General features: G+C 40.7%; 1 protein-coding gene across 1 annotated transcript; it reads right to left on the bottom strand.

Annotated features, from left to right (window-relative positions):
- Positions 1-62,193: 62,193 nt before the first annotated feature.
- On the bottom strand, positions 62,194-133,195 carry GALNT1 (polypeptide N-acetylgalactosaminyltransferase 1). The gene is made up of 12 exons (XM_059835965.1): positions 133,034-133,195; positions 111,098-111,326; positions 103,512-103,686; positions 87,081-87,247; positions 80,692-80,899; positions 78,919-79,089; positions 77,315-77,432; positions 76,167-76,347; positions 68,526-68,665; positions 67,307-67,405; positions 66,409-66,543; positions 62,194-63,889 (listed from the first exon to the last, which is right to left on the bottom strand). The coding sequence occupies exons 2-12, from the start codon at positions 111,234-111,236 to the stop codon at positions 63,743-63,745; spliced, it is 1,680 nt and encodes a 559-aa protein (XP_059691948.1). The 5' UTR covers positions 111,237-111,326; positions 133,034-133,195; the 3' UTR covers positions 62,194-63,742.
- Between the last annotated feature and the right edge of the window lie 10,984 nt (positions 133,196-144,179).

The raw sequence follows: 144,179 nt of genomic DNA, 5'->3' as shown, positions 1-144,179 counted from the left end.
GAAATGGCCCTGAATGGCAAATTCAGATGCAGACCCCCAGCTCCCCTGCAGTTGAATGGGTTTGGTTTCCAAGTTCTGGTTTGGGCGTTTCTCCCGTACAGTGGGAGACTAAACCCAGCAGGTTGTTAACAGCCACTTTGCTTTCTATATAATACACAGAAACCTTCCCCATTGCCCCCTCAAAAAAGTGAGAAAGAAAAATCAATGTGATAATTTATCTACACCGCCAGAAAACTCACTACAAATACACACCACAAATAACCAAGTGAAGTAAAGAAAGACAGAGAGAGAGAGAGAACTCAACAATAGAGAAACCCATGTGCAGTTTATTTAGTACAGTCTGCGTTCTCGTTTCCCTCTGCAGCTCAAACCAACATGCCAACACCTTGATCTGGCCATATTTCCTCCCAAAGAGTGCTTGCTTTTAAAAAAGCAAACCTTTCTTCTCTCTTCCTCCTCTTTTCCGTTGCATTTGCCTTTCTCTTGATTTTCTATGCACTCATCTGCATTAATTTCTTTCCCTGATTTGCCTTTTTTAAAAAAGTCAACCTCTGAGCCTATGCATATCTGTTAATCTAACCCATCTATCAACAGTTTCTGAGCCATCTCTTCAACCTAAGCAGCCGGGGATTTTAGCCAGGCTTTTATCATTTTTATGTGCACTGCTGCCGCCCTCTGTCACAAGGTCACCCTTGGAAATGATATTATGCCTCAGTGGGTACTTTTTCACCTAATAAAATATACAGCACACTGTATATCAATCGTATAGTCTAGGGACCAAATACTGAACAGACAAAGAGGGGTAAATGCTTCCCTCTGGATCAATTTTTGGCTGCATAGCAAGGATAACCTCTTTGCCAACGAGAGAGACAGAAAGTCCAGCATTAGACTATGGGGAGCTTCTCAAGTCATTTTGGAAGCACAGTCCCTCTTTGCTCTCACATGTTCAAGGAATCAAACTCACAGAGGTTATGAACAAGGTGTGTGACAGACCCAACTGTATGAGCGAATTTCGCACCATCACTCAGGGGCTATTTGGTCCGTCAGCACCCTTTACACACAGGGCAGGGTTCAGACAGACCCGTGCAGGGCTTGGAGCTGATGCTTGCAGAGCTCAGGAGGGAAAATTGGCTGAGTAGCACGTACCTGGTGAGATAGCCCACCACTGGGAAATGCTTGGCATTTTGGGGCTCCCGCTGCACAGCTCTGGAGTCGGCCCCTGTTTTTCTTAAGCAAACAAGCCGCAGCTATGGGCAAACTTGCTTTAGCCACTCTGTTGGTTGCAGAAACTCCCTGGACAAAGAAAAGGCACCTGGTAGATGTGTAGTCAGATTCTCTGGTGACCTCCTCTTCCCGAAATTAACACCTGTCTCATCTTTTCTTTCTTTTTGGCTATAATGCAGCTCTAAAAGCCATTGAGACAGAAAAGAAAGAATGCCAGGAAGCTCTACCTCCCAATTTATATAAATCACAGTGATGTAAAATCTTTTAGAGTGACAGAATTAAAAAGAAAAAAGGTCCAGATCTGTGCAGCGCTTCTGGTTCAAACTCAAGTCAAGGGCCAGACCAGGAGGAGAAGACAAGAACGGAGCTTTTGCTGCTGCTGTTCATGGCATCACGTCGCAGCTCACATTGTCACCAGAACCGGGCAAGCCTGGTAACACAGTGCATCGGGTGAGGAGGTACAAGCCCAGCCCAGGAGTCCCACAGAGCTCACCCACTCCTGGGCAACAATTTTGCTAACTGAGTACGCACTGGACTCGAGCCGTCTGTCCTGCCTCAGCTCTGGACACAGAGCCCAAATGCTGGCTGGGGGGGTGGTGGTGGTGGGGGCTGTGCTTGCCTGTGTGTGCCCAGCCCTGTCCGGCACCTACCCAGCTCTCCCATCCCTGCATCCACACGGCTAAAAGTCAAGAGCAGCTAGGAGTCCACACACAAGACTTTTCTCTCTCGCACGCTAGCTGCCACCCCGCCTCCCCTATTACTTCCATACTCCAGGAAAGTAATGAGCTCCCTGCCTCCCAGAACCAGCAGAATTCATTTACCCCCTTCCCAGCAGGACCAGTCCCTGCTATCAGCACAAGGTGTTTCTCACGAGCATTGCCAGCCAGTTCCATGCTGCTTTAAATGAAGCACTTCCATTATTGCTTCAGGTGGGCTTCAGCTGCAAAGTTAGCCTCTGGATTTGAATGTGACTCAAATTTGGGAGCAGCTTCTTACAAAGATGAGCCCGAGCTAATAAGCCTTGCACCTGGACACAAATCCCTTCCTCTCTAAGGGAGAGGAAAGGCCTTTACAAGCAGGGAAGCCAAGTCCAGGTTCATTACAGCATGACTGCTCTGCAGTCAGACTCAGGAATCTCACTAGCTTGACGTTGCTGAGGACCTTCATATTAAATAAAGGTCTCTAAAGAGTACATACAGACTCTTCCCTTGGCATAATCCAAGCAGAAGGCAGCCTAGGGCAGCAGCCTGACAAAGGCTGAAAAATCACTGTCTTAAGCTCAGTCAGTGCTTTGTTTTTCTGGGTCCTTGAGGATGGCAAAATTCAATCCTGCATGAGTACATCTGTTAGGTCCCCTCCTCCCTGCTTGGCCCCAGCAATGGTTTGTCATGGTGCTTTGCCAAAACTTACCTACCTCCAGCACTGCTGGCTAGCAGGGAGGAGGGAGGATGATCAGTCCTTCCTTGCAGCTGGCAGGAGAGGCCACACAGCAGAGCAGCAGGTGGGAGGGCAGGGGACAAGGGCTGGAAACTAGATGAGCTCCTGCTTGCCACATTCCCCATCCAGCATCCTCTGCATCCCTGGGAATACACAGCCAGGACTGCCATGGGGGAAAGCTGAGGCCCATCTCACCTCCCTGGTCTTCCATCCACCACGAGAAGCCACAGGCAGACAACGTCCAGGGGTTGGAGATGTTCCTCTTCCTCCGGTTGCTCTTAGTCTGGATCAGAACAAGAAGGAGGTTGGAGTCCAAGAGAGAAACCGAGCAAGCAGCAGATTTTTCTCTCAGATGAGGTGCTAATAACAAGGGTGCAGCCAAGAAGAGACATTTCTATGTGCTGAAAAGAAATTAATAACCTAACCTACTGGTCAGACACAGCAGGGGTCAGCTCCAGAAAATAGCACCATTTTGAGTGTTTCTGGCACAAAACACAAATCATGACAAAAGTAAGAAAGCAAACAAAAAGGTCAGCTTTTTAGCCAGGCACTCAAGCAAATACGGCAGCATAATGCTTCAAATTCACCTCATGCAGGTGTAAATTCATTTCTAAGGCCAGGGTTAGATGATTCCCGTCTCACCACTGTTCCCCTCCAAATAATTAATTGAGTTTATTTAATGGATTTTCTATGAAAGACTTAGAGGTATAAACTCTTTGGGGTAAGGAACAGAGCTAAGTTTGCAAAGCAGCATGTAAATCCACAGTGTTATAATAAGCTTTTATTAATACAAACAAATCATTTGTCCCTCTCCCCCCAGATCTCACCAAGGCACAAACTAAAGAAATGGCACAGGACAAGGCAGGTCATCTCCCTGGAATTTTATCGGTGTGTACCGAACTCTGCTGACTGATAACTTCAGCCCCTTACGCCAGTCATTAGCCATCAGTCTTGTTCCAGCGAGAAGCTCTCCTCAGGCACCAGCACCGTGGCTCTGCGTCCCCAAGCTCCAGCTCTCCTCTCTGCTTTCTCTCCTGTGACCTGAAAGGGGAGAGACTGGGACCTTAAATCAGCATCTCTCTGCTTTTCTCTCTGGCACCAAAGCTTATTCTATCTTCCTCTTCATCACGTCACTTAAAGTGGCTACAGAGATTATCTTATCCAGGCATTAGCCAATGCAAAAACGTAGAGGGAAAGAGGCTAGGACCGGTAGACCATGGTGAGAGTTGCACTGTGCCTCTGTCTCCAAAGAGCAGGAGAAACCACTGTGGACTGCATGTAGATTAAACGCTCACTAGTATTACAACTGCATTTTAAATCTCCTGCTTCTCCGTTAAAAACATGGGGAGCCCCCTTGCCCCCCTCCCACACTGGCCCCTAGGAGCACTTATAAAGTGAAATCAAAGATGCCTGGACAACACCAAGCCTGGCTTCAGGTCTGCCAGACTAGAGGAGGGGACCTGGATCAGGATTTGCAGCTTTTCAGGAGAGTAACATTACCAGCATGGTTCTGGGCACTCAGGGGTAAATTTTCCTCATTTTCTCCTGCTGGAATTGATAAAATTTCCGCAAAGACTACAACATTCAATGAGCCAGATCAGTTGTCATCTGGTGAGGGCACTCGGCTCAGAGGAGAAACCCTTATGTTCCCGACTTCGTTCCAATAAACATTAAACTGCTTTATAGATACTGGAAACCATTAGCAGGAGAGATGGCATTTCTCCATCCCAGGATACTGCCTGATTCATGGTGCTTGCTAGGGGAGTATCCAGGGACATGAGGGTGCAGATGATGTCCCATGAAAGATGAGGTTAAGCTGAGTTCTCCAAGTGCTCCAAGCACCAGAGGAGGTGCCTTCACATTCAGTTGTATGGGCTAAGAGGCAACTATAATCCACAACAACCTGTGAGATGTGCCTAAACCCAGCATTTGCTGCATTTGCCTTGCTTTGCCAAGGGATGCTCAGAATGGAAATAAAATTAAATGATTTGAGTAGAATGATCCTTTTCTCCCAATGTACAATGAACTGTTTTCAGTTCAACAGGAGTGCAACAAAACATTGTCATTCTGGATTGGATCAAACTAGTTTTTACTTTCTCTCCTCCCCACCCTGAAATCAAAGCCTCATGATTCCCTCACGAGAGGGAATGTCTTCTGCAGAGTCAACATCCTCACCAGCTTTTGTAAAAATGCAATGTAAAATATCACGTACTACGGATGCTTAGGCATACCAGACAAGATTTCTCAACAAAACAGAAGGAAAAATATCTTTCGGTGAATATATTTTCACAGGAACAAGTTAACTTCAAATAAGTTTGACAAAGGGAAAAGGGGGGGGGGGGGTGGTGGTGGATGTCCAACTACCTAAGGTCTTTTAAATAGTATTTAAATATATCATTTTTGTTTCATATTATTGTTAGGTTACAGTCTGCCTGGTGTCATATTTTAAAATTTTACATACCCATTTTATAAAACATTATGCTATTTAATATTTTTACATGACCAAAAAAAGAAGAAAAAAAAATAATGACGTAACCTGAGATGATGAGAACTCATGAGTATTTCTGAACTGTTTATTCTTTAATTTGCATTCCACAGAAATGGTTACAGCTTTCTACTTTTCTCTCCAATTTGAAACAGAAGGAATTTTGAACTATTTCCCAAGGGACAGGATTGCTATAATCCACAGTGCTCTAATAGAAATGTGGCACTAATGCTCTTCACCTTACGGATTATGATACGCTCTAACTGCCCAGGGACGGGGAACGCTCTCAGGGCAGACCGATGGCTGGGAGCGACGCCTGCGGACAAGGCAGAGCGCTGTGCAAGCGCAGATCCGTGCCCTCTGACAAGAAAGATGTGCCTCCGGGCCGTCAGAAATTGTCTCCATGAATTCCCATGCCAGCTGCCGGCCCTGTGGCAAAGCGCAGCCGCACGCTCTGGCGGCTTCCCACGCCCCACGGGAGCAACGCCTGCAAGCAGCTCTCCCCACTGCTGGCCTTCCCATGCAAGTGGAAGCCCACGCCATTCACGTGAAAGAGGAAGGCTCACTGTAGGCGCCGTACGACGGCGCGATCTGGTTGCTATTTCATCACCCTCCACCAATGTGCTGGTTTTGGCTGGGGTAGAGTTAACTTTCTTCATAGCAGCTAGTATGGGGCTGTGTTTTGGATTTGTGCTGAAAACAGTGTTGATACACAGGGATGTTTTCGTTGCTGCTGAGCAGTGCTTACACAGAGTCAAGTCCTTTTCTGGTCCTCACACCACCCCTCCAGCGAGTAGGCTGGGGGTGCACAAAGAGTTGGGAGGGGACACAGCCGGGACAGCTGACCCCAACTGACCACGGGGATACTCCATACCATATGATGCCATGCTCAGCAATAAAACTAGGGGGAAGGTTGGCTGGGGGGGCCGCTGCTCGGGGACTGGCTGGGCATCGGTCGGTTGGTGGTGAGCAATTGTTTTCATTTGCATTACTTGTCTTTCTTGGTTTTTATTTCTCTCTCTTTGTTATTTTCCTTTTCATGACAATATTATTATTATTATTATTATATTTCAATTATTAAACTCTTCTTATCTCAACCCACAGATTTTCTCACTTTTACCTTTCCAATTCTCTTCACCCCCCATCCTGCTGCGGAGGTGAGTGAACAAGCGGTTGTGTGGTGCTTAGTTGCTGAATGGTGTTAAACCACGACACCTAATAAATGCCAAAACCTAAAAAGTTTCAACAAATTCAATGGCAACCTCGGCTCTAGAACCTTTTACCAAGCCTTGCTGTGCAGTTACACTTTCTGCCTCCCCAAAAAGCTGGGACCCGTGCTATGGCGTCACTGAATGCTGCCTAAATGCTTTTCAAGGTCTTGCTTTTTAAAGCACGTTAGCTGCTTGCCCAGCCCTTGGCTTCCAGCAGAGGTTCCCCCTGAAGGCCAGCCTGGGATCTTCTGGGATCTGCCTTCAGTCACCAGGAGCTCCCTAATCCCATTTCCAGAAAAAAAAATAAATCCACTGCTGTCTTGACATGTGGCAGGAGCATCCCCAATTTGGCGTGATTTTCAGCTAAGCTACAGGAATAGGTGCTCAGGCAGCCTCCCCACCCCAAATAAGAGGCAGAGTATTTGTGCAGATGAGGGAAACACAGCTCCCAGGCCACCTAATTTTCAGAGGGGACCCACAGTTTACAGAGAGGCTCTGGAACCTCTGTCTCCTCTTGGCCAGCTGCACCCAGTGCCTCTCCTGCCCAGACGCTCCTTGATTTCAAGGCAGATGTTATTTTAATACGAAATCCACCACAACTGATTTTGTGTCAGGACTGGAGGTATAAGCAGGAGGGTGGGTTGTTCTGCTTTGCTTTTTTTCCTAAGAACAGACTCAGTCTCTAAACCAATCTGCAAATGGCAATGATAACGATGATGTACATAGGGAAGAGTAATACATACCATTTCCTATGCCCAGTGATGAGACATGAACTGAGAATGCAACTGTATTTGTCTCAAATTGATATTATTTTCAGCTTCCCTCTTGACTGCTACTCTGATACTGCTTGTGAAAACACATAACCAAGCACATGAGTTGATGCCCAAAAGGCTGGGGTAGGATCTGGGAAAGGTAATAGTGTGCAGCTGAGAGTAAGAAGAGGTCTAAACAGAGGTGGGGGAAAAAAATAGGAAAAAAAAGGAAAGGGAAAAAGGGAATGGCTAGGGAAGAAAACCTCCTCATTTTAAGTAGCCAGCAAACACAGCAAGGGGAAAACAAACAATCAAACATGAGAGGGGATTTGTGGAGAGTTCAACGTTTTAAAATATTCACCGAGAAGAAAATCACTCTAATTTTATAAGGTGAGACAGGGATTGCTCTCCACCTAAACTGGAAAAGTCGTATACAAAGGGCTTCCAGTTTTGTCTAAAAATGAATTTTATGCCCCATTTACATTTTCATTATTTATGGAGTTTTTCTGATAATCCCTCCTGCTGGGAAGGAGATGACCACAGTCCCACATCTGTTTACCTTTGTTTATAGCTGGGAACACAGCCATGGATTTGTTCTGCTTCAGCAAGAAGGCAGACTGATTTGATTATTGCTTTCTAACATACAAAAAGGTTGTTGCTAAGAGTCTCACTCAGGAAAGAAATTAAAGAAAGCTGGGTTTAGCAAGTTATGGGAAAGGTGGAGATGAGAAAGCTAAGGGCCAAGATGACTCTTTCTCCCACTGGTCCCCAGTATGCCACCGCTGAGTTTGGTCAGCTGAGGTGATACCAAGGCTGGCCCAGTTGCTCTGAGCAGGACTCTAGGTTCCACCGGTGCAAAAACGTTTGCCCTGATTTCAGCAGAGACGACACCTGCACACATCACTCAGCTCTCTCTGTGGTGTCCTGCTGCCTGTGGGGATGCTCCAGAGGTGCGGAGGCAGGTAAAGCTCTTGCTTGGTGTATCCAAAAAAGCTATGGGTGAGAGTCTCCAGTGGAAAGAGTCCCCTTCAGAGCTGGCACAGGCAGGTGTAGGCAACCTCTGGTGGGAAGCCTTTCAGTTTGCCCTTGTCCTTAGATACAAGTCTCTTCACTAAATTATTCAGTTAGTCTCATGCTGTCCTTGTTCTTTCAGTCCTGTTTCTGTCATCCTGACTTGTGTGGGGTGGTTTCTGAAGGAAGCCCAGTGTCACACCCCAGAGTGACCCCAAACTGGAGCTGAGAAATTACACTGGGATTTCTTTAGCTTTAAGAAATGGATATGGTCTTCCCTAAAATGTCTGGGAAGCGATGAAGTCTTTCCAATGAAGGCTTCTTTGAATAATCAGGAGAGAGAAGAGGGCACTCCCTGTTCAGTTATCATCTGCTACACTCTTACATTGCCAGGACAAGTGGTAGATCAAAACCTGCTAGAGGGTTTCTGACAAACTGACAGGACTTTTCGTAAAAGCTCCTGAATACATTGAGAAGAAGAGGCACTGATCCACATCCTGCAGCTGGGGTTGACGGATTCTCCTCTGCTCCCCCTCCTCCCTGCCCTACCCACCTTCCACCCAGACGTGGTTTTACTGCAGACCCCTGTGAAGGTCATGCATGTATAGCAATTTACCTGAGGATGAAATGCTGCTCTGGGAAAGGGCAGGTACCACCAGACCAGAGCAATTCAGAAACATCATCAAAGCTTGGTTCAGCTGTAACGGTAATGTTTCTGATTCCTATGGCTAATTTGCTTTGCTTTTGTTTATCTTTGCATGATACAAGACTAATTTTATATAGATCACAGTAACAAGCAGTTTTTCTATAAAGAGTGGGATATTTACAACTCTAATGGAATGATGCATTAGAGAGGACAGAGGCCTTGAGAGGTGGAGACACAGGAGGTGGTATAGAGGAGCGCAGGCATGGGGTGATAGCGCAAGGGGCACAGGCTGGCTGCTATAAAAAACTCACCAATGGTCAGTTAAAGAAGTGCAGACCTGAAGCTGGAGAAAACTGCTTCCAGTGGTAAGGAAGAGAACAAAGACACAGTATCTAACATACACAAAAGGCAGCATAAACAGTAAATTTCAGTGTAACATGGAGCTGCAGACAATGACAAAAGAGGAAGGTCTAAAAAGGGTGTTAGAGTCAAAATGACAAATCAAACACGGGGGGAGAGAAAGAAGGAAGGAAATAGGAGTGAGGAAGAAGAAACCTTTGGCACCATGTTCCTCCCAGTGAAGGACTCCAGATGCCAATGAGTGGCCCTGACACCCCCTCCACCATGACCAGACTGGAGCTACCAACCTTGGTCCCACAGGACAGTCGAAGAATAAGCATTACACCAAGAAGAAGGTGTAGAAATAAAGAAGGTATGTAAATAACAACTGTAAGTATATTATTGTTATTACTGAGACTTTCTCTGTATAGAAGTATTCCTTCTTTTTCTGTAATCAGAGCATCACTAATAATAATTCTTGCATTAGACTGTTCAGATCTCAGTTACACTAATAATAAACTCTTGTCTTTATCTACAAGGTGTGCTTTCTTTTCATCTGCAAAAATGATCTGTGTGTAACAAGAGGGGCGAGAATCACATCCTAGACTTGGTCCTCACAGGGAGGGAAGGTAGCTGAGAAAGACAGCCCCGCCAAGCCCACATACCAAAAGCATCCTGCGCAGCACTTCACTGGCAGCTTGAGCTTTAGAAAGCTATAGTGCAAGGAAGGAAAGAGAAACAAGCAAAAAGAAATCTTGAGTTTGGAGTAACAGCTGCAGCGATTACAGTAGAAGCGTACCCGTGGGCAAGCCTTGGCACCATGTAACTAGTGCTGGGCAAACAAATGTTTTGTTTCTCTCATGATTTACATCATCAAAACTTGGTGTCCAAATGCTATGATGTAAGCTAAAAACACTGAAACTTTTCTGGCAAAAAATATAAATGTCTTTAGACTCTTGAAAAATTCTCAAATTTTGCCAAATCTGACCTAGATTCACAAAGCAGCTTTGGCTGAACTAAGCCAAAAAGTTGAAAAGAAATGCTCACTGAAAAAACCTCAAATTTTAGTCAAATCAAAGAATAAGACAACTGGAGGTATACTAGGCAAGGGTTTAAATGTCTACAGGGCTTTGTCCGGGGATTAGGAGGGGAGTTGTTGTGGGGTTTTTTTTGTTTGTTTAGAGAAAGCAGACACTTTTTTTTTTTTAAACTAGGTGATGAAGAGCTCATGAGTTCCTCTAGGACGTTTACTATCCTAGAGCCTTACAGAGGCCGCTCTGAACACTAAATGTCTGCATGAATTCAAGGGGAGAATGGATGAAAAAAAATCATTATTAAACACTCAGAATTAAATACATGGTCTAATAAATACATTATTAAAGACACAGAAAACACATCTAATCCTACAACAAAAATGCTTGGAGAGTATTTGGGGGAAATACCACATATGCTTGTCCTTCACCATTGCCTAGTCATCCACCTGAGGCCATTGCCAGAGGTCATCACAGGAGATGGGGCTCCTTGCACCTTCAGCCTGACCCAGGACATCCACCCTTACATTGTGTGCAACATCTTGAGCAGACTGGAAAGAACTGTTACCCTATCTCACTGAGATGAGGTGCAAGAAATAAGGCCACACAGCAAATTTGCAGTAAACTGGGATTACAAATGTCCTGTCCAAAGCCTACCCAGGGACCCAGGTTATCTTTCCTCTCTCAATGGAGCACACAAAATGGATTTCAGGAAAGGAGAGTTTCCAGAAACACACAACCTCAGGAGGCACTGAAATCCTTAATGAGAGTGATCCAAGCATCACCCTCAGAGCAATCCCACTGCAGCTTATTTGCTCGAAGGTATTTACCGCCAGCCCCATGTCTTTGCACACCAGTTGCTGCACTGCTTCAGGCAGTTAGTCACTTGTCTGCCTTCCAAATACTATTTATTACTGACTCGTTCCCAAGGTGATTCAATTAAGAAGTCAGAGAAGCAGCCACATTGCTCACAAGGCAGTAAAGAATTTCTTTTATGGTATAGTTTGCCATGTGTTCTTTTCTCCTGTATGTAAAGGGAATAATAGGATGCAGTAAACTGCACTAGGCAATAAACATCTGTTACAATTATTTAAATGCCTCAGATTGGCTTCATTGTTTAATTGCCTGCAAAGAAAGCCATTTAATGCCCTTATAGATTCTTTCCCTGCCAGAAACACTGTCGTTTAAACATAAGATAAAACATTTTAAAACGCAAACATTTCTTACGATCCTGCATTATAACTGCCATGCTGTAAAATATATCCTGGCTTCAGGTTTCCTGTATTCGGCATCACTCCCTCCTGCAGATGCACGCAACTCCGCGGCCTCAAAAAGTACAGTAGTGGGGTGGTGGGGGCTGGTCAGTGTTGCTTTCTCATCACCCCCTATTGCCTGCAAGAGAAAGAAAGAGAAATCACCTATCATTGTAATAAACCACAGCAGGACAAAGGCAATGCATACAGAGAAAACTACACAAAATAAACAAAAACCGCAATTCAAGTGGGATTAAATGGGAGAATCCAGGAGCATTTGAAGCGAAGCAAAGTAAAAAAAAAAAATAAAAAAAATCAATCCCATTGCTCAGTGCTGACTCGATAGGTTTCATGCTCAGCAAACACGCTCCACTGAAATCCCTGGGTATCAGAGAGGCTCCAAAAACTGGGGGGGAGAGCAGAGCTGGCAACCAAAGTATCAGCTATGAAACTGCCAATTGTCATTTATGCTGCAGCCCGATCGAGGGGCTGTGCAGGTCCAAAGGCAGGGGAGGGGAGACTCAAGTGCCCGGTCACTGGTCTTGGATAAACCTGGGGCAAAGCCATGACGCTGGCCCACGTGTGCTGTCCCAGAGAGCACAGAGGTGACAAACGAAATGGGGGTAGAGAGGAGATGTGTGTCAGGAAGAGAAGGACAAGATTTTGTTTAGTGAGCTGCAGCTGTTTTAAAGTAAGATGTGTGCTTTGTTAAGCTTATGTTATGAAAGTTATTACTGTGCCACTACACACACAACTACATCTGAAAAGCCACCTATTAAAGCAGAAACTCAGTGACTAAGAAAAATCAGAGCTAAAACCACCCACACAGCTTCCTTACTTCAGCTTCAAGTTAAAATACGGCCTTTAATTACATGATTGTAGATGATATTTTTATACAAAGCCCCTATCTTCCTCAGTGAGTGGCTAAATATTCCTGTTTATTTTTACCCTGCTACTATAATATGCATCCCTTATCCTTATTTACTTCACATCATTCAAATCCTGCCTCAAACAAAGTTGGTGTTTTCCTCCCAGCTGTTCCTTCTGCAGCACCTTATACTCCACACATACTAAGGATTCCTTACAGTTTGGTTAGGATACCTAGGAATTACTTTCCTCATTTTACCAACAGAGGACCAAGAGATGGGGAAAGTTAAGTATAGGCCTACCAAAAGCAAATTTTGAATAACGAGGCTGAGACCCTCATTTTCCAGAGTACTGAGCTTTCTTATAGCTCATCATCTAGACAAAGCTCCCACCAACTGCCTCTGCAGTTAGCTCCTCTCTAAAAGAAAGTCCCGTCTGCCTTACCTTGGACGTGCAGAAAACAAGAAGCATGCATTTTATGGTCAGCTTTTCAGTTTAAGGGATAGAAACCAAGTTCATGGCTGAGCAAGATACAGAACCTAGCTCTCCACAAAGGCATTGAGCCTCCGCTCTGAGATGGTTTTATGACTTTCTGCAGTATCCTGCCTCATTCATTATGCATTTCCAGACTTCTCCAGCAAGCAAAGCCAGAGTCCTCCAGACAACAAACACCTTCACTACATAGTCCTGCTCCGTTTCATTAGTTTCTTCTGCTGTTCTCTTGGGCACCTACTGAGGCAGCCGTCTGCAGAAAAAACAACAGAATGTGATATTTTAATTAAAGTCTACATTACTGTGCACACAGAGGACCAAGTTACAGTTATATTATATTTCTCTGTCCTAACTCCCAGGAGTTAGTATTGGAGCCCAAAACATTTTTCCCATCCTGGTTTGTGCATAGGTGGGAGGAGATCCTCAGGTTTTTAAAAAGACGGAAAACCAGGAGTCTGGCTACGCAGAAATGTATTGGCACGTGCACAGCCCCTTGTCCTGCATGAAGCTGCTCTGCACAGAAAGGATTTTGTACTGGAGCTAAGGGGGTACCTCTACTACTTGACAGTGAGTATATTACATGGTGTATTACTTGAAGGAAATCACCCATACACAGAAGTTGGCAGTGGATTTGAGATTCATTTGCTGTCAAGCAAGAGTCCGGGCAATAAATGCCTTCCATGCTCAGGAAAGAAGGCATTCACTTATGTACATGTGTAAATATATGCAACAATAATTTTCAAGTGCATTAAAAAACTGGGGCAGCACAGTTGCAGCTTAAATTACTAGATGATGAACCACATGGCCCTGGTGCTGCTCTGACTTTCTCCCCAGATTCAGCACTGTTGTAACGCTCAATATGCTTCACATACATGGCTCCAATCCCTGCAGAAGACCTCTTCCTCAGCCATCAACCTGTTGGCTTGCTTTCTCTATCATGAACACTTCAAGGGAGAAGGGAGCTATGTGGAATATGCAGAGGGGAAAACGGGTGAAAAAAATTTCTCCTTCTTTGCTTGACTTTTCTCACAACTTTTAAATCTGAATAAATTAACCAGAAAACAAATAAACAGAAAAATTCAGATTTTTTTTTTAAAACAAAAAAGCAACTAAAGACCCACAATGTTCTGTGAGCAGCAGAACTAATGAAACTCTCTTTCCTGTGGATTTGTGACATGTCCCATAAACTTTCTTCTCCTCCTAGGTGCAATAACTCCTACTGCCTACTCTCATTTGCCTTTGATAGCGACTAGAAATGGAAACATCTGTGGCGGTCAGTTTGAAAACAGTTGTAAGCAGGTCGGCCAGCCAACACCACACTGAGGCACTGCCAATTGCTGACAAAGAGATTCAGGAAGATCTGACACCTTCTTGTCTTTTTCCCACTGGCTCCCCCTAGACCATCAACAGGGACTTTGCTTTTGGGGGGCTTTTATGTCCCTTTCAAATGAGATTGAAACCAGCCAACAGAAAGGGCAGTTGGTCAGGGACATGTATCACATAAGCCTTGGGAGAACTGGCCAGCTGCGTTCCCAGAACCATTCCTTTGGTTCAACACTCTATGTGGGTATCCACACAGCTTAGTTGGAGAGATGCTGATATTGCAACTATTAATGTCATACAAAATTAATAAATCTAGGTTAATTCCGTTGTCTTCTCTCCTATAAGCTTAGCTCAGCACAACATGCTTGACAATGAAAACCCATACTGCTGGATTTGTGCTGTAATTGGAACTCGTATTTAAGACAACAGACCTTTTTCAGAGAGGCAGTCCTCAAACATTTTGGATGGACTTGACATGGGCCTTTTTATGGTGCCACATTTAAATATGCACAAAGGACATAGCATCACTGTCTAGTCTGACTGCCTTTGCATCTCTCCTAGGCATCAAGATTTGCTTCTTTGCTTAATGGACTTCATGCTTTTTATCCCATCCCTAAGAAGTCTTGGGCTTTCAAGGGGAAGAGACTAAAACAGTCTTCCTGCGCATTGCAGGACCTTGGCAGCCATGCAAGAACCATAATCAGAGCTTGTCTGCTGCTGCAATCAATACCCCAAAAGCACACATTACAGACAGATTCAAATCAGAGAGAAAATAACTTGTCAACCAAAGCAAACTCTGTGAATGCTACTGCTTTCGAAAACACAGAGGAACTACTGCTGTGCTCCCCATCTGGTAGAAACGATGAATCAATAGATATTCAATTTGCCCTGAAAGAGGGAAGAGAAAGGTTTCCAGCATGAACATGTCTATTATTTCATCATCTATTCTGTTTGCACATTTCAGACAGAAACTTGGCCAGAGCAGTCTGGGAGCTCTGAGTACTGTCAGTTTTGCTAGAATGCATTTAGGCACAAAAAAAATCAGCAAAAAACCCAAAAAAACAACAACAAAAAAATCCCACTGACAAAGCAGGATCCTAGTCAGCTAATTAAATCAGGTTGCCATGTTTAGAATAGCTGCAGCCCCCAAAATGAGCAAAACCTCATTCAGACAGACAGAGGCTCTAGACCAAATGTTGTTTTTCTTTCCCATCTGTTAAAAATAAAACCTGCAGAATGGCATGCCAGTTTATCAAAGTCCACCCCACTGGCATATTAATCAGTGCGTTGTATTTTATATTTATCTGCCTATAAACATTGCTTAACATTTTGCCTGCCTTTGTGCATTTTCTCCTGTTGGTGTCAAGAACTCTGACTCTGCAGTCTCATCACCTTCTTACAAAATTTATCTTTGCTACTACTAAACAAACACAGAGCTTTATAGCTTTTAAGCAATGTGGTCTCTGCTCCTAGATGGAATACGGTTGAGACTTCACGGATGTGGTTAAACTGACCATGAAGAGAGGGAAAGGGTAAAAGCAAAAGAAAGCAAGCCACATCATATTGTGGAAAGAGCAAAACAGCTTTGTCTAGATATTCACTCAGAGAAAAGGGGAGGAAAACCAGAGCAGGGTGCACCCCGTTGGAAGACAAAAGAAATGGGAAATCAGGAAAAATGTGGAGAGGGAAAATATGGAACATTTAGGGAAAGGGACTTGATTAGTCATGAAGCAGCAGCAGAAGAAAGACGAGGAGAAAAGCTAGGGGCAGTGGAGTGTCAGCACACAGAGGCGGAAGTGAGCTTGAATTTTTGGTAGCAGCAGCAGTCTTTGGTGGTGCCAGAAGTGGCCATAGGATTGAGCAAAGACCAGTGATTTGAGCAATAAGTGCCAGCTAAGCAAGAAACACAGAGGTTGGATCAATTCAAGCCGGAGCAAGTGGTGTTGTAAGCAGGACAGGGGACAGAGAGACAGACAGACTGCAGAAACTTGGGAGGAAAGGCAAAACATCTCAGAGAGGTTCAGTGACGGGTGTAAAATGAGGAACCATTTATGTTCAGCATGACCAAAACCTCAGCAATGGAGAGAGCAGTAGATCTATCAGTGGCCATGGGGAGAGATGTCAGAGAAATGTGGAGACACCACACTATCCCATTTTCAGCCTGCTCCATGAAGTCCTGCTGGAGATGAAAAGGAATGGTGGGAGAGGATAGAGAAGAGAGGGATCTGGACCAGAGAGTTTTCAATACTTTGGCAGTACAGTCAAGATGGGATTTGTGCAGGATCCCCACCAGATTAGCACTAACCCACAGAAAGCTGCTTTGCTTTGAAACACAGTACCTCCATCTGAGGAGTCTGGCTTAATTGCCGGTTTTCCCACCACATGATCACCTCCTCTAATGTCCTTTTAATTACTATGCTAAGAGTTGTATCAAGAGAGCAAACTACAGTTCTGATAAGGACCAAATAGCCCATTTGCCTGCTTTGCACACCTCCAAAACCCATGCGCTAGAATTTCATGTTTACAATATTGTACCATTCTGGGTCATATGCCACCCATAGAAAATTCATGAGGTGAAAGCAAACTAATGACCTTCGTTGAATTTTAATGAGAGTCAGTCATCTTACCTGAGCTCTTATTTCCTCAGTCAGGCATGGGTTGTCAAACACTCAAAGCTGGCTTGAAGCCTGTATTAAGCCTGTAAATATTCAATCACAAGCATAAGATTCCCCACACTTCCTCATCATGCTCCTAAAACATTAGCTGTACACATTAGTTTAAAAAGATGGCTGCATCAGAATTTTGATTAGAAAGAATAAAAAGGTATAAAGCCAATGGCAATAAATAAATAAATAAATCACAGCCTGGCAGCAATGCAACAGGAAAGGAAAAGAAGAGTCATGGGATCAAACTTTTGGAAATATCTGTGATTCCTCAGTCATTGACAAATGTAGGAGGCTGAGTTTCTGTGGGAGCTGGTCCCTCTAGACCACAGTCTTCCTCCGTGACACCGGGGTTGAATGCTTATGGGCAAGGATGAGGGGGAAGACCAACAAGCCGGATATCCTGCTGGGGGTCTGTTATAGACCACCCGACCAGGGCGTAGAAGCTGATGAAGCGTTCTACAAGCGACTGGCAGAAGTCTCACAGTCGCAAGCCCTTGCTCTTGTGGGGGACTTCAACTTACCGGATGTCTGCTGGAAGTACAACACAGCTAAGAGGAAACAGTCCCGGAGGTTCCTCGAGTGTGTCGAAGATAACTTCCTGACGCAGCTGGTAAGCGAGCCTACAAGGGAAGGTGCCCTGCTTGACCTGCTGTTTACGAACAGAGAGGGTCTGGTGGGAGAAGTGAAGGTCGGAGGCCGTCTTGGGCTTAGCGACCATGAAATGATAGAGTTTTCAATATTTAGCCAAGTAAGGAGGCGGGTGAGCAATACCGTTACCATGGACTTCCGGAGGGCAGACTTTGCCCTGTTCAGGACACTGGTCGGGAGGGTCCCTTGGGAGACGGTCCTGATGGGCAAAGGGGCCCAGGAAGGCTGGACCCTCTTCAAGAAGGAAATCTTGAAGGCGCAGGAGCAGGCAGTGCCCATGTGCTGTAAGAAGAGCCGGCGGGGAAGACGGCCGGCCTGGCTGAACAAGGAGCTTATGCTGAGGCTCGGGGAAAAAAGGAGAACTTACCACCTCTGGAAAAAGGGGCAGGCAAGTGAAGAAGAATACAAGGACGTCGTTAGGTCATGCAGGGAGGGAATTAGGAAGGCGAAAGCCCAGCTAGAGGTCAACCTGGCCACGGTCGTGAGGGACAACAAAAAAACCTTCTATAAATACATTAACAGCAAAAAGGGGAGCAAGGAGGATCTCCATCCTCTACTGGATGCGGCGGGGAACATTGTCACGAAGGATGAGGAAAAGGCTGAGGTACTTAATGCCTTCTTTGCCTCAGTCTTTAACAGCCACACCAGGTATCCTCAGGGTATCCGTCCCCCTGAGCTGGATGACAGGGATGGAGGGCAAAATAGGCTCCCCATGATCCAGGAGGAAGCAGTTAACGACCTGCTATGCCACCTGGACACTCATAAGTCTATGGGGCCTGATGGCATCCACCCAAGGGTGCTGAGGGAGCTGGCGGAGGAGCTTGCCAAGCCGCTCTCCATCATTTATCAACAGTCCTGGTCAACGGGGGAGGTCCCGGATGACTGGAGGCTTGCCAACGTGACGCCCATCTACAAGAAGGGTCGGAAGGAGGATCCGGGGAACTACAGGCCTGTCAGCCTGACCTCGGTGCCGGGGAAGGTTATGGAGAGGCTCATCTTGAGGGCGCTCACGGGACACGTGCAGGATACTCAAGGGATCAGGCCCAGCCAGCACGGGTTCATGAAGGGCAGGTCCTGCTTGACCAACCTGATCTCCTTCTATGACCAGGTGACCCGCCTAGTGGATGAGGGGAAGGCTGTTGATGTTGTCTACCTGGACTTCAGCAAAGCCTTTGACACTGTTCCCCACAGCATTCTCCTGGAGAAGCTGGCGGCCCGTGGTTTAGACAGGTACACTCTTCGCTGGGTAAAAAACTGGCTGGATGGCCGAGCCCAGAGAATTGTGGTGAATGGGGTGAAATCCAGCTGGCGGCCAGTCACAAGCGGAGTCCCCCAGGGCTCAGTTTTGGGACCGGTCTTGTTTAATGTCTTCATTGATGATCTGGATGAGGGGATAGAGTGCTCCCTCAGCAAGTTTGCAGACGAAACCAAGTTGGGAGGGAGTGTTGATCTGCTTGAGGGTCGGAAGGCTCTGCAGAGGGATCTGGACAGGCTGGATCGATGGGCCAAGGCCAACCGGATGAAGTTCAATAAGGCCAAGTGCCGGGTTCTACACTTTGGCCACAACAACGCCAGGCAACACTACAGGCTTGGGGATGAGTGGCTGGAAAGTTCCCCCGCGGAAAAGGACCTGGGGGTGTTGATCGACAGCCGGCTGAATATGAGCCAGCAGTGTGCCCAGGTGGCCAAGAAGGCCAATGGCATCCTGGCTTGTATCAGAAATGGTGTGGCCAGCAGGAGCAGGGAGGTGATCATGCCTCTGTACTCGGCTCTGGTGAGGCCGCACCTCGAATACTGTGTTCAGTTTTGGGCCCCTCACTACAAGAAGGACATTGAGGTGCTGGAGCGTGTCCAGAGAAGGGCGACGAAGCTGGTGAGGGGTCTGGAACACAAGTCTTATGAGGAGCGGCTGAGGGAGCTGGGGTTGTTTAGCCTGGAGAAGAGGAGGCTGAGGGGAGACCTTATCGCTCTCTACAACTACCTGAAAGGGGGCTGCAGAGAGGTGGGTGCTGGTCTCTTCTCTCAAGTGACTAGTGACAGGACTAGAGGAAATGGCCTCAAGTTGCGACAGGGGAGGTTCAGGCTAGATATTAGGAAAAAGTTCTTTACTGAGAGAGTAGTGAAACATTGGAATAGGCTGCCCAGGGAGGTGGTAGAGTCACCCTCCCTGGAGGTATTCAAGGAGCGTGTGGATGTGGCATTGTGGGATGTAGCTTGATGGACATGGTGCTGTGTGGTGTTGGGTGGGTTGTGGCTTGTTGTTGTTGTTGTGTGGCGTGGGTTTTGTGGTTTTTCTTTTTGTGTTTTTTTTTTTTTTTTTTTGGTGGTGGTGGTTTTTTTTTGTTTTTTTTTTTTTTTCCCCCAGGTTGGACTCGATGATCTTACAGGTCTTTTCCAACTGTACTGATTCTGTGATTCTGTGATTCATTTACCCTGCCCAGAGCAATGGCGCCCACCAGTTGAAATCCACAGCGACTGGCGAGGGGCCACTTTTACGGAGAGAACCTGTCAGCGGGGACTCGTGCTGTGGGTACCCATTGTCAGCCTGGTTGCTGCAGGTGTGTAAGCCTCCAGATGTGACTTCTGAGAGGGGCTGTGAAAGGTACCTAAGGAAAACGAGTAGGTTTAAACAGAAGCCTGCACCTCCTGTGCAAAATGTGCGGGCTCTGCAAACTGAGGAAGGTGGTTAAGCACTGCCACAGGTCATAGATTGGTGCTTTTGACCTTGCCCAGTTAGGGGTAAAGTCCTTCTGCATGACTGGGGGTGCAGGAAACCAGCATTCAAAGGACAAGCAGGGCAGCCAAGCCAGGCCCCTACGCTTAGCCTCTCTCTTCCCCACCTATATAAGGCAGGAAGGGAGGAAAGAATGGCTAATCTCCACTGACACACAACCGGGATCATGCTAGTGCCTCGCTGCCCAGGGATGATCACCTCCCTTCTGGACCTCCCCAGGGAGGCATCAGGGTACTATCGCTGATGGCACAGTGTGCTGCCATGCAGGAAAACCTGGGCCCAGCACACTGTCCCAAGGAGGAAGACCAAGCTTTGGCCAACGGGTACTCCCTGGGGGGGTTTGGGTTTTTTATGTACATAAGTGCTGGACTAGAGCCACGTGCAGACAGACTAGCTTCCCCAGGGCCCAGCAGCCACCGCTGCTGGTGGAGCTCCCCACCGACCCCACTCAGCCCAGGGCTCCCCAACTGCCTGGAGCCATGCAGGCACACAGGATGTATGTCCAGGTTGAGTGGGTCTGCAGGTCCACCTCATCCTCTGAACACTTTCCCCATGGTGTAACCAGCGATCCTAGGAGCGTCCTGCCATCTTTCAGGGCTGAAGCATCTCAGACCCTCCACAGGACAGCTGGGGGAAACTCACTGTGGAGTTTCAAATGCTGACAACCACGTGCTCTCAAGATAGTTGAGACCCTCAACCTTCATTTTGGGCTGCATGGGTCTGAAGGCTCACCAATTTTAATACCACTTGGAAGAACCTGGCTGGGTTTCTGCAAGTGATATGGGGCCAGGAACAGGGCGAGTTTCACCTGGTTTCCTCACAAATTACTTTTTGTCACTAGTTTTTTATTAGGGTTCACATACACTAAGCAGGCACCACTGAACATCAGACAAAAAACCTCTATTTCATATAGCAGCCTTCCCATTCCCATCAATACCAACAAGAATGTATTTAAGAAGCCCACTTCAAACAAGCACAACTTTCAAGCTTCCTATGACAAGAAAATTATCATGAAAAAAGTGTCTGTCCATGAGACACAGGAGCAAAAGTCTGCAGGGATCTCCCTCCTTCCTGCATCTCCACCCTCCCCAGGAGGAGGGAGGGACAAAGAGCTGGGGGTTTTCATAGCCAGCTCGAAAAAGATTTGGTGAACCCCTGGGTTAGAGACAAGATGACATTTGCCCAGCCCAGCCTAGTCCTGTGTCAGAAGCAGAGCACCAGCAGTTTTAATAAAAAGCACTAGATGGGAGTAAAACATTGAGCAAAGTCTGCTTGAGGAGCAGCAGAAAGGTTTTTCCAGACAGTGCAAGTGAGCAGGTGATGCTGTGAAGATGTGTCTTATTCTAATGCAGCTCCAGAGTAGTCTAAGTTAACTTAAAATAAATGTGTCTGGAAGTGCTGTAATAAAGCTCGGTGCACAGACAAATAAGCAGAACTTCCTTGACGTAATGCAGAGAGCTGGCCATCTGTCCCACATAGAGTTGCTGTAATTAGAGGGAAATAGAGAGGCTACTTCTTAGACTAAACATTTTCCTTCCTTAGGTAAGTGTCTAGGTGATGGTGGGTGGTGGTGGTTCCCAAATGCAGGTGGGTATCTATCATTTGACTGGCAGTGGAAATTGCTGACCAGGAGTCACACACCTGGGCCAGGAGGCTATAAACTCAGCAATACGGGATTTTTGCAGGTTTTGCTTTAAAATAAGAAACAGCGTTTACAAAGCAGGAAGATGTTTACACGCTTGCAGAATATTAGCAATGCAGCCTTCTCCTTCTCTTCCTCTAAGTCCATTACCAGGAGAGAGCTGCGCTTTCTCTACCTTTCAGAAATTACTAAACGAGTTATTTTTTTTAATGAACTCTCTCAATTCCCATTCGCAATGAAGAGGATGAGCTCATCCTCCAGATATGTAAATGATGTTTGCAACAGTCCTTCTCTCTTTTCCCCTTCCTTTCTGCTGGTGTTCAGGAGGAAGCTGTATTTCCCCAGTGCACGCAGCCATTCTGAGGATACGAGGGCGTGTCACATACCATAGGCATCACTAGATTCAGAATCATGCACCCAGGCTGAACGCAGCAAGTGCTGGCAGGCAGACATTATTTCTGCTTTGATTTTTTTTTCCCCCTTAAAAAATCCCCCACAGTCAATTTAGGGCTGTTGATGTGACTTGAGAGTTTATGAGAAATACCCAGGACACAGACGTTTGACAAATAAATCCCCCAAATCACAGTAGCTTAGCACATCTCTGCATGTATATGCTCTTACCCAAGCACTGAAGTCAATCAGGAATGAAACGCCACGACTTGTCCAAGCCCTGTGCAGTTCATGACCCAGAGGGATAAGGCAAAGTGTCCTGTGGGTATTTCATCTTCCTCACCCTTTTTCCTCACCAGTTCAGCGCAGGTCTCTTCCCTGGGGTGCAAGATTAAGCAGGACCTCCCATTAGCTCTCCAGATGGAGTCCCCCTGATGAAAAGCTCCCAGGTCCCACCAGCACGATGTGCAGCACTGTTCCAACGCTTTGGAAACAGCCAGCCCCACAGCTGCTTCTGGAGAGGAAACACAACAGTGGGCTTACAAGTTTCATTCATGACTGACCCGAGCTGGGCTAGGTATAAACCATCTCAATGGAAAAGGAGAATAGTCTCTCTGGCCCATCACCTGCATTTCAGATCCTCGTGGGCAAAAAACAAGGCTAACGATGGGAGGCATCTACAAAAAGCAGACAGAAAAGTAGGTTAGGGAACAGTGTTGTGACCCCACCATGCCCCACACAGACTCATACTAGGACCCTCTGGGGCCCACCTTCAGCCCTGCCTTAGGAAGATCCCAGCTTCAAGGGAGGTGAGGGACAAAGCCCATCCATGGCCAAGTCAGGAAAAGGTTTTAGCAGGAATAAGCCAAGGCATAACATCAGTGCCCTCATGGCCAGTTTGGAGCTGTTACATGGTGCAGGCGGGGTGGAAGGGGGAAGGTCTCCAGCTGGCACAATGAAACACGTGTCAAATCGCACCTCAAGAAAGGGCACAGCACAATGCTGCCTCCACACGTTCATCTCCAAGTGCCCAGAGCCACATGGGTGCCAAGGTCAGTGCTCCAGAGTAATCCGTGCTGTTGGGAGTATCGAGGTCGTGGAGGATTATTCCTCCTTCCCTACCTGCTGCCTTAGCTGCTGCTTGTTCCGCTCTCCCCCAGCACCTTCCCATCTCTTCCTCTCCTTCTCTTTGCTGACACCTCTCTTCCCCTCTTTCACCTCGTCTCCTTCCCTGTTATCCTCTACAGCGTCAGCCTTGGGCTGGCCTGGCAGGGCCATCGTCCCCGGAGAGGGCAGCACACCACACTCTAGCACAGAAGCCCAGCAAATTACTAGATCGGCACTTGCCTACAGCTCCGCGCCTGCAGCACCAACAGTGCTCTGTCTCCCTTCCCCTCTGCTGAAACAAAAGCAAATAAAAGCTGCTTCAAGAGAAAGCCACCAGCTGTTTAACCAACAGTTCCTGTAGTATTTGATAACAGAGACCACCTCCAACACCAGCCAAAGGACAATTTTGCTGCAAAGATTTTCCTGCTCTCACAAGTAAGCAACAGGCACATCAAGCAATCTGTCATTGAGAGGCACTATTGGACTAAGGGGTGGGGGGGAATAAAGCAATGACTCATAGGAGACAGAATTTAAAATACCATAGTTAAATAAACCTTCAACATCAAAATGCCATACGTCAAACAGGGCCAGTATGTTTTTATTAAATAAGCACCAGCCTTTCCCAAAGAGATGGGCCAGTAGGTAATTCATTCTGTTTACTCAAAGTTCAATTGTGTTCTGCCAGTATTAAATATTTATTTAACTTCTCTGTGCATAAATGATGTGACATACTAGCACAAAACAGTGACACTAAGAGCTATATCCATTAACGGATGCTTTGCGGGGAGAGGGAGAATGCTACCATGTATCTTGCATTATCATATAACGCAGGAAATAGAGACGAAATAGCCTTTTCAATTCTCCAAAGCATGCAATTTGACAGTTCTCAGCAGTCTTATCTTGCGCAGAGATTAGAGCCAGGCAAATAAATTAAAGCAGTGTAATCAATGAATGCATTCCTTTTTCCTGTTTGTGAAAAGGGGAGGGGGGCTGGGGAAACACAAGGGGGTCAGATTAACGAATGCGTTCACAGGCCAGAATTACTAAATGAGTATTTGTGCACATACACATACCAAGCTATTGATTACACATAACCCTATTTGCAAAGAAAACTCCTCTGAATAGTTTGTAGTTCTGATTAGAGATTGGACCTGTGGGGACTGCAATTGAAAATACCTGTACCAGCCTAACTTACCAAGTTTATTGATTTAACTGCACCAGCATAAAAATCTCTCTGCTGCAAGATATTCAATGTGCATTACACGTTAGCGCTCGTATCATTACATCAGGTCAGCTGAACACAGACATCATTGTCCAGCTTGCGATCCGCCTGGATGACCCATCTTCATGGATCACTTGAGACCCTAGCTAAAATCATTAGAAGATTGGTCTCAGCTACAAGATTAAACATTGCAATCAAAAATCATTTAGCACAGGGAAAAAAGCTAATAGGTGGAAATACGGGTACAATCCAGGCTAAGATCCTGGCTGAAGAGTTGCTGGATTGTTTGTAAATGAATTATATTTTGCAGCTTTAGCACTACTGCTTTGGATTCCTCGATAAACAAGGTGAAATGGGGTTAACATGAACTTGGGTTTAGTGCAAACATTCTTCCAAAAATAAGGTGATGGGAAGCATTTCTAGATCAGACATTCAGGGCTGAGACCTTAAAGTTTTCTGCACTGCTCCAGGCTCCCCCAGGGGCAGGGTCTACAGTATTTTCTCATTAAGAAGCTCAGAGAAGTGCACAGATCTGCCTCGCTTCCTGAGCACCCTGTAAACAGGGGTGCTCAAGGGTTAGATTGCTCCAGCAGGAAAGGCAGTACCCATCCGAAAAATGCACACATTAACCCAGATAGTCGGCAGACATATTTATTGCTGTAGCCGAACTATCTGATCTGGCTACTCTGTGTGCCTACCCCCTGGGGAGTGCAGATTATCTCCTCTTTAATCTCCTCTCCCCTTTCCCTAACCTGCAGACTGCTACCTGCAAACACGCACTGTTTGCTCTAGCCTTAAACTGTTAGCTATTCCCATCAGGGCCCTACCTTTTATTTGCTTGCAGAGCCCCTGGCACATTTTGGTGCAACATAAATAGAGAGTCCATTTGATTTGCTCCTCTTTGTCAGCTGCAGCTTCCTCAGGTTACCTCTTTGTTTGGGAATAATGGCTCTTTTCATACCTTGGATAAATACAGTCAATTCTTTTTTAATATTTCCCACGTGTCTGCAAGTTCACTTCATCTGTTTGTCCTGGAACACTTCCAGTTATTTTCAGTGTTGTTTTATGGATGTTCATAGGCACATCTTTGTTTGCTACAGCAAGGCACCCGGTATAACGCAGAGCGGCATCTGACTGGGCTGGTACTGGAAAGAGGCAGGATTTGTCATAGAATCAGAATAGTTTGGGTTGGAAAGGACCTTTAAAGGTCATCTAGTCCAATCCCTGAGTAATGAGCCTGAACATCTTCACCTAGATCAGGTTGCTTAGAGCCCTGTCCAACCTGACCTTGAATGTTTCCAGGGATGGGGCATCTACAACCTCTCTGGGCAACTTGTTCCAGTGTTTCACCACCCTCATCATAAAAAATTTCTTCCTTATATCTAGTCTAAATCTACCTTCTTTTAGTTTAAAACCATTACCCTCTGTATTGCAACAGGCCCTGCTAAAAACTTCGTCCCCATCTTTCTTATAAGCCCCCTTGGAGTACTGAAAGGCCACAAAAAGTTCTCCCCCGAGCCTTCCCTTCTCCAGGCTGAACCACCCAAACTCTCTCAGCCTTCACAGGAGAGGTGTTCCATCCCTCTGGCCATTTTTGTGGCCCTCCTTTGGACCTGCTACATCAGGTCCATGTCTTTTCTATGCTAAAGACTCCAGAGCTGGACACAGTACTCCAGGTGGGGTCTCACCAGAGCGGAGTAGAGGGGCAGAATCACCTCCCTCGACCTGCTGGCCACGCTTCTTTTGATGCAGCCCAGGATACAGTTGGCTTTCTGGGCTGCGAGCACACATTGACAGCTCATGCCCAGTTTTTCATCCACCAGTACCCCCAAGTCCTTCTCAGCAGGGCTGCTCTAAATCCCTTCATCCCGCAGCCTGTATTGATACCAGAGATTGCACTGACCCAGGTGCAGGACCCTGCACTTGGCCTTGTTGAACCTCATGAAGTTTACATGGGCCCACTTCTTGAGCTTGTCCAGGTCCCTCTGGATGGCATCCTATTCCTCAGGTGCATCAACTGCACCACTCAGCTTGGTGTTATCTGCAAATTTGCTGAGGATGCACTTGATCCCACTATGTCATTGATGAAGATATTAAACAGTACTGGTGTCAATACGGACCCCTGAAGGACACCACTTGTCACCCATCTCCATCTGGACATTGAGCTGTTGACCACTACCCTCTGCATGCAACCATCCAACCAATTCCTCATCCACCAAACAGTCCATCCATCAGATCCATATCTCTCCAATTTAGAGAGAAGGATGTTGTGGGAGACTGTGTCAAAGGCCTTACAGAAGTCCAGATAGATGACATCCATAGCTCTTCCCTTGTCTACTGATGTAGTCACTCCATCATAGAAGGCCGCTAGGTTGTTGAGGGAGGACTTGCCCTTGGTGAAGCCATGCTGGCTGTCTTGAATCATCTACCTGTCTTCCACGTGCCTTAGTATAGCTTCTAGGAGGAACTGCTCCATGATCTTCCCAGGCACAGAGGTGAGGCTGACAGGTCAGTAGTTCCCAGGGTCCTCCTTTCCACCCTTTTTAAAAATGGGTGCAATGTTTCCCTTTTTCCAGTCACCAGGGACTTCACCTGACTGCCATGACCTTTCAAATATCATGGAGAGTGGCTTGGCAACTACATCAGAGAATTCCCTCAGGACTATGGGATGCATCTCCTCGGGTCCCATAGGCTTGTGTAAGTTCAGGTTTTTCAGGTGGTCATGACCTGATCTTCTCTTACAGTGGGAAGGACTTGCTCCCCCAGTCCCTGTCTTGCAGTCTGTCCACTCAAGAGGTGTGGGAAGAGAGGTTGCCGGTGAAGACTGAGGCAAAAAAGTTGTTGAGTACCTCAGCCTTCTCCTTGTCCATTGCTACCAGTTTGCCAGTTTTCGGGTTACCATAAAGAGCAGAGGGCAGGAGGAGACACCATAACACAACTAGAGGCCCATTTCTCTCCTTCCCAGGGCCCCATTGCAGAAGATGTGGCACAAACTGCAAAAAGACCCCCCCCTCCACCCCCTGTTTGCAGGTTTCCGTCTCCAAGACACCTGCTGAGGAAGCCATCCAAATGCCAGACAACAGCGTGCTGCACTCATCATCAGCAGCTCGCTGGTCCCCATTGCCCCCCAAGCCCAGACCACCACCCCTGCTCTCCCCAAAACAGGCTTCTCACCCCCCTCCGCAGGCGAAACCTGCAGCCCTGGGCTCCCACCATCACCACACCAGGTGTTTCAAAGAGAATATGAAGCAGCTGAATTAATTGCCAGGGCTGTGCGAAACTTCAACGCACAAGTATGAACTCTGCTTTTTGGTTTCTAGTAGCATATAATGTATTGCTAGAGGGAGCCATTACGGTAGCACTTAACACTGACCAGTTTCTGCCCCCAGTAGACAAGATACTACAAGAACAAGGCCATCGGGAAGAGTTTGGTCATGCATCAATTTTTTTTCACTTTGCATTGCAGTTAAACCTAGCTGAAAACTACTTTATCCTAATACAAGCTTTATCAAACATTATGGTGACATCAAGGGTTATTTATTATCGTTTGCCAAGCTCTCAATTGTATTGCCACGCAGCAGCTAAGAAAGAGTCCCACTGAAGGGTGGGAATGGTATAACTTTGTGTATTGTTAACAGGGAAAAAATACCCCACAGTGCTTTTCAAGTGAATTCATAATGTTCTATAATGGTTTTTGGGGAAAAAATGCAGGGATGAAGTAAAAAGGAAATCAAAAGCACACCACAGCATGCAAACTCCTCTGTTCAATCACTCTGAAGCAGCAAGAACAGCTCATATTTATAGGAGTTGGAAAGCAAAGTCTGCCAGACCCTTTCCCAGGAAACTATTTCAGGGAATGCTGCCGAATTCAGAATAGCAGCAGCACCGTTATTTAATTTAAACACGGAGCAGATATTTTAGTTTGATTTTGCCCCTTGCATCTCAGATCAGCCAAAAAGCAATCATCCCTCCAAGGGAAAGTAGCAGTGATTAGCAACATGCTACAGAGACCAGGGAAAACTTTGGTTAACTGTTCACAGACAAAGCTCTACTCTAGGAAGAAGAGCTTTAAAATACCATTAGACCTTTCCTAGAGCAGGCAGCCTTTGATTAATAAGGTCTCATCCAAATGAATGTTAACTATTAGAACCATTAATATTTGAGACCAAAGATAAATACACCTGGAGTCTGTGGGCTCCTTAAGTGAGGGGGAGAAAAACAACAGAGAGTTGTACGGCTGAAGGAGATGCTCAGATATGATCCATGCTCAGATATGGAGGAGATACAAGACCTGCTCCTGCCCAGACTCAAACGCGACACTCGTTCTCTGTGGCAGGAATAAGAATAGGCCACAAATCATCTGCATTGCTTCGTGTTTCCTTCTGAATGGGAGAGAGGGCTGGGAGAAACACACAGATGCCAAAACCTTCTGCTGAGAAGATGCATGAAGCTGGCTATTAATGCTGTCCTGCCCCACTGCTTTCTTTTTGAAGTACTAGCTTCCCTGAATAAATTACGTCTCCGGGTCTTTTACACCTGAATTTATTCTTCAGCACCCTTTGACCAGGCTTCTCTCTTTGGGAGCAAAGGGCCCACAGTGATGACAGCCCAAATCACCTCCCACAACCTCTCCACCCTCCCTCTTTGCGTAAGGGGCATGTGGTGGGGTGCAGGGACCCCTGCCTGCCCCCCTCTGACATGGAAGCTGGGAATTACTGCCTGGGCAAAGTGCTCTACCAGCCTTGCTTCGAGGCTATAGAGATACACCGGCTGCTGCATAAACTAACACTGGCAGCCGAGAACAGAGCCTCACCTGCCTGTGGTCCTATGCTTGTACGCGCATTTTATGGTAACTGTGCCCCGACACAGCCTGATGGGGGGATGCCTTTAGAGATGATGGTTCACTGACTAGAAGCAGCACCAAAAAACAAAACAAAACAAAAAACCAAACCCCCAAATTTAAAGAAAGTTTCAAATACACATTCAAAGTCAGAATTAGAGGATAGCAGCCAGAAATCTTAAAACCTTTCTATAGAACTTCATTCTCTAGAATTAGCAGCGAGAGAGTGGATTTACTTTTTTTTCATTTTTTAAAGCTGGCAAGTGTTCTCCCAGCTGTGTAGTGAAGACATGGAGGTGAGGAAAAAATGCAAGAGAACTCAGTGTTTGGTTGTTTAGACACGATGCTCCAGGGCAGAATTTTTCTTAAGCTTACTGTATATGAAGCATTATTTTAAGAAACAAGCTGGGAAATTTTTACCAAAATCACTACAATTTATGGATAAAAATTGGCATATCTGTTTCATCAGACCTTTAAAAATGTTTGCCTGAAGAGTTCCCTGTAAAATCTCCTAAACATCACGACAGGTGCATAACAATGTTCAGATTGTTACTAAAATATGATATATATTACTAGCATATAGGTATTTTTATATATACGTTAAATTATACTCTCTCTATATAATACATATATTTTTCTGACAACTCACCATTTTACTGCAGTGTCCTGAGACACCTTTTCCCCAATATAGCCCCAGCAACTAAACCGAGCAAAACCCCTATTACCCTGTTTTTTAAGTTCCTGGTTGCAGCAGATCTGAGATGAGAAGGAGCACAGTGAGGCTACTGAGAAATTCTGTGTAACTAAAGACAGACCCCTTTTCATGACAGAAAGCTGTTGTCATCTCCCTTCACCAGAAAGGAGGATTTTTCGCTTGGGTAACCTACCCAAACATACAGTGGGCTCAATGGCCCCCGTGGTCCTTATGTTTCTACATGCAGTGGGTGGTTTCTCACTGTTTCTAGATGAAAGCTTACGCTAAATTAAAGAGATGGGGAACCTGCAGGTCATCCGAAGGGCAATATTCCTGCGAGTGCTGAGGAGAACATCAAGGGGCAGAGGACCCAATCCAATGGTGCTCTCTGGCTGTGAAGGGTAACGGTGAGGGAGAAGAGAGTGACGGGGTGCTTTTAAAACTTATTTCCAGAGATGAATGGTAGGCAGGGAATTCGGAGGAAAAGAAGTGGATATTAGTAAATAAGAGCAGAAATAGCAGTCAACAGTCCTGATATTTTTAAATACATTTCAGATTTTAGAAAAACAACAACATTTGCATTAGAAAATCATTACAGACAGCCGGAGACCTCCGTGACGTGGACAGTCAAGTCCACAGGTCACCAGCAAACAGCATGCAGAAGAAATTCCAGCCTACCTACAAGCCCTCTCAGGATACCAAGAGCATTTCCCCATGCCGGCACGGCTGTTACTTTCCAGGGACAGGACCCGAGCTGCTGCACTCATTTCCTCAGCAGGTATTTTCTTGGAACTCAGCAGAGTATTTCTTCCTTTTTTTTCCTCCCCAACAGAAAAGCATGTGATGTTATTTAATGTGACAAGCCGGCTTTCCCATCATTTTAATTTCTTTCAAGGAGAAGCACCCCACACAGAAATACACAGTGCTACACAAGAGAGTGCCAAAGTGTCTAAGTGGGGAGCGGGGAACTTTTTCAGAGTATGTCTAAGAGGGTGACATGTAATGCATTTTTTTCATCATTTTCTTTTATTTCCTCCCCCTTTGCAAGGCTGCCAGTCAAGTGACATTTTGCTTGATATTCACGTCATTTCCCAATTATAGTTCTTCTAAAATTCTTGTGAACAGCCCAATAATTCCTGGCATGGTTTTGTTACAGCTCATTTCACTGCATTAGCTTCCACTACCTCTCCTCTTTAGAGGCTGAACCTGGAGATGTAGTTCAAATCTCCCTCTCTCTTGCATCCCTCCCTCTCCGCTTTCACTTTTACCAAAGCAGGTCTCTCTTATCTCAACTTCCATTTTGCAACATTTCTATAATGACCCGGTTTAGCGTAATTCTCCCAGCATGCGATAGCTAAAAGAAAGGCTAAAAGGTATCTCAGCCGTTCAGCACTACTTACCTGAGGCACTCCTGAGCAGGCAGGGTACTTATGAACAAGAAGAATCAAGAGCAATAACATCACTCTGTTATGTTCAAGACTTTCCAGCACACTTTCACAGCTGAAGGAAAGCAGTGAATTCAGGATAGGTTATTCAGAAGAAATAAAAAAGGAGCAATCCATTTTTTATGCTTTCAAAAAGATGGATGCTTGTTGAACATCTCTCCTGCAAATATTTGTACTCACAGGCAACTTTATAGATATAACACAGCCCATTGAACACCACTGACAGTCCTCTCTCAGGTTAGACTATTCACACTGGGAAGTTTTTTTTCCCCAGGCAGAGCAATATAGAGTTTTCTAGCCTAGAGGCCATCCTAAATGGATGCTGCAGTCCTGGCTCTGCAGACCAAGTGCTTAACAATCTGGTTTCCCTCCCCTCCCTTCCCCCAAATTAAAATAGCCTGAAGATATGAGCTGTGCAAAAGCAGAGTGGAAAATGACAGGCTCACAGAGAAGCTCGTGATCATTAGTGAGTTCACTCAACAGTTATACCCACCGAACACCGGTTCTTGTGGTGGCCAGCCACAAGTCTGAAGGATTTTCCAGACGTAAAGGCCAATTTTGCATGCTGTGACACCATCGAAGCTTAGTGGGGCTGGAGAGGAGCTTCCTGAAATACCTGAGGTTTATTTAAGATAGCTTAACACCCAGAAAGAGACCAAGGAAGCCGAGCCGACTATTACCTCTACACATCGTCCTTCCATCTTACCTCATTAAAAAGGGACACCGAGAAAGAGCCTCCCAGGTTGTTGTCCCTCACAGCCTTACCTGTGCAGACCTTTGAAGACCGGCTGCAGTCAAGTCCCCCTGGTCCCCGCTGATACCCAAAAAGCAGTAACACATTTGTTAACAAGAGGAGAAACTGGAGTCCTGGTGCAGAGCATGCAGGACAGAGCCAGTTTTCAGCTGCCTGGTCGTTATTTCGCGCCCCTGGATTCCAGCCTGTTCCTCAGCCCACCTGTGCAGACTGCAGCAGCAGGAAAGCTCACGCTTTATCCCCCTTCTTTGTGTGGCCACGCGAACTGTTTGTGGATACAGATACTCGCTGAGAAGCAGAGCACAGATCAGGAGCTCACTGGGGCTAAGCAAGCTAAGCCAGGCTACCAATGCCTGCACTTTGGTGGTCTATTTTTTTTCCTGAAGCGATTGCAGGTAGAGCTTAGCCAGTAGAAGAGGCACCAGGCTGGGGAGTTAGGAGTCTTCAACTGCTGTCTCGGCTATGCCGTTGCTGCTATGCAATGATGAGCATTGCAATGCACATGAGCATTGCAATCGCGCAAACTGGATCCTGCATCTGCAAGCTGGTCTCCGTACTGGGGTTAACACCAGTTTTTTCACCCTTCCCTTCCTCACTACGCTCAGGGAAAGAATTCTTCCACCCAGAACCCATGTCCCAGCTCACACCTGAGCTGAGAGGTTGAGATGTCCTTCCTTCCCCAGCCCAAAAGCTGAGCAAAGATTATCCTGAGGTCACCTTTGCAACAAGAGGCATATTTCTGAGAATGTTCCTGACCACAGAGTTCCCACCGTGCTTTGCTTTTGCTACACAGAGCCAAAAGCCTATAGATTTCCTGCTCTTAAAATACATTAATGTAATAAAAGTCAGAATTACACAGCCTGGTATTTGTGATTTACAGCCCTGGGCCAAACACAACAAGTAAGGAATAAGAACATCCTGTGGCAACTCAAACCATCCAAGTCTGTTACGCAGGGGGTGAACTTTTTACCTGCAATGGAGGAGAAGGGCTGTTGTGTCGATTACAGCCAAAACAAAAGTGACAGAGAAACATCTGCAACACTTTTTTCTGGTTTTCGAGTGAATAGATCAACATTACTAATGACTGGCCTTGGCAGCTCTCCTGTCTAATTACCAGCTGTGCTTGGACATTATCATCTAATATTAATACCGCTGGAAACCCTTATTACATTTAGTTTATCATGATGTTATGTCTGGCTTCTTGTCTTTCTTCTCCAAGTCTGCATGGTTAACCTAGACCAGTATCACTCCCTGCTTCCAGACTGAGCTGCCATTTTCAGAGTCTCTTTGCTGAGGATGGTTTTGAGAAAAGCATCACAGCGCAGCAAGCAGTGCACTGTAGACATTCAGTCTTTGCCCTATGATTAGCTTTATCCTGCCCAGAGTCTCTTTTTTTTTCCATATTCACATTAGTATTTAATCTTCATGCATAAGCGCAACCCCAGTGACCAGCTAATGAAGCAGAATTTTAATTTTAATGTGTTCTGACCTGAAGAAAAGTGCTTTTACTGGCACTGACTGAAAGACTTAGATGAGCAACCAGCAGCACTCCAGCACCGCACCTGTAGCACCCAAGAGGAGTAATCCAGACACAAGACCTTTGCCTTTCAAGCCTATGTATCAATGGTAGAGCCATGCTTTTCTGCTAGCTTCAACGAGTAAAAAAGGGCGAATTGTCTCTTTGCACTTAAATTAATGACCTTAACAATGTTTCTGAAGGGAGACTGAGGAACTGTCCAATTCAGGAGAAAACATAGGCTAAGGATTACACCGCACTGTGTGTTTGAGGTTCTGCAGTACCAAAACACCAGGAAAAGGAGCATTGGGGTGCTAACTCAGGGTCTGCATATGCTCCTTAGGGCAATGTAGGCTTTCAATGTCACATTGAGACCACAGAAAAGCAAAATATTGTACTAATCTCTAGATTAAACACTTGGCACACTATAGGAGCTTGTTTTCTTCTTGCTAGCATGCTGCAGCAGTCAGATACCCAGACGAACGCACCTGCAGGGATGAGGGGGGAGCCAGGTCTCGCCTCTGAGGCTGAGACGCGCTTGGGCTTCCTGTCGGTATCAGCTTCTAGGAAATGGGCCCGTTTTCCACAAAGGTGGATATAAACTGGGCGTTTTCCATAGGCCATTTGGCTCCTTGTCACTGCTTATAAGGTTTTTTTTCCCCTCCTGCAAGACCACTGAGGCGATGGGCCTCGCATCCCTTCAGCCTCGCCACCTTGGCCCCCCTTCGTTGTGCTGGCAGCAGCTGCTGCGGCATCGCTTCAGAAACCAGGTGCTTCTACCCCAGGGGTGCAAACTGCATGACCCCACTCTGTGTAGAAGGGCCACATTAGTCACAGCAAGTGCTTCCAGGAAGGCTAATGACAGGAAATGGACCCAGGCACTGATGCTTTGCATATTAAGTATCTCTTACTGCAAGAATCTTCCCTGCTCTTCAATTAAACAATATTCAGAGGAAGTACTGGTCACAAACCTTTTCGACCATCATCCTTAATAGCTGGTAAAACAGTTACTTTGACCCCTTGATGATGTTGCACAACCACAAAAGCAGTGGAAGAGTGGATGCTGTCATCAGGCGCAGTAAGTCAAAAATTACTGTGCATGCAAGCTTGAAGTTTTCTCACGGACGTCTGCTTTGAGGTCCTTAGCACCCATGCACCCCTCAGCTGCCCTCCATTATGGTCATCTGCAAGAAAACCAGCAGTTATTATAGTGAAGAGAACCTAACTCAGGAGCCAAAACTGTGGTCATGCCGCTAATATACACAGGTCTCCTCTTACTCCAGAGGAGGGCAGGCTCAGGTCCTGAGCCATCAAACCCAAATTCGGGCACAAGTCTAATACAAATGAAAACATGAAAACATTGCCTTTTTAGTGTCTCATTAAGCATAATAGCAAGCCTGAATCTGAATCAAGTTACCCCAATCTTAAAAGGGAAAATCACAAATCCTTCAAAATCGCAAATAGACTAACTGTATCTGGGATATACATATGCATACATACAATGTGTAGCTGATCAACAACTGGAAGACCTTTTGCTAACTGTTCTGCTGTTAAGTTTTGCTTTTCTTCACTAGCATGGGAAGGGACAGAAGAAAGAATCTGATTTTTCAGCTAAAGCATGTGTATTTGTTTTTCTTTTTTCTCTTCAGTGCAAGTGGCAAGAAGTAGGATAATTACAGTTTCTAATACATTTACATTATTTTTGGGGTTTTTTTTAAAGCGGATTAAGCAATATTAGAGTACACATGCCACAAGCAAGGAACAGCTGAGCACTAGCGCTAAATGAAGATCAAAGGGCATATATGCATCTGGACGTGCTTCCTCTAGCTGTTTTTTGCTTGCACAGCAAGTACTACGATCTATGTCTATAATATAAACAACAAAGAGCATGGGAATTATGGAAAGTGGGAAAGGCAAATAAAAATTGTTCGATATCAAATCTCACATTTGAGCTTTTCTTAGAAAACATAATAATCCCCCAGAAAACAGAAGGTAAAGGTTTTCATAACATTTAACTCCATTTTCTGAAGTATGGTACCTAGACAGAAATTGCTGTCTGGTGGCAAAAGAAAACTAAACCAAAAAGCTGGTAGCAGCTGGGAAGTTCAACAAACCAAGTAAGGATTTGAGTTGGGCAAAACTCAAATGGACTTAAATAATGCCAAGCTGCTGGGTGTCCAGCCAGCACGTGGCAGTAAGATGGAGTTCCACCATTACCCTGCTTGTCTAACAGGGTGCTCTTGACTCAGGCACTCCTGTTTCCTGCCTTGATTCACTCATTTTCTCTTGTTGGTTGGTGGTCTTCCACACATCTCTCAGAGGATGTGCTTTTTAATGTTATCACCTGTTGAAGCAGCTTCAGGATGAAAAAAGAAAATCTTTTGCTCCTTCTAAGGAGGTACAATTTTCTTTAAGTTTCTGAGTTCAGCTGTAATGCATGGTGGGGATGATTATTTCTTTTCTTGCAGAGCAAGCAAGAGCGCTAAACATCTCTGCAATTACTTCAGACCCCATCACTAGTGTTTTACATTCATTTCATCCCTCAGGCTTTTTTCAGGTGAACGTTCTTGTTGCATTTTCTCAGGACCCGCAAACCCACAGCTTTGTGAGACACCTCACAAAACTGCAGCGTTCCTCAGCTGCCTGTTTCCTCCCTTGGGATGCACATGTATGCCTTGTGGCAAGAAAGCTGTTCTCAGTCCACCTGTGAAAAGGAATTGTTATTTTCTCATTTGAATGTGGAAGCGACACCAGGTGAGACAACAAAATATGCCAGATGGAGAGGTCAAGACAGCACAGTCTCATTTACAGGACTCCAAACCACATCAGCTTTTTTGTCTCCTTTCAGCGTACGAGTCCCAGCTGTCTCTCATTTGCTGGTGGCAGAGGATGCCAGCAGTGAGAAGGGGGGAAAGATGCCAGGTGGGATCAGCCCTTTCACTCCCCCTCCCTGAGCCCAGGTGACTCTGGCCCCAGCAGGTCTCAGGTGGTGAGGTCTGAGCCTGGGGAGGGAGAGTAGATCCCTCCCTCCGAATTCTGGGGCTGTCACTAACCTCCCTTCCCTACCCCCCAAACCAGCGGGGCGAAGGAAGCACCTCTCCTCGCCCCCAGCATTGCAGGCATCTCTTCTGCTGCTATTCACATCAGTCCCCCCTATTAGGCCACCACATGAAACACCAAATGAGATCATGAAAAGCAGCCGTGTGCGTGCAGCACAGCTAAAGGTCACCACTGCATGTGAATTCACTTTTAAAAATAATTAATTGAACAACAGCCTGACATTTACCCTGCAAAGGGATTTTTGAATGTTTGCTTGCTGAAGCCTGATCTTCACAGGCTGCAATGTTTACTGCTGGAGGAGTGGAGGATCATTGTTATTCTAGAGCAAATAAAAGAAAATGGATAAAATTCAACTCTGAGTAAAGGAAAAAAAACCCTATAGGCAAACCTTGCATTGGATTGGTTCAGCTTTGTTCTTTCTCCCTCTTTGTTTCATGGGACCAGTGAATACCATTAGGGCTGAACAAACATTTCCAATGCAAAAAGTAATTTCCACTTGCACGTAATGTCTTTCCTCAGGGCTGAAGTTTCACATGCCTTTTCCTACCTAAGAAATATTTTTATTAATGTGATTTGCAGGACAGGAATGAGAATCTAAATAATGGTCAGGCAGTTTTTTTGAGGATATAGAGGAAGAAGGCATAAAAGAAAGGAAACTGTGGTGTTCTTTTCCTTATATCTTCTTTTTAACTGGTAGCTCAGTTGCAAGTGTCTCATCCCTCTGTTTCACAGATGAGCTGAGCTGGGTGGCCTGATCAGTGTCAGTTGTGAGGGGCCAACAACCTAAACCCATTCTTTTCACGCACTTGGCTTCTGCACACACATGGGCCATCAATTTCCTTCTGAGTCTACACGTCCTTTTAAGCCCTGGAAGGAACAGGCAACGGACTCGTTATCGGTGATGTTGAATACAGTGGTTGCTCATCCAGAAGCCTGTTCCACACAATGTTCATTAAGTATTTGGTCTCACAGGGAAGCTAAAATGTGAATTTTCATTGTGGACTTGGACCAGACTCTATTCCATTTTCAAAGCATCTGATATTTGAATGGAGTGCATATCAGAGCATCTCATCCTCTAACGAGCTTTCTGTCCATTAAAAAAATACTAAAAATACCCACCTTTCCTCCAGTCCCACAGCAACTTAGTTTCTTTAGTAGCCTCTGGTGTGGACCCTTGCCTGCTGCTGTTTGGAAATCCACATACATCCCCTCTTCTGTGTACTCCTTATCCACATACTTAGTGATAGGCCCAGGAGGCTGGTCAGGCAGGGTTTCCCTTTAAAAACACCACGCTGACTGCTTCCCAGAGACTACTGTGTTTATATCTACCTGCCCAATACTCTTATTCCTTACTATCAGCTCTATCATCTTACCACTGCTGGGAGTCAGACTCACTGCCCTGTGTTTCCCAGGATGCCCTCTAAAGCTTCATTTATAAAGGGAGTTTATGATTAGGGATTTCAATTCTCCTTTAAAGAAACAAGCTCTTTATGTGCAACGATACTGATTTTATGTTTTGGCAATGAAAATCTCGGTCTGGTGTCTGTATGTTCTTCTAGTCACAGCCAAGCCTGTGGTTCTCAGCATCACAGCAACTGCAAGCAAAAGCTTAATTCTTCTTTACATATCACGCGTCTTGCCTAATCACTTGCTATTTTTTGAGGAACACACAGTTTAAAGGGAATCTCATACACTAACACATTGTAGCACCTGGCATCAGAATGCATACGTAGAGACAACACGTATATCTCCCAAATCACTATATAAATCAAATATTTTCCTTTAAACAGTATACGTTTTCTAACATATTTGCATAATTAGATTTCGTATGATTTATCACATAAATCACAATTACAATCTGCTTTCTGAATACACATCAATACACGGCGTCATACTGCAGACTGTGTGCAATGTAAAGATACCCGAACCAGGCTTTCGAGCTCTGCTATTGTATAGGTACCAGGGAAAGTAACAAAGGCAGCTATTGTGTCGGGGTGGACCATGCAGTCACATGAGACTGACTGGATAATTTACCTTATTAGTTTACAGCTAGTTCTGAAATTAATGGTGCAGCCCAAGCTTAAGAAGCAGGTAGATTTGCAGATTTATTGCAAGCGCATTTAAGTCAAGTCAATTATTTAAAAAAATAATCTTAATTTCCTAAAGGTGCATTATGAAGCCAGTTAATCTTATGGGTGGCAAGCTAGATGTGGCCTGGGACATCTCGTACACCTTGGCTTTGGGGTCCAGCTCTGCTGTCTACTGGCCAGGGTTATTTATGCTTGACCTCTGTGACCGATCCGGGTGCGGTACCCAGCCATCAGGGCTGGGGTCCTCTACAGGCCACTTGTTTCTCAAGCGCAGCTGATGCACAGACACATATGGCATGTTTCTCAACATCCAGTACTAATATTTTGCAATTCCTTTATCTACACACTTCATCGGCAGAGTTGCTCCTGTTTACAAACTCTGATCAATCAAGTCGAGGCGAGTTTACTGCTGTGTGTTTCTTACAGTGGGTTGTTCTGCTGGTGCCGTTTCGAATGCAAGCTGGCCGCTTTGACTGCGCTTCAGCTCTACAGAACAAAACGCAGTGCTGCCGTTCTGGTGCTCGAAATGGCTGCACAGACCTTTTCCAGGAGGAAAAGGCCTCCGGGCTCCTTGCAGACAGGCGGTGCTGACCGCTGCAGCCGGGCACACCATGGGAAGCGGCACGTCCCTCCCTCTCTCCCTCAGCAGGGAGGATGGAGGAATGTAACCAGAGCAGATTTCCAAATGCGATGGTCCGTATCAAAGGTTACTAAAGAAACAGAGCTCACTCGTGATTATAAAAAAAGGCTCTGGACTAAAAATAGATGAAGAGATAGGAAGGAAACAGCAGGCCTTAGCGGTCAGTGTTGAAGACAGAGAAGAGTCAGCAGAGAGGTCTCCCAGGAATCAGTGCTGAGACTGTTTCTAGCCAGTATCTCTCTCAGAGATGGGAGTGAACAGTGAAATAGCCGTGGTTTTGCACGATGCTGAGCTCTTTTTTTGTATGTATGTTGAAGGCAAAGAGTTTCAGAAGAAACTGAAAAGAGCTGAGCGGGCAGAAAGGTGGCAGGTGAGCTTCGGTGTCAATGTAAGCAAGGAAATACACTTAGGGATAAATAGCCTACCTGTGCCTACACGATGTGAAGCTTGGAAGAGGCAGTTACAACTCAGAAAAGAGATCTTGGGGTGATCATTGACAGCTCTTGGAAATGTCTAACTCAGCGTACAGGAGCAGAAAGAAAGAAAACACCGACATATGTCAGGCATCATCAGGAAGAGTAACAAGAACAAGACAGGAACTCTTTTCCACCACATAAGAAGTTGACAATGTACATCTTGAAAATCGTGTGTGGCTTGGGTCTTTCTATGTCAAGGAGGACACAGTGAAATTAAAGAGATTACAGAGAAGGGTAACTAAAATGATTAAGGGGACAGTGCAGTTGCCCGACAAGGAGAGATTGTAAGAGACTGGGACTCTTCGGCTTGCAAAGGACAAAGCTGAGGTATATCATGCTACAGGAGATCAATATAGTGACATAATATCAAAGCTGGTGACCAAGGCGAATGCCAAATTGTTGTTCACCAGATCCCATATTGCAGGAGCTAGATGACACTCAAGGAAACTGGCTGGAAACCAGCTTTAAAACTTAAAAGAAAACAACTCCTTACATAGAAGGTAGTGAACTTCTGGGACTTGCTGCCAGAGGAGACCGTGGATGTCAATAGTATCAGCAGGTTAAAAAAGGAATTAAAAACAAATTCACAGACAATACATAAATGATTTCTGAAAGGACTGGACAAAGGTGTATTCGGCGTAATTTTTACGATGGTGATTGCGGATGTTGGAGAAGTATGAAGGAGATGACCCAACACAAATGGCAGGGCTTGCATAATCTCCTTAAACAGCACCTCCTGTTGCCATTAAAATCTAGGCAAATTTTGCAGTTGTCTTCAAATGAGGTCACTATACCACAAAACCACCGTAAGCTCCCATATATTATGAATGGGACTTGCTGGTAACCCGATTGCTAAAGGCTGTGATAGATTAAAATCTGCTTGGTAAGGAGGCTCACACTCAGGCTCAGAAACTTCAGAGGACTTCTGCAATTTTGACTGGATAATCCAGTTCCATTATACACAGCACAGAGTGGACCTCATCAGATCTTAAGCAAAATCTGAATGCAAATATTACTCAATATTGCTTACCAAAATAAAATAAATATGTTGTTGACACTCCACAGAGCACTTCACTGTAATTGAATACGGTGGAGCCACACATTTTTCTGTCGACGTCTTAAAGGCACAGAATCTTGACCTTCAAATTTTAGGACAGAGATGGACAAAACAACTCATCATTTGGGAAAGAGCCATGAACAAACTAGGAATTGGTTCAAGGTTTATCTGAGCTTTTTGTTTTCTTGATTTAGAGGATTGTTTGAGAGTGTACCATAAGGACACTCAAGATCAATGTTCTCATTTATAAGTATCTTCAAAATATCCCCTAACCTCCCTGCCTTTATATCACATATTTTTAAACAGCGGGAAATCCAGACTACAATAAAAAAACCCGCCTAACTCAGCTCTTCCAGCAAAATGCCAAATCACATTATAGCTTATTCATCTGGTTTGAGTTGAGCCTGTTACAGAGAATGAACAAAACTGAAGGAAGGTGTCACTTATGATGGTTTACTGAATTTCTCCTATGCCAGTTTTCAGCTGGAAGGGTAATACCAGTCACAGTAATGAGTCTAAATCATGCCCTTTATGTCAGCTGATAACATCAAAGGTAACACACAAGGGAAACATCAACCCTTGCAACTAATGGGGAGACAGAAGTCCCAGGTTACTGATGGGAAAAGGGATGTCTGGCAGCAAGAAGACACTGAGAAACACTGTGGGTAAGACCTCCAAAAACTTCTCAGTAACCCCATACTTAAGGACCATGGTACATTACACTCCGCTCACTAAGGTGTCTCAGTCTCAGACGCTTAGTAAGCAATTCTGAGTCTTCTATAATTCAGGTACCAATTCTCTACAACCACCTGAAAGGAGTGGGTGCTGGTCTCTTCTCCCAGGTGACAAGTGACAGGACAAGAGGAAATGGCCTCAGGTTGCACTGGGGAGGTTTAGATTGGATATTAGGAAAAACTTCTTCACTGAAAGGGTTGTCAGACATTGGAAGAGGCTGCCCAGGGAGGTGACTGAGTCACCATCCCCGGAGGTATTTAAGACGTGTGCATGAGGCGCTTAGGGACATGGGTTAGTGGTGGGCTTCGCAGTATTAGGTTAATAGTTGGACTTCATTATCTTAAAGGTCTTTTCCAATCTAAACAATTCTAGGTAGGTTCACTGGAAACTACTGGCTTTGGTGTGACGAGCCTGTGACAATTGCGGGAATTTTCTAGGTCTAATTTATGTGTGCCAGTGTACAATTTGCCACCAACACCTGTTGGTAAGGAGATCTGAGAGTAGGTTTAAGGAATGCACGTGAGCATTATATCTCAAGACTCAGAGCTAAAATTATACGCTTAATCCACTTTAAAAGCCTGTTTCTCATTGCAATACAAGTAATCACCCCCGTGATTCTGCTAAATTGACTGGTGTGTCCCAGTTAACATCTTGCACCACCAAATCTGTTTAGATTCCTACAGATTAACTCTAGTTTTGAGAGGTAGACATAGCAATAGTTACTTCTCAGCTATCTGAAACAGTAATCACAGGTACGGGGTACATGCAAAATTGTATTAATATTTAGTTCCAGAAGCAGTAACCTTTTACCAAGACACAGACACCTTTTACTGCACATGAACTTGCGACTTTCTGAAAAAAACCTGTTTGCTTCATTCCAACAATTTTTTTGCATAAGTTAGTCTGATTGGCTAAAAAACACCTCACCTCCTTACCACAACAATGCATTTGTGTGGGAGCAATATCATCATTCCTCTTTAAGGTTCAAATTACACAAACTCCCCCTTTATTCAGCAGCCAAGATGCTTTCTGAGGAATTTCTTAGGAGATGAACGAGCAGGTCAAAACAGGCTGTTGCCCAATGCCATCCTAGATAAGCCCTGGTGTACACGCTTACCTAGAAACCTAGACAGAAAGGATCTTTTCATATCACCACAGCTTTTTGATGTGGTTGTGCATTACAGCATCCTGAACACTCACTCCCTATTTCAAAGCCTCAGAAGCAGCGAGGCTGAGCCGCAACTTTCTACTCCTTTGATGGAAATTTGGATCCATGGGTTTTGTTTGTGTTGGGGGGAGGGGGCAAAAGAGTGTGAACTGCTAATTTAGAAAAGCGTTACATCTGTGGTAACAGACATTTTCCATCCGCAAGCCAAGAGTCTTTTCATCATTTTACTTTCTTGCACAGATTAGCTCTGATAAACAACCGCTTTTTAGAAGCCTGTGTTGTAACATCAACTCCTCCCAACTTTTTCGTTATTCCTCTCCACTTCATTTACAAAAATATGAGCTCACGTCTGGTGCTTGCTTCTAACCTCTGCTCCCTTCTTGCTCACACAAGAGATCCAATATACCTTCATATCCTCGGAGGTGCCTGGCTGAAGGACAGCTTTGGAGCATATCTCCTTCTTCCACCACAAAACTGAGCAAACCTCAAACTATGAAACTTTCTGTCTTTCCATCACTCCATACCAGGACAATCAGGTGTTATATATTCTCTTAATGCGATTTTGTCCACATGAACGCTGTCTGAGTCTCTCTTTCTGATAACCGTATTTCCACAGACAGAGCCTGCCCCTTCACACACTGCTTACAAGATAGGGGCATGAACGGAGAAACATAGAGGCTATTCCTTTGATCCCCTAAGAGCTGAAGGCAGGAAGCAAGGAAGCTGCACACACAAAAACCAACGCTGCTCCTGACTTCAGGAGCTTTTTCTTTTGGTTCTAACAACAGCTAATCAGTAGAATACAAACATGAAAGATGCACAATGTGTCACTGCTCCTCTGTGATATCCTGTGCTCTGCCACCACCCACACCCTGTGGGGAAATGGGATCCTTCCAAACCAAGTTCTGAACTACTTCAGCTGAAAAAAAGCCAGAATGCACTAATCCCACCCATGTATGACAATGGTCACTTTTATCCATAAACATGAGTGCAATATTGGCTGGTACAAATATCCATGTCATATCTGGATATTATATTACTTCCAGTGTGCTACACAGTACTTGTTCAGAAGACATGAACTTAAAGTCTGGCCTGTTCAAACAAAACTGAACTCAAAGTATGGCACTATACCTGCTCCCGATATGTACACCCTTTTTTCTATTCCTACAAGCACTTTCCCCCAGTTTGTTAAGCTTCCTTTCCCCTTTTATGCATCTTGCTCTCTGAAGGACTTGCCCAAATACTTGGCAGGCTATGCCAATATGTGCTTCCAGTCAAGGGAAGGAACTCCTGGGCCAGGTGAAGAGTTTGCAGAGGACAACTAGAAAAACAGTCAAAGAAATTATGTTTTCCCCTATAACTTCCTGTTGCCAGCACTCAAAGAACAAAAGTAAGATTCATGGAGGCTGTTTGGGGAGGCGGAAAGGAAAGAAAACTTGGAGGTTGCACATTAGCTAAACAGAACTGCACATTGACGGTCACATAAGTTTATACATACAGTCTGCACGAAGCAGATGATGTGTGTTTGAGACAACCACCTGCTTCATCTGTTGACGTGTATCGATATGCATGTACTCCTACTCATGGACCTTGCCTTGATGGAGGCAGTATAATCCAAACTGCGTTTTAATAATACAACTGCACTTTCAAAAAGCTATTGATAATTTTGACTGTTGTTATTATTCCAAACCCTTGCCATCTCTGGAGACTTTAATTTAATGTGAAACCAGAGATGATTTTCAACTGAGTTCATTCTCTTCACGTGAGGCTAATATGCCTTATCTAGTTAAAAGAAGCTCTATCTCCAGGATTAGACATCTGATTTCATTAAGACTTCTGAAAGCATTTAATTAAGGATTCTTCCTCCTTCCATGATCCTGCAATCACACAATATTGAAGACACCAGGTGATTCTCTCATTTTAATTTTGTACCCAGTAGCTTTCAACAACTGCTCCTTGAGCCTGAAGTGCTTCTGATGGGCCCTGGCAACAGCACCCTAATAATGGCAATGCGATGTATGACACATGCGCTTGTCTCTGGCACATAGCCAGAAGAAGCTATTGCAGCTCCAGAGCTTCGGGGCACAGTAAGGAGGAAAAGGCCATCAAGGTCCAGTGCCTACTTCCAGCAGGCAGCACGTCTTCTGAGGTTGTGATATTGATGTGATCGGTCAGAAAAGGCAGCAAAGGAAATATTTGATCTTGGCTGAAACCAGCCAAACTTAAACATGTAGACAAAGAGAACCAACACTGAGAAACTAATATCCAAACAAACCTGATTTAACCCGGGATTTTGCTTTTCTGATTTTTTAAGGAACATTTACAATTCTGACAAAGTTATAACACCATTCCTGACTTGGCATTAGTTCCACAGAAACAGAGAAAAGTGTTACCAGGTCCAGGAGAAGCACAGTGTTAAGCCTGCTGGCCATCACTCTGCCTTCACTTCTGGCTCCTTATATCCCACCAACAAATCAATTGCATGGTAGCAGCTGCAAATGTCAGAGCACAGAGGAGGAGAGCAAGGGCAGGGTGAAGGGCATGGGAGCAAGGAGGCTCCTTGGGCCCTTTTTTGACAGGGACTGCCTAGAGCGACTGCCAGAAAAGCCGTATTTACCCCTTGGTAAGGCAATTCATTTATTGCAAGTTGCATACAACCTAAAACAAAGCTCGGGGAACACAAATAGGACTCCAATGCTGCAAATAAGTCTGTTCATCTATAAAGTCCTTTATTGTTGCTAGACCCCAGAGGGCCCATCAAGCCCCCTCGCCTTCTCTTCCCCTCAGTGTCCCTATGTAAAGTACAGGAGCAGGTTTCCTCTCCAAACAGTGATGATCTTTCAGAGGTCACCACTGATATCACACTGTCTTAACCCAAACTTTGAGAAAATTTATTAATCTGTTATCTTCTTGAAAAAACTTACATGTACCTGGACGGACAAAAAATCACTATCAAACTAGGTGGATAAATACACTCCTAGAGATCAGGGTCTGCGATGGGTGAGTTTCAGCTGCTGGAAGTTATACGTTGCTGAGCGAAGCAGCCCAGCCCACAAGCAGAGGGCTGTTTGCCCCCTGGCCTGGCCGCTGCGGTGGTGCCCAGCTGGGCTCTGCAGCACCCAGCTGCTGGTCACAGCTGGGCCAGCTAGCCACAGAGGACAGCTGGCTCTTCAAAATAGTGCCTCTCACTTTGCCAAACACATAAAATGTCACTGCTAAAATCTACAGATGAATCGACTACACACAGAGCATTGATTAACAGTAAAAGAGCAAAGTAAGTGACAAAAAGATTATGCTCGATCTGCTTGCGTGCATGTGTGTGGAACAGCAACTAAACACAAAGGTGCCCATTTAATCAGTGCAACATATACAAGTGGACCAATAAAGACTGTAACTAAACATATCAAATGCATTCAGTGAATGCATAGCAGTTTGCCTATTTGGATATACTTCATTTTGCAGGCCATTTATCTACACCCTTAAAATAACTTTACTTGCAAGCGTACAATTCCTATCAACAAGTATGGACAGTGATTCAATTTTCTTTTTCTAAATGGAAAACATGGTCCATGTGACCCCAATCCTTCTGTAAAATACCCCACCAAAAATACCATATAGACACACATTAAAATATTTTCATTATTTTTATGTGTGCATATAGGCATATTTAATATGCATACATAAGAAGCATATACTAAAAAAGTGTTCTCCAGCCATTTGCCACCATAACTACTTGTTGGGCTTTATTGCACACAAAACCAGTTTTGGAACTCACAAAATAATGTTTCCACCATATTCATAGAACAAACCGATTCCTGTCAGAAAGTACCAGATGAACCCATGCACATACAGTGGCCAGAAGGGAAGTGTGAGTCCACAGCAGGTGGCTTCGCTGCTCGAGGTCTGAGTTGAGCAAGGGGGCCCGGCTGGCAGAAACGCACTTTCTGGTACTTGGGTGCCCCAGGACCTGCTCGCTGGACACTGAAGGCATGTTTCCAAGCACCTTCTGCCCCGTGCAGTTCCCAAACATCAGCCCCTAAGAAGAACTGATGAAAAGAATAGTTTGGTTTTACACACAGCTGGAAGAATGAAAGAGTTGAATGCCATGGTATTGAGTATATAGAGCCCCTCTGGAATGGAAATATTTAAGCAGTATTTCATCTCGAACGAAGTGAGAACTTGCTAGCAACAATGAAGAGGACCTCATTTGGCAAAGCGATATACACAGTACATTTAGCAGCTGTCAGATGAGTCAGGCAGAGGAAGATAATAGGAAGGGTCTGCAATGAGAAGATGAACAGTACAATGTGGTTCTGAATTCATGACTGATCCAGGGACAATCTTGACCAGCCTCCCTGACACCATTAGGGCCTGAAGAGAAATCAGACTGCAGTGGGAACCCAAAGCAGCAGCCCTAGAGAGACTACCAGGACACCTGTACTTATCCCTGGATAACCCGATTCAATTTCTGCAGACTGAACAGAACCTAAAATGAAGCTCAGACTCTCATGTTGCAGTCAGGACTGTTTGACCGCAAAATCCTGCAACAAGGAGTCTTGCTGAGCTTACAACCAGTCAAGCAAGCTGTGGTGAGCTCCACAGGTCAAGACAGTATTGTCCCATGGAGAGAAAAAAATAAGGCATGCAAAGGATTGCCTCATTTTTGGCAAGTGTGCAGCTGGGACAGAAATGATCACCTCAAGCACTGCTCGCTAAGAGGAATTGACAATCTGTCCATAGCCTGCTGCAAAGCAAATGAGATTATTAACTTTCAATAGGACATTGTTACACAGTTACAAGTCAGTTGCCAGAAACAACAGTGTTAAATGGAAAAAGAAGTTCCAAGCACTGAAAATTTGTTAGAGAGTCCAGGGTTTATTGTGAGGAGTCTGTCCTCTAAGAGGAGAAAGGAAACTTGACACACTTTTGAGTGAACCACCATCAATATTAATGAAGAAGAAAATATTTGTAGCAGTGCTCGGGAAAACAGTGCCTTACCTTTATTGGATAAAGTAATTACAGGAATACTTGCTCATCGCTGCAGCAGGGAGACAGAATTCCAAGCATTTAAACAGATAAACCCCAAAGATGTGATTAAGTTAAGTCAACAATAAAACTGCATCTTGCAAAGCTTCATCCTCCAAATATTTTTCTCCTAGGATGACCACTTGATTTGGTTAAAAATATTGGGAAGCATAAACAGTGATGACTGGCACCTCAGGAAAGAGCCAGAGCAAACACAAACCAAGGCAAGTTTCATATAACAGGAACTGTATTAAATAATGAAGCAGCAGCTGATAATGGATGTTGGGCTAAACTGTGTCTAGTACAGATAAATTTAGAGGAGATCTACAATATAACACAGGTTTCTGGCAAACAAAGTGTTTTCAGATCAAGAAAGGGGTGGCTGTGATGCTGAAAGCTGATATCAGAGGAGATGGTTTTTTATGGAGATATATGTATGTACAAGAGGTAGATAAAACTTCATAGAAAGCTCTCTGATTTTTGATTCTAGGTCCCACCTCCATTTTCTGCAACACAAGCCCACATCTGCAGGGGATATCAGTGACTTCAGACAGCAGTCATCAATCACACCAGCTTGCCACTCCAGAGGAACGCGTGTTGGGAGATAAGAGGTAATGCCATCCCCAGCGTCGTGGCAGAAGGACGCCAAGAGAAGCAGAGGACAGGATTCCTGCTCCCCTGGAAGGCCTCAGGCAACAGCCAGAGAAGATTAAACAAGTGCCTCAGGTCAGAAGAGTGCTAGAATAAACAGATAAGGACGTTTCAGCTGCAAGCCCAGGCAGCCATGCCAAGCAGCTCTGAATTTATGCGAACACCTATAGTAAACCCAGATGCAAGCTCAGGAGTTTGCGTTGTACCGCAGCGGTCTGCAAAGTTGGGTTTAGCTGAGAAACGGTGGACGCACTGTGGGGATCACCGTCTTCAGGAGCCTGCCTATCCCTCCTTCAAAGCCCCGACGTAACAATTTTGCTTACACCTTACCTTTGTATTATACACTATTTTCTGCCTTATAAGAAAACACAGGAGATAGGGCAAAGAAGGAGAAAAGGGTCAGCTAATGCATACTGCCTATTAGGAGACAGTATTGATATACTCCCCTGCCAAACCCCTCATGCAAAACCACCTGCAGTCTGATGGAAACATTGCCTGACAGAGCTCAGGAGGCTCACAGGAATCAAACTGCTGGTATCAGCACAATGCAAAGAAAAAGTTCATCGGAAGCGCTGCTCATAAACAGAGGAACAGTAATGCAAGTTTATTCGGTAGCTGGGAGTCAGACTTTTACTAGGAAGTTAGCTACTCTGCGAGTGGCTCTTGAGACTCAAATACCTCAAATATTCCCGTAATCCCTGTTGTTTTTTTTAAGCTGGTGCTAGATGTATATTGTTAAAAAAACAACAGAAACACATCCAAATAAGAACACAGCCATTGCACTCTAGATTATTTCCATATGAAGCCTTAATTTCAAACAGATGATGATCATTATGTGAAGCAAACAAGAGTAAAAAACACCTGAGTAATGGACTCTGAAACCTAATTATTTTAAACAACCAAATTAACTAACAGCTAGCATACTCAATCCACACATCGGCATTTAAGAAAGCAGAAGCATGAAGACTCACGGTTCTTGATGCAGCATCAAAGGCGCTGGAGGCTGATGGCATGGCACATGCCTGACAGAGCTCAGGAGGCTCACAGGAATCAAACTGCTGGTATCAGCACAATGCAAAGTGATGAAGTCCTGTTGTACCATCGTGGAAAACCAGTGTTCTCTTGTGAGGGCTTTATTTAGTCTTCTCTTACAGGTTCAGAGCAGTATTATTATTTCTAAGTTAAAAGCAGACCATGTTATTTTATTCAAATCCTCTCCCACTCCTCTCTCTCTCTCTCTTCAGCTGAGCGATATGAAAGATCAAGTCAATTCTAGGCCAGTTCTTGAAGCACAGTAAAATATGAGCACGGAAAGGAAAATTCCCAGGAATGACCACTTTTTTTCATCCTGAAAAGCGATATGGAAATCACGTAAGATTCTGCAAATTTCTTATTCAGTTTTAGAACAAACAAGACTTAGAGTTAAAAAGTGCAATACTTGTACACATCCTGATCCTCAGGACTGAAGTTCAGCCCTGTGTAGATAAACAGAAAAGCAAAGAAGCAGACAACTTCTCTAAAAATCACAGGGAAGTTGTAGTTCTTGCATTCCTACCCTGCCCCGGAAAAAGGGGGGAAAAAAAAAAGGAATTAAAAAAGAGACCATCACAGATACTTTCAATTTACTTACTCAGACAAGCACAGGACAGACCATTTATCAGCAGCGCAAATTAGTAACTGGAGCCACCTCTACTCTTTAAATGAGGGCACTTGTTGTCTGTCAAAGCAAAATCTGCAAACTAGATAAAAAAGTCATGGATAACTGTCTTGAAAACTTTAACCATTGCGCTCTGAATCAAAATGTGGTGCCAGTTGCAGGTTGGTTTTACACGGCAAGCTGCGAACAGTTTCAGTGTTATCTAGAAAGCTGTTTGATACAAGCTGGAAAGATCTGCTTTCTCATTCTTTGTCTTCCTCCGCTTTTTGGAAGGGGACTGGAGCCGAGTACTTTGGAGGGGGTTAACCCATGCTTACCGCAGCATTTTAAGCCAGCTATGACAAAGTTTGACAGGAGAGATGGTAATTACTGCTAACCCTACAAGACCCTAAAACTTCAGATCACAGAACTTACAATATTAAAACCTCTTTCCTGTACCTAATAATTTCTTTCATATGTTTTTATAGCTGCCTCTGGCCTTGCACATTTGTACTCATAGTAACTGATGCTCCTGGCTTTAACAACAAAAAAGGGGATGCCAGAAATCAGTCCAATAGAAACACTTCAAATCTGTTTAAAACAATTGTAAAATGGTTTTTTCTAAGATTTGATCACTTGCTGCTATGCAAAAGATTTTGCTTGCAATGCCCAGAAGTTTTCTGAAAGGTTTTCATTACACAGAGGAATACAAGACTGCACATCTTGGGAGAAACAATGAAATCCGCAAGCAAGGAGATTGCTAAAGAAAGAGACCTGGTTTTGACTGGTCCACATTTGCTCTTCACAGGTACTACTAAGCTGGACAAAAAACATGCTGATGGTAACGGCCACCAGCAAGATCACTAGCACCCTTCATAGCACCAAACCAGAAGATCACTTTTTTTTCGCACCTTTAAAACATTGTCAAAAATCAAAATGCTTGCGGGCACTTGATACACCATCTGGAAGCGACGCTGGCATCAGCCTATTTTGTCTTTGCCACTGGCTTTAAGCTGTCACCTTGAAAAGGGTTGCACCTTAGGGGTAGGCGCAGCAGAAGCCGTTTACACCAAGAGCAGCCAAGCGATCCGAGGCAAAGCAGGATCCCTTGTGGGGGGTGGCAAGGACGGCAGGAGCCGGGCAGCCAGTGGCAGCCACAGTGCGCCAGGGCCGGTGTTAGAGCTGGTTCAGCTGCGTCTGCCACAGCAATTCAGTCAAAAAGGCAGTCAAATGAAACCACGGATACGGATCTCCCCTCTGAACAGGGCTCCCCGGCTTTAGATACACGATACTTTTGCAATGAGGAGGGAAAGCAGAGAGGAGATAATGTCAGAGAGATATACCCAGTGGAGGGAAGGTTTTGAAATTTAATGGTGTCTTTGGTCCCTGGTCTGAGATCAGAAAGAGAAGGGTGGGTGGTTGCTCCGATTTGGTGAGTGAAAAGCCACATGAAGCAACTGTCTGTAACAGCATAAACAGTGGGAGGCAGGATTGCAAGAATAATTACAACCAAGGAAAGTGCAGAGCAATGGAAGAGCAGCAAGACACCACACCTGCTTATCTCCTGCTCTGCCCCAAGATTAAGCCTCTGATGTAACCTCAGAGTTACATTTTCGGCATTCAAGACAAGGGGGAAGGGGAGGAAAAAAAAAGACTGAAAAGACATGTTGCAATGCCAAGAAAACGGGACTAGACCCAAAAAGGAAAAAGTGAGCTCTTTTAGCTGTCATCATCTTCAAAATACTTTGCCAATTCTTTGCAAAATGATGTGTTGTGTATTCTTCTTTAAGGGTAAACATTTCAAAATATTCAGCCATGGGAGTGTGGTTTTTTTCTTTAAAAATTGCTTTATGTATTAGTTTTTTCTTCCCATGAACTAGATACTCATGCTGACAGCTGCAGAACCCTGCCTAGCTAGGCTTTCTGTGCAATTCAGTGGAGAACTTTAAGACTAAACAGTGTCTTACATTCTCTGCTTCCCCATACCTGCACCTTCCCTTCCCACAAAAAGGGTATCTAACCCTTGTTTTTCCTTTGACTGTTAAGCAAAGCTTCCTTTTCTTTGAAAATTAACCTGTTCTACGCATGAGGGGGGGAAAAGGGAGAGAAAGACGAGCACTAACTTTTCAATGAGAAGGATGGCTTTTGTGCGCTATCCCTTTTGCGAATGAAAATTGAGCAGGGCATGGAGCAACTACGATGGCCATTCTGACACAACCACCACCGTTGTGCTTCGGAGAAAGTCCCTGTTACCAAAATTCCAGTCCTGGGGCTGATGCTGCTTTGACACTTAGAAAGACGTTCCCCCAGCCTTGGTATGCCCACCTTTTTCAGGATATCCAGAAGTCCCTCCTGTGAAGCAGACACGAGTGACGCCATGAGAGTGACAAGTAGTCACGATGAGCAAATCTTCAGAGGGATGCTTCAGTTCACAATGTTTCATGTTTGTTTCCAGTTGTCATCACGTTTTAACAGACCTCTGCTCTTGTCTCTCAATAACCTGCCTCTCTGCCTACCACAACACCCTGGAGCCCAGATCCCCGGGCTGTGCTCAGCAGCTGCAGCCCAAAGCAAAAGTGCCCTGCCCCTCTCTGTGGTGGCAACATGCAGAGCTGGCCTTTCCACTGAGCTGGTAGTTCCTCATGGAGGTGAGGGGCATTAGTTACCTGCCTGTAAGAAGCATGTGAGCTCAGTCACCTGTTTCAGGGGAAGGATCGTAAAATAGTAGGCTTAAGTTTAGCTAAAACTTGTGAAGACAACTCTTTTTCCAGTAGTGACCCAGATACGATTTTTGGCTCTCCTAACTTAAAAGAAAAATAATTTGTCTTTCCTAGGACTCAGCTATATGTATTTATTGTAGGTTACTTGAACCAACAGAATGACTCCTGGGAAAGCATAACTTGCCCCTGTGCTGACCCTAAACATTTCCCATTTAGAGTGGTTGCATATACAGCAAAAACATGTTAAGAAGATACACTATCTTGGACTTCAAAAGAAAAGAATCCTGCTTTCAGTAAGTAGAGAAGCATTAGAAAATAATCTTTGAGAAATTCAAAGCAGCAACAGATTCAATTGTTCATTGAGTTTTTTACTATCCCCCTAACTGTGAGAAATTATTAAAACATAGTATGGTCACTAGCAGTGCTGGCTTTTTTTTGGCTGGTTTTTTTGATGTGCCAGCAAGGAACAAGTCTGTTCCAAGTCATGTTTACCCCATTACCTTTTAATCCAAACCCCATCAGGTAGAATATGAGCTCCTATTCCTTCTCTCCTTGATTACATACAGCTGTATTAAATCTATTTTAGCTAGTTAACATTCCTAGTCCAGGCACATCCTAAAAAAACTAAGCTGAAATTTACAGTCATCAAGCTACATCCACAGGATACAGGAACAATCACTTCATCAGCCTTTTGAAACAGTTTAGTTTTCAATAAGCTTCATGCTCTGAATAATCAAGATAGTCAGAAGTCAAGGCTCACTTCATCAGTTTAAAAAAATCATACACAAGTTTGCATAAAAGTGAAATTACCTTTAAATGGAGTTCTCCAAGTCGCAGTCTACTTGCACATTTGCATCTTGGTTGTACATATACCACAATTCTGTATTTCTGGTATCCATAGTGGGGAAAGTAACTCTTCCGCTCTTCATATTTGGGGCACAGACGTACCTAGCACCATCCAAGTTCCTTCTCAGACACTTGACTGATAGCCACAAACTGTAAGAATTCTTATGGAAAGGGAAAGGAGGGAGGAAAATGAGCGCACGCATATGAATTAGTTCCAGTTGCGGGCTTTAAACTATTCTATTATCAAAAGAAAGATGTATGGAGTCACCTATAGTGTTAGCATGAAGCGCCCAACACATCAGTAACTACTTGTCAGAGGGTTTTTTCTCACAAACAGCAACTTCACAAACACCTTACCGATGCCACGTTAGCCCTAGGTGCTCACATCACCTACTTGAGAAGTGGCAGGAAGAACACCTGATATAACCCTAACTGTAGTGGAGTACTCTGCAAAGGAGGAGGACACTGTGTATACAGAGGTGACCATTCCCCTAGCTTCATCAACTAATACTACCGACAACCTTGGGTGGGCTCCTCTGAAGAACATCATACCATTGACAAAGGCAAAACTCTCTGTGGTAATACTGTGAAGCACAGCTTTCGAGGTGAGCAGTTTAATGAAAAACCCGGGTACCTTTACACCACAATTAAAGTGGACCTCAAACTACTACAGGAAGAAATTTAAGCTGAACTACCATATCTCAGAAAAGCTTGGGTAAATGTTGGTGCAGGGTAGGGGGGTTATTATCCACAAGTGCTTTCATCTTCTCTCTATTTCTGGCAGAATTTGTCCTTCTTGAAAACATCTTCACAGACAAGTTCCATCAGGGGATGGGTTGGATTCATTTAACTTCCTTATGGAGCTATAATATTACGGAATGTGAACACAGCAAAGGACAGTAAACAAAAAATCCCCAAACCCACAAAACAAAACCAAAACTCCTTAGAACATGATGTCTGCAAAACTGAAGGACAAACCAGTCTCCTCCAGTTCCCACTGCTCTATTATTAAGGAGCAGTTACTATTATTTTTATATATTAAGGACTGTAAGAACAACACTCTGAAAAATCATACATAGGTATACACTGTGTAATCCTTTTTGCCATTGATGAGAATATCTTACAAGGCAGAAGAGACATATGCTCCTAAAAGAGCCGTCTCACACCCACGCCCAAGATCAAGCACAGGAGAATTGTTAAGCACCGTGCTCAACAGTTCTCCATCAGAAGGTCTGTGAGAAGGGACAGCATCACTGAACAGCTTTGAGAGAGTGATAAAAGACATTCCCACTACCACTACGGTCCCCACCAAGCCACATTATTACCACATTGCCATCATTACTATGAGTCTCGTTATGTCATCTCTTTGAAAAATGAAGGAAACTTGTACATCAGGCTTTCTGGTGCTACAGCAAGAATCATGCCTAATGGACCTCTTTTTTAATTTCCCACACATCACTGACAGGATGAGAATAATTAATGTGTTTTGTTCATGTCCAAGTCAAACACACAATTAACAGGCAGACTCAAATGGCCCCATATCTGGAAGAAAGTCCATTACACATTCCTCTGACATTTCCTACACAAGATACGGGAACTTGAACCAGTTCAGCCTATGCACCAGAATATTCGCAGTATGCAGTAAATGAGTCACAAGCAAATCTGAGGCTCAATGCACCAGTGTATCAGTGGCCAACTACTTCGACACCAAAACACAACATTATTCTATGTTGTGGATATTATAACAGCTGGTTACACCATGTTGTCAGTTGCACGTAAAATCCCAGCAGATGCTGATGAAACAACATGCAAAAGGCATCACCCGTTCACTGTTCAGAATAACGTGACCTCCTCTCCCTTTATAAGCCAACAAGTTGGTTCTCCTCCAAGCAAATGCTTCCTATGGAAGCACCTTTAACTAGCTGTCCGGGCAAAAATGGGACAGAGGCTCCCACCGTACCAAGTATCAAATCAGTTCAACCGCCAAAAAAGAAAACATTTCAGTCAGTAGTTTGTGACCTTCAAAACAAAACCATCCATCCACCCAAGCTGTGCAAGCCAGGTCTGCAATCTTCAGGTACCTGTTGTGGGATTAGGAGAAGGGAAGGCGGACACTGCCACCTGTCCATGACATATTGCACAGTGGCAGCACAGTGGTGCCAAGAGCAGAGAGGTACTCACAGGCAAGTGGCTTCCAATGCCAACTACAGAGTAGACCAGGTGTGCTGGAGTGAACCAGTAGCTCTAAAATGCCTACCCCTGAGCATAGTTGAAGAGTTATCTCTAGTTACTGCCCTGACAAAGCCAAAAAAATTTCCTTCTCTATTGACCAAGTCCTGGGGTGGGCACGGAGCAGGATTTTTGGGAACCTGAAGAAAACCATTAATTGCTTTTCAGTGATGTCAGTGATTACTTAAGATCACCCTAACATTTGTTATGCAGGAACCAACTGAGTTAATGGATTGTACTCAAATGGCCTCTTAAGCTTTCATGAAGCTGGAAGATCACTGATCCAGTTGGACTGAAGCATCAGAGAAACAAAGCATGTCTTAGGGGACTGATTGTGACACATTCAAGAGATCCGGTGTCTGGCAAGTCCATAGCCAGAAAAAACCCAGACCTTCAGGGTCTGGTTTCTACAAAACCCATGACTCAGAAGAAGATACAATTTCCTCCAAGATGTGTTTCAGCACTGTTGCACAGGGCCAAAATGCACTTGTCAAGGCAAGAATACAATGCAAAAAAGTGGAAATGGCACACTGCCTCCTGGCAGTCCAGAACCATGAAAAGGAACGAGAACAATGAAGCATTTTCATTGCACCAGGGACCTGAGTGAGCGGGCTTGAGATGGCACTGACTATATGTTATGCAGCAATCATGACAGGCAGGGCTAAGCATGCCTACAACAGGTAATACAGAAGTAAAACAGCCTCTCAAGTGATAGGATGTACACACTGCTGCTGTGGGGCTGAACTTCAGTTCTAATTGGTTGATGTGGTTTAATGTGCTTTGTCTAAACTACTTCAGATAAATACACACATATGCACAATCTGTCATTAAATAATTCTTTGCTTTTTCTTTTAGTAATTCACATTCAAGATCACAAAAAACCCAGGCCAGATCAGAATGACTGGCTTTGACTAGAAAGGGTAATTTTTGAGAGCTACTACATTCAAGCAAGCCATAAATATGGGTAGTACAGAGTTGGTTCCTGTGGTTTTCAGCATCTGGGAATGACAGAGATCATCTTTGGGTTTGAGATTTGTCTCCAGTTCATTCATCATATTAGTACAGCCACATCTGAATGGAATTACATGTGCAACTTGATCTCACTGCCTCAAGGATACATTTCTTTTTTCATTTCACAGGGGGAGAGGTTCTTTACCCTGGTAATGGAAGTGACACTTTCCACTCCCAGAACTTCCTTGACTTAAAACACTATAGGAAAAATTGCAGGCAAAGGGTGATCACTGGCATTCAACTTACCATATCACAGCAATCACCTATAGTGACAGCTGTCATATCGCGAAATCCTAGAATGCTTACCATCAGAATTGTTCATTTGAGCTGTGTTCATCTAACTGACACAGATCTGAAACTACCACTTTGCTAATGTGGTTAGCTACCTGAAAACATTTTCAGACCAAAAAGATCCATTAGAGACCTGGATACCCTGATCAATCAATTCACATACATCAAAACCATGACAGAAAACAGCAGCTAGAAAATTCTTCCTGTTTTCACTGAACTTGAAACAAGGTTTTTGCTCTGAAACAATCCAGATCTCCTCATCATGCAGCCAAGGCAACTACAAAACTTATTCTCAAATTCTTTGGTCTGAATATTTCCAGTGCTGAAGTTGCCGCAGCAGTGAAGGTTGGGCTCCTTTCCCACTTCCTGTGGACTGGACACGGACGCAACAGTTTTTCTTGGACCACGTCACAGGATAGGTGCCTGCCCATGCCAAAGTCAAGTTTGCAGGAAAGGCATATTTCTAGAATTTAGAGGAAGCAGTGATGAAGTCTCTTAAAACAGAGGTTTAACCTTCTTTCTATTAACAGTTCACTTTCCGTATATAAACTATACATGGCCAACTGTTTATAGTCCAAGAAACAGGGAAGTGACATAGCAGACAGAGCATCTGAACAGTAAAGATTTATGATCAACTCTGAAATGCACAGTGAAAGGATGAGAGGCAACAGACAAGTTGCAGGAAAGGAAATTCCAACTACCTATTAAAGGAAAAAAAAAAAAATCTTCACCATAAGAGGCGTCGAACACAAACAGGTTGGCCAGAAGGTTGTACCCTTCAAGATACTGAGAACTTGACTGCACAAGGCCATGAGCAACCTGATGTAACTTTGAAGTCAGCCCTGCTTTTGCAGGGGTTTGGACCAGATGACCTGCAGAGGTCCATTCTAACCCAAGAGAAAAGCAAAAGTGGGAATGTCAAAAACTTGTGACTGAACCAGTATCACTAAGTACTAAGAAAGAAGTCCAAGTTAAGATAGTAAAATAACCAAAGCTAGGTGATTAAACGGCATACAAGGAAAGAAAGCAAAAAATCTATAAATTCAGCTGAACGCAAAACGGAAGAAAGAATTTCTTCTGTAGTGCTGTGTTATAAGCTAAATGTTCAGAAGACTAAAATGCCACTGAGGATCACTTCATGAAAACATTTAATTAATGCACTATTAGAATGCATCATGGATAACATAGAAATAATGCACATCTCTAATGGCAATATATGAACTCATCGGTACCTTAAACATCATAAACCAACCTTTCAAAGAATAAAAAAAAGACGACTCGGAGAAAGGTGGTAAAAATGAGAGAGAACTCCACAAGACGTGAGACCAAAAAGCTTTTCTGAAGAATACAAAGCATGAGTAATATCAAGGTTATTTGAGAAGTCCTAAAGACATCCATCTACTGAAAGAAAAACAATGCATTTGAAGCTGAATGAAAGGAAGTTCTTCTGCGTGTCTTACTAGTTGCTTTAGAGGCAGAGGCAAGGAAACCAGTAATGATCATTTCAGAGGCAGGTTACTATGGCAATTACTTGGTTTATTGTCAGAAGTGGCACCTTGCTTTCATCTCAGAGTTTGGTTTTGATACGTAATAGCATCACCTGGCTGAATGGCTTGGCATGGTAAGGATCAGTTGACACCGCATGAAATGCAAACAGAATGCCACAAATGCATTCTCCAAGATTCAAAAAGAAAAGAACTGAACAACACAGTGAGTTAATTTTCATCTCAATGTCATTTCTAGTCCCTAGATAACCTACTAGCTATGTGCCAATTTTGTTTTTTAAGTTAAAAACTTTTATTACACAAAAAGTACTATATTGTTATGCAAAGTACTGTACACCATGTGCATCACCTTCATATATTATCACAACTATGTTTAGTTAACAATTCTCAATTATTAGAGTTTTTAGAGTAAGACAAACTTGGGAACTATGTGCTTTAAGATGATTTTAAGAAATGTTCTTATAGACCTGAGAGCAAACAGCAGTCTGATGTTGTGCAAGTTTGATCATTTTAACTTAACATATTGCTGCCTGACCCAAAATCTCTATTATTACAATTAAGTTCAAATAAGACACAATGCTCTTAAAGCTATTAAAACCTATTCAGTTAAATTTTCCAACATTTCTTCATTTGAAAGCATGGAGGAACTGGTAATATAGTGAAGGAAAGCTCCGAGTAACTATTTCCTCACTTAAGCTTCTGAAGCATACTTGCATCTCCTTACTTACCTTGGAGGGGAAATATGGCAGAATAAATCTGCCAAGGTTTTGCTCGTCTCTCTGAATGCGTTACATTACTTGAACAAAAACAGCACCTAAGAAGCATTCTGCAGAGTAAGAATTAGAAAGATTATCTTACTTTTGCTCCTAACTTGTCACAGTTTCTCTCTTTTGCTTACAGTACATATCTCAGATTAGGACCATTGCTGTGATAAAATGAAAAGTGACTGCTAAGCCCTCTTGTATAGTACTACTGTAAAAATAAAGCTACTACTATACAACTTAATTTCATGCTGATAAAACAAACTGACAGATTGAGACAAAAACATTCACAGTTGTGATAGATAAAGATAACTGTTTCATGACTTTCAGTATCTAAACAGACTGAAGATCATCTAATCAGACCTGGCACAGTGTAGTATCCAAAGTTTGTATCATAATATGTAATACACTTCAACTCAGTTAAAAGGCACTGGTGTTTCTCAATAAATGTCTCGCACAGGCAAATGACAAGAGATGGAGAACAGAACACTGTCTTTAGAGCATGCATAGGAAATTTATGCTAAACACGCTAAGTGCAGGACAGAAGAAGGACAAAGAGAGTTTAACCAATTCTCTTCAAAATATGACTACTGGTTTTTTTTTCCATTAGTCTGCGTGTATTTGCTATCCATATCAAATAAGACAGCTGTGGTCTTTTTTTCCCTCCTACATTTGATCTGAACAAAGCAGCCATAAATGCAGAAGCACTGGAAAGCAGAGAGGGATTTCTGCTAGAGATTATTCATATACCTAATAACACAGGTATGTTACACAGTAAGAAAAAACACAATGGTTTGGGGTTTTTTTTTCCAGAACAAGTTAAATAAAAATAGCTACAGAGGTTCTAAAAAAATCCAACTGTAGTCTTCAGTATAGGAAGACAGATTAGTTAGAGAGGAATTAAGTATGCCTGTAACTCTGAAAGGATGGAGTCAACTAATATTCCTGTTAAAATTTGTGACACAGAGGTACTATGCCTGGAAGTGGAGGACCACCACTGGGAGACTACAGCTAAACAGAGTCACTAAGGAAGCTCACTTTCAGCAGGGAGCTCTGACAACAGCCACCACATTTGTGGTAAGAGAAGCTAGAAGAACACTGTGTGGGGGAAGCTATTCCGTGGCCATGTTTGAAAGGTGCTTAATACAAGAGAGTATTTGAAATGCACATCACTAGAGGGACAGGGAATCTTTGCAGAAGCCCTGTGTTGTCCACCAACACAGTATAACTGCTGAGCACGTGCCATGGCAAGATGGGCAAGCTAAGCACAGCCCACTGCCAGTCAACCACCACCAGTTACCCCACCACGGGACTGGCTGAGCGAAAGTGTTTTGAGCCAAAAGGGCTGCAGACACTCTCCAGTCTGCTGCTTCCCCTCCTCATATTCAGCAGGGGAAGAGGGATACCTTTGCAGGTAAGGATCAGTAGGGTATAGACTGGAAATTAGATTGCTCCTTCAGCTTTCTGAAGCTGACAACTTGATATGTGGGTTTTTAGTTGTGTGATGATTTTTACCGCAGTTTTATTTGACCAACATATAAAATAACTCGTCAAATTAACAAGGGTCAAACTCATAGTAACACTGAGGCCTGCCTACAGGTTTAGTTACATTACAAGCCATAGCATTTAAGTTTTGTTAACAGGCTATCACAGTTGTAATCATAAGAGTTAAAAATATAAAGTGAAAATATGTTCTTTCTTGTGTGTTCAGTGATGTGCCATATACTTATGAAATCTGAAACACTAAATTGAGAAATTTTGAAAACTTACAGGACTTTTACACTGCACTTCAGATGCTCCTGCTTCTCATTCCACGAAAGGTTACCCACCTCTAGTTTAGAGCCTCTTCACTGGCAATGTTTTTAAAGGGAAGTATTTTGAGCTTGCAAAATTGTTTCTGAACTAATACATAACTTAATTTTCACCCACCCCCCACAAAACCCAAAGCTAGTTTGCTAAGATAAACTGAAATAAAATCCAAGACAGGATCCAAACCATCATGCACTGGTAACACAGCAGAAGACTGCAAACAGTATTTCAGTGGGCTAATATGCAGTATCAGACAACCACAAACTGTACTTCAGAAAGAGTATAAAAGCAGGATGGACCACAGAGGATCTAAGGTGCAAGAAAATGCATCAATTGTAAATGACGACACAGTCATCCACCTCGTCCTCTTCACTGACTGTACCAAAGGAGTAAGTCTTCTCATATAACCACTAAGACAGAGTTGTGGTGGTTTTTTTTTTTGGGGGGGCAGGGGGTGTTAAGTCATTTGGGCACACATCAGTATCTTTCTGATAAATGTACCACACCATTACTTTCATAAATCCACTTCGACCTCATAAGATTTGCAGGGCTATCCAAAAAAAGGGAGATCAATGAAAGATAGTTACACCTGTAGATGCTTTATCTGATATTAATCCCACATCATCTCATGCTATGTATTTTTAAAGTAGCAACATAATACTGCAATTTGTTAACATTTCCCCTGCTTTGTGTATGAAAACTCTTGGGTACTGCTGCAGAAATAAAGGAGATAATACTGACCAAAGCAACTCAGAATAGCAAATCTAAAATGGCCCTAACAGCCAAATATAATTCCACACAACTTTTGCATGAGTCTAGGTTTAATTTGCTTTACAGGACAGTTGGCCAAACAATGACATTTATCATAAAAATACCCTCTCCATTAAGCAAATCTCATTTTTCTTTCCAAAAGAAAATTCAACATACACTCCGAGCATTCAGTGGCTCATTTTCAAGATAAGCCCACACAGATTTTTCTTAACAAAACAAAGCAATTCAGTTAAAAAATGCAGACCAATGTAATGACATAGTCATATTGCTTTTGGCTATGTTAACTTTAAAAACCATGCCAATTTAGCTATTTTTCTTTAGGTTTTATTAGAAAAAAGCAGCAGATCAACATCACAATTCAAAGTCTAATCTAAATATGCACTTGACAATGAAGCACATCTGAATATGAAGTGAAAAAGGATTCCAGAAAACCTTCCATTTTGCAGATCTCCTGCTACCTAAATAGTGTATCTTTTCTTCTGGCTTTCTGATGACTGAAATCAAACAAGGAATAAAAGATTTATTGCTATGAAAACAAAACCGTCGTACAGCAGTATGAGTCTTGGGCGCTAAGTGTATTCCGTCAAGTTAACGTAATTTCAAAGTGTACTTAAATCTTTTGTTTGGCCACAAAAGTCCATAAGCTGACTGACCCAAGTATAAACTGAAACGGCAGGTCTGAAGAAAAATAACATTAGACAGCATGTTAACCTCCAGTTTTCAGACAGTAATAAAAAGATACAGTTCCAACAGCCAAGAAATTAAAATAAAAAAAAAGAAAAAAGTTGATCTGACATTCAAGAGCTAAATTTATTCTTATGCTCATTTTGTTTGTGCCCAAAATAATTTTAGACCCACCAAAAAAAAGTATTTATGGACTATCACACAATTGAAAAAGAGAAACAATTGCCTTTTGACTTGGTTATTTTCCCCCACTGAGGTATAAAATCTACATATAAATTTGAAACTTCACTATAACAAATTGTACTTTTCATAGTTCTGATTTAGTTTCCATTAAACCCTGTTTACTTTTTGTTTTTAAACCACAGAATTCTTATTTCATGTTACTGAATCTGGTTTCCAGCTCTCTCTTTGATTTATTTGTGGATCTATATTTAGTAGTCTGGTTACTGCTGCTAACCAGGAAAAAAAATTCTTGGAACTTTCTTCATTACAACAGCACTTTCAGCAGAGGTTACTGATGTGCAAGCAAACTACAATGATATGCAGCTCTTCAGAGAGACTATTTCATTGATTATGTTTCCACTGTCCAAACATTCTCTAAATTATTTGCTGGAAGAAACTCTTTCGATCTTGTAAACATCAGTGGGCGCAGTTTCACTAGTATGTGTGGTAGTTTCACATCCTTATACAGGAAGGCTGGTTCACAGCTACTGAGAAGCTGCAGGAGTTCTAACAGCTGACGAACTGTGGATTCTGCCGAGCAGAAGTTTCTTCTGTTGCTACTTAACAGTGTAGCCAAAGTATCAGCCGAGGTAGCCCAGTCGATCCTTGCTTTTCTTTAGAACCTCTCAGAATATTTCTGGAAGGGTGACGTTGCGAAGCAGCCACTGCTGGGAACGGCTGCCGTTGCAGTCTCTGATGCTGGGTACCTGGCTGTCCTCTTCGGTGGCTTTGTCCAGGCACTGGTTACTGTTCACATGCAACAGGGTTAATTTCTTGAAGACAAAATAAAAAGAAATTAGTTTTACAAAAATCACCAGGCATAAGCTAACCAAAAAGTTTCTAGTGGCCATTAAAATTCTTCCATATGTAAGTAGGAACTAGACAAGACCCCTTGGTTACTGACTCCAGATCCCAAACCTAAAGAGCACTTAAATATGCTATTTGATGTTGTATAGACTGAAAACATTGCTTCATGAAAAACAGAACAGTCTGAACTTTTAAACGACATTCTTTATCAAGCAATATCCACCATTCTTTAAATGGGACTATACACCTAGGGATCTTTGAGGAGTTAAAAATTAAAGTTTGGTAAGATATACGATTTCAGTTATTAGTTATATAATAGTAGTTTTGATCAGATCAGAACAAACACATTGAATATGTATTCAAAAGTACTTTTTTCCTCAGTTGGGGACACAAAACTAACCTTACACTATGTTCTTTTAGTACTATGTTCTTTTTAAAAAGTATGTTCTTTTAAAAACAAGATGTGTACAAATTCACATACGTATATATCTTTTCCAATAGCTACTAATCTTACTTATGCAATCTTCCATACACCACTCCATCTACCTTGGCACTATCCTCATGGAGAAGACATCTTTGGAATTTGCATTTCCTGCCACTGTACTATGGATATTCATCAGTGCATCAACTTGTCTATAGTACTGACTGGCATTACTATCAGTATTTCTTCTCTCACTCAGCAGCACAACCAGATCACTGGACTGACCGAAAAGTGGCAGAACAGGCAGGCCTTATGTGCCCAAGCAGCAAAGGGTAAAAAAAAAAACAAAACCCACAACCAAAAACCTGAGCACATCAATCTCCTGCACTCATACAGCAAATGAAGAAAGAATAAGGGAGTTGGAACAGACTTAAGTAGACAAATAACTAACACAAAGCTTTTTTTTTTTCCCCCTCCTTTCTTTTTCTTCCTGGTATACATTTAAGGGAAAGGGGCTTCTTACATGCCTCCTGAACAGAGGCAGAAGGAAAAAAAACTACAGAAAAATCACCAAACTATGTGGGCAGGAGTTCTTGCTAAGTATTCTCTAACTTATTTTTGTGCTTTATTAGCCAGATTTCAGTAATGTTCTGAAGACTATACCTAGATTTTGCATTGGCAGAATAAAGAGAAAACACACATACAACCAAATTTATGGCTGAGGATCGACACAGGGGAAGTCTGTTTTCCAGTCTGTGGCAATCATTGCAATACAGACGACTGCAATCAAGTGTCTCAAGGTGCAATGTTCTTACCATTGATAAGGTAGAAACAAAATAAAAAGCACTTGCTATTTGGTAAATCAATGCATGTAGTAATATTATTAATCTTATTTACTTAACTCAGGTAAAATAACTACATAAAAAACAAGAACGAATGGTTCCCAAGACTCAAAATTAATCATTTCATTTAACATTTAATCCTGAAAGCCTTCAACAGCTTTCTTCAGTCTCCTATCACTAGTTGCTAGCAATGTGCAGAAATCCTAGTCGAGATTCACTCTCTTCCACATTAACCGCCATCCTAATCAAAAACCCATCATTCATATGTATTTCCTTCTAGTCTTAAAGGCTGTAGGTTTTGTTAACACCTCAGCTACTAAAACCTATATCAAATCTATTTAGTTAGAACTACCCCCCTTTTTCCTTTTTTTTTTTTAAATCCGTGAAATGACTTTTTAGTAGCTAAATATCTACATGTTCTCTTTATAAAATAATCATGATTATACTGGCAAGATTCGTCTTCCACAAATTGTCTCGCAACTGCCTTTTGCAGCAACTGATTTTAAATTAACAAGCTTGAGAACTATGATTTTCTAACTAACCATGCTGTAAGTCAGAGTTCTTTACTGCACTACTCAATCACAAAACTGTTTCTAGAGCTTGCAAATCAAATTAATGATGAATAGATCAACAGTCAATGATTTCTAAATCTGGCAATTCAACATATGAACTTCAAAATAAATTTGAACACTATGTAAAAGAAAGGGAATGATTAAAGTAAAGCTGGTTTAAGCATGTCTACCTTAAACATACCATGACTAGAAATGTAAAATCTTCCTTATAATTTTGGGATGCTGATTTTTTTTTTAATTAGAAAAGTATTTCCTTTTAATGTTGTGCAAGATAAGTAACCAGGCAATGAATTTGTCACAACATTGTCAGCATTATCTTTTACTGGTCCAGTAGATACCTGGAATACTTTTCTATTGTTGATCTCGTCGTAACACAACACTACACTAGCAGACTATCTTTCTCCAGAGGATCCAAAAGCACATTGAAAAATATTCTTCTAAAAGCTCCCCCAAAACTCACCAGGTAATTAAATCAATACAGATGTCCATTGAGTGACTACACCATGCATTAATAACAGAGGGACAAAATCCTGACTGTTTCCTGTTTTGACTGTCAAATAGTGGTCCCACACTGGAATATGTTGCTCTGTAGGCTCACGTAAAAACCCAAGTTGTCTCATTTTAATGTCATAAGTCATTAGAAGACTTACCACTGGATCATATTCCCAAAGCTGATTTCCTTTTAGATGGTGGCACTTGAGCATCGTTACTGGGCCATTAAGTTTGGATACATCTAAGCACAAATCATCTGTTCGAATTTCTTTGTTGGCAGTATATGAGAAAACCTACACAGAAAAAGAAAGAGACAAACCGAAAAAGAAGTTCAACTCAAAGATTCCTGGGGCAGGGAGAAGGGGGAAAATTTGTGCATTCAATCATTAATATTCACTAAAATTTTTTTTTTCCTTTTCTGTTCAGCATGTATAGAAAGATTATTTCTTTTTTTTTTTAGCGAATATAAACACTATATGAACAAGCTCTTCAGTCAAAATTGACATTTTTTTTGAATTGCAGACTGCTTCCTGCGTAGAAGCAGGAAGATCCCCAGCACAGGTAATCTCTGTATATTGGAAAACAATTCATCAAGAATTATTAACAAAGTAGAACACAACAACAGATGCAAAATAAATTCCAGAAACGACACCCAGAAAAATGTACATTAAAAACAGCATTTCAGGTACAGGCATGTTTTTTTTCAAAGTAACGATGCCAATCAGGACATCTAACCAGAAGACAGTTCCAGAGAACCTACAGGAGGTGAAGTCTAGCTTATAGCGGTCTCCTCCCTCCCTTCATTTCATTTTTGACTTGAAAGCTGATCTGAAACCTACTGCAATCAGGCCTCAAAAACCTACAAGTGACAAACCACCAACAAATCTTCCCATGCATTTCCTTTTACAGGCATCATCTTCAATGAGAGTTCCCTAAACTTTACAACTTAAGTGTATTTTAAAGATAACTACTGAAAGAATCGAAGAATTGTCCTGATGAGAATTAGTGTTCCAAATAATTCAATACATTAAGACTGTTTTTTAAAAAAAATGTCACCTGATTGCCCCCCATTCCATGGCAGTTAAAGATTCCAACTTTCTCATTTTCTTTTCTTGCCATGTTATCCAGACATTGATTTGTCTCCACATTTCTTATCTGGGAATGAAAAAGAGCACATCACCAAAGGTTGTTATTTTTGGAAGAGAGCTAGGTCCATATCAAACCCCACCGGCACCAGTTCTCTCTGCTATACACCAGAGGTTATGTGAATGAAACGTAAAATAGAGGAACCGTACTAGAATGAGACACCGCTGTCCAAGACTCAAACTCCCAAGCAAATATTCAAGCTACCAGGTTACAGAACCATGTTTGTTTCTTTGCTTTCTTTCAGGGATCTTTCCATCTTGAGGATTCCTTTTGCTCAAAGACTCAGCTACAACAGAATGGACACAGTTGAGCCTCCAGCCCAAAACCGTCAGAAGTTTTAAAGCACTCTCCTAGGCACGGTGGGTTTAATTCCCTTTGAAATCACAGGTGACTGGGTTCAATTTCCTCACTACTTGAGTTACTGCCTTAATCCCTGTATTACTATATAGTAAGCAGGCATGAAAATCAAGTCAGTCATGCAGCGGCACAAATGCCTGCTCCATTTCATTAAAAGCATTTATTTTAAAAACAAACAGTACAAAATAACCCTACAACAGGCTCAATATTTGGCTCAACATGAATTGTAGGGGAGAGTAGGTACCTACTTATTTAGGACAGCATCATCTGTACTACCTCTACAGTCACTTGAGAAACTTTAAAGAAAAAACAGAGAAGTGCCCAGCAAGGCTTAGGGATCACTGAAATTCACTGATCACTGATGAGGGTTCTGGAGGTAAAATTCAGAGCATTTTTTAGGCAAAGTCCTTGTTTCACCTGGTCTAGTTTTTTAAGCAAAACTCTGCTCATACTCTCTCATAGAGAACATTATACAGAAAGTTATCCATAACTATACATTTCAGAAGGAATATTTCTAAAGCCCTTCTATGTGACATTTAGTACTGTAATAAAAAAGGGAAAACATTCAAAATACAGTACTGTATACCAAAGTTCAGTTTTCTGCCCCACTGCGAAGCCAGAAGTATCATTTTACAGATGACAGGAACACAGGTGCAAGATACTTGAACTTTGCTGGACATAACTTGTTTGCACTACTCAGTTCAGAATATAAACAACATACTGCACAATATACTTTACATAGGGTAGATAAATACATAGGATAAAATCTTACCTCTCCCAGAGAAAAGTAATGGCGTGGAATTTGGGAATCAGGATAAACATTCTCCAGGTACCAGGAGAAAGGCTTACACTGGAGCTTGCGTCTTAGTCCAAGTCGTGACGATATGTCCCCATAATCAACTTTAGTAACTCCTATAGAAACAAAGAAAGTTTTATTCAATGGCTGCTAATAAACATTTATAATTCCACTTAATACAAAAATCATCAGTATAATACACTGTTCGCATGAAAGACCTTCTCTTTAGAAAGTCATCTCTACACAAAGAATTTTTTTTTTTTTTTTTAATATAGCATCATGCTGTTTATATTCTCAGAGAGGACACGTCAGTCACTACTTGTGGCTTCTTTTTCCAGATAATCATACAAAAGATGGAATCACTACATCTGTGCTACACATGACAATTTCTTACTTGTGGTTTGTGGAACAATTTGAATGCAGTTGCTTACTAAGTTATCAGAGAAGAAAAGCTGAAACCGTTATAGTCACTAATGCCATTCTAGCCCCAATGGACACTGGGGTGCACATCTGTGCAGCATAACATAGCAGTCTCCTTCTGTGGAGCAAGGAGAACTCCATTTTAATTTAATTCTGTAAGCCAGGTACCACCTGCTGGACCCTTCATCATCTAACTGCACAAAGAAACAGTCAGAAAGCAGCCTTCATACAGGGAACTAATCCTTTAATAATTCAGTATTTGTTCAATATAACTGCAGCATTTGCAGGAAGTATGTTCACCATTAGGACTGTTAGTGTTTTTTTGTGGTATTTTGCTTGCTTTTTCTCTCCTTTGCTCCTCATTTATCAAAGTGCTCATTCTTCCTGTATCTTCCCACTCTTTTATGGTTGTTATAATTCCTTCTGAAAATTAATTTGTACGAGTCCCACCTGCAGATGGGTTGAGGAAGGTATGCATGATCAGTAGATTTTTTTGCCTTACCAGAAATAAGCACTATTGTGATTAATATTCCAATAATATTAATTAAGGGTACAATAATTTCTAGTTTTCAGACATCACGTTCTTTTACTATTTTCCACACTACACTCCATACGACACAGGCCAAAAGTAATACACTACAAAAAAACCCAAACTAAACAAAAACCCAAACCAAAAAAGAACAAAAACAAGTCCTAGCAATTTAAATTCACCTCACAGACCACAAATATGGCTCAGCTTGCCACCATACTATAGACCTCCAGCTACATACATTTTTCAGAAATCTGTTCACTTAAATGACTGTGAATTACCTCTGAAATTGTTGACCTTTTGAAACACTTTGAGACATTTCTAAGTCAGCATACTGTGTTATTAAATTGACCTGCCAGCAGATGGTGTATTTCTACTCAATTAAGACAGATAACTGCATAATTTCAACTAAATGTTTGTAAATATCAATAAAAACATTAGTAATCTTAATATTTCAGAAAGAAAAACTGCTAGTTAGGCTTTTACACTTTTTGTTTTTTTTAAAAAGAAAAACTGAAGACATTTTAACAAAGATGCTGGAGAACTATACTGGTAAGAGAATGAAAGCAAAGGAAAGCTTGTTTTTTAACGAAATTTTGAATAGTGTGAATGAAATGTAAAACTCTCTTGGAATAGAATCCCAGAAAACTTCAGTCTGGGCTTTCCAGTCACAAAAGAAATCCCAAAACCAAAAAAACCAAGACAAACAAAAAACCCCCAAAACATTGCCCTATCTTCACCAAAGCAAATATTTGCTCTACACCAAAAGAAGCACACTGTCAAAAGATGATGAAGTAAGAGAAAGACTGTACCAACCACAACTAAGAGTATGGAGTTCTTCATTTTTCAGTGATGAAAGAGCAGCTGATGAATGAAACAGTTATCATGCCATCCTCACAACCACCTTACAACACTCAAAACTCAGAGTTTGCTACACTGCCCTTCACAAAACAACGCTGTTAAGGCTTTGTCACATCACTGAATGGCAGCAAGAATTACAGTCACAACCATGAAGAATTAAATGCTAAGTGACACTTAATAGCATACAAGCATGCTGTTTTTAAAGTAGTTTTAAATGTCACAATGTAGAAAGAAAAGTGCAGCTAATTTTCCCTCCGTTACAATGAAATAAAAGGTGTGTATTATATTCCATATAACCATTTTTAGCCTGAAATATTTTTTAAAAATCCTCTCTGAAGTTAGGTCTGCACCAACCCATATACTGGCACATGGATTACAGTTAGCATCAGGTTAGCGGATGGACTGAATAGCAGAACCGGTATAGTTGCCTTAGGGGTGTCCTCTAACAAGGCTCAATTACTCTGTTTCCTAGGTTTCTGGTACCTTATCTGTATTACTCAAAACTAGCTTGAATGTTCCTACACATTTGCAGTATACACTGTAGCAGCAGTTACTTATGGGTAACAGTTCTCTTGGGGGAAAAAAAAATAGAAACAAACTAGGAAAAATGCAAAGTATAGAGCATATCAGAAATTAAGTACATGTCTAAATCATTATTTCCTCCACAGACCGGTAAAATTTATATATGCGCAACAGTGACATATACCTGCCAGTGTTTTCGTACTTGTTTTTAAAGGGTCAGCTAAAAAAAGAAAAAAAACCACAAAACAAGAATTACATCAAATCTTCCTCCGATGAGGCAATTACACCAGACTCTACTGGTATGTGCATCATGAGGAAGACAATCATGTCCACTAGTTCTTTCAAATAGCTGGGTTTGGTTAATTAAAAAAAAAAAAATCAGAAATAGTATTTAAAAGTACTTGCTACTGTTGTCTTTACTTGACCATCCAACCCCCCTGCCCCAAACCCAAATTACATTAAAAGCCTGGACCTCCCTGATGATTCTATTTGCCAGACAGCTTGCTGCTTGCTGTGGGACTATTGCATGCTTTTTTTCCACATATATGCTTAAAGATGTACTCAGAAATAAATATTGATAAGGCAAAAAACCCCACATCAAAACATCCAATCACACCATCACCAGTTCTTTTGTACAAATGTAAGATTGATCTCGGCACTTGCTTGTGCTGTCACTATTCTTGAAGTTTGGTATGTAGTACCAGACTACTCTGATCAGTAATCTATAATGGTCTTTCCTTGTACCTTTACAAAAACATACATGTAATGATGTCTATCACTAGAATAATACTCCTTCAGTTTAACTTTCTTTTCCACCTTGTATTTGTTTCCCATCAGCCATGTTGCAACATCTCTGCCATCCTCAAAATTTCAAGAGCTGAAGATTTGCTTGCCAAGTCCAACATGTGCCAATATATTTATGCTAAACTGCTTCGAAAAAAGAAGCATGATGTTTTCATCATGATTATAAATTGCTCAACCGTTTTCAAAAGCACAGTATGAAAACTGTTTCATCTAAAACTAGTCTTCTGTTAAAAATCATAGAACTTGGTTTTATTTTTGATTAGTGACATTATTTACATTCCCAATTAATGCTAATAGGGAATACTTGCTGAAAACAAGAACACATGGAATCACTGAGCACATATTTTGAACCTAGGCTTAGCTACATTGCAAGATGTGGACTCAGTCCCTTCTCTGTCCTCCCTATCAACCATAAATAAAAAAGTTATCCATTTCCAGTCTGTACATACTGAACCTTGAATTACCATGCTTGGCTAGAGACAAGTGCATGCAGCGATTAGAAACTAGGCCTACTGATCCAGTTTTCAGGATAAAACTTCTATGATATCTAGATCTATAGATGTCTAAATGGCTCCTGCTCAGGTAATTCTGCAATGCTGTCTTTTCAGGCCTTCTGCCTGTCCACTTAGCCCGAGTGCAATGGAAGATACCTTCTGGGGCAAACTTCTGGTCAACAATAAAATTAATTTCCATACAAGCTAGAGGAAGCTCTACCCAAGCTCATTGGAGCTGATTTTCAGGATGCCTTCAGGTCACCAGCTGGGATGTGAGAGGCTGCTGAATGACAAGGATGCACGCTGGACAAGGAGCAGGGGGGTGCACGTAGGAGCTGGAACCCAGACTCACTTGCAGCATGGGGAAACCACACAGTCTGAAAGCATCCATGCTTCACCTTTAGATTAAGGATACCAACCAATTCTACAACCGTCAGTTTATCATTAATTAGTAGTTAGGAGAAGGTCAGGGGGAGGTAGTTGTGGTAAGCCAGCCTAATGCTTTGCAGCTGCTGCTGCGGAAAGGGGCAGCTTTCCCTTGCTCAGCTTCAGATTCCTGCTGCACCTCCTGTGCTGACATAGGTGCTAACTTAACCAGTGGAGAGCCAGCCCACAGGACAAATAATCCTGACAAGTTCAGCAAGTTGAATCAGTTGACACAGATGAACAATCAACAAGTGAGGGGAGGTGAAGCCCTATCACCTGCCATGAAAAGCAAGGCACTCTCCTCACAACAAGCCATTAGACTGACATCGCCATCTTGTGAAGCCTCACCTTGGACAATCCAGTGCTAGTATTTTAGACTGGAGAAAGTGATGAAAGGCCAGCACTAGAAATAAAGAAGTGGCAGAGTCCACAGAACAGAACGACCGGAGCCAGGTATCAGACTATTCACCTGCACGTGCTGGATCTGTTTTCTGAAAGCCTAAGAAGAAATGGTCTGGGAAACACCGCCCTGCTGTAACGCATGACTGTGAGGAAAAGTGTCAGCTATTGAGAAAAGTCTACAGTTAGTGCCATTACTGCCATGGAGAATAGCTGTTGCATACAATGAGACGGGCTTGATTTTGGCCGAGCAGCAGCTGCTGCAACACATTGCTGCCCAACTTCCATCTGTACCTAACCACTTCTAAGCAGAGAGATGGCTTCTAAAATGCATGAAAGCTTAAAATAGACAAGTAAAAATTTCTACTACGCTGTACTTATTAAAGAAAAAAGGATTACAGGCTTACTTTTCAAGAGGGCAGTTTTCCATTTAACTACATTACATCAATAGTAAAAAGTCTCTTGAGTTCCTATCATTCAAGCAGTAAGACTTTTTTTTCCCAGACAACACAGATTACATGAAGTGGGAAAGCTACCTGAGAATCTTAGGTTTGCTTTCCTGGACCAATCCCTCTGTGATTCACTATCTTAGGGGAGCAGAAAAGAAAGGATATAAAGGAGGAAATAAATTTCTTGTTAGCTAGGCTCAATGATGCCTGTCAGTATATTACCTCCTTCAAAATCCAATTTTCTCATCCATGTCAACTAACGAGAAAAAACCTGGGTGCACAGAGGATTGGCTGTTTTCCACACTCATCTGCACCCAGGCTTGCAAATCAGCATCAGCTTAAAAATCCTCACCTTGCTCCTTGCAAGAACTCATGACGCTGTCACAGTAATATTGAAAGTACACATTGTGCTAGCAAAGAGTTTCACAGGCTGCATACTGTACTATGCCAGAGGGTCACTATACCATCATTCTGCAAGAACTAAACATTTCAATTTTTATATTAGAAGGATACCTGGAAAACCAGAGTATGGCTAAATGAGCCAATGTAGCAAAGATTCACTAAGTTCTTAAGACAACTATTGGCCAGAAAGACTTACTGAAATTTACACTGATGTTATTTGCTGTCAACAGGTAAAATCAGGGTCTGCAACACTCAGATAAGATTGGAGATACCAGAATAACAACAGTAAGGTGTTTGTGAACTTCACAAAATAGTAAAACTTTCTGGTTAATACCTACTGGTTCTTCCAGCTTACGTGCATTTGAGCGGTGAGAGGCGCGAGTGACGCTGAGTACATTTATGTGTTCGTTCTCTGAACAATAGGTATTACATCATAGCTAAGAATGACCCATGGTACTAACCACTCTCTTCACAGTCCCAGGCAACAAACCAATTTCAGAATAACCCAACTTATTCAGGTACTAGATGATCCTATTCTTGAAACACTTGGAAATTCTAGTATCAAACTTCAGTGTAGCGTCAATACGGATATGGGTACACAAATGAGATCGTGTGCCAGTCAGCAGGTGCAGATGCTCTAAAAGGAGCTTGGCAAGAACATGTCCCTATCCAACAATAATTCAGGCTATTAGCATATGAACTATGCAGACATGCATCTTTCGAAAGGAAAGAAAATATACAGTGCAGTTACAGATAATTGCCTAAGCTACTTCCACCATTTCAAAAATTTTTACTGTATTCTATTTTAAATTAAATTCTTTCACGCCTTTTCTCCATCAGAAGAGTGCATGCATATTCCACAATACTGCAAAGCTATGAAAGTAAGTCCTATCAAAATAACAGTCCTACAAAATTCAAACAGTATAATTCCTTTTGTAGCTTACACCTACCACATGAAATGGAAGGACTATAGAGATTACATATAAAGTAACAGAGCTTTATCATGGTGTTCAGCAATTTACATTTGTTTTTAAGAATGAGTTTAATTTTTATAATTAGGTGTTCCAGCTACTTAGTACATTTTAAAATCTAGCTTGACATGGATGCATAAAAGCAATCTTAACCAAAAATGATTGCACCTATTTATATACAACTTTTCTGAATGACTATACATGTCATGTTTGAATTCATAATGCTTCATTAATAACAACACAGGGCAGTAATCATGAACTGTTACCTTCTGATTTCACCTAAAAAGCTTTGAGTAGTAGCAAGAATTATTTTTTTTAATGAAAATATCTTACACAGTCTTATCTGAGTAATGCATTCTCTTAAGACAAAAAACCACCATAAATCCACACAATCACTTGTTCTCACAAGTATTCTTAAAACCTGTAATCTAAAATTTGACACTGTTCAGACTCATATACATTGTATTACAGCTTTTAAATTTCAATATAATGTAGGTTTAATAAGCAAGTCATAAGGAGATACCAGTTTTAAAGATACGTCTTTGGAAAAGCAGACATGGCATACAGAACTACCATTTAGTATTTAAAGTAGAGTATCTCTAATGTCTCAAGCATTTAGAAAGGATGTCTGTTGCTACCCAAAGTTTGTGTCTCTCTGCCTTTTTAAACAACAAAAAATCCTGTAGTCGAAAGTAATATTTCAGTATTTCCCAGGCTTCCTTTCTTTTCCTGTTTTTTTTTTTCCCAGAAAGTTTGAGTTCATAGGAAATTTGCTCTCATATTTTACATCCTCTTGTTTTGTTAACATCCACTTTAAGAAACATAACAAATATCATCACAGTCAAGTATACTGGCAACTTGCCCCTATACTCTGGATAGTGAAGTGCAAACTCCACCAAGCCAGAAGATGTTAACTTCTACCACTCCAGCTACAGAGTTTCAGTTAAATCACTTCTGATCTATTCAGCCTGGAATGCCGACAACGCAGAAGCCAGAGGCCAAACTTCAGCACATTATGAGATGTATTTGGATGGCTAGTTTTCAGCACTACGGTTCAGCTCTTTGACATTCCACTGAGCTTTAATTCTATTGCACAGGAAGCTCATTCATAAATCATGTGCATGTTAAAAAAAAAAATAATGAAAGAAGAAAAAAAGACTTCAGGGCACATATCTGGCTAACAAAATTATTTTTCAATTAAGACCATCCTTTTTGCACATCTTACGTGAGCTTTGTCTTACAAACTTCAAAGCCATAACATTTTTATTTAAATACTCATGTTCTTTTCCAGTAGTATTTAATTCTTAATAGGTATTTCTCATAAGCAAAGACCTGCTTACCTGGGGAAATGATGTAAAAAAAGTTTTTGAATTCATCCATCCAGACTTCTGCAAGCCGCCTGTTATTTTTGTTGATTATCTGCCCTGTACCTCCAGGAAAGGTGTACGGTGTTGCTTTTCTGAACACATGCCCAACATGTGAACAAGTTACAATTTCCAAAGTGCCACCACACTGCCAGATCTGAAAGTGATAGAATAATTATTGCATAGCTTCAAGTTGTTAAAGTTTAAAAACATTAATCACTTGCTTCTGTTCAAGTTGAAGAAACAACATTAGTTGAGGTGTAGAACAAATACATACTGCATAGAAGAGAAATGTATGCCTGTTTCCTGCTCAACAGATAAAGATGCTCACAAGCCTGAGTAAGGTAGCATAAGAAAAGTATGTCAGGCCTCACAGCAATAATGCATCAGCAAGAGACTACTTTAGAGAACTGGGCAAGCTGACAGTGAAGGGAAATAAAAGGCTCACATGAATCACAGGGAAGTACAGGTGGTGATCTGTCCAAAAAAGTCCATTATAAAATAGAATCTCCATGTAAAAAAAAAAACCCACAAAAAACCCATACACTTCCCAAGTAAAGGTTTTGAAAATATTTTCGATTTTATTTTGGACCTTTAAAAATAGCAGATTCAGAAAGCTGAACTACTTCAGAAGTATCCACCTATATACTCTGAGCTGATAAGTAAAACAAAAGAAAATAGTGCTGTTTGGTAGGAACAAAAGTGAGAACACTACTGGTTAAGTCCACATCTGAATGAACACATGCAATCATTAAGTTAGAAACTCTGTCTTCTTGCTGTTTTCTAACAGAAGTGCTCACATTTCACTGACATGTTAAACCATGCACTGATGACATCACCCTTATGCTCCCCAATTAGCTTTTCTAACAGAACTTCTTTTAACATACATGCATTCATTCTTCAGAATGACCATCCCAATCACAAAGTTCTGCCAACTATTCACCGTGCACTTTCCACTGACAGATACAGTCTTTGCATATCTCCATTGGAGGAACTTGACAGGAAGCCAAATGCTAACTGCAACAGGAGAGGACACTGATGCAGGCAGCAGATCCATATTTTACAGAACTCAAGATGCACTGTCCTGAGTAACAAAACACTGAAAAAAGAAGAGTTTTACCTACCCTGAAAGAAATTTCTAAGTTTTCTCCACCCCAAATATCCATGCCAGCATCATAGGTTCCAATTTCCTGAAAGTAATCTCTGTCTATTGAAAAAAGACCTCCTGCCATTGTAGGTGTCCTGGGGGGTGGGGAGGGGGGGGGGGGGGAGAAGACAAAAAATAAGGGTCAGTCACTATGCAAACATATGCTTAAATACATTTCACACTTATACTGACAAAAAGTCTTTTTATTCCCAAGTTCCTAACATGTTCCTTCTCAGTAGGCTTCCATCCAAATTCAGTTACCGTTGGTGTACTTGCTAGCTCACAATTTTCCAGAGATGGAACCAGTTAGTGACAGTTCTTATTTTCTCACTTCAAATTGGAGTCCAGATAGAGCCCCTAGAAAGCTGCTGCCATTCCTGAGAAAGACTTCTGCCTCCAATGCTAGTAACTCAGAAACCAGTTTCTTACAGGAAATTTATACTTCTGGCAACTGTTCTTGAAAAAGTTGTGGAAGGCCATGAAGTACCCCGCTTGCTTTCACCATTATTGCTTTGTGCAAGGAAATTGTACAGTCAGGGTTACATCCAGGTTTTTCTTTACAAATTCCTTATTGGTAGAAAAAATAAAACTGTGCTAGTTTCTCCTAACTTTAGCAACATCTCCCAAATTTCCATTTTTTTTAGTCAACAAATACACAATAGGTAAATTATATATTAGGCTGACAATATAAAACTTTGTAGTTCAAGTATACAAATTATTTACACTTTTAGCATAAGTGTTTTTCTATCAGTAGTCGTTTTCCTGCAACACTTTGGGATTTTTCTGAAAGACACATAGATTGTGACCTAGCTTATATTTTAACTAGAAATTTATGTGGCTTTTTTCTCCCCTAAAAGGGAAACTGGGGGTGGGGTGGGGGTGGGGTGCGGTGTGCACGCAGGGAAGAGGGAGTGAATACAATTAGCCATATCCTGAGAAGACTTCTGGATTTCTTAAATGAAAACCAAACAATAAACAGTAAAGGCCATATCCTCAACTTTATGGTAAGTAAATATTGCTCACTTCTCAGAGCAGTAAGGCCAAAAAATGTAAGTTTGCAATTGTTAAAAAGTACACATTGCACACAAATTATCTGTCTTTGTCACTACCTTTGTCATAACATCTACACAACATGCAAGTATACATTCCCCTCCCATCCATGTGCTTTGAAGACATTAAGTGTATACATGTATGCACACAAATATATATACACACATATATATGCCAAAAATCGATGCATCTTTTCAAAATACTGTTTACTTTGTTAGAATAAGGTTCAATAAAAAAGACAAAAATAAGCTTCAATAAAACCTCATGTATCAGCATAAAAACTAGTTAAAAGCTAGTAATGCACCAGTAATTGACATAAAAATATTTCTGAAGTGACAAGCTGATTACTTCCTTCATTGCTACCACAAGTTACCAACAATCAATCCATGTAAAAGAACTTTTGTGCTGTTCCCTCAACCAGACAAAAATGATGCTACAATACAATTCAATAAGTACTTACAAGATTAACCTAGAAAGGATATGAGTAAACATCAGGTGAACATTTTAACCAATTTAATAATTTCTCATTACCTAACAGGAAGGGTTCGATCTCCTTTCCGTCGATCCATCTCTCTCTGCGGAACAGGATACCAACGAAAATTCAACTTCCAGTTGAATCCACCATAGGTCATGTCGGAACCTGCCATATATTCGAAGGTGTCATCGCTAATTACGTCAATGATTGGACACACTACTGTTCTCCTAGAAAAAGGAAAGAACCAAAACCGATTAAAGTGTCAAAAAAGGTGGGGCTTTTTTAATCGTGTTTTTCACACATACAGTTTAAATTTCCATAATGCCATCTCTTAACAAATGTACTCAATAAATTATTACCATGAAACATATTCACATTCTGTCTTGCTAATTAGAATTAATTCATCTAAAGGAAAATATGCTTTTCAGATACAATTTTGGGAATATTAGCCCTTTTTTTTAAATAGTATTTGCATTATTACCGGTAATAAATATTCATCCCTCTGCAGATGGAAAAACTGAATACCGCTTTCTCAGTGCTACACAGTGATTGTATAGAAAGCAAGAGGTTTTCATTTCAGTTAAGTGGTCAAAGTAACTTGCATGTTTTGAAAATAAAACTTGGTCATTAGCTCTGGGGAAGTACTCTTACAGCCCTCAAGACTAAAAAATTATAGTCATTGTTAACAAAGCATAACTACTGCATCGAAGTTGACAGAAAGAGGCCTCCTTGTCCATTGTCCTGACATTATTGAGACATATACTCAGAAATTAATTCTAATCATCTTAAAGACACTTAAGTAACCATCCTCAAACAGACTTCCTCTCATGGAAAGCTCTGTAAAAAGATTCAGGGGTTCCAACTAAATTTAAAGGACTTATTTAGTTGAACCATTTGCACGAATTGTGACAATTTATGTATCAAAGTCTTACAAAAAGTGAAGTAATGATAACTTAAAGGTTAGTATTATGTCTTAGCACAGTGCCGAACAAAGATTCTTTATTACTTCTAGCTTTTTCATCATGTAATGCTGTATTTTGCAACGTTAAATTTTAAAAGGGATTTTTATCTATAACCATAAGAACAAAACAGAGCTCTGTAACACCATACTTAATATCTAGTCTATTTAATATGCTGTTAACTAACAGCACACAGACTAGTGTGCCACTACACAGTTACTGCTCAGATGTATGAATATTTTATAAAGCAGATAATTTTCTCACCTGTTGTTTTTTTTTTTCCCCTCAATACAATTTCCATCACACTGTCATGGATATAAGTGTTGTGAGTATTGACTTATGATAGAAATATAAAGCTATGTTATTGCAGTGTAGATCAGTATGATTCAAGTAACTATTCTAACTTCGGAAAATACATCCCAGAAGACCAAGTCACAGCACAGATTTCCACAATACAAATACATTACGAAATAAAGAAATCACAATGAGAACCTGAAAACAGTAAACTGACAGTTTTTGTTCACAGTGAGATCAGGGCTCCATTTCTTCCTCAAGAATATCTTCCCAAATTCATGAAGGAATGGGCCAGGCTGCAGATGGAAAACCTCAAATTCCACTGCTTTCTCAACCTCATTCATGCTCAGGTCTCCTGCCATTTAACACATTATCCCATACATCCCAATATAGGTTTCACTTTAAATCAAGTTTTACTTTTAAAAAGTTGTACTGAATTAGCCTTTTATCCTTACACCAATGAGAATTTATCCAGCCCTTCAGAAAGTAGGTATTTGCTTGTAGGCTGTATTGTAATACTTGGAACATTTCTTAATAACCAAAAAAACCAACATGGATCAATACATGGATAATTACCTGTCAGCTTTGATCCTTGCCAGCAGAGGTTCAAGCCAGCCTACTGTACATTCACAATGAGCATCTAAGAAGGTGATGACCTGGCCTTTAGAAGCAGCAGCCCCCTTTAATCTGGCTCTAATCAATCCAGAACGCTGTTCCATTCGAATCACATGAACAGGTACTTTTAATTTTTTCACATAATTCTCCAGCGGTCTTTTCAAGAAGTCTGCAAAGAATGATCAAAACCATGGAAACTGTCAGTTACAGAGTTCAGCTTTTTTTTTTTTTTGATGAAGAGATTTGAATTAAGAGACATTTCCTTTCTTTTCTATCCTTTTCCTACTTTCTCAGCTAGTTTCCTCTGATGCTTATTCTACACTTCACAATATGCCCTTCCACATCTCCATGTGTTTCACTTGCTAGAGCAGGAAGTTCTTCCTCCTCTTCATTTCTTCATTATGGAAAACACAAAAATGAAGACAGTGTAGAATGCTTACACAGAAACCAGATGGGATAGGCAAGTTTTTATTATGGAGTAGATGTGACTCTTACTTTCAAAAACATATGCAAAAGTGCTCTTGGACATAACACTTCTCTACCAAGAAAATGATCCAACTAGCTAAACATAACGAATTACCTCCTACAGGAATGTAACGTACAGATAATTTATTTGCAAGCAGTTTAAAACATGATCAAATTCAGTTTTCAATTATGTTTTCTCTAGATTTTTCTGGCTATCATTTTGCTATTAAGTTATCACTATAACACCTAAAAAAACAAAACCAAAGACAAAATCAGCTATACATAAATGACTCTCTGTAACACCAACAAACCTCAGCTTAGCTGAGGAACAAATTATTCAAAATAGAACAGGCATAACTGACTACCATATGCCTTGAGACCCAAAATTATTTGCATTAAAGAGCTGCCAAATTAACCAGTTTTCCATTGCCAGGCACAGTTTTTGTCCGTCATGAAAAATTAGAATATGATGGATAATGCCAAAGGAAGAACAAAGAATTCAGGGAGAATGCAATTGACAGTCACAGAAACAGACTTCTGCAATAAGTTGCAGATTTCCAATCTGTAAAAAAGGCAAAATAGTCTTATAACACAGCTACGGAATATATTCAAAGCACACGGGAGTTGTACTACAACAGTGCAAAGCCTGTAGTAGGATTTAGCATAAGATAGTAAGTACCTCATATAAGAACAAGCGTGACGCTGGGGGGGCGGCGAGGAAAGCACGGCATGAACTCTTAGTGGCTGTTTTGTAAATCTCAAGAGGCAAAGCTGGCCTGAGGGTGATTACCATTCCTTACCACTGCTCCGGATGAATGAGTTCTAATTGCCTCCTCATTTTTTTCTGTGCACTGTTGGACTGTCACTAAAACCCCACAGAAATAAGTTCTGACACATCTTGAAAGCTGAACTGTGCTAAAAGAGCCTAAGAGGTTGATAGATCTTAAATATTTGTCTCCAGAGAAACTAAAAGCAAGTTAATTCTCATTTTGCATATTAACAGAGACTCAGATGAATAAATGTTTCTTAGTACAAACCAAGTGTATACGTCTGAACATTTTGCAGGCATTTTGAGGTTGAACACAGAGATCATCTGGCTGACTGAGTCTGTAGCAAATATAATCTCATCTCTTTACAGTGTAGCTTTCCAAAGCCACTAATTTAAAAGAACTAGGATCATGGTCCTGTTTATAGTTTTAATGTATATGGCTTCCATGATATACACAAAGAGAAAAAAAAACAGTGAAGCATTTCTCTCTATGCTAACTATCTCACAAGCAAGCCACACAAATCAGCATGTTCCTCTGCACATTTCAGGCATAGTACTGATAAGCTTTTAAAGTAGTCCTAACCACTTAAAGCTGAATGAATATGGGCTGTGACATTGGTCCTTGAATGCATAGTTACATTAACGGAATGATAAAATTCTGCCAGGAGGAAGACAAAGATTTCAATAGTACAACTGCAGCCAGTCAAGAACCAGCATAAAACAGAAAGTTATGTTACAGAAAGTCATGGTCAGCATCTTGCATATAAAAATCTTAAGTCCTACCTACATTTTCTCTGTAAAGTATTTCAAATTTCAATTTATCTTTTCAAGTACTTTTCAAATTTGTTTCCTCTAAGAAACAAATCACAGATGTATGCAGTGTTTTCATTATGGAGGGAATAGGGTTAAGAACAGTCCTTCTCCCATTTTTAACTGTCCATAAAAATATTCTTACGAACTACCACCTTGTTCAAAACTTCAGAAGGGAGTATTCCCAGAAACAAAACATTGTGCCAGACATTCAGTAACTGTGCCCTTAAAATATTAGTAGAATTTCAGCAAAATAAGCTAAAGGTAAAGCTTGATGTCTCATCCCTACAAAAGCATGGAAAATAACTCAGGCATCAAGATTTCTGGTGGTGTCATGCTACCAGCAGTTAGGGTTAAATGCTTAAATCTAAGCAGTGTATTCTTCCTCCAGAGCACTGTCTTAGAGCAATACACATCCCTCACAAACTGCTCTCTTAGTTCAAGTAGTAAGAGTCATGGACTAGTCATCCATCCAGAAACTGGTAACAGTTTCTTGTAAGGCAAGACTTGCTTTTTTCTTTAAAAAAGAGTATTTAAATAGTCTTTTAATGCATACATGTTGGCCTACAAAAAATGCCAGAATCAAGCTGTAGAGACGATTTTCTATATAAACCTATTGGGCATATTTATACTAAATCCTGTATTAAACACCCAAAGTTTTATGCATTACAGAGTCAGTTGTTTATGACTTACCCAGGATGACAGCTAAGCATTGCGTCATACAATTCAAACAGAGAGTGAGGTTTGATAATGTTAAAAAAAACAAAACAAAACAAAAAAACCCCAAAAGCCCACAAATACTTCTACTTGGGAACGGTAATAATTAACTTATTTTCAAAGGTATTACTTTAGTTTCATTTAACTCTTTCTGATGGATATTCCTTTCAAACTTTTTCTGTATCAAAAGGGTGCATAATTTTACCTAGGACTATGGACAGTTTAAAAAGCATCTTCTGTGGCACTAACAGAACTAAGAAAGCCAAAAAAGCAAATATATTCAGTTCAAGTCAAGTAAGTGCGTAAGTTGAAAAATACCTTGCCAGTTCTATCACTGAGTCAAGTTTATATGAATAAAAATGAAAAAATAAGTTTCAAATTTATTTTTTTTTTAATTAAACTACAATACAACAGAGATTTGTCACATATAAGCATGCAAACACAGTTTTAAGTGTGAATACTTTTATAAGACATTATCAGCAGGAATTTAGTTTTGGTTACATCGCTTTGATCTATATCTATATAACTAACTTCTGTGAGTGTACTCCATCCTGATGCAATCTGCCTACCACACTTGGCCATTCAGTGCTGACCTAGTTTTAAGTACTGACTAATCCCGATTTCTCCTGTTAACGTTTTTTGTTTTTAAATCGTTACCAAAGATCAATACTTTAAAACTAAACATGCAATTCTGATCAGTAACTACAGAACAATGATACAGATATGTCTCGTTTCTCCAAAGCTTTTCTTTTTGGTGTAAGAAAGTGCATGATATTATGCAAATTCATTCTTCTAAGTGCATGACACTAGCAGGTACAAAGTGTGCTTCAGGCAGACTGAATGCTTACTTTATTCCAATTAAATTGACTCTGATGCTAGAATTCAAAATGCACTACTCAGGCTGAACATTTTCTTTTTCTGGAAAAGTCTGCTGTTTTAGTTCAACTCAAACAGAATGCTTAAGTAGCATATGCTAAACCCTTCAAATTTTCAGGCATCATACCCTTCTATTTTGTTTAATGTAAAAGTATGCTTGCTGGAACCATAACAAGATTTTGGAAAACAAAACAAAAAACTTCCAGTAATTGTTGAAAATAACTACAAATAAAAGATGCTTGAGTGATCCGAAATGAAGATCACAGATTTCAAAACTAAATATTGTAATAGGTTCAATAACAACATCAAAAAAAGTCTGAAATATCTCTCAACCTGGAATTAAGTTCCCTTGCTTTTATTACCTAACCCAAACCCAGAAACAGAAAAGTTATCTACAGAAAGTCACATGATTTTTTAACTGAACTATAATTCTACTTCATAATGAGGACATGGCTATTGCTAAGTTAAAATTGATTTTTTCTAAATCAGAAATTATAGAGGTAAAACATAAGAAATATTGTGTCTACATTATTTTAATATTAGCTTGCTCTTTATTTCTAGGTCATATTGAAAGCTGACCTGCCACAATTAATCATTAGCACTTATTTGAATTAGTGTCAAGGACAATTTTGACAAATGAAACAGAGCGCACTTGCAATATACTTTGTTTTCCTAGCAAGAGTCTGTGCACAAAAGCTAACTAACCAAAACAAATGTACTATCTCTGTTCCATTAAGGAAGCATATACCTGTACAATAACCTAGTATAGGCACTCAAAATCCAAATATCAGCATCCGTGTTAAAAAGAGGATTGCTCCCTGGGAACAACTCCAAGAGACGTGAGCAGTTTCACACACATTAGAACCAAAGAAATCTGGAATTTTTATAAAAAGACTAAAAAACTACAGGAAATTGAGGGGTGTAATTACAAATTCCCCACAAGTGAAAACAGTAAAAATTTGATTTTGTGCCTTTCTAAAAGCAGAAGTTAATCACACCTCTCATCTAATCTGGAACACATTTATATGGTAGCCTTGCTATTTGCATGGGCACTCCTCCTCTGCTGCCAGAGTGTAATTGTATTTAAGGCCTCTGTCCCTTCTCCCAAATTGCCCTGAAATTGGCTGAAGCAGTTAAAGTTAGTATGTGGTAAGAAAGCAGAAGCAAGCGAGGTGCCCAAGAGCGGAAAGGAACACAGACTGGTACGAGTGCAAACACAACCTGAGTGCATGAGCTATGCTTCTTTAGGAAAACAGGTTGGTCAGAGCTCAGTTAGCTGATATGTTCTTAGTCTACTCAGCTCCTCCACAACCTATTCTAGACCTACATGGTTTGGAATAGGTCAGTTAATATGCTAAGGTGTCATACACACATGCAACCTGAAGAAGAAACTCATTATACTTTCTACCACGTTAGACATGAAGTGCAAAAATCTACTCATAAGTTGTTCAGCTACAAAAACTCCTGTTAACCATTGTAATGGTTACTAACTATCAGAAAACCTCCTGTTGTTAACCACTGTAATCCATGAGCCACAATACTACTTAGACAATATGGTCCGAAATTTAGTGTCTCTCTTCATACATAGATCTTGTTTAGACAAATATTGTTGTTTAGACAACAGTCAGCCATCTTACTCTGAAGTTGGAATTACCATAAGCAGCAGAATATGGATTTTGCATCACTGGAATCAGAAGCATCAGGCAGAGATGTCAGCACACTGGGTGTAAAACCCTTCCATGACTAAAGCATGTGAATTCCTGCTCATACAGATAACAGCCTACAACTGGTGGCCGCCAAGACTTTTTTCTAGTGGCATACTAGCTATTAGTCCTAGTGGAAAACTTTCAATGTAGAAATATAGAAAAAAGGGTGATTCAATATAAAAATATAAAAATGTTTTAGATTAAAAAATCATAATACCCTCTCATCTCCAATAACAAACATGAGAAAAAAAAATATCCCTCGAGTTATACTTTATAACCCATACCATCGAGGAAAAGTAAGCAAGGAACAAGCCAAATATCAGCTATTAAACAAAATGAAATATCAAGTATCGTCTAGAATATTATTTTTATTTCTACTATACTGTAATTTACAAAAAAAAAGAAAATAGTAAAAACTAAACAAAGTATTTTACTTTAAGAAAAAAATCAGCTTCAAGTTTTGTCTGTTAATTTCATTACACATGGAAAGATTAATTCTGTAGCATGGAGTTTTCATCTGCAGCATGAGATATTAAAAAGTGGAATCTCTTACAGCATAAAAACTGAATTTCAACTTTCCATGAACTGAGTCATCAAAGTTAATCCCTCTGAACACCAAGCTTGATGGTGGTAGTGACAGTAAATTTGGATGTGTGCAAGGAATAGAGTTGCCTTTGCTATTATTCACCAGGTGATTCAAGTATTAAATGCCCTCAAGCTTTAGGAATGTGTTAAAATTCTAAATGCAAAACATGAAAGCTGTAACAGGATAAACCCACTAGCAAACACAAACTCTACACTGTCAACAGAAAAGTAAACAGACAGATAAACTTACACTAGTTTTCGGTGGAGAATGACCCACCTGTATTTCAAAATGGGCATTTCTCACTCTGCCTTCCCCTGCCCCAGCTACTGTGTTTTGCTGAGAAGAGCTAAGCCCATAGAAAGTCAGTCTCAATTTTTGAAGTAAAAAGAGCAGCAAGCTAAGGCATCGACGTTATCATTACCTCTTTCACTGGCATCATCAACGAGGACGATTTCTTCCAGCATGTGTCGCGGTGACCGGTTTATCACACTATGAACAGTTCGTAGAAGTGTACTCCAAGCCTCATTGTGAAAAACAATGACAACGCTTGTCGTGGGAAGGTTGTCTGCATACACCTTCGTTTTACACCTATAAACAAAAATATGGCATATATTTGTAAAGGTCAAGCCTTCAGTTAGAACTGCAATTTTGAGGTTTATTTCTGAGTATCAATACTAACATTCATGATGTATCAGTCGTATGCAAAGTATGACAAAGGAGCAAACAGTGCACAGATTTATATTGTTACCTAAAACACACTTAGACTTTTCTGTATAGATCTATGTATTCCATCCTACCACTAAGAAAGGGGAACCTCAATTCAATAACCAACTCTAGAAATGAAAGAGACATCCATACTGCTAACACACGGAGATGATAACGGATTATTTATTTCCACTACTCCTATTTTGTGAAGAGTAGCACGTCCAAATACACTAATCCAAGCACGTAATTTAGGCTTGCATTCCCTCAGCGGGCAAGGGGGAAACCCTAGTACTGCAATGGGGACAGAGGGGGAACAGAGACAGACACACAAGATAAGAAATGGCAAACTTAAACTAGGACGTAAATGCAATAAAAAGCATATAATGAACAAAACCACATAATAACTAAAAGAGGTAAAGAATTCTGGACATAGTTGATGTTCGGAAAAAGCCAAGACTACGAGCATGCTACCTATAACACTGGTGAGTTAAGTATATTTCATAATTTAATGTGTTTATATTACACAAAGAGGGTTTTTTTTTTTCTCCTCACTGTATACACATTGGAAGTGCTATAAAGGTTCAAATTAAAAGAGAATTATATTCACATTCCAAATTTAGCATGGAAGACCATAGGTTTAGCTCTCCTCACAGCTTATATATAGGACATTTATGCAAAATATGACATACACTCCAAGTAACCCTACATGCAGCCAACATTTTACACTCCACAATATTATTTTGAAGCAAGTGGTACTTTCAGTATCTCCTACAAAAATCAATATGCTGTACATAAAGCAGTCTTAACAATTCTGAAAATACAATTCTGGTCTAAAAAAAAAAAATCATGCAAATTTAAGTGTTCCCTACACATTCAAATCACACAGAGAAACTTACATAAGATTTGATGGTACTACATCTTTTAGGAATCAAAGCTAAAGAGATATATGCAGATCTCCAACACAAGGGAAACATTGAAACGGAAAAAGTAATATATTCAATGGAGCTTCATTCCAACAAAAAGCTTTTATTAGATCCCAAATTACCGAGTCGATTCACTGTAATGTAACCTGATCTAAATGCTATTAAAACACGTTAACAAGTATTCGTGACTATCACCTTAACAGCAGTGCTGTCTGAGGGCTTGAGAAGTAGGTAGTGCATATCCTCTACCCTAAATATATAAAAATAATACTGAAGGAACAGCCTGCCAATACAGGATCATGGTGTCAGCATCTAATCCCACCCCAACCAGTGACACCAGGAACGTCAGCCAAAACTGGGCTGCCAACATTTTATTTGCTGGGTAACTTGGTTAGCCAGAGCTCTTCTAAGTGAGAGAAGCTCTCATAGCACATAGGCATTTCAGCTCTGAGGTGGTGACAAAAGCCCAATATGCACAGAGATCCCAGAAAAGATCAGTATGTCCAGGTACAATTGAAGAAATATCTGGAAAAGCTCCTGTAGAATCATGTTTCATTTCTGAGAACTGCAGCAGTAGGATCAGGCACTATCTGTCTTCAATATTATGCTTATCATACAATTATGGCCAAATTTAATTATTCACCACACTGAAGCAAACAATATAAAAATCTTTAGGGAAAGCAGCCATATATCCCTATGTTTTCCGATTTAATTCATGTGTAAAAAAAACAACTTGCAAAACATGCCAACTGATAAAGTTATTTCTGTGGTATCACTTGAAAAATAAAATAGCTTTTCACAAAAATGCTATGAATTCCAGATGAAAAATTCAATCATAAGCCAAATAATTTCCCCCCCATGTTTGCCACTTGTTCAGCCTATTTTGCTACTTTTAAAACAAATTCTCAATGTTTTATTCCTTCTGCTGCACTGCTCCCTAGACCAGAAAATAACTGTCTGATTGTAGACCTTCAACTACAGTAGTAATACAAATCCATCAATTGTTCCTCTACTTTTTGGCAGAATATTTGTAAAAAAGTTACGAGAAGCCTGTTAGCAATTCTCTGTGAAAAGCAATAACAACATGTCATTCACCAGGAATATCTTGCTGGGGTGGCCACAGGATCTACTACTGTAATATGAAATCTCTCATCTTCAGTCTTGCCTTTTTTTACTGTCTTACAGAAGATTTTACTTTACTGAGCTCAAATCATTGACTTGGTATAATAAAATACAGCTAAGTGATCAGGGACTACCATGTTTATAAACCATTATGCTGCCTGAAGTATAAATATATCAAAACATTTAAGATCCATCTCTGAAGGAGAACTTTTTATCACTAAGAGGAAGGCTCACAGGAATTTTTTGGGACACCCCTCTCCCCTGCAAGGCATTCACACTGCCCTGTCCTGCAGAAGGTGAATATCCACCTTTCCATAATGAGACTTGCCTATTCTCACCCCCAGAGATCAATAATTTAAGAGTGACCCTAGACTGGCTTGTTTACCAATATGTAAAAGGCTGCTGTACATAACACAAGGGTGTTTCATAACAAAACTGGCTTGGAATTTTTGAATGCTATCCTTAAAGTGTTTGGTGTGAAGTTATTCTGGAAAGATTCGTTGATACAGGCAGGACAAAGAATTAATAGTACGATGTCTGATTTTTAATACTCTTTTCACCTGCCTTTCTATATATACACCTTTCAGGTATGTTTGTACAAATTTTTGTGAATATATACAAATAAAAAACCCTGGTTTTAATTTTGAAAACACTGACATACACTCCTTCGCCTCCAGGAACATATTGCTGCAGAACATAAGACAAATAAAATAGGACAATTGACGCCTGTGATTAGAGCATTAGCCTTCTATGTAAACCTCATGTTTTATCCTTACTAACAAGCATTTAAATTAAGAATCCTTTTTGTCTTTCATTTGAAAACAAGTTACCCCAGAAAGAGATTACTACACAATTTAAAATAAAGCATTAGTTTCAATCAAGAGTTATGCAACATTAGTAGCAGAATATAACCACGAGGGGTATGACACATAGGGTATGAATTAAGGACAATTTGAATTTTAATTAACTACTAACACATTATGTTCCTTTTGTTGGATCATGCCTTAAACAGTTTTAAAATTGAGTGCATAATATTAGGAAGGCATACCATCTCCAGTAATTTAATGAAGACTCCAAACGGCAGTTGAGAATGTCTACTTCATATGGAATGCATCATCCTTTCCTTAATCTATGGCATTCACCATGCAAACTCTCGGCTAATGTGACTCCATATATTATTTAGATTGTGGAAACTCCCCCAAAATGTCAGACATTTTAAATGCAAGCAGAGACTTACTGCCCTATTACCTAAAGACACAGAAAAAGAATAGGCCAGTTTGTTAAAATATGATAAAGACAAAAAGCCTAGTTAGTCTACATTTCTTGATGTACACATTCCAATGCTCAAAACAGTAATGTTCTTTATTTCATAGCAAGTCTCCATCTCATGCACTGAAATCACAACCTTTAGCTGCATTAGCTTTGTAATCTTCCCTAATATTTGATCTCTTGCTTGTAATTAGGAAATAAAATGGAAAATTAATCAGGAAATAAAAGTTATCCAAGATCTTTAATGCCCCATCTGTGGTGGATTCCTTCCCCTCCGCCCCCGCTTTTTTCCTGGGCCACTCTACGATCTCAGGAATTCCAGCTAGGCCTTGGCCTTTTTGCAATGAGTTGGGCAGTTAAGCATCCCTTGACCATACCAGAAACTCTTGCATGGCTGAGGTGGGGAGCAGCACTCACTGTACCAAGCACTCCTATTACTGGACTCAAGGTGGGTAACGAGAGCGGGAATAATCAGTCATCCCCTGACAGCCTTGGAACACCCCTTACCTGGACCGTAGCCTGAGTGGAATGGTACCAGTGTTACTGGAATTCCAGTAACTTCCCAGTAACTTGCTGATGACTAAAGCCAATCATCTTACAAACCTATAAACAGCAATCCCAAGTAAGACCCTCTGACCTCTCCTGGACGTCAGTGGGCTGTGACCAGCATCTCCCTCTGAGTGGGACGCCTCTCAGATTTTCACGAACTCTCCAGTTTGTGAAATTTGGAGGACCACCAGCGAAAGCTGGCGACAAGACCTGGGCTAAAACCCTCTCCTCCTCGAGGCTCAACCCTGGCCCGTTGAGAAATGCTAAGACATTTGAAATAAATATTTCACGGAACTCGAAGGGAATTTTTAACAGGTATACCTTTTCATACATATATATCTATCTTTGAGTCTCTATGTGTGTGTGTGAATCAATTTATGTACTTAATAGCAAGTATAATACTACCATTCCAAATATGTAATCAAGCCACTGTTGTGATTGCAGTAAATTCTAGCAACTCACTCTGCAAATGTTAAACTAATCAATGATTAAGTGCTGCTAAGATTTTATGATTTACCTTAAACTGTGAATAAACCTTAGACTGCTGCTAAAATGCGTATAATCCTTTAGATGTAAACAGCTGACCAAGTCTGAGACTAGGATTAGACCTAGCCGCACCTAGAATCCTCCCTGAGAAGGAGTTTAGAAAGCAAGGAGGTCTATTCTGAACCTCGTGACTCAACGGGAGGGTCTTCCCTACTCTTTGTATCTCTTCCACTAGACATAAACCGTTGTTCAAGTCTGGGACTAGGAGTGGACCCAGCCAGTCTTCTCTGAACCCCATGACTCAACAGGAGGATTTCTTTGTCCTTTGTACCCTTCCTTTCCTTCAGACATGAACTGTTGACCAAGTCTGAGACTATATCTGAATTCAGCCACACCTAGACTCCTCCCTGAGAAGGAGTTTAGAAAGCAAGCGGGGCCATTCTGAACCTTGTGACTCAATGGGAGAGTCCTCTTTACCCTTTTCTTTCTCTGGTCTCTCTGTATAAATCATTCTCATTCGATCCTAATTCGATTTTCCTTTGTATATTTTAGTAAGTAATAGAGTGAACCTTGCCATTGAATTCTGTTAAGTCGCATTTTTATAAACTCCTATTAAAATTGCTTTTGCCAATATCCTTGACAGTGATTCTTTAAGCAGCCTAAACCACTCATTTGCGACACCATCAAAATTGGATTTGAGAAAAAAAGTTAAGTTTACAAGCTATACTTTTAAAAGTTGTTTTACAAAAGAGCCACAGGACTATAAAGACATTAGTCTACTCCGACCTTTGTAAGATGCTCATACACATTCTTCACAGAATTTCACCTTTTTGCAATTTTGCATCATATATTCAGAATACTTTGGCCCAGTTCCTTATAACTACATGGTTACTCCTGGGTCCATCTCTCCCCAAGAGCACAAGGCAATGTAACAGGTTCAAATCCTTCATAACTTGAATTTAAGTTTAATGGACTAAAACTGAAGGAAGGAGGACAGATCCAAGCATATATAACATCGCTAAAGAACAACAGTCACAGCAAAATAAACACAAGTTGTTGTCCCTAACACCCTGTAGCCTGATTTCAAAGTTTTAAATCCATTACAAAAGTTTTTAAAATGGAAGGCTAAAAGCAACTGAGTTGTGTTATGCTTCTCCATTATTGTAACTTTTTGTGAAGGTATTAATTGCATATTATAAAGAAGCTCTGCACGATTTAGATAGGGAGATGTTCAGAAAAAAAAAATCTCAAAGACAATTTTATTCAGTGAATTATGTATAGCTACTTGAAAACTACCTGATGCTACTTCAAATGCACTGGAAGAGCCTCTGAATAAACCGCTTTCTTACTTTCTCTTTTAGCCCAGGGTACAAATAGTCCACAGGAGACATTACAAAAATAACCAGAATAGGCATCAAGTAAGGCAAATCTGTCCAAATAAAATTAAGCCATTAAATCTCAGAGTTTAATTGCTGCTTCAGCACAATCTTGCCCAGAGAGAAGACAACTCTTCATTTTGTGCTTCCTACAGCGCCACACCCACATACTCTCAACCCTCCTCCACATCTGGCAGAACTGGAAGCCTCTCTCTTCTCTCATGCCCGTGAAGGAATGAGAAAAACATACTTCACTGCAGGGACCAAAAAAAAAAAAAAAAACTACCAGGCAATCTTACAAGACCCTTCATTTGAATTCCTCAGAAGGTGACATTCTGCTGATACCTAGCTGCTCTGCTCAGTGCTCGACTCAAAGATCAATAAGGTTTACCCACTCTAGCCATCGGCACCCAAGACACACAGGTGCCAGAAACTCGGGACACCACCCTTCACTATCCTAATGCCACCTCTTTCAGTTTACTGTTGGGACTTTCACAAACACTTCAAATATTACCTTAAAAAATATGCAACTGGGCAGCCATCTTATTACAGAGTAGTACTTGGCATTTTATCAATACTATGAAATGGCATTCATGGATCAATTTACTTGGAAATTATTCCTAAAACCCAAGATTGAGTGCTACATGTGTAATATTGTCATATCAGGAAAGACAAATATTTACAATGATAGCAGTGATCTATTTGCACACCCTTCAAAGTCATGCTAAAACATTTCTGAAAGTAATGTAATAAAATGGGATTTAATACCCTGATAGCTCTTCAATACTTTTGCTTCATAGGATAAAGAATCACACCCAAAAAAAAAGCTACAAACAGGGTAGAGGGCTTGTAGGAAATCAATTATACTCTACCATAATGTTTATGCAGTGAGACACGATGAGGAAAACCTCATTCACTGAGGCAAAACATGAAAAAGATTTTAGGTCATTTTCTAGAAAGATGTCATAATTATATTCTGCATTAGAAATAAACACTAAATATCTAAATACTACAGGGCAGATCTCTACCCCTTTTGATGCTGCCAACAGGTTATTCTCCACAGAGGAGCAATGAGAGGAGAAGTAACATCGGAATACTTTTATTTTAAATTTTCAAAACGAGGCCACTCATGCTTGCCTAATCACAAAAATCAATAGACTCAGACACTACCTAAGCCACGATTTGCTATTCCTGATACCAATTTTATTCCCAGATTCCACCAGCCTTTCATAGGAACAAGACATGACCAGTAATCTACAGTGGCTCAAAAACATTAACAGCAGCAAAACACGTATGCAATCATTTTCTAGCCCAGTGCACACAGCCCAGAGCACTCTGATAAAGGACAGAGATGGAACACAAGCAAAAGTGTCTCCTGTGCACTAAGCGGCTCAGTTGGGAAATTCCAGTGGAACTCGGATGGGAGCTCGTATGTACAGTATGACAATGCAGCGCTGATGCATTTTTGAAAGCTGTACTAGGAACAGACTGGGGCAGGGAGGGAAACATATTTAGTCAACTTACAATTTTAGTACAATCTTTTATCTTGTATACTACAAGCAGCAGTTATAAAAAAAGCTATAGTTATAAATAAACTGCACCCCAGAACTCAAATTTGACAAAGGAATAATTTAAGTCTTGCTGAAAATCAGGTTAGAGCTGAAGTTTTGAGGACATGCTACACAGCACAGCCTCTGTAATAAAACTGTTTAATACTACTGATGCAGTACAAACAGCATACTCTTCAGTATTAAAATATATTGGAGTCTCTGGGAAGTAAGCATAAGTATCCTTAGACTTGAAAATACACATTTATTTTCTGTTGAGGTTACCAAAGTTAATGCCAGATCGATAGAGAAGACAATCAGAAAATCTGAACTCCTCTCATGAAACCTCAGGCTTTAATTACTGATACCTAATGAATATTGCTGCAGTGCCATAAAGTGTCAGTACTCCATTGTTTACCCGTCCATTTGCCATAAATTATAGCCTGCAATAAAGTTTATGTAACAAAGCTGAGACGCAGCTATACCCAACATGAAAACTTCTCTCTACTTAAATCATGGATGAAAACAGTTTTGAAATAAGACTCAGAGTCACCCTGAAGCTGCTGAGACTGACCTACATTTCCATCAGAGGATAACGCCCTTTAGCAGGGGTGGCAGAGAAAGTGTCAAAACACTACAGCAAGAACCACCAGCAGTCAAGTGGTGTCTTTCTGGTAGACACTGACTTAGTCTTTCCTGGATATGAGCAGCAGCCTCATGATACCATTATGAACAAGGGTGTTAATAAATATGCTTCTGACGTAAACTTTAAGAATACCCCAAGCCCTCAAACTGAAGACAATTGGGCTGGATAAAGATCTAATTTTCACACAGAAACAACACAGCTAAAAGGGCTAAAAGCACTTCTGAGAAAGACGGAATCACTGACTGTCGCAACATGCCAAACCACTTTTCACTACAAGGACTTTGCATACAACCACAGTTTTAACTTGTGGCTGCACAAAGAATTAAGCACTGCAGATAAGGTTGCAACGAAACTTCATGCTACCCCTGAAGCTGCTTCTTCCAATCAAATCAGAACAATTTGGTTTAGAAAGAGGTCTTCATTTCTATAAGTCATATCACAACTCCAATTAATCTTTCTGAACAGGTGACCTGAATGCAGGCAAATCCCTTATTCTTATTTAAACATTTCCATCCAGCCTGCTTAATGTCTGCCTTCAATAGTATTACGTAATTTACCTGACATCAAGAGTATGATATTTTCCTTTCTTCTGATCTCAAAGATTTGGATATAAGAAAGGTCGCATTATCTCATGAGTGAAGTAGAAATCTTCTTTAGACCCTGGAAACAAAATCCAAAATGGTCCTTAAAACCATTGTGGTTACAGAATTCAAGCAGAATTTCACAAAAATAATCAGCTGCAATTGACAATTTTTCTTATCCTGAAAGTGATCACAGGAAAACATCTTTTGACAGAAGCAAAACCAATTCTGTCCTCAAAGACTGAAATTGAACCTTAAGTTCTCTAGTCAAATTATTTTCCATATTTGACTGGCTCAAACCACGTACTTGAGCAGGATATGGCTGCTCATCCAAAATGGAAGACACTCATAACTAAGAATGAGATTGCCAAGTGTTTGTGTGTATATACAGACACACACGTGTATATATGTGTCTATATATAAAAAAAGTTTACAGGAAGCAAGCTGACTTTTAAAGTGACTTTTTTTTCCCTCTAAACTTTCTCTAGGAAAAAGATTTATAGGTCATTTCTTCCAACTAACTCATTAAGTCAACGTGAACAAGAACACTTCCAAATGTTGATTCTACAGTGGGCTAGTAACAAGCTATATGCACCACAAAAGACAGATGAAAAAATATTCCTGCTTGAAAGAATTGTAAAGTCTTTAATACCTCACAGGCTTTCAGACTTCCAGCATGATACTATTGAAAGTTACATTGCTGCTCATCAGATCGGTAGATTTCCTTTGTAGATGCCAGGTTAATTAACAGCCTGGATTTCTACCTTGTAACAAAACGTTGAATAAACTTCTGAAGTCTTCTACCACCTCTGTTGACAGCTTTGCTCTTTTTTGTCATCTTTTACATCACTATGACCTGAGCTAAATGAATACCAAAAGGTCAGAAAGCACATCACAATTTATGGCACTATTTAAAATCCCCATGAAGTCATGAGGATTTTAATACACACTTTCTGTAACAGTTCCCCCTCCCCCACCATGTTCCACCTAATCTGGTGCAACTGTGGGCTGCCGCCAAAAGCAATAATCCCACTTTTCACCATTACAGTTTTATCCCATCCTGTTCTTTGCACCCCATCTGGTAATCATACAGCTGCTGGGTGTGTTGCTTCAGTTTGCTGATTCAACAAAATAAACTTTTTTCCCCTTCTTGGTGTGCAATCCTCCATCCAGTCAGTGAATGCCAAAGCCACGCAATCCTCAGATCATTATCAACAGAAGCAGTGAGAAGACTTCTTTTGGCTGCAGTCCACATTTACACCAGATTATCTGTAGTGTAAAACTACCCCCTTAGCTCTTCTCCTGAATTAAAATAATTAAGAGAGCACACCTTAACAAGCCTCACATAGAAGTAAATACTTCAAGGCTGTCATTTAAAAACCCCCTAAAATGTCACACATTTGAGCTCCAAGAGCATGCTCTTGCATGTGTGCCTTTACTAGTTCTACCATGAATAGGTTTACTCAAACTATTTTCCTCACACATGGATTGTGTAAACTTTACGAATGTGTCATATTATGATTCAACTGTAGTATCTTAAAGTATACAGCAAATCAATTTGTTTTGAGAAGTTAAGAATCCAAATCCCAATGTATTCTCACATGTATATTTCAGGCTTAAAATCAACAATACATTTTTAAAGTACACATAGGTAAACCAGACTGCAGACCCATAACTGAAAAGCATTATATTGTATTATATAATTAACAGTGCCTAAATCTAAATAAGTTTCTTTTTAAGCAAAGAGATGATGGAATTAGTCATACGAAGGACTTACTCAGAAACAAACCCAGCATAATTGCTATAAACTCCACAACATTCATGTAAGTTAGACTTAGAAGAATGGCTTTTAACCCCAGGAAAAAAAATCGTCTACTTCCTCTCGATTGTGAAAGTAAGCTTTGCAGCAGGAACTGAGCAGGGTAGACTGATTCAGTAAAAAAACCTTCAATAATAACTTAAACCGACCACATGACTGTACTAGTTAAACATTAAGGTCTTAGAAATCTGCATCTTATTTTTCTATTAAGTGGCTGAAGTCATAGTTCAAATGAATTTAGACACAGTTCACTCAAATATGTAGGGCCATCTGGATAAAAACTCTGATAGTGTTAGGGTATAATCAATACCACTCAAAATCCAACATACTTACTTCCTGAATACAGACAGTTTGAGAAAAGGACAGTTAAAAGATCCCAAATGTTATGCAGAACTAACTGAGGTACAAGAAGATGTTTGATACCCTTAATTCTGGCAAAATTGTACCAATTAAGGAACAAAATGACAAGGAAGATCTTTTATGCCAAGTTCTATAGAACCTGCAGCTTGGAGAAAGGGTTGCTAAGGTATCCCAAAGCTACATCCCAAAGCTTTCCACACTCCTCCTTGCTGCAGGTCTGCTTGGGGAAGCCCATCACCTTTCCAAGAAATCTCAACCTGCAAAATATGATACCCTCTTAGCACTGCATCATAAGCTCCAGTGGGGAACAGAGCTTACACAGAATCATAGGATCATTTAGGTTGGAAAGACCTTTAAGATCATCAAGTCCAACTGTTAACCTAACACTGCAAGTCCACCACTAAACCATGTCTCTGAGTGCCTCATTCACACATCTTTTAAATACCTCCAGGAATGGCGACTCAACCACCTCCCCGGGCAGCCTCTTCCAATGACGTCTGAAAACCCTTTCAGTGAAGAAGTTTTTCCAAATATCCAATCTAAACCTCCCCTGGTGCAACCTGAGGCCATTTCCTCTTGTCCTATCACTTGACACTTGGGAGGAGAGACCAGCACCCACCGCTCTACAAACCCCCTTTCAGGTAGCTGTGGAGAGCGATAAGGTCTCCCCTCAGCCTCCTCTTCTCCAGGCTAAGCAACCCCAGCTCTCTCAACCGCTCCTCACAAGACTTGTGCTCCAGCCCCTTCACCAGCTTCATCGCCCTTCTCTGGACACACTCCAGCACCTCAATGTCCTCCTTGTAGGAAGGGGCCCAAAGCTGAACACAGTATTGGAGGTGCGGCCTCACCAGCACTGAGTCCAGGGGGACAATCGCTTCCCTAGCCTTGCTGGCTACACTGTTTCTGATGCAAGCCAGGATACCATTGGCCTTCTTGGCCACCTGGGCACACTGCTGGCTTATATTCAGCTGGCTGTCGACCAACACCCCCAGGTCCTTTTCCACTGGGCAGCTTTCCAGCCACTCATCCCCAAGCCTGGAGCATTGCATGGCGTTGTTGTGACCCAGGTGTAGGACCCGGCACTTGGCCTTTTTGAACCTCATACAATTGGCCTCGGCCCATCGATCCAGCCTGTCCTGATCCCTCCAAAGAGCCTTCCTACCCTCAAGCAGATCAACACTCCCGCCCAACTTGGTGTTGTCTGCAAACTTGCTGAGGGAGCACTCAATCCCCTCATCTAGATCATCGATAAAGATATTAAACAAGACCGGCCCCAGTACCGAGCCCTGGGGAACACCACTTGTGACCGGCCACCAACTGGGTTTAATTCCATTCACCACAACTCTTTGGGCCCAGCCATCCAGCCAGTTTTTTTACCCAGTCAAGAGTGCACCCGTCCAAGGCATGAGCATGACATCATTCTGTCCCAGCTATGCCTCCACTGTTTCCAGCCTTGACCACTTGTGCCTGGAAAAGAAGAGCGTTTTAAGATGTTCTTTTCTAGTGTAAAAAAGTCAGAATTGGGTTTAAACTCTCACACCAGGGACCCAAATGTCTCCTTAAATATTTTATATATTCCACAAATTATTAAATAATGACTACAGCCTGGAAAGCTCAGCCTTAGAACACAGTACTCATTCTTCCTTTTACAGAGCAGCTTCCAAGTCACCTCAAACAGCACTGAGAGCAAAACCAAGTTATACCACACATACGAATTTCATGCATTTAACCACACCACTTACCAGCCTGAATACCGGTCTAAGACACATAGGCACAGCTGAACACCTCTTTTAGTCATTGACACCTATTTTATTCATTGCCTCCCTCATCTTCAGCAAAATCAAGGCAAGACTCTAGTGTTCCTAATCACCCATCTTTTACTCTTTGCTGTCATGTCAAGCCCACAGCTGCGTATTTTCCTGGCAACTGTGAATCAACTCCCACTTTGATGACTGATTCACAGACCAGAATAAGACATGCTTACAAGAATTATTCTATTAACAACTTAAAACCAGTCTGCTATCTCCAGCTGCTTGTTCACCCACAACAACATCCCTCCAGAGGTTGTGGCACTGTCAGTTATATTAGTTAGTTACACTAACATGCCGCAGTCCAGACAGGGGGAAGTATCCAGGCTAAAAAAGTTACTTCTGGTTTAATATTTTCTGTTAAGCATATCATTTAGTTGGGATAATGAGAAGAATAAGTAGAATAATGTCCCCGCTTACAGATACAAAATTACTAGCAATTCAGGCATATGTCAATGATTTTAAAGGCTCTACGTGCCTCAGTAATTTTGTGCCAAATAATAGACATGAACCTGTTAATACAACTGAGGCACAGCTCAGCAGAACACAGATTTCAACTTCTGTAGAGGTCTCCTACCAAGGAGTTCCCTGAGCTGGAGAAGTGCCTAGAAGTTAGTAAAACAGCTCACATTTTTGTACTTCTAGTAAGGAAACAAAATTTCTTGGCCAAAACATAAACATGATGTCAGGAGTGGGTCATCTATAGAGATTAACCTATGAGCACATGGAGGCAGAAGTGCAAGACAGAACACGTAACCCATGAAGGTGTTTGCTGCCTTGAGAACTGAGCAGGTACACAAACGTGCTTGCCTTTACACAGATGATGGGAGTTTGTTGGAACTAGAAGTTAAGGTGAAGGATAATGTAGACTACTTTAAAAGCTGCTCTCCAGCTGACAGGTTATGCCACCACCATCAAACGCATGTGGCAAATTGGTTCTGGCACACCTAATTCCACCAGCTTTTCAATGATTAACCATTAGACAAAACTTTTACAGACTTCTGTATTTCAGAAGAACTGACATGCTGGAGAACTATAGGACTTGAAATAGTCATTTCTTCCCCCCCGCACCACATTAAAGGAAGCCACCCACAAAACCTGTGAAGAAAATAATTACATGGTTGAACAGCTAAGTGTGCCTTCGAACATATTCTGCTTTTTCAAAACCTTGATTGAAAGTGCCACTGGCAGCTGTGCTGTAAGCACATAAATGTGGTAAGGAATGATTAGAAACTACCCATTCTCCTTCTCCCCAAACTATTTGCATATTAGCAGGGATCTAGATGGAACAAGTTATAACAGAAGCAACTCCACTAATGCAGCAGAAAGTTTTTCTGACCATGTGAGTACTTTGATTAATCAGATAAATACTTTCATAAGACATACATAAAACACCAGAGCATATTTATAGTTTTCACAAATCTGAAAATGGCTACAGTGTTCTTGGAAAGTAATATTAATCCACACAGATTAAGATACCCTTGCATTGTAAACACAGCATTGTTCTCAAATTTGCTGGGGAAATGTTAACACACTCCCCAACTTCTTAATTAGCGGGACCTTACAGAGTACACACTGAAAAGATGACAAAAGGAGGAACATTTTGGGGACCCTTTTTCTCCCAAAATCTACTAAACACGCACACAGCAACTAAATATTAAAATTGTTGGCAGCAATTTACAAAAACAGAAAATCCAACTCTGCCCTGAGACCTTACCTAAAATTTTATTCTAAGATTCCACTTTAAAACACATAGTATAGTGACAGTATTTGTGTCCACACAAATGGAAAAGAAAAACAAATGCAACATTACTTAATTTATAATGCATATCTTACTGCGAAACACAGTAACTGCAGAGCATGGCCAAGTGTGCAAGACAAAAAAATTCCTATAGATCAACTTGATTTTAATACCGTAATTTCATTTGTCTGCAAAAGCTTGAGTGATGCTTAAGAAATTAATTTTTAATAGTTTATAACAATTTCTCTTTCCATTTTTGGTTAATTCAAAGTCTAGACCTCACAAAGCTTACAATTAAGTCAACTTTTTAGATACACAAATTTATTTTCTTATCTTTATACTTAGACTATAAGAACTGTAGAATATATACACGCAAGTTTTCCAGTATGAATGCTGATAAACAGATGATTTTATTTAGATTCTTCCATAATTCCAGGGTCATAATGAAAAATTACTCATGCTTACCTTCCAAATAACCAACTGTTGTAACTATCATTTCCCCAAAGTTTTGTTAATTCCTTCCATTCATCTCTTCCAGAAAAAACATACAGAAGTCACCCCAAATTAGCATCCCAGCTTTGACAAGCTAAGACAAGTTGAGAATGCGAACTACAAGTTCTTAGCCACCATTTTACAGGGAGGCAATTTCTTATCCTATAGAGAGTGTGATAAAGGGTGAGACACTACATATGAATCTGCACGAATGCCAAGAGATCCCATTGCCAAGTTACAACCATGTTCAGAGCAATAACATGAGAGAAAAGGATATAACACCCCCCCAACAAAATCTATCAGTTTTGAAAGAAAACCCTGCAAGTTCATGATTTGCATTCTTCCACTATACTGAGAAACAAGCAAGTAGTGACCATAAAATCTGACTAATAATGTATCTGAAAATCAATTGAAAAGTTACATTAATTCAAACTTATTAAATCATATTTTGAGAAATATATGGCTCAATTATTAAGAACAACAGCACTACCAGGAACTCGCACACTACGCAGAATCACATTCATTACAATAGATGAAGGTACCTACAAACCAGCTCTTTATCACTCATTAAAATGAAAAGTGGTCAGAGCTTCATCTCATTCTTCTAATATTATCTTCTGAGGTAGGAAATGAAAACAAATTAATCCAGTAGCTAGGCCTTGTGCATACAGAAGCAACAGAGCTTCTAAATAAGTGGGGTTTCTATAGCATCTGATTCTTGTAAAAGAATGCAGATAACTGATTGGGAAAATCTTATTTCACGAGTTTTGACTTGAGAGTCCCTCTCAAACAAGAAGGGTTGGGGGTGGGGGAAGTTATCAGCTACTCTGCCAGAGAAGCCCCAGGAGAGTAAAGCAATTTTAGTTTTATTTAAAACAAGGCTACAATTTTCTTTTTAATTACTTATGAATCAAATAGCTCTGAAAGGATCAATATTTCAGAGGCAAGATCAAAAACAAACCAGATGGATATTAGAAAACATTATAATGCAATCTAAATGAGGCTTTGCACATTTCATGAGGTAAGAAATTTTTAAGGTATTTCTTTCTCATGATCAAATCTTTTCTATTTCATATAATGCAGAATTTTAGTCTGCCTCATTACAAGCAGTGCATGAATTTTTCAAATAAGTAATTTTTTCCTGAAATGCCAAGTCTCAAGTTAACTTTGTTTTCCTTCAACCAAGTTAATTTCTATTCCCCAAACAGGCTTCATGCTTGTAATCAGATTCAAAGTTAAATGACACTGCAGAAAACTGGTTTCTGCTGTTCAATCTTATTTTACAAATAAGCACCATACATACAGGAAATCCTCCTACTTTTCACTTCAACAGTAATATTGTGCAGAAATGAACTCTTGTTTTGGATCCCTCTTTGCACATTCTTCATTTAAGCAGAGTACATTTTTAATACAACATAAAGCACTTACCCTTCTAACCTGACATCAGGTAAAGATCTGTTGAGTGCAATCATTTCACTTGCCATTAAATTAAATTGATTTATTTTAAACATTTCTTTCATTTTTTCTTGCTCCTCTTTCGGAATGACCACAGGCTTCCCCATCTCTCCAGGTCCTTCATGTGGTTTTTGTATGGGTTCTGGAACTAAGAATAAATAAAATGTTGGTAACTACTTCTATGCTCGCTTTTGTTTGTTTATACTTTATATTACACTGTAGGAGTCTTCCTGTTTAAAACAGAGTTCTAAACCCACCAGGTTTTGGAAGTGAAAACAAATTTTCCTATTTGGGAGTTTAACAGAAGTAGTTAAGTGCTACTCTTAGAGACCACAATTCATTTGAAAAAACAGTAAGGGTTTACATCTATCTATCATCATGTCCTAATTGACTTTACTGTTAAAGTTATGGAACAACAGACATTTATATCCCGGATTGTTCTTGCACACACAAGCTTTTCAAGTAAAGTTGAATTTTCCTTTACAGGGGTTTTAGTAAACATTAAAGTAAAATTGTAACTTTACATTTATTTCCATATTTTTATTTTGACAGAATTATATTGGCATTTACAGTTTAGAAATAATTTCTCTTGGTTTTACTAACATTATTTTTAGTCAACGTAATTAAATTTTGGAGTTTAATGTTAGTACTCGAAACAGAAATAGTAACACTTGATATGTTTAAACCAAAGAAATCTTAAATATCAAATATCTGGATCAAACTGGTGAGTGAGAGAGGGAGGACAAAAGGAATACAGACTCTTGAATTATTTGGTTTTTTAAGCAAAAGAAGTAAAAAACCAAAACATTAAAAAAACCTGCTACATTTTCTTTAAAAATATCCATTTACTTTTCTCCTGAACTGAAATGTTTTAAATGCTCAACTACTGAATTTGAAATATATTACTCCTTTATAAATTCACTATAAGTTTTAATTAAAAAAATAGTAATTTAAGATCTAAACAGAGGAACAGGAGATATTTTAAAATAAAGGCACCAAAGCCCTCAGTAATAAGCCTAGCTTCAAATGATCTTTAATTTCCATCTAGGACAGCACTGTGTAATTAAAGCTTATGCCAAGAGCAAATAGCTATGTAAAGAATAAAAATAAGATTTTTAAAAAAGCCCAAGCCTTCCATCCTTGCTAAAACACTAAGGCTTAAAATATACACTTACTAATAAGTGAAACATTTTGCTAGTTTGCATTTAGCATTAATCAGTTACAAGCACAATGTGTTCCATGAGAAACTTTCATTTTCAAGTACCTGAAGCAACTGCACTAGTTGCATTAACGCAGTAACATTTAGCAGAGAAAATCCTCCCACCACAGAGATGCTTTCTTTTTACCAAACTCCCCTTGACTGCAACTTGAGCTATATAATACTAGAAGTTGCCAGCCAGCCATGCATACAGTAAAAATTGATAGAATCAGTATGTCCAAGCAGAACCTGAGCAGACTGATTTATGTGCTTGTTTTAACCCCGGGCTAAAATGAGCAAGCAGTTTGCTTTGCATCTTTGCCTCTTAAGAAAGTACGGTTGAAACCGCATCAAAACTTGCTGATTTGCAATTGCATAACCTTTTAAACCAGAATTTGTGCCTTTTGGGGGGTAATCAACATAAAATTATGGTATACAACAGGAAATTATTTGGGCTTAATTTTATATATTCAGCTTGGTTTCATTACGTAGGCTATCATAACTATTTTTATTAAGTGTACAGCAATTAGTATGTAGGTTCACTTGGACAGAAAATTATTAAATTATGAGTGTTCAACATACCTAAAACAATTAAACAAAAGCTAACAGAATATAGTTATATGTTAAAAAAATAATTATTCACCATGTTTTTCAGCATTCTCAGGAGCGAATGTCTTATTCTACCATATTTGCTACTTAGAAGAAAAAATAATTTCCTGTTTCATTTTTACTTCCAGTTATTTCTTAACTTTGTCTGAAACAGTTAAAATGAATAGCTAAATCAACTGAAAACTCATCTTTTGCATTTGCAGATCCTACTGTTAGATGCTAGTTTAGCACATCAGTGAGTTGGAACCAGATGTACAAATTCCACAGATTCATCAGTTGAATTTTTAAATTTAATTTAATTTAAATCATTAGCAAATATATACTAATTGATTACACATTTTACCTAAATAAATACCCCCTTCTGCAGAAAAATCCAGCAACAGCTAACTAGATCCACAGGTATTTTATAGAACTCAGTAAATGCAAAGACAGGCAAGCTTGCTGTACAAGCACAGAGATGACTTTCCAAGAAGAGTTAACCATCTTCTCTCAGGTTTCTGCATTTACAGTAATCTGTTTTCCCACAAAAGTGTGTAGTTTTCATATCAACACAAACCAACAACATTCTCCCAAAATGACTAATACACATTATTAAAAATTCAAACTACAGTGCTCTTTCGTCTGTTAACTATTAAAAAAGATATTTCCTTTGAAGGACTGTAGACATGTACTGACGACATACTTCTAACAAACAGTAATTTAATTTACAGATACAAGTTTCAGAGCTAAATGAATGACTTAATCATCACCTGATCCAACGGGAAATCTAGTAATGTTTCTCCTGACATTTCTTGTTTGTATCAGCAAACCATTAGTTTCAAAGAGGGCTTGATCTCATCCAGATCTTCACTAAAAGTCAGGAATTCTTTATGGACTACAAATTCTGTTTTACCAGGCAATATGCCTGATGAAAAACAGATACTTCAAAATCTAAGACCATCTAAATAAAGCCAGAAAGAGGGATGGATTCTTCCCTGACATGTCTTTAGGGGCCACAACAATGGTAAACTGACCAAAACACCAAGTCCAGTCACTTTTGGAGGAACCACCACAATTACAAGAAAGCTGTTTTGACAGATAAAAGTTCAGAGAAGTTTTGTCTCTTACACACACCACAGCCTTAATAGAACAAGACTGATTTATGATGAAGAGTTCCTATTTTCAAAAATCAAATCTGTTTATTATATCTTGAACTGGCTCACTTTGCTTCTTAGGAATTTTTTATGCAGATGAGAATATTCAGAACCAAATCACAACTTAGATATTCCATGTTTACAAAAGAGCTCAAAATTCAGAACACAAAGCCTTGATTGGCACTTGACAAAAATGACTGGTCCTAGCTTAAGTTTGTCATTGCCCCAAGAAAATATTGTAAATAGCAAGTAGCTGAGATCACAAGACTCTTGCAAAACCAATCATAGGTCTGAAAGAAATTTTTTTTTTTTTTTTTTTTGCAGGGCTTCTAATCATTACACAAGTGGAATGCCCCCTGAGGGAAAAAAAAAGGGAAAAAGGATGAGTCTGGAAGTTTATTTAGAAACTGCATGAAGTGCCAAAGCTGGAAGTTCCTTTGCAGTCACACCTTTAAGAAGCCTGTAACTGGGGGTAAGGAAGGACTCATTTGATCTTCATTTAAGTCAGGACCTCAGAGCTGACATACAGGATTCTTACAGAAATAAGACAGAGCTACACAAAAAAAATCTTTATTAGTAAAACCATAGTACTACATGGGAATTTTTTGTTTATAGGAATGGTCCCTTTTTGTATTGTTAGAGAATGGCTTGGACCCTTTCTTTAAGTCTAGAACTTGTTTACACTTATCAGTAAGTTCTATTCCAGGCTGTGAAACCTAAATTGCAATGCTGAACCTCCATCTGGAAACAGTGCTCAACTAGATATCCTATGAATTTCAGGTTTGGAAAAAACTAGTACGTAACTGGATGATGCTTACTAAGGTTCACTCATTTTCTTTCCAACTTGTAACAGCCTTTAAACTTACAGCAACAGCCTTCCATCATCAGCTATTACTCTTTGTGAATTTGACTCACGAACAATCAGTAATTACAAAAAGGGAACCACCACCCAGAAGATGTGCCAATAGAAAGGACAGCTGTGACAATTTGGGCAAGGGGTGTACACCATTCAGGTCAGCTGGATAGCTCCGAATAAGTGAGACAACCTCAGAGCTGAGCACTGGAGAGAGCTTCCCCCTTGACCTACACCCCCCTCTCTAGAGTGGTCGTGGTGGGGAGAAGAAAGAGCAGCAGTATCAGCCAGGACAAGCACAGGCTCCCTCTCAGCTCCCACAGATGGATGCTGGAATCAACACTGCTATGTGTTCTGATCCCACTTCCCCAGGCTACCTCCTGAAGATACTACTGTCTTCTTCTGCCGTGGTGGAGGGGGTGGGCAAAGGCTTAAGACTATGGCCAAATCATCCCACACAATAAAGTCCAACTATCCATCCCCTGGTACCACTGTAGCTCCCCAGTCCCATACTACCCAGACACCATGCCAGGCCCCCTTTTCCCAAATATCTCCACCCCAGCTCTCTTACAGCCTGGTGAATGCCTGTCCCTTTTCCACTTCACCTTTTGTCCCCTCATCTCCACGCTCGCATCATTTCAACTACCAACCCTCAATCTCCATGACAGCCAACACAAAGGGTCTTTTTAGGAAAAATTTCTTAATGGAAAGTGTTGTCAGGCATTGGAACAGGCTGCCCAGGGAGGTGGTTGAGTCACCATCCCTGGAGGTGTTTAAAAGACATGTGGATGAGGCGCTTAGGGATATGGTTTAGCAGTGGACTTGGTAGCATTAGGTTAATGACTGGACTTTATGACCTTAAAGGTCCTTGCCAACCTAAACGATTCTATGATTCCACTCATCTTACAGTTCCCCAAAATCATCTACACAGATTTTTCCACAGATTCACATTCACATTCCTTTATTATTTCTTATTTTGAGCAATTTGTAAAATGTAACAGAGGTATACATACAATGCAATATTAGACACACAAGCTGAAGCTCATGATTTAAGATGCTAATATTTTATGCCATCAATACCAAGGAGAAAGATTTTTCCCAAAGGCAATTTAGACCATGGCTCTAAGTCTCATTCTGAAAAAGAAACTCCCTCCATTTTCTGTATTAAAAACCTAAGGAAAACACCCTTCTAACTTCATGAAAGCCCAAACTGTCCAAAATTATCCTCAAAATCCTTTGCTCCTGCTGAAATATCTAAAGACTAATTTTTCCAACTAGGCAAGCACAGCCTAAAATAAACTTACAAACTCTTCAGAAAAACTTACTCATATGACAAGTAGGTTCATTAAATGCCATGGAATTCTTCCACGAATTGCAAAGAGAAGCTATATACCAGAGTGATATGGACAATGAGACAATTAAATTCAGAACACTTACGTAATTTATGCTGAATCAAGACAACTAAATCAATTATGGAAATGAATAGGGGGAAAGAAAGTGAAGTGAAAAAAGCAGATTTTGATAAAAGCTTCACAGAAAAAATAGCCTCAATGTTATCTGAGCAGATTCTAGGCATTCTGAGTGGGAATAAATCCACTACAGACTCCAAATCAGTAAGCTACCGGAACAAGTAAGAATATCTAAGATCAGGCATGCAACCAGGTTGAAAGGAAGTGTCACATTGTCAACTATAACTATGTTTCTAGCAGACATATTTCTGCACATACTTTACTACAAGTTAGTTTAAAAAAAACAAGAAAAACTTACATAAAACTATATACAAAGTTTTGTTCGGTTGGTTGGTTTGAGGTTGGTTTGTCTGTTTGTTTACAAGCCAATAAGATATTAAAAAGATATCAAGGAGTTTAACACACACAGGTTAGGGAAAGGCCAGAACGAAGGCTGTACTTAACTAAGAACTAATGTTGCACAGGGAAAGTCATAACACTAATCTTTAAAAACTGCAAATTTTCCCTCACCTGAAGGATGCCCCGATGTGTACTTTATGTGTAAAGTCATCTGAACTTTCAACATAATCAATATATCAAACCAAGTTTGCTATATATTGACTTCAATTGCTCTTTCTCAACAGCAAAAAAAAAAAAAAAAAAATCCTGTTTGCAAGACAGCTCTGAAGAAGTCTGGCATAAGTTGTCTGCTTAACATTGTGTAAAACCTTTGTGGGAATCCAAAAAGTGGATCCATTCATTAACACAATATCAGTCATTATCTTTTCCTCAAGAAAATTTCCCAACTTCTTGAAAAAACAAATAAAAAGACAAAAAAAGAAAAGACTAAGTCCCTATAAAAGACATACTTTATACATAACCCCAATTCATTTTCTCATCAGTTTCTTTTCCGCTTGTTGAAAAAGAAACCTAAAAGATGAAATGCAAGCAACTGAAAATTTAAGTCCCTTCTGCAAAACTCAGGTGAACTAGAACCTCTCTAAAATGTTTGCATGCAGTTGTGGAAACAACAGCTCAGAGATACTAAGCAGAGAAATTCTACATTCCTATACATTGTTGTTCTCTGTGGAGATCTATCAGTCTGTTTTCATCAGGGGCGAGGGTACCAAAACAAACCAAAACTAACATTTCCCAAACATCTCCCCAGTGTTATTCTGCAACACTGTTCTTAAAACATTTCAGAAAATTTCCCAGGGAGGTCGAAGTTGTTGACACCAGATGTCAACAGGTGAAAAACTTTTTTGTGATGGAAAGCATTGATTAATCTTGAGTACAGTTGGCTGATTAGACTTAAGATTGAACATCACTGCCTAAGTTTCCTATCGCAGCAGTGAAACAATATAGACACAGCCTCTCCAGTGGGAGAGAGGCCATACCACAAAATTAGATGTTTCACAAATGAACTGGAGGCGGCAACTGCCTGCAGTTCCAAATGCCTGTGCTGAGACGTTGCAGGGGTGAATTCTCCCCGCACCAACTCTTTTTCCCATGTGATCAACTATGATGCCCTCCTAAAAGTTGGCAACATGAATAGTACTGGCTTTCAAAAAACCACACTCAGCTCATTTAACTGGTACCCAAAAACTACGATGGCAGTAACAAAACAGAAAGTTATTCTGAAGAGGTTTAATATTGAATAACACAGCTCTCACTTCAAAGAAGAAGTTACATACATAAGCATGTGCATATGTGTGTGTAGATACATACATACGCACACCCCCTCATATCCATCACTTTTACAGCCAGGTTTATTCTAGGTTTTTTTTTCACAAATTTATTCCCATTACAACATTCACTGTCCCTTATTGCTATAGTCACGGGCCAAGTTTTGGGTTAGTTTTGTGGGGGTTTTGGGTTTTGTTTTTTTTTTTTTTTTTTTTTTTTTTTTTATTTCAGGGGAAGGGGGAGAAGTAAGGTTGGTTGTTGGTTTGGTTTGTTTTACCACCAAGTCCAGTGAAGTTAACAGTGCCTTTGCTTCCTCAGTGGTGGAAATTCAGAACATGCTTTAGACTATATTAACATAGCTTACATTCCTGAACTGCTTGTTGGGTATTTTTATTATTTTTCCATATACATTACTGCTTAAAATTCTACTTCTTAAATAAGCATTTAAGTCTGCAACATACATCTCAGGCAATATGCTTATTCCCTAGTCATTCAAAGAAACACTGAACATTGTGACACCTAAATGCTGATGCAATACTATATTGTTGGGGAAAAAAAAATTAATCAAATATTTAAAAGGAGTGCAATTGTAAATGAGCATAATTTAAAGATTACTCAAACAGAAAACTTACCATCTCCAGCAGGCAGGCCTCGTTCTTTTTTCTCATCACATTTGTTGCATTCACTGAAGTACAGCAATAGAAACATATCCAGAAGCACCCAAACCAAGGAGGTGGCAAGGACCACCTTGCAATATGCAAATTTTTTCATGGCACTTTAAGTCAAATACAAAAATAAAAAAGTATAAATAAAAATATCAACAGGTTGCTTTAATCCAGTTTGAGACACCACGTTCTATATCTGGAAAAAAAAGAAAAAGAAAAAATTTTAACTTCATTTTTAAGGTAACAATTTAATTACCAAATGCTGTATGTATCAAAATGAATGCTCTATGCAGTCCAATGAGATTAAGGGAACAGGGTCAATTAAAGCAGCATCACTCCAGTTCTTTACTATGTTAACATTCATCACCTGAAACATCAAAACAAGTGATCAAAACAGAGTGGAGAAGAGAAGAGTGTAGGCACATCTAATGAAATTAAAAGGAATTCTCTGGATCCCCTGGAAATCAGAACAAGCTAAATGAATGAAAACCAGGAACATCTCGGGAAGCCAGGTATCAGTCTGTACTGTGTGAAGCCCATGGCTAATATTCTTCATGCTCCTCCCAGGTAGTACACACCGACTTTCTGGGCCCATCACTAGGAATGCTAGTCTACAAATGCCTGTATTTTACATAAAGTCTAACAGCACATTGTACCTTCGTCACAAAGACAAATGCTTTGCTTTCAGCAAATCAAAAATAAACATCCCTTTTGGTAAAGTCACACAGTAAGCAAAGTGAAGAAAGTACGCACAAGCCACCGTGATCACTTAATAGGCATTCAAAGCTAAAGGTATCAGCTAATAATTTTGATGCTTAAAGTGACTTTAGTAGTTTAATGCTTGATTATAGAGCAAACTTGTATACAATTTTCAACATGTATGCATTAAAATTTTAGAACATCAATCTTTGAAATTCTCTTTTGTCCTACTCAAATTACAAGCAAATTTTGTTACAAGGACTGCTTATATTTCCATGACTGACAATTGGGTAGGGCAGAATCAAGAACAGCTTTGAGCTTGTTCACTTACACTGAAATATGGGGGTTTTTTTTATTTTTTACCAACAGGTTTCCCACCAGTGCTGACATGTTTCCATACAAAATACTCCCGAAGTATTTCCCAGTGGGAATAGCTTACTAGTTAAAACCAGAATTGCAGATATTCTTAACTTGTAAAATAAATGGGAAATAAGACTCTTCAAAAACACACTAGAATGTTAAAATTGACATACACACAGTTTCTCTTACATGTTTCAGCCCAAACTGAAGAATTTATTGGAAAGGAGAATTTTAATCGTAAGCCAGGATTATGCAAAAACCTCACGAAAAACCCTTTATCATTAAGGCTACCCTTTCTTTAGTATTTCATTGTCATAATTTGATTCCTGCCTTCCCCCACTCCTGCCCCCGCTTCTTGAGGGAAAATACTATGACATCCCTCTTCTAAATATAGCTTATTTCTTTTTACTGGCAGCAGAGACATTCATGTCTCCATGCATCCCTATACACTTAAGTGGCATTGGTTTGGATGGCATAGTAACATAGGAACCTGTAGCCTTGCACTTGTACAAGACTGGAAGTGTATATATCCCTCTGCTTCCTGCATAGGTGCGCATCAAATGCCAATTAAGAGTTTTGTTTGGGACAATCTCAGTTTGCATCTATATAGTTTTGGTATACAGGGATGACTACATAAAATGAAGAACTGCAAAAGTATCTGTAATTAACAACTTGATGATAAAATAGCAGATGAAATTACCATAACAAAACATTAAGTGAGGTATGTTAAGAAAAAATCCTGGGGGTTGTTTGTTTGGGTTTTTTGGTTGTTGTTTTGGGTTTTTTTAAATAGATGGATGGGCCTGAACTCTGGATCTTGGAGTTGCACTATAAAGCTCTATAAAACCATCAGCTTGGTCATCAGGAGCAGCAAAAGAAAAATAATTTTTTACAGACTACTAAGAGAAGAACAGAAACCAAACCATCATTACATCATTACACAGTATCTGTTTTCTCATCTTGAGTGCTGTATGAACATCCAGTCTTGTCATTTCAAAAAGGATATAAAAGGATTAGAAAGGACAAGTGAAAAGGGCAAAAGGATGAAGACAACAAGGAATACTTCATCATAAGATGTAAGTGAAGAGAGTAGCATTCTTCCTGGCTGGAAAAGATGTAACCTAAATCAAGTGGTAGGTCTATAAAAATCAAAAGCTGCATGGAGATGGTAAATAGGGAACAACCATTGCCTGTTACTCCTACTTCTTGTATTGGCAGAAATCAAGTGAATTTAGAGGTTAAAAACAAAAGCCAGTGTTGCAAGTCTATTCATCAGCTATTAAATACCAAGTCCTCACCCCTACTTCAGGCAGTCCCTGACTGTGACCCTCAAGTCAGTGCATGCTAGGCGAGTACAGTGACAAAGTATCATTATAATTTCCCTGTTCTCTTCCCTAGATACACACTATCAACCACTGGCAGAAACAAATACCGTATACAGACAAAATTTGCCTGGCATGGTACAACGGTAGCTAAACTCTCTATACAATAGATTCCTCCTTTTGCTTTAATTCGGGACACCATAGAAATGATCTGGCGAAGAATCAAGTCATACCACCTCCCTGCTTGTACTTAAAGAATACAAATACTAATTAAAATTAACATGTTTTAAAAGAAAACTAAGTAAATTCTTGTAATCTCAGACTTCAGAGATATTAGGCTATAAAAGAAAGTGTAAAACACACAGGAGCACAGTGCTTAGAGGTCCTCAAATTAGCAAGACACCAGCAGGAGAACTGTTATCTAGACTTTCTGTCCATAAAAATATCAACTATATCAAGTGTTTTAAAATGCACAGGCTGGCACTATATCTGCTTCTAATACAAGAAAATTCCTTTGAGAGTTCAGTGAAATGTCAAAGAGACACTTTGTGAATACTTTGAATTCTTTGAGGGTTCAGGGAAGTGATCAAGAGACAGCAATGCAAAGTTCAACACACACCAGGTACCATCAGTAAGGCCTTCCCCTCTACCTCTAGACAAAGGCTCTCACTCCTTTGGGCAGTTTACCATCTCATGAATTAAACCCAGTGGTAAAAAAACCAGTATATGACAGCATTTCCACTGTCTGCTTACCAGCAGAATTCAGGAAGCACAGCAGTGAAGCAGAGGGGCCCAGAAACTCTGCTGAAGCAATTGCTCTTAGCATATCAGAGCCTTGACCCAGACAGACCTCTGGAAGAGGATTCTACCATCCAGGGCCTGAGCTGTAAGAAATGCTAGGTACCCCTCTCTGGTGCTGGAGCAGTGGTGGTGGCCTCACCCATGGGAGGGGTGCTCTTCCTGAGGTGCTGCGTTTTCAGTGGAAGGAGCTACAGGACAAAGTGGGCAGACTGGTCCACCATGAAAAAGGGCAAACAGTAAGTAGACAGGTCTTCACAGAGACCTTGCAGCACCACAAGTCTGTCTGAGCCCCTTGATGCAAGGAAGAAGAGAGAGCTAGGATCTACTCAAAGGATGAGTAGATGGAGACTCCCAGGATGGGGGCTGAGTAAGGGACTCAGGAAATTAGTGACTTTTGGCAACAGAAGGAAAGCCTGCATATGTGCATTTCCAAAAGTTATACTGCCTGGGATGCTGTTGAAAGACTGATGAGTGCCCGAGTTCAGCTCTTAAACAACCATCCCTTGGCTATCTATTCATGTATGAATCAATGATACTGCCAGGTGTGAACCTGAGCATATGAGCACTGACTGCAAAGCTCGGGGGGGGGGGGGGGGGGGGGGGGGGGGGGGCGTGGATAGAGTGTAGCAGGCATAGGACCCAGGTACTGCTCTCCTCAACTGCACCAGTGTGAGGGCAAGATTTAGGCAGGAGTGCACACAGCCTATCAACACCTGGCTGCATGGCTGGTGTCAAAGGCAGGCTTCTAAGACCCCACGACTCGCTTTGAGGAATGAGGGCTGATGGCCAGGATCTGTGTGACAAAGTGAAGCAAGCAGCATCATGGAGAGGCTCTTGCACCACTACTGTGAAATACACAGAAGGCAGAAGCAGAGCTACTTTGGAGGAATACAGAAACATCTCCTGAGCATGTGGGGAGGTGCTCAGGGAACCCTGGAGTTCAAGTTCAGAAGAAACAAGAGCAGCAACAATAAAGGCACCTGTAAGGATACTGGCAAAAGAAAGGCTGAGAATAACACAAATCCACAGCCCAGTGGGGCAGCAGACTTGGTGACAATGGGTGTGGAAAAGGCTAAGATACTCAGTGCCTTTTTTGCCTCCTTTGTTATTGGGTGCCCCAGATCAGAATCTAGTGGCAGAATCTGTGTGAGTGAAACTAAACATGTGGTACAGACAGAGTCAGGGATCTCTTAAGCCACTTGGACACGTGCAACTGTATGGTACCAGATGGGAGGCATCTGAGGGTGCTGAAGGAGCAGACTGATCTTATTGCAGGGTCATTCTCTATCATCTCTGAAAGGTCATGGTGATCCAGAGAGTTGCCTCAGGATTAGGAAAAAAAGTTGTCATCAAGAAGGAAAAGGAGGATCTGGAGAACCATCTGCTTGTCAGTCTCACTTCAGTCCCTGCGAAGATTATGGAACAAATCCTCCTGAACTTATATCCACACGCAAACAACAACCCCCCCCCCCCACCCCCCCGCCACCCCCCTGGGAAAAAAAAAAAAAACCACAGAAGGGCAACTGGCAACAGACAGTACAGATTCACCAAGGGCATATCATACTTGACCAACCTGGCAGCTTGCTTTAAGGAGATGATTGGTTTGGTGAGCAAGGGAAGAACAGTGAATGTTGTTTACCTTGACTTTAACAGGGGCTGTGACAGTCTTCCAGAGTACTTTGTCAGAAGTGAGTGAGACGTGACCTGAAGAAGTGGACTACCAGGTAGGTGGACTGCTAGCTGGACCACCAGGCTCTATGGGTTTTGACCAGCAGTACAAAGTCCAGCTGACAGACATTCACTAGTGGTGTCCTTCAGAGGTCAAAACTGGAGCTTATCCTGGTTAGTGTCTTTACTGAGAACCTGGGGGATGGGACTGAATGCATGTTCAGCAAGGTTGCTGGTGATACCCAACTGGGGGTGGACCATGTGGACAACACCCTGGAACAGTACCTTGAAATGGCCCTGGGTAGCCAATCCAAGGGACATCCAAGGCCTAGAAAAAACAGGCAGGTTGAAAACCTCAAAAAGTTCAATAAATGCAAGTACAAAGCCCTGTACCCAGCACAGAATAATCTTATTATCCATATACGCTGGGTGTCAAAAGGCTAGGAAGCTGCTGTGCAGAAAGAGACCTTCGGAACCTGATCAAAACTTTAACATGACTCAGAAGTGTGTCCTTATGGCAAAGAAAATCAGCTGCACCTATAAACAAGTCCAGTAACCACAGCAATAACCCCAAAATGCATAGATTTAGTAAGTGCCCTTTGCCACTGAGTAATGTAATAAAACAGAAGATTTTTTACAAAACCAGGTATTTTTCCTCCCTTCAAAATACTGGATAATAGATAACAAACCTTTACACCATGGAAGTAAAGAGAGTATTAAAAACACTTTGGAAAGAGTAGAAACAGAGGCTGTAACTTATCAAGAATAAAGTGAAAGGAGGAAAAATGGGTACATTCAAGTCTTGTTACTTCTGAAGGTCAAGTGATATTTTTTTTTCCCCCCCTGACAAAATCCATGATACACTTGACACTATAGAAAAAGGTCATCTTTAAAATTACTGCTCGTATAAAGTGCATTGTTTCATTTTACCACCTCTTTTACCAACACAGTTGGCATGGGGAAGAATGCTTACTCTTTTCAGTATGACATAAGACTATTCAGTCATTTTTATCCTTGGACCAACTTCATCTTTGTTTATACTAGTGATCAGTCTTCAATACGACTTTGTAACAGACTTGACAAAGGACTTCATTGCCGTTATTCAACTAAATCAGAATTCTACACTGGATGTGGCATCTAAACAGACACAGCTGATGTAAAGTTTGTTTTCCAGACTTTCAGATATGAATAAAAAGAAGTTGGCACAAAGTAAGGGCTCATCAAAATCCTGACACAACATTTGCTATTTCTAAGCTATTAATATCAATTTAAACCAAATGGAAAGTTATTAACTGAACAGCATCTAAGGAAAGATTAATGGCCTACACAAAATTTAATTTTCAGCTTCTCAGTCTATTTAGTAATAAGGGACAAAGGACTGCGTACTCTAAGGTAACATATTAGGAATATGCATAGATTTTTAAGCAAACTTCTAATAAAATTAAGCAAAAACAAATTGTCAACATAAGCATTGTCTAAAACTCCATATATCTGAACTATTACTGAGGCCTATCCAGTTCAATCATAGAATCATTCAGATTGGAAAAGACCTTTAAGATCTCAAGTCCAACTGTTAACCTAACACTACCAAGTCCACCGCTAAACCATGTCCCTAAGTGCCTCATTCACACATCTTTTAAATACCTCCAGGAATGGCAACTCAACCACCTCCCCGGGCAGCCTCTTCCAATGACGTCTGAAAACCCTTTCAGTGAAGAAGTTTTTCCGAATATCCAATCTAAACCTCCCCTGGTACAACCTGAGGCCATTTCCTCTTATCCTATCACTTGTCACTTGGGAGGAGAGACCAGCACCCACCACTCTACAAACCTCCTTTCAGGTAGCTGTGGAGAGCGGTAAGGTCTCCCCTCAGCCTCCTCTTCTCCAGGCTAAGCAACCCCAGCTCTCTCAACGGCTCCTCATAAGACTTGTGCTCCAGACCCCTCACCAGCTTCGTCGCCCTTCTCTGGACACACTCCAGCACCTCAATGTCCTTCTTGTAGTGAGGGGCCCAAAGCTGAACACAGTATTCGAGGTGCGGCCTCACCAGCGCCGAGTCCAGGGGGACAATCGCTTCCCTAGCCTTGCTGGCTACACTGTTTCTGATGCAAGCCAGGATGCCCTTGGCCTTCTTGGCCACCTGGGCACACTGCTGGCTCATATTCAGCTGGCTGTCAACCAACACCCCCAGGTCCTTTTCCACTGGGCAGCTTTCCAGCCACTCATCCCCAAGTCTGGAGCATTGCATAGGGTTGTTGTGACCCAGGTGTAGGACTCAGCACTTGGCCTTTTTGATCCTCATACAATTGGCCTCGGCCCATTGATCCAGCTTGTCCAGATCCCTCCGAAGAGCCTTCCTACCCTCAAGCAGATCAACACTCCCGCCCAACTTGGTGTTGTCTGCAAACTTGCTGAGGGAGCACTCATCCAGATCATTGATAAATGTATTAAACAAGACGAGCCCCAGTACCGAGCCCTGGGGAACACCACTTGTGACCGGCTGCCAGCTGGATTTAACTCCATTCACCACAACTCTTTGGGCCCGGCCATCCAGCCAGTTTTTTACCCAGCAAAGCATATGCCCATCCAAGCCATGAGCAGTCACTTTCTCCAGGTGAATGCTGTGGGAAACAGTGTCAAAGCTTTACTAAAATCTAGGTAGACTACATCCACAGCCTTTCCGTCATCCACTAAGTGGGTCACCTTGTCATAGAAAGAGATCAGGTTGGTCAGGCAGGACCTGCCTTTCATAAACCCATGTGACTGGGCCTGATCACCTCGTTGTCCTGGACATGCCGTGTGATGGCACTCAAGACGATCTGCTCCATAATCTTCCCCAGCACCGAGGTCAGGCTGACAGGCCTGTAGTTCACCAGTTCCTCCTTCCAGCCCTTCTTGTAGATAGGCCTCACACTGGCTAAAACTCCAGCCCACTGGGACCTCCCCAGTTAGCCACAACTGCTGGTAGATGATGGAGAGTGGTTTGGTGAGCACTTCCGCCAGCTCCTTCAGTACCCTTGGGTGGATCTCATCTGGTCCCATAGACTTGTGGGTGTCTAAGTGGTGTAGCAGGTCGCTAGCCATTTCCCCTTGGATTGTGGGGGCTTCATTCTGCTCCCCACCACTATCTGCCATCACAAGGGGCTGGATACCCAGAGAATAAATGGTCTTACTATTAAAGATTGAGGCAACGAAAGCATTAAGTACCTCAGCCTTTTCCTCATCCTTTGTCACTGTGTTACCCCCCACATCCAGTAAAGGATGAAGATTCTCCTTAACCCCCTTTTGCTGTTAAAGTATTTTTAGAAACATTTTTTGTTGCCTTTTACAGCAGTAACCAGATTAAGTCCTAGTTGGGCTTTGGCCCTTCTAATTTTCTCCCTGCAAAACTTCATGACATCTTTGTCGTCTTCCTGAGTTGTCTGCCCCTTCTTCCAGAGGTCATAAACTCTCTTCTTTTTCCTGAGTTCCATCCAAAGGTCTCTCTTTAGCCAGGCCAGTCGTCTTCCCCACTGGCTCATCTTTTGGCACATGGAGACGGCCTGCTCCTGCACCTTTAAGACTTCCTTCTTGAAGAGTGTCCAGCCTTCCTGGACTCCTTTGCCCTTCAGGACTGCCTCTCAAGGGACTCTGTCCACCAGGCTCCTAAACAGGCTAAAATCAGCCCTCTGGAAGTCCAAGGTAGCAGTTCTGCTCACCCCACTCCTTACTTCTCTGACAATCAAAAACTGTCATTTCGTGATCGCTATGCCTAAGAAGGCCTCCAACCACCACATCCCCCACAAGTTCTTCTCTGTTCACAAACAACAGGTCCAGCGGGGCACCTTCCCTAATTGGCCACCCAGTTGGCTCAGCTGTGTCAGGAAGTTATCTTCCATATACTCCAGGAACCTCCTGGACTGTTTCCTCTCTGCTGCATTGTATTTCCAGCAGACATCTGGTAAGTTGAAGTCCCCCATGAGAACAAGGGCTAGGGACTGTGAAACTTCTCCCAGCTGCTTATAGAATATTTCGCCTGTCTCCTCATCCTGGCTGGGTGGTCTTTAACAGAATCCCACCGTGACATCTGCCCTGTTGGCCTTTCCCCTCATTCTTACCCATAAACACTCAACCCTATCGTCACCATCATTAACCTCTAGACAATCAAAACACTCCTTGACATACAGGGCTAGCCCACCGCCTCTCCTTCCTTGCCTGTCCCTTCTGAAGAGTTTGTAGCCATCCAGTGCAGCACTCTAGTTGTGCAAGTCGTCCCACCATGTTTCCGTGATGGCCACTATATCAGTTTTCCTGCTGGACAATGGCTTCCAGCTCCTCCTGTTTGTTGCCCGTGCTGCGTGCATTGGTATACATGCACTTTAGCTGGGCTATTGATGCCACCACCTTTTTGGGAGGAGAGGCCATACTTCCTGTGTGACTATTCTCAGGCACTTCCCTGGTTTCTAGCACATCAACAACCCCTGCATCTTTGCAGCCGCATGGGTCTCCATCCCCTACCTCCACTGAGACAGCAGACCAAAGCTCCTCACCAGCACACCTCCCCTCAAACACTGGCATGCCACCTCCAGGCTTATCTTCAGCAAGCCTGATTTTATCCCTTTCCTCCTTCACATCTAGTTTAAAGCTCTTTCAATGAGTCCTGCTAACTCCTGCGCCAGGATCCCTCTCCACCTCAGAGACAGGCATCCCCCACCTGTCGCCAGCAGGCCTGGTGCTGTATAGAGCGACCCATGATCAAAGAATCCGAAATTCTGGTGGTGACACCAGTCTCAGAGCCAGGTCTTGTTCTGCTGGCTCCTCCTGTTCCTTCGCTTGTCATTCCCTGCCAAGGGAAGGATGGAGGAGAATGATACTTGTGCTACCAATCCCCTGACCAGACGTCCCAAGGCCCTGAAGTCTCTCTTGACCTCCCTTGGACTTCTTGTCGCAACTCCATCACTGCCTACCTGAGGAATCAATAATGGATAATAATCTGAGGGCCGTACCAGGGTAGGAAGTTTTCTTGTCACATCTTTAACACGGGCCCCAGGGAGGCAGCAGACTTCCCTAAGGAGTGGGTCTGGTCTGCATATCAGGCCTTCTGTTCTCCTCAGGAGAGAGTCCCCTATGACAATGACCCATCTTTTTTTCTTTATGGAAGCTGATTTTATGGAGGGTGTAGGCTGGCTTAACCTTGGTGACACCTCCAAGCTAGGTGAACCCTCATCCTCGTCAGTGTTTGGTTCCACTTGCAGAGCCTTCTACCTATTATGCAAGGGTACCTGGGAAGGTGGGGTAGTAACAGAGGGGGCTCGCCTGCTGCGCCTGGCGGGAACTTGTTGCCATTGCCCCCTGTCCCCACTCCATTCTGCTGAGTGGAGAGATGAAAGGGAGTCTTCCGTATCCCGTGCCCTGTCTGCTTGTTGGGCCTGTCCCAGGGAAGGTAGGGTGCGATTCCAGTAGTCTCTCGCACTCCCTGATACTCCTCAACCTACTCACCTCCTCCCGGAGTTCTGCCACTAAGCGGAGGAGGTCCTCTAATTGGGCGCGCCTCCCACAGCTGTGCTCGCTGCTGCCGTCCGATAGTGGCATCGGAGCAGGGCACAGCCTGCAGCCTGACACCTGGCTGGCAGCGTGTACCCACCGCAGCTCTGTCTGGGAGTATGTCTATATTTGAAAACAGAAGTGATGCCAATACTAGACTCAGGTTTCAGAACTACTTTTGCTGCTGTGCTGGTGTATTTTTTTTTCTTTTTACTGGCCCACGCTCTGTTAAATCGGTTTTAGTGCTTGTTTGCAGAGAACTCATTATCATCAGCTCATCAGTAAATAGGTCAGTTTGAGGACAAAGCATTACCTAGTTTCAATGTTATAAAAGCAAATGTAAAAAACCATTCCCATCAGAAGGTCATCCCACCACCTGCGGAAAACAAGTGTATTCTGTGTTGTCTTCACAGAAACATAAACACATCTGGTAAATTTCATCAGCAAGAAAATATTCCTGAGCTCAAGGATGCCAGTACTCTTTTCTGCTCAGAAGTTAACGCTAGAGAAGTACTCTTCGTTGGGCTACACTTGTTTGACAGATTTTGAAAGATTTTAGTATTCAAAAGTCATCTGTTCAGTGCAATTCAGCAACAGTAAGTTCTGAAGAAGTGGTGAGAGAAAACAGATCATACTAGTCTGAGCAGTATGAAAACAATTCATTAAAAGCAAGCCTACTCTTCAGAAAAAAATCTGAGAAATGTAGGTCAGTAAAATCAATTTCTATTCTTCTTGCTCTGTGTAGGAAGACTACACTTTTAACTCATCAGAAGCGATTTTTCAATGCATAAGTCAATTTTTTAAATTGATCATTTGAAAAAACTATCAATTATGTTTCTAAAACTGGTAGGCCTTGCAATGAAGGAAGACTAAACCAGAAACATAGGAGTAGCTGACTACACTTGAAAAACAAGGATGAACTTCATATACAAAGGCAGAAGATATTGATTCATAAAGGCTTTCCTACAGATAAATAAAAATGCATAAATACGCTTATAAAAGTAGAAGCTCTTGTGAGATGAAAGTCCAGCTCATCACATAGAAAAGCAATGCCAAAAATGGAACAGGTATGCACTCCGTCCACAATTTCATCCAACTGTTTATAACTGTATGGAACTAAGTCACTGTGCACTTGAACCTCTGATTCTCCCAATTTAGAATCATAGAATAGTTTGGGTTGGAAGGGACCTTCTTTTCTAAGTAGTCTTTACTTAACCTCTAAACTTCTATGATTAGTTCTAATTACTTCTACAAATACACAGTAAGAAAATAACATTTCTAAACTGAGCAGAAACACTTTCAAAACCAAGCTCTTCTTTCAGTTACTGTAAGAAAATTAAAAGACCTTGCTATTTTGGTACCTATACTTCTCAGAAACACCTTAACTACAATCATTTAACTTCTGAGAATAGTTTATCATTTTGCAAATTAGTGCTTAACAGTTTCTTAAATGAGTTTGTAAGCAGCATGTACTATCTTGATTAAACCTCCTCAAAATTTTCCAAGAAATCAACCATTTGGTCAACACTTTCAAGCAGTTCCCACTACTACACAGTCCTTCCCGATTCTCTTCCTAATCAGCATTATTTAAAAAAAAAATTATCATTTGCCGATTAATAACTACCTCGTATGGCCCAAATATTAAGAACTATAGTTTACCCCCATTTAGTAAAGATTAAATATGTGAAAGTTAATTGCAACAGGGACAAGGACATGGAAATTATCAAACCCAAGATTAAAGAAAACCAACTGAGATTACCTTCTCTGGTAAAACCAGGATGGCCTGTATAATCCCTTCTGTAGGGCCCAGAAACAATTGCCATGTGAAATTTCGAAGTGTGATAGCAGAAAAGTCTGGTAATTTACTACACATGCTAGCTGAAACAGGCATAAACGCAAGGATATTCAGAAGTACAGCAAGTTGTCCAAACATATATAGTTAGTTTAACATAATAAAGTATATTAATACTGCATTAACATACTATACATTAGCATAGTAATAAATATAGCATATAGTACATAAATACTGCAAATATTTCTAGAACAGACTGAGTGAATGACCAGGGATATAAGTAGATCAGATGTTGAATAAAAAGCAATACAATTTTGATAAAATTAGAACAGCGTAAATTTCATTCAATCTATAACCCACTTCAATGTTACTGCTGCCAGCTAGTGCAAAACACTTTAAATATAGCTCCCACAAGGAAAATTGTTATTTAAGGTGAGGAAGATCAGGATTAATGCAAAAAATAATGTGGATAAACAAGATGATCACAAGAAAGACTGCAAAGGCTTTAAAAAAAAAACTTAGTAGGCTGACGAGAATGCACCTTCGACACTCTAGCAACTGTTTTCTTTAGTAATCTTGGTGCTAGGTCTAGGTGAGCAATCTTAAGACTTATTGCTGTTAAAAAGGAACCAGGGATAAGGTAGGAAAAAACATGGCTTTGTGGTCTGAAATAACAGATTCTTTGTGGTCTGGAATAACAGATTCGAGATGACATTTAATAAAATACATTCAATAGTATGCATTGGAGTATGTAACTTTGCTATCAGCTGAAGCATTTCAATAAAGCAAAGGCTCATAAGAGTGACCCTGTGAGCTGCCACTGTCACCCAGTCATGGATAAAGAGCCAATGAGATTTTTGGATGCATCATTTAAGTATTCTCCTTAGATATAAAATCAGAAACTGTTGTATGATGCACCAGTATTCACCAGGGAAGGGCAGAGGGAGACCTATGTATTCAGCAAAGAAAATGTTTCAAAGCAGAGCCCTGTGGATTTATAAGAGACCACTGCAGGGGACTGGACACAGTGATCCAAGCGGTCCTTTCTACTCCCACTCTTCCAGCCTGGAATTCATAGAAGAGTAATGAACACAAAAAGGCCTAAATTAATTGTTTCCAGAAGCAAACGCAGATGCCAGACCTTTGTCATAAAACTCCTCCATACCAGCTCAGTGTTTGGGGTTGGGGTTTTTGGGTTTTTTTTGTTTGTTTTTAAGTTGGTCTTTTAGAAGGGAAAAAAACCAAACAAAAAACCCAAATATCCACACTCATGGATTCCCCTAATGCCAAATTCTCCCAACAGATTGTTTTTGATAATAAAATAAAAGATTATTTACAGAACTCCTCAAATGAAAGTCTTTAAGTTACTTTTTTTCCCCAGTCGTAGCAAATACTTTTTAGACTGACTTTAAGAAAGCCCTATCTTGCTTGCAGGAAGAAACTGCAAAAGGCAAGGTTTCAAAGGACCAGATGAACAATATTTTAATCAAATAATAAAAGTTCATAACCAATTTAATCCACAGATTTTGGATTTACATTCTTTTTTACAACAATTTTTGCTATACAAGAAAAAGAATAAATTGATCCAGGAGGGAGACAAAATATTCCATAACAGAGTATCACTGTAAATACTACAAGAGCTCAAGAGGATAGCTAAAATTTGGAAACCAAGAATACAATAAAAGTACAGACTACTGCTGTCCTACAAACAGCTTAAATTCACTACAGTCCTATTGCATGACTTCAAAGTAGTTTTGAAATGACTGAGGCAACAATTTCATTTTTCTGTCTGCTTTTCAGGTTGAATGAAAGTTATCTAAAAATAGACAGACTTATTCAGGGATCCTTGAGACACTTCCATTCTCTCAACTGCTTTGAGATTTTAAATATACTTCTATTATGCCCAGTGAACAATCAGTATACATTACTTAATATTGCCAATCCTATTAAAAAACCCCAAACTTATACATCTTTTTACAGTACTGCTTCAAATATTAGGAGTACATCATTAGTTCAATTTAATTACAACACATAACAAAATGAATACACAGATATATAGTGAAGCCAATAGCAGTAAGTTTTTGCATAGGCATTAAGTTATTGGGTATTACAGTACTGGCAGGGAAGTTCAAAACAAATCTTTTCCTTCTTACATTGAACAGCAGATATTGCCTCTCCTGACAGGTATGGCATAGGCAATCCTTTTAGGAAAGCAGATTTATAAGCCGATAGACAGTTATTTCTTTTCCTGAAACAACTGCAGTCTTAAATTGGGCTACTGACACCTCAGATGCTGACAGAGAGCAAACATTCTTCTTTAAAGCCATAGCTACTTCACATACACACTCTGGGAGGGCTACTGAGTGTGCTTGACTTAGAGTAAGAGCCATCTAGAGAACACAGACAGCGTTTTCATCAGTGAGTATCACAGGCAAGATGAAGACAACAAGCAACTCATTAGAGAAAAGCTTTTGTTATTAGCAGCAGCAAGAGGGATTTTAATGCCAGTGCCAGCAATGCACCAAGCTCATAAGTCCCCGATATACAACAACTAATGGCTGAAGGTGCATCATTAAGACCTATTCGAGCCTTCTGCTACCTTTCACAGAGGCCTAGAAAGCTGAGGTGGGATTTTCTTTGGTTTTTCTTTTTGGAAGATTCACAGTTGGTGACCCCAGCGCTTAGCTTTTTCAGTACAGCAACACTCCTGCCAATCAGCATCCCAGAGCTATAAACTGACTCCAATCTTTAATAAATCCCTGCAGATCTGTGCTAGCTGGTCTTCCAATCTGTACACTACAGGACTGGAAGAGGAAAATTCAGGTCACATCAGCACAGGTGTTTTTGGTGAAGACCTCCATTTTCTCAAGAAAAACAATTTTGTCATGTGAGCTACAGACCTTGGAAGTTCACCATTACTCAGAAGAAACTTTTTTTTTTAAACTAAGTAATTTTAGTTTCCCTATCAGAGCTAAATGCCTGTTCCAAGGCTCTTTTAAGAAATAAAAAGCTGAACTACACAAAATTTGTATTACAACAGGATAGCATCACAGTAGTAGAGATTAGGCTATTTGTGTATTATTCGCTGTCTGCAACAAAAACCTGTAAACACCTTCATGTATTTTAGGCTTGTGACATGATGTAACACAGCATGAAGGCTTCTAGCCAAAAGCAGCATCACTTGGTCTTACAAGTCATACGTTCACTAAGACCTAATGCATGCAAGCAGTCAAGATTTTCTACTAATCAAGAAGTCACACATTCCAAAGACTATTAAAATCATCTGACAGGTGCAAGATGAGCTACAAGTAGAACAAGCTAGCTGACAGGACTTCTTTTAAAGTTAAAATTTCTGCCAAAAAAATTAGATTTACTATCGCGAGCAATCTTCTTTAAGAATTCATATACACTAGATTAGACTATGTGGAAGTAAAAAACACAGTAAGCTGTACCATATTCTCAATGCTCATATTTTCTATCTTCCTTTACAATGTTTCTGCATAGTCGAGAAAATCAAATTTACTTCCAAAACTTTTTAGAAGATCTACATTAACATGTCAAACTGCAAACTCAGTTTTTACCAGCTGAGACTGAACTAAAATGAATATTATCCTTATCAATAGATCTCTCTTCATACAGATGTGTCAAATACTCAATAGAATTTTCTGCAGATGGTACTTTCTTCAGTCTGCACAGGTCAACAGTTACAAACGTCAGGTAGCATTTGCTTTTGAAGTAGTTTGAGGAAATAAGCAGATTCTTCTTGAAAACACCGATGGACACAAAGGGGGTTGGAATTTATTCTCGATTCTGCTATTAAGATAGAAGTTAGAAGAGAAGCAAACTAGCAACTCAGGTGTCAGTATTAAAGAATCACAAAATTCAAGGAGAAAGAAATCTTTGGCTAAAGGTCAGAAGAATTCACCGTCACCAAGCTGGTTACGCCTTTTTCATAGACAAAGACCTAAGCAGACAATGAACAATCAAGTGAATAAATCTTCTACAAGACAATCTTAAAACCTTCCTCATATGTTAGGAGAAATTGTTAAATCTTGCAAGCTAAGTCTCAAATGTTCCAAAATATCTAACCTCCATAAAGCTTCTGATTATTCTTTAGATATGTTTCAAAGCCAAAAGCTAGAGTGGAATAAAATTGCTCATTAATTCTTCAAACACTTTTAAAGACAACAGAAAATTACATAGGCAAATAGTCATCATTAAGGATGAATCACTAATGGGAAAGAATTTGAATTAAAGAAAAGCAGAGTCAGCTACTTAAAAAAAAAAGATTATAAAGGAGATTCCTGGAAACATAGGGTAAATTGCAGTGAATAGATGCAACCATTCTTATGGGAGTAACTGCAGAAACCTCTAATCCTGAAAACTTTATATTATAGATTAAAAATCTAGAAGCGAAACTTGACGAAATACAAAATACATTTGAAGAACTTTTTTTTTCTGCCTTCAATATATGTGGAAAATGTTAAAAAAAAGTACATGTTCTAGAAGAAAAGCTTTGAAAACAATACAGGTAAAGAAGAACTGATGTTGCATGCTGGGGCCTCGGGTGTTTATCCTAGAGAAGCTGGCTAAATTCTGCCTAGAGTAACACTAGAACTTGCTGACAAATCAAATACAGGCAGATATCAAGTTAAAAACTGCTGGATAGGATAATACATGTGACTAAACATGAAGACTTAAAGAATTAGGAAGTACAATTTGACAAAATAAGGATGACATTCATTTAACATTGGGTTAATTGGGTTATATTATCTCAAGTAAAATGAAGAATGGTGAAGAATTCAAAGGTTTTGTTAACAAGTTTTACTTCCCATCACTTTAACAGTGATGCTGCAGATAGTTTTAAAAAATAATATTAAAAATAGCACACACACTCCACCACACCTAGGGAAACAAAAATTGAACGAAAAGTAGCTCAGCAATTTTGCAGGGCTAAACATTTTTTGAAATAGAGGAAACATCAGATCTCCATCCAAAACACCTAGCACCCAAAGAAAAAAAAAAACGATCAGAATCAGAACATACGTTTGTTTCTCTTTCTCTAGATAGAAAAGCCTGATCAGATATGGAGAAAAAAATATATGCTCTTAAGCATATATTCACACATGAAGTCTGTTTTCACATCATAAAGCTGTCTGCTCAGCAGGTAACTTCTGTTGCTAACTGTTTTGTATTTAATTAACAGGCACAGTATTGCACTAAAGATAAGATTCTTCACATCTATCCTTCATTTTCCCTCTTACTTACATTCCCTTGCTTTAGATTTGTTTTTTTTTAATTCTGTCTTCCCAGAGATCTCTGACAACACAAGCTTGAGAAATATGATGCTTTCAGTTCTTTATTTTCATTGTCAACCCATGTGAATGTACACATGATGTAAAAAGAACAACCATGAGATTTTCTTCAAGGACCCATAAATTTGTCCATGTAAAGTCTATTTCTAAAGTAGGCAATGTTTGTATTTTGGGTTCTGCTTTGGATAGGTAAACAAGAAGAAAAGAACTGTCAGATAAAAAGCTAAATAGGCAGACTAATAAAGCAGGGTTCTGGAAATCCTTTAGAACTTGGGATCGTTTGCAAGACTGGACAAGGAAAGAAGAAAGTGAAAGGGAAAAACTGCTGTAACAGTTTGCAAACAGCCCAATATAGCAATGGCTCTTCTTCAGGACTAGAGTCCTGGATACTTTCTTTGTCCCCATGGCATCTTGGTCTTCAGCACTGGTACTGATATTTCCACAGGACCAGAGTTTAATTCTACAATTCAGGCTTCAGGTGAGCTACAGAGTTTTATATGCTGAAGCACCTGTGATGACTGACAATACAAGAGAATTCACAGAAGTATCAGTACTGTCTATTTTGAAATACTGCAAAGGCTAGTTTCACATTTTGGGACAATCTTACAACAACTCTTACTCTCCCTTTCCTTTTCACTGCATTTTCCCCCTTGATATTCAAGCAAGCAAACTATCCTTAACTCTCAGGCAGGCATTAGCTCTGACCAATTCTGTTCCATGCACGCAGATGCACTCTCCTTCCCCCACTGCTCTTACATCTACATCTCCTAGGTTGCTACCATACAAACAAAAATGAAGATAACAAGTGAAATAGAGACAGGATGAAAAAGTGACCTTCTGTTGCAACTGGAATCAAGACTATTTAACAAAAGGAGGAGGAAAGAGGAGAAGGAGAAGTTAAGACCCTACCTGTCCAAGAAACACACAGCTTCCCATATGATTCAAAAAACCTGAAGCACACAGTATTCACCTATCCACCAAATATGTCTTTCTCTAACTGTAGTTAGAGACAATTATAAATTACAGACCTAAAGCATAGAAATTGTAATTGACTATGGACATACACCTAGCTCACTGTAAGTTATCATCAGGCAGAGCTTCCATATTGCATCAAGTGGAGGGGAAATAACTCAGTTTGACCCACTCAGGTCATACGCGAGTCCTAATGCAAATAAATGAAACTGGTTTTGCATTAGCAGTCCCTACAAATATGACTATGTGAAAAAGCTAGATTGGTAGACAAACAAAACAAAAAGGCCAACTGAATAGTCATGAAAGACTGGCAGAAATTTGATGGCAAACAAAAAAAAAGACAATGTATGGCCAGCCAACAGAATACAATCACTTTTATTTGCAGAATACCAAGACTACACAGAAAAAAACCCAAAGACTAAAAAGGACAATAAACCCAGTCTATTAATTTCATTGTGAATAGCTTTGTCCTCTCTCCCCTGCCCCAAACCAGATATATTAGATAAACTTGTAAAAAAAAAATTTACAAACCAAGATTTCATTTGCCAGCATTTCCAGACAAACTAAACACTCACTACATTGAAGACTTTTATCAGACTCATCTCTAATACTACAGTAAATATTTTAAACCTCTTTATATTCACTAGAGTAGTACTTCCAAACAATTAAGAAAAAAAAAAAAATCAATCCACTAGTTAGACTTGGTTTGCTGAAACTCTTCCCAACTTTCAACTTCATAGAAAAATAAAAAAATTACATTCAGGTTCCCATTTGATTAAAAGAAGTAGAATGGGAATTATAAGTTGAGTTCCATAGGAAACAGCAACCCTGTTTTGTTAACAGCTTCAAAAATCTGTACTTTTTTTTTTTTTTTTTACACAAGAACAAACCTATCACTTTTTGAGCTCCTTTGAGAAAGAAAGAAAGTGCTAGAAAAACAAACAAACAAGAAAATCAATAAAACTGTAAACAATTTGTTTTCACTTAGATCATGGAAATTATTTAAACAAAGTCATTTTTCACAGGAAAATGCTACATTTTCAGCATTCTGTTGCTGGATTTTATTTCTTAATTCTCTAGAAGAAAAATGGCAGATTCACTCACATGTTAAATTTCAAGACTATACTCTTACAGCTAGTGATTCCAAAAAAGGTTTTCCATCTGGCTGAACTTGTAATTTTCATCCTAATATGGAAAAGGTTTGGCAAATTTAAGGAAAATAGCCATATCAAGATAGAGGTATTGCATCAGTAAGGAAAAAAGTAAATAAAATTTAGAATTTCTTATTTGTTGCACCGTGCAGCAGTCCAGAGAAATCTGAAGAATGTGATATATAATTTAAGGCAGAAAGATTATCTCTTGAAAGAGTTTACTTTTTTCCCCCCCAGTTACCTATAAGATTGATGCTAACAATTTTCTGCACAGTTGCATAGAGAAAACAATCAGTGTAACATTAGGTATGGCAGAGATGTATTAAATTTCACTGAATTACTTAAGTTTCTTCAAAAACTCAGGTGCTTATTACTTTGCCAATTTTTTCCAGAAGTTGTCAGGCACTTTGTAAAAATCAACTAATGTATTTAATTTGACACAGCATTTGAAGGTATAAAGCTGGTAACTACTTAAGCTTTTTTACAATTCAAAATTCATACCTGACTAGAAGCCAAGAGAGAAACAGGTCACCATAAAAAAGGTTAATGTGTCAGAAAACATTAAAAAGGGCAATATGATGGAACTGTTTTGCAAAGTCAGCTATACATTAATTGGAGACTGCAGCATTTGAGTAATACAATCATTTTTTTTAATTTGTTACATAAGATCCTTTTAAAGCTTCTTTTAAAATTCTGTGTTCCAATTCCTTTAAAATTAATCCTCAGTAACATTTCTGAAAGATTTTCAGCTTCTCTGAAGATACTAGAATCTTCACGAGAAGAGAGTAGACATGCCTGAGAAGCCATACCATATAGTTAGATCATGGTTAAAGATTCACCAACACACTACTGTGTAAGTAGTTGCTACTCCATCTTCTCTCATTCCAACAAGACGGCCTTCTGCTTTGCCAGCAAAAGTTTACACAGCAATGAAGAAACTCAATCAGGGAACTGATACAACTGAAAAATAACCAAGAACAACTGTGTTTTTTCAGCCACACCAGTCTCCCAGTGCAGACCCAGACCAAAGAATGAAGACCAATCAGGTATCCCCCCCAACAGCAGTTATTTCCACTCAAATTTGTTACCTCATTAAATGCACCATTAGATTCAACAACTACAGAAGGGGTGGCTGGGCTACAGCGAAAGAAATATCAGTGGATCTACAGCTTGAGAGGCCATAAGCAGTAAATCCAGAAACAAAAATTTGTTCCGCTTTTTTTTTTTTTACCCTAATTTTTTTGTTCTGAGTAGCCTCTACTATTTTTTAACAGTATTAGGTAGTAATTTTTGATATGTTTTTCTCTCTCCCCTAAACTGATGCTTGTTCAAGCTATACTTTTTAAGCACTGAATTTAAGAGTACATGCCAGATTAAGATCTTTTGGAGTTGACAGGAAAAGGATCCACTTAGACCTGAAACAGGCTGTTCCTTTTTTACCCCACTGAACCTGAACTTCACAGTTGGCACCAATGAATTCTTCTGAACTCAGTCTGTGAAAATTAACCCTATGAAAGGTGCTAACAGGTTTGCAGGAAAGAAAAAAATCAAGGCAAAAAATAAGCACAAAATGTCAATAACAAGGGTATCAAGTGGAGGACAACATTTAACACACTAAAAACAACTGCCAAAGGAAACAGACTTGTCCTACTACATCTTTGCCCATCCGTCCTGTTAAACTTAGGTTCTCCATCTTGTTTCAATCAAGCTTAAAAAAACAGTAGCAAGTGGGAGATGCACACAGACCGAAGGCTTGACAAGAACTGAGTTGTTAAACACCTCATTGAGCAGCCAGTGACTACACAGTGGTAGTTTAGTAAGTCATCTCTTGTCTGACAAGGATGCTTTAAGGGAACTGTGTTTACTGTAGAAACACAGAAAAACCAGGCTTTCTTAGTTCAGCTGGATGGAAAAGTGGTTGAATTCCAGCCCATTGGCCCAGATCACTCTTTTCAAGATGATATCATACCAAGACAGTAAAGGTAAGTTTAGTTCTCCTAAAAATGGGGTGCTTTACCCATTCGGATATTGTACTTTCTAATACCCAGAGACAACCACAGTAACCAATAAATTAGGCTTGTGCTAATATCTAAAGGGATTCTTATGGACACCTGTTTAATAGCTGCAGACAACTGAACTGGTCCACCAGGATCCTGAAGGAACAGAAATAGATGGAATATGCAATGACAAAGTAGTAGCATACATGCAGTCTCTAAGTACTCCTTCTGCTGTAAGGTACATCCAAAGCAGACAGACTTGACCAAAGCATCAAAAATTCCTGGATCACATTTTGTACTAACCTCCTCTGCAAGTTTACAGCCATCTGGATGGTCCACTAGCACCGGTGGCAAAATCCCAAAACATTGCTGTAGAGCGCCTGTGGTAGGAACCATAGAACAACAGATTGGCCTAGGCCATTCTGACATGAACGTAGAAGCACAAGAGGTTTTCCATCCACAAGATCTTAAGGCTGTCCTAGAAGAAGAACAGAAATTCAAATAAGTTCCCCACTCAATTGTGGCAGAGCTTGAGGTAGAAGAGGAGGAAAGTTTTCCAGCACTGAAGACTTCAAAACCCTGTGCAAGGGAGAAGGAGCCAAAAGACTGCTTCTAAAAGGAGGCAGTGAAATGAGCCTGTGAGGAAAACAACATATGCGGGGTAGAGTGGAGAGGTGGAACAAGTCATCAAAATTTTTTAGCCTTTCAGATGATATTATTTAAGTGGGAGGACTGCCTGTCCTCCCAAATAAGCAGTTATCTATTTTTGAGTTCCATATATATAGTCTCCCTCTATCCAATCACGAACACTTAGCACAACAAACTATGAATTGTTCTCAATAAGGCCAGAAAACAGCCTCCTCAATGGCACACATTCACATGAGCAGTTCCTCAGATGATCATTCTTTTGGACTAAGTTTTCCCATACTTATTCTAGTTTATAGATGTAGGGTTTTTTACATTCTTTCCTCTCTCACCCACAAGTTAAACATTAGCATTTATAATGACAGCTTTTGTAAAAAAACAAGGTGTTATTAAACTAACACAGACCTGATGATTAAGAAGCAATGTTTTTCCACTTCTAAAAAAAGTGACACCTGAAAAACAATGCCTGAGCCTTTCCAAGTGTTATCTATTAAAATTTTTAGCAATATTGAATGAATTCCTTCAAATCTCTTCCTTTACCCAGTTAATACAGCAACATCTGAAGGAAATTCTAAGCAGCTGAAAAGCAAACAAAAAATCTTAACAAGAAAGTAAATTTTTTTTCAATTTTTAATACAATAGTAACGTGCCTACACTTTAAGTAATATTTGCCATATATTATGAGGTTATGTGTTGTATTTGCCATATTATGTATGAGCCTACTAAGTTATACAAGTTTATTGCTCTACCTGTTTAAACTGTTAGCTTTATGTATTTCCTGTCCAGATGAAAAATTATGTACAAAGGAGAAAAAAAATAAGATGCTGACACTACGATAACATGACAGTATGGAGGAAATACATGGTAAGGAAAGATAAGATTGACAGTGATAGAAAAGATGCTTGTCAATTGCTTATTCTGAAACAAATTATTACCCCAGTACTGGGGCAGGTGAAGTATAATACTTGGACATTTCCCATTTTTTTGCATATCAAAGTAGAAAGGGAAAATGTCTCAACTCATAATTTTGTTCTCCATTTGAGGATACATTACCAAAATACTGATAAAGCACACTGATAGAATAGGAATAGTAAGCAGTTTTATATCCACAAAAGTGCCTTACAGTCTGAATTTTAAAAGAATTGGCTAAGGATCTCCCAGAAATAATACCAATTTTCACCAAATCTGAAAAAAACAGGGAAGTTTCAAAGGGCCAGAAAAATATGGATTCACAAGATGATCCAAGACATACCCAGCAGGACACCTAACATAAATCACATGATTGTTACCTTTTGAAAGTGTTATATATTAGGAGATAATGACATAAATCTGAAAAGACCTAACTGCCTTTATCAAAGCAAATTAGTCACAGCCTTCAAGAAGGTTAAACACAGACTTCTATGATATATCTGACTAGGCTCTACACATTGCACTGTAACATGCAATACACACACACACACAAAAACCCAGTGTTGTTTATGTTAAATCAGCTTTTTTTCAGTATAACTTTCCTTCAGTATAACTCAAGTGCCTTACAGAGGTGGAGAACATGATCCATTTTTATAGATGAGGAAACTAGTCCTTTACTGGCTAAGTGCCTGGCAAATCTGGGAGCAAGTTTTCTTCTATCTGCTCAAGAGTTTTAACTGAAGTATCTATCTATCTATACATCTATCTGGTTAGATGAAGATCCATCTTTTAGTGATTTTGCTAATTTATATATTTCTCCATAGGATCCTAAGACGACAGGCTCTTTGTTCAGCGCTGTCCAGACACTGGACAGAAATAGCTCTTATAAAACACACAAACAAAAAGCAAACAATGAGAGCAGGACACAGAATGGTCCATGTTGCCATTAGTAAGCAAGGCACATCTACTAAGGGCAGATGTTCGTTTTCTCGTAGCAAACTTCCACACGCTTAAAAGCTTATCATTTCCCTTGATCTTTTCTTTGGGTTACAAAAATGCCAATTCAATCATTCTTTCTGCTCACCATCTTTTCTGAATCACTAGTCATTACGATTACCCTCCTGAGGCAAATTAACTGTGCCTACATCTTTCTTGAAGTGCAACGGCCAAAACTGATACAGTACTTTAACCTTACAATACAGAACAGAGCAGAAGATTCAACTCTACATGTCCTCCAGATTATACCACCGTTTATTCATGCCAATACATACACACACCTCTTCTTTCTGAACAACGCTGCATTATTAACTCTCATTTTATAATCCATGGCTTGTCCTAGATCATGGTGGGGAATGGGGTGGCAGGAACAACTTAAACAGTTGTTCTCCATCTTTCGCTTTTACCTTATTTTGACCTAAATAAAAGCATTTCACTTATTCTTCTAAATCACATCCTATTCTTTCAGGCCATCTTTCCAACGTTCAAGATTCTTCTCAATTGCCATCCCAGCTTCACGTACCTGCATTTATTTCCAAACACCTCTTGTCTTCAGGTTTCATAACCATATGGTATTTGGACCTGATGACCTTACAGGTCTTTTCCAACCGTAGTGATTCTGTGATTCCATTACCCAGTTCATGAACAAGAACAATAAGCTGAAACAACTACACAAAATCCCATACAATATGTTTTCCCTTGCTGAAAGTGAACTGATGAAAAATTAAACTCTGGCTACTGTTAACCTAATGATTTTACACATATCCTAAAATAGCATTTTTTATCTAGGCCATGTTTCCTTAGCTTGCTCTGTAACAGTATCACATGTGGCTTTCTCCAGCCCACAAGCTTCCTGTTGTAGAGGAAGTTAGATTGGCTTGATTATGCGTTTCTGATCTTCAGAATAAGGCTTCCAAATTTGCTTCCCTACACTGCTTGTTCAAAGAGAGGAGGACTATCTTACCTGTAACTACATCTGTTCCATATGCTTCTACTCTAGCTGGATTTTCTATTATATCCTGTCAAGAACACAAATTAAGGCACAGTATGCACACAGAAGTGGCTGGTGATTTTCTCATGGTTCTGACTCAGAACAAAAGCCAGTTTAGCCAGAAACAGGCAAAAGAAACCAAGGTGAAGAAAATGCACTGTGCCTTTTCATTTTCTTGATGTAAATCCTAAGTAACCCAGAAAAAAGTAAAAACCTACACTGCTGATACGGACAGGCAAGTGTGTTAGAAGACCTGGACACCAATAACAGAATATGTAGGTGAACAAAAACAAGACAGCATCTGCTGCAATAGCAGTTATGAGTACTTAGATTAAGGCTACCAGTAGGCATTAGCTTTCAATGCTCCACACCATGTTACACTGCTACACAGTTTAAACTGAAGACCACTTCTGCTTTAAACTGCACATACAAATAGCCTACAGACTTCAAATGAAATCCTTGGAGCTGGGATTTTGGAATCCAAGCAGCTTCTGTTAATATCAAGTTCTCACATCAACTCCAAGTATTTCACAGGATGAAAGTTAGATGAGGATGATTCTAGGCAGAGATCTCCCTCGCCAATAATTTTTACTGTCCTGTTTTATACTCCATTACCACCAGCTACATGTTCTGTCATCACATGCACCAGACCCTCTGCGCACTGGGTGCCTTAGCTTTTGTAAGTGGCACCTAATAACAAAAAAGGTTTTTTTGAAAACTGACTTTTCAGAGGAATCCAATACTCTGAGCTTTTATTTAAACCTAAACATATTTTAGCCAGACACTCTGATATGCTGACCAGATTCACAGCCACAATGTTTGTAGAGTGCAAAATATAATTGTCTGGTGTTCAATAAGAGTCTATACTGAACAGCCTCAATATTTGCATTCCCATTATTCAGAAAACTTCCTCTGACACATCTAATGTTAATAACAGCAACAACCATGCAGAGCTACTTATGCACAATAAAACATCTATTCCTAATTGTCACTCTTTATCCCACTTACCACTTTCACCTCTTCCTAAATATAATATGGAGTGACGGTATGATTTTTTAGTCATGCATTATCTTCCCAGTCTATACAGTCAATTTCTGTTTATTCAGTGACATGTCGCCCCACACACACAAAAATCATACAGCTGCCATAAAGTATGTAGCCAAGTCCATTTGGTCAGCTTATTTTTCTACCAGCTCAGTCCAGTAGTATGACCCTGCATATGGTCAGAAACATCAGAGCAAGGATATGAACAGGAAATCATGAAAAGGAGAGAAAATTATTAGCCTGCCATGAAACTCCACAGAAAACAGATTTACAACACTGAGAAAACCACATCTTCTACCTGTTGGTCTTGAAGTGACTAACAATACATAAAAAAACCAGAGCATACAACAAAACCACCACGGTTTTATTCCATAATTCTCCATGGCTTTATCCTGCACAGAAAGAAAGCAAGGGAAAAGGGAAATCATAATTTGAATAAATCTTTCTTAATGGAGACAATCCAAAGACTTTTTCCTGCATGCAATTTGTCAGGAAAAAGAGATTCATAGGCATCATTTATAATACAATCAGCAAAACCATAAACATAGGTATGTGTTTAACAGGTGTAAAGTACACACTGCTACCACACTATCGCCCCAAAACTTACAAAAAATTGTCAAGGTAACAGTTATTTTGATCAGGCTGACATCTAAAGTGTATGCCCTTACTTTTCTTGGCCTTCAACAATAGGTTGTTCATCAACCAAGCAACAATTCCGGCAAGTACAGCCATGCAAACAATGCAGCAGCACCTTCCTCTCACAGGCTTCCTGCCTTCTTCTGGGGACACTGACTCAAAGCAACACAAGCCAACACTAGCAGTGTATGAAAGGGACCAAGAGTGATTGAACCCACAGGGGTTTTTTCAAGTAAATATTGTTTTTAGAAGTCAACTGTAAAATGCGCCCCCCCCGCCCCCAAATCAAGACTACAGCAAAGCTCATTTTCACTTTGCTTAAGAGTACTACACTGCTGGAAAGCACAAGAAAAAAATAAAAATACAAGACAATCTACTGGTCTCAACAGTAAAGTGTCTACTATCATATTCAGCATCATTACTAAATCTCTTTGGGCTGTAAGAAATACCTTTTTCGTAATTCAAATAGTACCTACACAGAATTGCACAACTTGAAAAAGGAAAAAGCTATCATTCATAACCTCACAACTGCTCTCCAGAAAGACAAAAACCAAATTATTTGCAAATCAGGAGCAGTGCTACAGGTCTGTCAAGATGATGGAAGTTTTTCTTAACTATTGCGGTTCAAAAACATTAGTAAGGCAATCAGAAAAAACAGTTTATTTTGATAGCATTAAAGTACATCAGCCTTAAGTATGAGCATGGAGCATCAATGGTCCGGGCATGCTTGATTTCAGTGGGACTATCAACAAAGAGTTGTGTGTTGACTGCTGCGAGCTGGCAGACACCCTCTGCACCTTCTCCTCAGCCACCAGGACACACTACCCTCATTGTTTCACAAGTATGCAAAGCAACCAGCACGAATTCATATCGAGGATGTGAGCCACAGTGCAAAATACATTAGACACCTCTCAGCTCCTTCAGTTGACAAAGCATTCACTAGGAATGCTAGGAAGGAACCCAGAAGTCAAGAAAATAAGATTTAGTGTCAACTCCAGATTTTCTGTTTTGTTTTTTTATAGAGAGTGGGTAATTTAGTTTTTCAGTAATATTTCTATTGTAATGGGCTATTGAAAACTTAAAGACTGAGCTGTACTTCCCTCTCAAAATCTCCACCTTCCTATCCTATTCCACAATACTTTCAAACTCCAGTCTTGCCTTCTCTCCCCCTACTTGCAAGAGCTCAGGTGGGACCAGCAGTAGATGCACACCCCTGACATTACAGACCACACATTTCCTGTATACAAAGCACTGACTTTGGACCTCACTGACAACTCTTCACCACCAGTCACATGATGCTCAGGAGACATCAGATAATTATCGCGTACTGTAACAGCTCATGTAATCATCTTCCTCGAAAAATGCAAGTATGGCAACAGCCTTAAACCAAGCAGCAGCAACTAGGCAGAATCATCAAGCCCCTCCAGTATGCAAACTGGCATTAACCCCAGCTACCTATACAGGTGTGTGAATGTACATGTGTACATGTGTGTACATGTGCATAGGTATGTACACAAAGTGGATTTCTTCATTTAGTTGTTACAAATGAGACTCTACTTCCACTTTCAGAGTACTGTTCATTGCCAGAAAAAGTGTATGTGACATAAACACTGGCAAACAAACATAGGATCACTTCAACTGAGAAAGACGAGGCTTTCTGTTTAACCTTTTCTAGTCTTTCCTGACTCATTAGGAAAGAGGAAAAGTTCCCAGACCTACTGAGGAAAAAAGCCCTATTTAATTATGATTACAAAATAATTAAATACATAACTACATTAAAATCAATCACAGCTGTTCAGTAAAATTGCATGCCCTATGATGGTCAACGCTTTCTTCAACAACGAGCAGAGAGCTTCAGGAAAGCTGCCTGCTATATTCTCAGGTATAATACTCAACAGAATGATCTGTCACCTCTCGTTTTCTGATCTGATGCAAAAAACCCAAACAGGAAAGCTTACAGGGGGACCGTGTGGGAGAACAAAGTTTAGAAAAAAAAGAAGCACCCAAGTTATTGTTATACCCATTTCTCCACTTCCACTGAAAATTAATGAACTACAGAGAGTGAGATAACTACAAATATTTCCCATTACCTCTGAGATGATCAGAGGGATGCAAAATTATGGACATTCAAACATGCTGCTTTAAGGGTGCTTAAAAGATCACAACCTCAGCCTTCCACGGACCAAGAAATCAGTTTGCAAGTGGCAACAGGCAACTGTGGCATAATAAAATTACAGCAACTCTGTCCTATACGTAGAGAAAGGGAACTACAGAATTGTTCTATTTCTAACCAAAGGCTTAGCTTTTTTGGAGATCACTCACACAGAGTATTACAGTGTGCACTATAGCATATTACTTACTTAAAGTGAGAGAAGCAGGAGGGGGAGGTATCTAAGTAAGATTCTAAGACTTGCCATTCACAATAGGCAGTACTTGAAATAAATCAACTGGTAAATTTGTAAAAGCAAATGTCAAATTTACACAACACTTCTCGACATTTACAAAGGATCTCAATGATATAATATTTTCTCATGAAGATAATAAACAAAGCACTAAGTGGTAGAAAGTCCCGGAAGTAAAACCACTGCTCCACACATCTAATTGTGTCTGTTTAGACACTGAGAAATCATTTCTTCCAGCACTCTGGCATAAGAGGCAGTCTACTGTCTATTTGACTCTGTACCTTCATTGTGAAATAAATATAAATATTAGAGTCCTTCCTCTAAACCAAATAATTTATGGCTGTATACAGAGCTATAAAAAGGCTGTTTATATATTTACTAACTTAGGAACCATTAAAAAACCTCACAAATCAAATAGGAAGTATTCTCTTATGAGATATAATTAGCACTTCTTAATCAAAGAGGAAAATGAGAAAAGTGTATTCTTGTCCACAAGCTTTTATGAAGCCCTATATTATCACACATTACAACATTACTCTGCCAGTAAGTAATGGAAATATTAGAGACAGCTGTTAAAGAGGTGAACAAGTATATCATAACTCCAAAGTCCAAAGTAATGCACTGCTTATTAGGAGGACTTCAACTCATGAAACAGTAGGCTTACAGCACATACAAGTAAACCTTCAGAAAAAACTTAGCCTAGAGCACAGAAGTAATACATAGAACCTCCCTTAAAAAAAAAGGCTGGCCTGTGGACTCAGTTCTTTGAAAATATTAATGCTCTATTTAAAACAAAAATTTTGTGGTGAGAGAAATAAATGGAAGTGAAGAGGGAATGGTTTTCTGCCTTCTGCCAGATTTAAAGCATTTCAGTAAGACTGTCTGTCAGTGTCAACAGGATAATACTTACCCTAAAACAACAAACTGCTTGAGCAAGCATATGTCTTCATACACAAATACTAACCCTCCCACAGAAATTCTGGTTTTGGATATCTTCATCTGCCTCCAGGTAAAGCTCTGCTGCTTGCAACAGTATCTGAAATTTGGCTGAGCTGACAAATGACTATTATTTCTCATTTGCAAGAGCAGGAAGATAACTTTAAACAAAAATAAAATTCTTCCATTCTAAGTAGAAACAGGCAGACAAACATTTTCTGGCTTCAGGTGAGATAATGGTCCCTGTTTCAGGAAGTTTTGTTTACCATGAAGGAACACAGGAAACGTTACGTTATTAAGTTTCCAAAACAATGGATTCAGTTAGTAATAACTTCTTTCTTGTCCCTTTCTGTAAAATCAGTAACAGGTAGCTGAAACAGAATACTGAGAGCTGTTAACACTGTCATAACAAAGATGAGGAAACTGTGACAATAAACCAATGAATTAGCTTTTCTAAAAAAAGCACTTCTGTTTTAATGCAGCCTTTGGCAATGTAGCAATCCAGCATACAGTTTCCCAAATCATGCTGCAAACCTTAAGGTTTCTTCCTAGAAATACCCTGTTTCACTTAGTTTACTAATTGCTGAATCAGTCAGCTGTTTGCAGTGCATTTCTTCTTACAAGCACAAACCCAGAAGATACTTCGGTATGCAGGAAACAAGGTATGCAGTTTACATATACATCATGCCTAAAATAAAGTAAAAAAAAAATAAATCAAAAATACTGAAAATCAGCACTGCAGCTCAAGAAATGCATCGTAACATCCCTTAGTCCCTTAGCATTTGCTTCTATCCCAGCACTCCTTTCTGACATCATATTTGGGTACAGGTTAGAGCTAATTTAGCACAGAAATGTACTGCAATCCAGAAAACTTTGCAATTCATTTCACAATACATGCCTAAGGAAGGGAAAGAATGGCCAGGAAAAGACTGTTTACTTCAGCAGCAGTGGCAGACTAGCACGCTCATGAAGCCAACAACCTAATTCTTAAATTTTGAGACTTGTCATTGTTGTTACACTAAATCTCAACAGGCCTGTTACATGGTAATTAGGTCTTCTATTTTCTCTAGTTGCTTGTTTTTCAGTTATTCTGTATCTGTTTTCCATCTCAATTTAAACACCTCTTTAGCAGCTGCTGTGGACCAGGAACATTGTGAATTACATCATAACATCATGAGGGAAGGATTATTAATCTGATACCTGGCAGGCTGCTTCAGGGTCTGAGAAACTTTACTACTGGAAATCTCCATCAGCTATTCAGATACAAAATCAACCATTTAGCATTTTCAGTAATTGAAAAGACATCAGTTGTATAAAGTCTTGCTTCCCTAAAACACCTGGCTGGTTCAGGGTTAAGGAATACTTCTTGTTTGAATATTCTAGAAAGGGATGAAACAGTAATCTTCCATATAGAAGCTCATCCTAGGGTACATCAAAAGTTAGGTAGCAATATGAAAACATTCAGAATGTTTAAGTTTCTAATGAAACCCTAAAACCAAAGTGACTAAAGATAAAATAGTGTAACAAGTAGGCTAGGTATTTGCTATGTTGAAAGGGAAGGTCAGGATATAGAGAGAGCTATGACTTACAGAAGAATAAATCTGAACATTTTATTTGATAGCAGGTATGGAATACTACAGAACACTTCAGCAAGCACCGAAATTAAAGAAGGCACCTTTTAAAAATACAGATAAGTAAAAAGAGATAAAAATATGAATGTACCACTTTTGTTCAATTAACGCTGAATTATTCTTATTCCTTTAAAAGATTGGGGGGGGGGGGGGGGGGGGGAATCTTCGGAAATACTATACTGTCTTAAACCACTTAACCAAAAATGTTTAACCTGACGTCAAGAAAAGCAAGAAGGAAGCTCTCAACACTTTTGCACACCTCATGATAGGCCAAAACAAAGCTTCCCAACTCATTCAGCTTTCAGCTCAACTGTTTGCCAAAGTCATACCCTTAGTAAACCACTTCTTAACATTGGCTCACATGGAAAGTATCAACTAACTTTTTTGTATATGTTAGGAAATGTACTATGTTTTTTAAAGACTCAAATCCAATTAATCATTAATAACTAAACTAGAGAAGCAGTGCCACCCAAAAAAGCATTTTTAAGTCCTTCCTCTGCAACTGAAAACTTGAAGCTTGCAATTATGTCCTTGTGAGGCTCCCACCAAAACAGAAGACCATCCATCTGTTAACATACCTAAGCTGGATTTCCGGGGTGTGATACATGAAAATTTAGCTTCAAATTGCTTTGATATAAAATTAATAAGAACAAACTTATGAGTAGCAGCTCAAGTGCTTTATCAGCTTCAAAAGAATGGCAAATGCTGAGAACAGTTATTTGCGTTGCAAGCTGCAGTGTTCTAGAGACCAAGTATGCTCAAACCACTGATCTGTCAGCATCACTCTTAGATTTGCACCAAAAAGCATTTCACACTTCCAGAAACTAAGTTCTAAATAAACTCTAAATAAAAAGGTGACTTAAATATGATCCTTGCAGCAAAAACCTTATCAACCTTCCATATTCATGGAAAAATTATATACAGAATGGAAAATTCAATTTGATTTTCTATACCATAACAACAATATTCTGCTTACTTATCAAGAATGAATATGGCAAAATGTCTGAAAAATACTTAAAGTTCAGTGCTATCTTAAGCACATGTATATAAAAGAAAACTATAAGAATTTAGAGAAAGCATGTAAATTTAACTTCTTAAATAACTATTTTGTCTGTCTGATTTGGACTACGATGTAATTTTTTGTTCAAGAGACATCACATCTCATCCAAATACATCAACTGTCTTGTCTGCCTCCTCAACAATTATTCCAACATACCCCAGGGCTATAACAGTGTGCCCTATGCTGTAAATGAAAGCAG

Source organism: Gavia stellata, chromosome 3 (genome assembly GCF_030936135.1).
Source record: "Gavia stellata isolate bGavSte3 chromosome 3, bGavSte3.hap2, whole genome shotgun sequence".
Lineage (NCBI taxonomy): Eukaryota > Metazoa > Chordata > Aves > Gaviiformes > Gaviidae > Gavia > Gavia stellata.
This window is presented reverse-complemented; position numbering and strand designations above follow the sequence as displayed.

Excerpts from the sequence above, each read along its gene's own strand:
- GALNT1 (XM_059835965.1), bottom strand. The coding sequence starts at position 111,236 with ATGAAAAAATTTGCATATTGCAAGGTGGTCCTTGCCACCTCCTTGGTT. Across the intron at positions 103,687-111,097 it reads AGGCCTGCCTGCTGGAGATG|TTCCAGAACCCATACAAAAA; the intron begins GTAAGTTTTCTG and ends ATTTATTCTTAG. Across the intron at positions 79,090-80,691 it reads GCAAGGATCAAAGCTGACAG|GAGAACAGTAGTGTGTCCAA; the intron begins GTAATTATCCAT and ends TCCTTTTTCTAG.